This window comes from Salvelinus fontinalis, chromosome 2, assembly GCF_029448725.1.
Source record: "Salvelinus fontinalis isolate EN_2023a chromosome 2, ASM2944872v1, whole genome shotgun sequence".
Classification (NCBI taxonomy): domain Eukaryota; kingdom Metazoa; phylum Chordata; class Actinopteri; order Salmoniformes; family Salmonidae; genus Salvelinus; species Salvelinus fontinalis.
The window spans coordinates 62,496,623-62,632,625 of NC_074666.1; the positions used below are offsets into that span (position 1 = coordinate 62,496,623).

Below are 136,003 nucleotides of genomic sequence, written 5' to 3' on the forward strand. Positions count from 1 at the left end.
AGCAGGAGTGTCTGGAAATCAGTGATGAATGTTCCCCGCTCAACCTGTAAGAAGCCCAGCGACAGTGAGGGGCCCTGCTGCACAAAGATTTTATCAATCTAGCATCTGATACTGCCAGGGGAACTTGATCTTTATGCTATTTTTCTGAGTCTCTACTCATCTCTCATAAAACGGGCATTTATGGTTGAAACCTGAGGTGCCATCAAAACAAAGGGAGCAGCGTTAGAGGAGCCCTGTGAGAGAAGCCCCATACAGAAAATATGAAATGCTGAGATATGACAGGGAGATCTTATGTTTTATATTCTGCTTGTCATAAGACAAGATGGGATGGGGACATTGTCGCCTTAAAGTAGCAAGGAGGCAAGGAGAGTCTAGCACCTCACAGGTTGTGCTGGGGCTGCACGATGGGGCCAAACTTCAATGTGCTTCCTGTTGCAGTACAACATGTAGTGTTTTTATCAACACCTACTGCTTGATTAATTCTTTCCCCCCTCCTCTTTCTTCCTGTGTGTGTGTGTGTGTGTGTGTGTGTGTGTGTGTGTGTGTGTGTGTGTGTGTGTGTGTGTGTGTGTGTGTGTGTGTGTGTGTGTGTGTGTGTGTGTGTGTGTGTGTGTGTGTGTGTGTGTGTGTGTGTGTGTCCCAAATTAGATTTAAAGACAGAACTAGGCATCTACAGCACTGTAACCTAACCTTCCCACACAGTAGGCATGAAACACACCATCTGTTGTTGCGAGAGGATAACGAGTCACTGCATGTGTGAATGCCCACCATGTGCATTTAGTGCATTTAAACAATGTTCTTTTTGAGTGCAACTGTGAAATACCCCTTTTCCATTTTGTGAGATAGAAAATTAGGAGAAATGTCTCCATCCTTAGAAAGTGTTCCCTTTAACAATAATGGTCATACAGGGGGAAAGTATATAAAATCAAATCAAATGTTATTTGTCATGCTTACTTACAAGTCCTTAACCAGCAATGCAGCTAAGAAAAAATAAGTGAAAGTATTTACTAAATAAACTGAAGACAGTAAATAAATAAAAATGAAAAAAATAAGAAAATATAAAAATAATTAAAGAGCAACAAATACAATAACACTAACGAGACTACAGGGGGTACCGGTACAAAACCAATGTGCGGGGGCATATGTACATGTAGGTAGAAGTAAACTGACTATGCATAGATAATAAACAGAAAGTAGCAGCAGTGGGGGGTGGGGGGGGGGGGGTCAATGCAAATAGTCCGGGTAACCATTTGGGTAGCTGTTCAGGAGTAGAAGCTGTTAAGCCTTTTGGACCTAGACTTGGCGCTCCGGTACTGCTTGCCGTCCAGTAGCAGAGAGAACAGTCTATGACTAGGGTGTCTGGAGTCTTTGACAATTTTTGGCCCTTCCTCTGACATCACCTGGTATAGGGGTCCTGGATGGCAGGAAGCTTGGCCCCAGTGATGTACTGGGCTGTACGCACTACTCTCTGTAGTGCCTTGCCGTCGGAGGCCAAGCAGTTGCCATACCAGGCGGGGATGCAACCAGTCAGGATGCTTCGATGGTGCAGCTGTGTAACTTTGAGGATTTGAGGACCCATGCCAAATCTTTCCATACTCTTGAGGGATTGTCATGCATTGTCGTGCCCTCTTCACAACTGTCTTGGTGTGTTTGGACCATGACAGTTCGTTGGTGATGTGTACACCAAGGAACTTGAAGCTCTCAACCTGATCCACAACAGCCCCATAGATGAGAAGGGGGCTGTGCTCGACGCTCCTTTTCCTGTAGTCCAAGATCAACTCCTTTGTCTTGATCACGTTGAGAGAGAGGTTGTTATCCTGGCACCATACTGCCAGGTCTCTGACCTCCTCCCTGTAGGCTGTCTCATCATTGTCGGTGATCAGTCCCATCACTGTTGTGTCATTGGCAAACTTAATGATGGTGTTGGAGTCGTGCTTGGCCATGCAGTCATGGGTAAACAGGGAGTACAGGAGGGGACTGGGCACGCACCCCTCAGGTGCTCGCGTGTTGAGGATCAGCGTGGCCGATGTGTTTTTACCTACTCCTACCACCTGGGGTCGGCCCGTCAGGAAGTCCAGGATCCAGTTGCAGAGGGTGGTGTTTAGTCCCAGGGTCCTTAGCTTGGTGATGAGCTTTGAGGGCACTATGGTGTTAAATGCTGAGCTGTAGTCAATGAATAGCATTCTCACATAGGTGTTCCTTTTGTCCAGGTGGAAAAGAGTAGTGTGGAGTGCAATAGAGATTCCGTCATCTGTGCATCTGTTGGGGTGGTATGCAAATTGGAGTGAGCCATGACCAGCACCTCATGACTACAGACGTGAGCGCTACGGGTCGGTAGTCATTCAGGCAGGTTACCTTGTTGGTCTTGGGCACAAGGACTATGGTGGTCTGCTTGAAACATGTTGGTATTACAGACTCGGTCAAGGACAGGTTCAAAATGTCAGTGAAGACACTTGCCAGTTGGTTATTGCATGCTCGGAGTACACGTCCTGGTAATCATTCTGGCCCTGTTTAAAGGTCTTACTTACATCGACTACGGCGAGCGTGATCACACAGTCGTCCGGAACAGCTGGTGCTCTCATGCATGCTTCAGTGTTGCTAGCCTCGAAGCACGCATAGAAGTAATTTAGCTCGGTTGGTAGGCTCATGTCACTGGGCAGCTCACGGCTGTGCTTCCCTTTGTAGTCGGTAATAGTTTGCAAGCAATGCCACATTCGACGAACGTCGGAGCCGGTATAGTAGGATTAAATCTTAGTCCTGTATTGACACTTTGCGTGTTTGATGGTTCGTCGGAGGGCACAGCGCGATTTCTTATTAGCGTCCTGGTTAGAGTTGAGCTCCTTAAAAGTGACAGCTCTACACTTTAGCTCAGTGCAGATGTTGCCTGTAAACCATGGCTTCTGGTTGGGGTATGTATGTACAGTCACTGTGGGGATGACGTCATTGATGCACTTATTGATGAAGCCAGTGACTGATGTGATGTACTCCTCAATGCCATCAGAAGAATCCCAGAACATATTCCAGTCTGTGCTAGCAAAACAGTCCTGTAGCTTAGCAACTGCATCATCTGACCACTTCCGTATTGAGCGAGTCACTGGTACATCCTACTTTAGTTTTTGCTGGAAGCAGGAGGATAGAGTTATTGTCAAATATACCAAATGGAGGGTGAGGGAGAGCTTTGTGCGCATCTCTGTGTGTGGAGTAAAGGTGGTCTAGAGTTTTTCTTCCTCTGGTTGCACATGTGACATGCTGGTAGAAATGAATAAAAAACGTATTTAAGTTTCGCTGCATTAAAGTGCCCTACCACTAGGAGCACCGCCTCTGGATGAACATTTTATTGTTTGCTTATGGCCTTATACAGCTCGTTGAGTGCGGTCTTAGTGCCAGCATTGGTTTGTGGTGGTAAATAGACAGCTACGAAAAATATAGATGAAAACTTCTTGGTAAATAGTGTGGTCTACAGCTTATTATGAGATACTCTACCTCAGGCGAGCAAAACCTTGAGACTTCATTAATATTAGACATCGCGCACCAGCTGTTATTGACAAATAGACACAAAACGCCATCCCTTGTCTTACTGGAGGCAGCTATTCTATCTTGCTGATGCACGGAAAACCCAGCAAGCTGTATGTTATCCATGTTGTCATTCAGCCACGACTCAGTGAAACATAAGATATTACAGTTTTGAATGTCCCGTTGGAAGGATAGTCTTGATCGGAGCTCATCCAGTTTATTATGGCTAATAGGATTGATGGTAGAGGCGGGTTACCCACTCACCATCAGATTCTTACAAGGCACCCCGACCCAGGAACCCATATCTCCGTCTCTTTGTCATGCAAATTATGGTGTAACTAGTACGCTAAAACTCTGGAAGCAAGTACAGGGAGTGAATGTAATAAATAACGGAACATGGAACAAAACAAGAAACACGAGTAGCATACAGACATAAAACATAGCAACAGAAACAATGACGCCTGGGGAAAGAACCAAAGGGAGTGACCGATATAGGGGAGGTAATCAGAAAGGGGATGGAGTCCAGGTGAGTCTCAGGAGGCGCAGGTGCGTGTAACGATGGTGGCAGGTGTGCGTAATAATAAGTAAACTGGCGTAGTCGAGCGCCAGAGAGGGGGAGCGCGAGTAGACATGACAGACAGTGATTTGGGTCTTGTCCGGTGTCTGAAGTAAATCCTTCAAGTCGACTAGTTAATGAAAAAATCTTTATCCAGTACTAGATGAGTAATCGCTGTTCTGATATCTAGAAGTTCTTCTCGGTCATAAGAGATGGTGGCAGAAACATTTTATGTACAAAAGAAGTTACAAATAACGCAAAAAAACACACACAATTGCACAATTGGTTAGGAGCCCATAAAACGACAGCCATCTCCTCTGGCACCATTGTATATAACTAGTTTGCAGACTGGTAATCCCAGTGGTAATGTATTTCTCACATTTGAGAAATAGACTGCCATTTCGAATGAGGCAAGTACTGTCCTTGTATGTTGTTTCAAGTATCAGCTGTAGCCTTGCTGAGCAGTTGGCTACAAACAAAATAAGGAAAATATATCTCACAGTTCATGCAGAACAAGCACCACTGTGTGCAATGGAGCCTAGCCCTGATATCACTGTCCTGAGACGTACACGTATGGCAGACCTTTTAAACGAGCCAAATGAATGTTTGAGGTGTAGAGTAAAGTGCTGCAACATATGTAGTCATACTTTCACTATCTAAAAGATTCACTACAACAACTACCTCTGACTATACTGTACCTCTCAACATAAAACTCTCAACGTTATTGGTCTACTTGAAAATGAGAGTATCCAAGTGGGAAATCTCCACTGGGGGAAATGTCGAGAAAACACACAAGCACTTCGATTTACCATGCAAATGTCAAAACTGAATTTAAGTCTAAATTCGGGATTAAAAGTGGCCATTATTTTGTGCAACAAACATTTTACAGCGCGCCAGCACCCACATCCTCCATCCAGCTCTATATTGCATTGACACAGCAATGGTCACAGATACAGTATGTAATCCCTCATTATGAAATGTTCACTCCGACTCAGCTCCGAATGATAGGAAATCAATGTACCCTCGCAGGCGGCTAGAAAGTGATGCCTGTCCATCTCCTTTGCCTTCAAACCTGACCCACCATCCCTTATGAAAGCTAAACAGTCCAGAGGACTGAGAAGAGATTGGATTAATTGAGAACCCGGGAGAGCAAAGCCTTTTAGATTGAGAGGGTATGTACTGTATTATGTGGAGCGCTTGCCTTGACAAAGCATTCATCTCCTTGATGGTATCCTTATCGGAGGGGGTTCTGGCTAGGTTAAGTCACCCCTTCTAAATGTGAGAAAAAGACTAACAAACCCTCAACACCTACAACGTCCCTCAGAGAATGTTGGGGAGACCTCACGGCTTAAAAAGAAATTATAAACAAGCTCTACTCCTTTAAAAGCTCCCTTTCCCTCAGAGAGAGCTTTCTGCTTTTCTTTCAACATTAAGTGTTGATGTGAATAACAAATTCCAAATGCACAGTGCAAAAATGTAATTTACTGAAAGATCCCCGAGGCACATTGTGTCTGTTCAAAAAAATTATCAAACATGCTCAGAGCTCCTTTAACCTCTAGTCTAAGTAGTACTCACTTCCCAACTGAGATGGTAATGTTGTATTGTTTCAAATCCTAAAATGGTACGCTTATTAGGAAGTTAACTTGTACAGACAAACGTAAAGGGGATTAGGTTGTACATTACAATTAGTGATTCCTCTGGCTGGGCTGCATGTCTATAGAAAATGGGAAATTAAATGGACAGCACTCCAAAATATAATCTTCAGTAATTCATTTATTGCCCTGCACGGACACGTTAAGGACTACAATTTCGGCACTCAAAATGAAATAAACCATCAATATAATTTCCCCACATTATCATCCATGCCGGTATGGTAAAAATGTAACCCACATTGATTGTTATTCTTGTACACTCAAACTCACCAAAAATATGTTCCATGAGCTCATATAAAATATGCCAGAAATGTTCCATACGCACAAAAACCTTATTTCTCAAATTTTGTGCACACATTTTTACATCTCTGTTTGTGAACATTTCTCCTTTGCCAATATAATCCACCCACCTGACAAGTGTGGCATATAAAGAAGCTGATTAAACAGCATGACCATTATACAGGTGCTGGGGACAATAAAAAGCCACTCTAAAATGTGCAGTTTAGTCACACAACAGAATGCCACAGATGTCTCAAGTTTTGAGGGAACATGCAATTGGCATGCTGGCTGCAGGAATGTCCACCAGAGCTGTTTCCAGATAACGTAATGTTAATTTCTCTACCATAAGACAATATCATTTTAGAGAAATTGTCAGTCTGTCCAACTGGCCTCACAACTGTAGACCACGTATATGGCAATGTGTGGGCGAGCGGTTTGCTGATGACAACGTTGTGAACAGAGTGCCCCATGGTGGCAGTGGGGTTATGGTATGGGAAGGCATAAGCTATGGACAACAAACATAGCCAGCGCGATATGCAACTTTTCAAGGAAGTTAGGAACCAATATACACAGTCAGTCAGGAAAGCAAAAGCTAGCTTTCTCAAACAGAAATTTGTATCCTGTAGCGCAAATTCCCAAAAGTTTTGGGACACTGTAAAAGCCAATGAGAAGAAGAGCACCTCCTCCCAGCTGCCCATTGCTCTGAAACTAGGAAACACTGTCACCACTGATAAATCCACGATAATCGAGAATTTCAATAAGCATTTTTCTACGGCTGGCCATGCTTTCCACCTGGCTACCCTTGCCCCGACCAACTGCTCTGCACCCCCGCAGCAACTTGCACAAGCCCCCCCGCTTCTCCTTCACCCGAATTCAGATACCTGATGTTCTGAAAGAGCAGCAAAATCTAGACCCCTACAAATCAGCTGGGCTAGACAACCTGGACCCTCTCTTTCTAAAATTATCCGCCACAATTGTTGCAACCCCTATTACTAGCCTATTCAACCTCTTTTGTATTGTCTGAGATCCTTAAAGATTGGAAAGCTGCCACGGTCATCCCCCTCTTCAAAGGGAGACACTCTAGACACAAACGGTTACAGACCTATATCTATCCTGCCCTGCCTTTCTAAAGTCTTCGAAAGCCATGTTAACAAACAGATCACCAACCATTTCGAATCCCACCGTACCTTCTCCGCTATGCAATCTGGTTTCCGAGCTGGTCATGGGTGCACCTCAGCCAGGCTCAAGGTCCTAAACATGATCATAACCACAATCCATAAAATACAGTACTGTACAGCCATCTTCATCGACCTGGCCAAGGCTTTCAAGAAGTTGAATGTCAATCACCGCATTCTTATCGGCAAACTCAACAGCCATGGTTTCTCAAATGACTGCCTCGCCTGGTTCACCAACTACTTCTCAGATATAGTTCAGCGCGTCAACTCGGAGGGCTTGTTGTCCGGACCTCTGGCAGTCTCTATGGGGATGCCACAGGGTTCAATTCTCGGGCCAACTCTCTTCTCTGTATATATCAATGATGTCACTCTTGCTGCTGGTGATTCTCTGATCCACCTCTACGCAGACGACACCATTCTGTATACTTCTGGCCCTTCTTTGGACACTGTTAACTTCTCTGGGATAGGTGGGACGGTAGCGTCCCACTTGGCCAAAATCCAGAAAAAGTGTAAAATTCAAATTCAAATATATTACTATAAAAATCTATCTTTCATGAAATCACACATGAAGGACACCAAATTAAAGCTACACATGTTGTGAATCCAGCCAAGATGTCTGATTTCAAAAAGGATTTACAGGGAAAGCACACCAAACAATTATGTTAGCTAAGTACATAGCCACAGAAAAACACAACCATTTTCCCAGCAAAAGATAGGAGTCACAAAAAGCAGAAACAGAGATAAAATTAATCACTAACCTTTGATGATCTTCATCAGATGACACTCATAGGACATCATGTTACTCAATACATTTATGTTTTGTTAGATAATGTGCATATTTATATCAACAAATCTCGGTTTACATTGACGCCATGTTCAGAAATGCCTCCAAAATATCCGGAATAACTGCAGAGAGCCACGTCAAATAACAGAAATACTCATCATAAACTTTGATGAAAGATACATGTTTTACACAGAATTAAAGATACACTTGTTCTTAATGCAACCGCTGTGTCAGATTTAAAAAAGACTTTACGTAAAAAGCACACCATGCAATAATCTAAGACGGCGCTCAGATTTAACAACATTTCTCCGCCATGTTGGAGTCAACAGAAATACGAAATGACATCATAAATATTCCCTTACCTTTGATTATCTTCATCAGAATGCACTGCCAGGTATCCTAGTTCCACAATAAATCGTTGTTTTGTTCGATAATGTCCATTACTTATGTCCAATTAGCTATTTTTGCTAGCATGTGTAGTACACGTGTCCAAACGCATGCGCAGATGCAGGCAAACGTCGGACGAAAACTTCAAAAAGTTATATTACAAGTTGAATAAACTGGTCAAACTTAGTAGAGAATCAATCTTCAGGATGTTGTTATCATTTATATCCAATAAGGTTCCAACCGGAGAATTATTTTCAGTCTCAATAAGTAATGGAACGTATGGCGATATGAGGAACGCGCGTGACCAAGAACTGGCAATCTGCCAGACCACTGACTCAAACACCTCCCATCCGGTCCCACATCACAGTATAGTCTTCATTCAGCGTTCTACAGACTGTTGACATCTAGTGGAAGGCATAGGAAGTGCAAACAGATCCATATATTACAGGGAATTGAATAGGCGATGAGTTTAACATCGACCAGTCTCAGAATTCTCACTTCCTGTTTGGATTTTTTCTCAGGTTTTTGCCTGCCATATGAGTTCTGTTATACTCACAGACATCATTCAAACAGTTTTAGAAACTTCAGAGTGTTTTATATCCAATAGTAATAATAATATGCATATATTAGTATCTGGGACAGAGTAGGAGGCAGTTCACTATGGGCACGCATTTCATCCAAAAGTAAAAATGCTGCCCCCTATATCAAAGAAGTTAACAAACCTCCAGATGAGCTTCAATGCCATACAACACTCCTGTGGCCTCCAACTGCTCTTAAATGCAAGTTAAACTAAATGCATGCTCTTCAACCCGATCGCTGCCCGCACCCACCCGCCCGACTAGCATCGCTACTCTGGACAGTTCTAACTTAGAATATGTGAACAACTACAAACACCTAGGTGTCTGGTTAGACTGTAAACTCTCCTTCCAGACTAACATTAAGCATCTCCAATCCAAAATTAAATCTACTAGAATCGGCTTCCCATTTCGCAACAAAGCCTCCTTCACTCATGTTGCTAAACATACCCTTGTAAAACTGACTATCCTACTGATCCTTGACTTCGGCGATGTCATTTACAAAATAGCCTCCAACACTCTACTCAGCTAATTGGAAGTAGTCTATCACAGTGCCATCCGTTTTGTCACCAAAACCCCATATATTACCAACCACTGTGACCTGTATGCTCTCGTTGGCTGGCCCTCGCTTCATACTGTATTCGTCGCCAAACCCACTGGCTCCAGGTCATCTATAAGTCTTTGCTAGGTAAAACCCCACCTTATCTCAGCTCACTGGTCACCATAGCAACACCCACCCGTATCATGCGCTCCAGCAGGTATATTTCACTGGTCATCCCCAAAGCCAACTCCTCCTTTGGCCGCATTTCCTTCCAGTTCTCTGCTGCCAATGACTGGAACGAATTGCAAAAATCACTGAAGCTGGAGACTTACAGTTGAAGTCTGAAGTTTACATACACCTTAGCCAAATACATTTAAACTCAGTTTTTCACAATTCCTGACATTTAATCCCAGTAAAAATTCCCTGTTTTAGGTCAGTTAGGATCACCACTTTATTTTAAGAATGTGAAATGTCAGAATAACAGTAGAGAGAATGATTTATTTCAGCTTTTATTTATTTCATCACATTCCCAGTGGGTCAGAAGTTTACATACACTCGATTAGTATTTGGTAGCATTGCCTTTAAATTGTTTAACTTGGGTCAAACGTTTCGGGTAGCCTTCCACAAGCTTCCCACAATAAGTTGGGTGAATTTTGGCCCATTCCTCCTGACAGAGCTGGTGTAACTGAGTCAGGTATGTAGGCATCCTTGCTCGCAGGCCTCCTTTCATTTTACTGTGGATATAGATACTTTTGTACCTCTTTCCTCTAGCATCTTCACAGGTCCTTCTGGGATTGATTTGCACTTTTCGCACCAAAGTACGTTCATCTCTAGGAGACAGAACGCGTCTCCTTCCTGAGCGGTATGGCGGCTGCGTGGTCCCATGGTGTTTATACTTGCGTACTGTTGTTTGTACAGATGAACGTGGTACCTTCAGGCTTTTGGAAATTGCTCCCAATGATGAGCCAGACTTGTGGAGGCCAACAATTTTTTTTCTGATGTCCTGGCTGATTTCTTTTGATTTTCCCATGATGTCAAGCAAAGAGGCACTGAATTTGAAGGTGTGCCTTGAAATACATCCACAGGTACAACTCCAATTGACTCAAATTATGTCAATTAGGCTATCAGAAGCTTCTAAAGCCATGACATAATTTCCTGGAATTTTCCAAGCTGTTTAAAGGCACAGTCAACTTAGTTTTTGTAAACTTCTGACCCACTGGAATTGTGTTAGGGAATTATGTCACAAGCCGGCTCATAGCCTGTGACAAAAATGAGGGGACACGAACAACAGGTATAGGCCAATTAAAAGTGTTCTTTATTATAAACCAAACTATTAACTTTAAACTAAGAAAAAGGAATGAGGTGTGGAAGTATCATAATGTAAGGTGTATGTAAAGTGCATGGATGCGTGCATCTGTGTGTATGAATATGACTGAGTGAAAACTAAGCAAAACTACAAAGGAACAAACAAAACAGGATCATACCTGGAGGAGCAGAGAGAGAGAGAGAGAGAGAGAGAGAGAGAGCAGTGATTAGTGAAGCAGTTTTATACCCTGAGCCCAGGTGGCTCCAATCACTAACGACCCTCCTCTGCCTGCAGGAGGAACCGCCCCTGCAATGCAGAGGAGGAGCCGTGACAATTATAAGTGAAATAATCTGTCTGTAAACAATTGTTGGAAAAATGACTTGTGTCATGCACATAGTAGATGTCCTAACCGACTTGACAAAACTATAGTTTGCTAACAAGAAATTTGTGTGGTGGTTGAAAAACAGGTTTTAATGACTCCTTCCTAAGTGTATGTAAACTTCCAACTTCATCGGTATATCTCCCTCACTAAATTTAAGCATCAGCTGTCAGAGCAGCTTACCGATCACTGCACCTGTACACAGCCCATCTGTAAATAGTCCACACAACTACCTCATCCCCATATTGCTATTTATTTTTGCTCTTTTGCACCTCAGTATCTCTACTTGCACATCATCATCTGCACATCTATCACTCCAGTGTTAATGCTAAATTGTAATTATTTCGCCACTAATGCCTATTTTTTGCCTTACCTCTCTAATCCTACTACATTTGCACACACTGTATTTAAAGCCCAAATGCACTTCCTGGATGACTGCTGTCATTTCATTAGGGGTTGGGCCATAACATTCACATATTAACGTCCCCGCCCTTAACTTTCAGTAACAGTATAACTACATAATGAAAAGCTATTTTAAATATGCTGCAGTGCCATCAACATCAATAGCCAATCCCTGCAATAGCCTCTAGCCTCAGGTTCTATCTTCTGGTGGAGCATAGGTGGGCTATTCCAGTATTGTAGGGCTGCATTCTTTGCACGATTTTGCTCCAGCACAGTGCAAACATACCTGATAAAAATAATCATGGTCCAAATTGAAGACTATGATTATTTGAACATTTGAATCCAGTGTGGGACCAATGCAGCTCTCCAGGACCAGAGTTGCCCACTCTTGCACTCTAGAAGATGCTGTGAGTCTCACATCAAACATAGACTTGAGACAATAGTCAAATTTCAAACCATTCAAGAAGCAATGTCATTATATTAGAAGGCTGTCCGCAGCTTAATTTTCACTCTTCTATTTGCTATATTTTATAGAGATTTTTTTGTTTGTACTTCAAGCCACACATTCTAGATATTCTGCAGTGCAGGAAGACACCCATCAATCCAACCCCCTCCCATATCCTTTCCCCTCCCTCATCCCTCCCCAGGCATTTTTAGGCTCCTCTTAATGACAAAGTCATGATTACTCTCTAGGGTGATTCTCACAAAACAACCTAGAAATTGACCAGCTGTCATGGAATCTGGTAGTCTCCTCCAAGATAGCACACAACAAGAGCCACGAATGGAAAACAAAACTATGACTGAGAAAAGTACTCTATAAACAAGATTGAAATAATAAACAGATATGGAAGTAGACAGGATCAAATTATCTTAGTGCCCAAAAACAAATATTAGTTTCCCCCCAGGAGCTTATCTATTATAGATTTGATATCAATTGTTTTAGCACCCCTTTTTGTAACTCTCATTCATTTTCCCTACTGAATTCTGTCTCAGAGTAATTTCAGGGTTTATTGTTTGTATTTACAATTGACTTAAATCTGAATAAGCAATGCTGCCACAGTTTCAACACGAAGCTGGGACAAACATTGTTTTAAATTGATTTGAATTCAACACCTAGTATTTAAATGCAGGAAAAATTTAATACATCTTGTTGAATTGAGTCAGACCATCTATTTTTGTGGTGTTCAGCCATCATTATCTGTCAGTTTCACCAAATTAGTAGTTATCTTCTTTTCCAGCTGGATCTAAGAACGACTGGGAAATAGTACAATATAACTTTAATTACATGACTGTAGGCTTGTAGAGGCAATGTTATGTTGTGTAATTTTTTACTCTAACATTGGACGTGTCACTGTCCCTAGAACCATTCCACTCTACGTAACCCGCTGCGCTCCCTCTGTACTCCCTCGTCCTAACCCATTCGCTTATGCTCACCTACGTCGCTCTCAACAGTTCGTCCATCCGACCACTCTCTCTTCGATTTACCAACAGCAAATACGTTCGGAGACGACTTTCTTTCGGTGGAGAAAGAACAGCAGCGGGCAAACACAAAATCTCACACACCGGACCCTACAGATGTAGCCTAAATAACTTTCAGTGAGAATACCAGGTTTTATTTTCGTTTTACATAACAGTTACCCCGTAATTATTTGATTTATGTCCATGACATTTGATTAATCCATCCACATTTCGGGAAATTTACGGAATTCTGAAAAATGTTGCGAACAAGGTTCGCTCTTGTTCATCAACTCCTTTTGTAACAATTTAGTCCACATGTAGGCAGGCCTATGCCACATGATGTATTTGAGTGTAATTTCGAATATGTAAGTGTAACGTTAGTGGTGGTTTACCTGGAATTATTTTAACAGAATCGTACGACATCGTAAATGAAATGGATCTTTGGGGAGTGTACCTATTTCATCTCGTATTCATTGGTGAGTACTGCTGTAAGATACGTTGTAATTCATTAAAATTGATAGACCCGTTTCTTCCATTACACCTGTGTGTAAGAGAAGAAGGTCGCCAGAAACTTGTCACTGAAAAATACTGTCGGCTGCAACTGTGCTAATGCTGGTTAAAACAGTGTACAGTAAGTGTATATTTAACATTTAGGAAATTATTTTGATGTGATATGAAAGTAAAGGGCTTTATGTTTCTAGAACCATATCGCAATTGAGAATCAATTCACGTCTAGATGGAGTATTTGGCTGTTTGGGCTGCCAGACGAAGTCAAGCTGTGAAAATAACAAAGTCCTTGGACCTTAAGGAGTAACAGTTGGCACCGTAAGAGTACATCTTAGGCTAGCAATAGCCTACATTTTAGTTGTAGGAAATGAGGGTTTTGCCATCTAGAGAATGGGCTCCCGAGTGGCGCAGCAGTGTAAGGCACTACATCCAGTGCTTGAGGCGTCACTACAGACCCTGGTTTGATTCCAGGCTGTATCACAACCGGCCGTGATTGGATGTCCCATAGGGCGGCGCACAATTGGCCCAGCGTTATTCGGGTTAGGGTTTGGCCGGGGTAGGCCTTCATTGTAAATAAGAATTTGTTCTTAACTGACTTGCTAGTTACATAAAGGTTAAATAAAAAATAGAACATAAATTAAAATGTGATTGCAATGTATGCCACATTGAAAATCAATATGAGGTTGAAATCAAGTGGCTCACTAGCACTTCATAAATGTTCTGATACCCAATAATCTGCATACACCCATTATGATGGGTCAATTTCAACATGTAGGCAATTATTGGAATTCATCAAAATTGTGGCGTGTGTATATCAACTTGTCGGACAACATCAGCATTAAGCCAACCCCTGTGCACCGATGAAGAACCTTATGACAACACTTTGCTTAAAGCTAACAGGTATAATGCTTTATGACTTATTATACACATGTACGATGTGTTTATTTTAAGGCCTATAATATGTCCTGTCTATATGTTGTAAATGTCTCTCTATTGTTGCACATTTTCTACGGACTCAAAATGGCTATTAGGCCTATGCCTAATTTAGTCAGGATAAATAAAGATGATAATAATGCATTTTCCAGCCTCTTGAAGTTGTTCATACATGCTTATGACAAGTGTAAGAATGCATTATACCTGTCCACTATACGTAAAGTGTTTACTTATATATTCAATACATTATGTAGGATGAACTGCTGCCTTTAGCCTCAGGAAAGGTGTTAGAACATGAATGAATTTAATGAAACAAGGCCATCAGTCTTGTCCCATCTAGCTGTAGCATACACGTGACTCCAATGGATTGTATCCTACTAGAATTGATATCTAATCCTACCTTGAAATAGACTTAAATGCAAGGGTGTAATTTTGTGTTGTATATTAGAGAAGGGTCAAGGTAAATGGGTTCCGAGGTCAATACCCTTCTAGGGGGGTCCGAGGGTATGCCCACCCAGATATAAAAAAATAGCTGGGAAATGGTTGTTTCTGGGGAATTTGAAGGGGAAATACATCCCAAACTTCTCTGATAATTTGGTCAATATATCTCAACCACAACTGATATACCAATCAATTTCTGTGTTACTTTAAACTGTTGGTATAACAGTTTAGAAAGTTGCAACCAAACACCTGCTTTGACTACATTTAAATGTCATAACCCATTTTGCTTATTTGTGTACCCTTCAATCAAGTTGCAGCGGGTTCAGACAGGAAACCTGAGTGTTGCATCAACTGATGACATCAGCTGATATTGCACCAATTAGATTAATCAATCTACGTTAATATGGCGGTTTTGCACACATATTCTCTGATGTCTGCTGTGCGCAAGCTATGCACTGGTGTTCTTGGTGACATGCTATTGCTGTAACATGCGTTACTCCCCATGCATGTCTGTTTTCCCACAGCACACCCTAGCCTCCAGCTGTTTGGGCTCTGCTTTTGTTCGGTCAGAGGGATTGTTATAGTGTACATTGCTCACTGCCTGTATTATCATCATCTTAACATGATGCATGCTCTGACAGGGAGCTTCTCCAAAGGAGCAGAGCCTAACACCAAGACTAACATATTGCATGTATTGTAATCTTTTCTAATCAAAGGTTCAACGGGGTGTTTTCTGTCTGAACCATGCTTGGCATGTAATTGTTTTGAGGAAAGTCAGTTCTGGTGACCTTTCTACTCCAAATTGAATGAAAATAAGATGCTGCACCATTTAAAATAATCTCCCCCTTCAAAAATGAAACTAACAACATTTTGGTCCATATTAATCATGCTGCTGTGTTATTTAGCAATAATCATTATCACCTGTAGCCCAACTGATGCAGCACAGTGGCTTTAAATAAAAAAGGCTGAAGCCCATCTGTATTTGTGCAAATCATTAGCTAAATCAGTGCTTCCCAAACCTTTTCAGTCATGCCCCCTTTCATCATGGGGGAACATCCTGTGGTCCAAAATAGGGAGGGTTGTCAGACTTTGTCAAACTTTATTTTTTGTTGCTTTGGGGAGGGTTGTGTATTTTTTGGGGGGGTACAAGGGAGGGTAGTGCGGTTTTTCCCTGGTTTACATTCGCTTTTTTGCAGGGTTTTACAATATAATTTCTTCCATCCTAGCCACATTTCCTTGTGTGCTTGTATGCACCGCCTCTATATCAAGATGTTTTGGTACTACCCTTATGCAATATTGCTTTTCCGTGTGCTAACTTTTATTATAAACTGGGTGGTTCCAGCCCTGAATGCTGATTGGCTGACAGCCGTGGTATACAGCCGTGGTGAACAGCCTTTAGCCGTGGTATATTGGCCATATACCACACCCACTCAGGCCTTATTGCTTAAGTATACCGCAGGTCAGTATAATCTACCAGTCTAACGGTCTATCCTGCCGTCTATCCACCATTCATAGTGACAATAGCGGTATGTGGATCGTTTGTCCAGATCTGCAGTAGGTTAACTAGCAATCATACCACACATGAAATCATTCAAGGCTACATACATTTTTATATGAATCGACAAAAACAAATAGGAATAGCTGATAGGCAGCGGAGAGGCCAGGTGCATCACTCCGCATGAAGGAACAGGGAAGACATGAGACACACAGCTCAAAATTTGATTTGGATCAATTGTGGGCCTACTTTCAACAGTTTATATGGTCTAGAAAGGCACAGTAGCAGGCCAGTCTGGCTATATGTTTACTTCGGATTCTGATTGCGTTGTCTTTTGCAGATCATCATTATCCTCTGTCGTCCTATAATAATGTGGCTCCCGGCAGGTCCTGGTATTCAGGAAAGCTTAACTCATGCTCTGCCTCTTCTCCAAGCCGAGCAGCTAACTTTTTAAACGCATTACCTTTTATATATATGTCATAAACACAACCAGTCACACTATTTCAATCTGATTAGGCTACTTCAAAAGTATCCCGTAGGCGTGCGCACGTTCTTCCAAAATATAATTCCAGCGTCCTCAAAATGGCGCGACATAAAAAAGGTTGGATGGAAACCTGGTTTAGGTGAGTAACGTAGCTTAATGTCTGATAAAAAATGTCACCACATCATGTATGCAGATTATTAGGCTACAGATTATATAACTGATGATGAACTTCCACAGGGTGGTGAAAGTGCACAGTGATGAGGTTGATGGTCCTTTCTATAAATATCGGGGGTCTTATTCTGGCTGTCTATCATAACCTACACCCTGAGTTTGCGCGGCAGCGCAGTAGGAAGCCTGAGAGGCAGCCCCAAAACTTTATTGGGGGGTGGCACACGGGGAGTGTGGCGAAGTCAGGTAGGAGACCTGCGCCAACTTCCCGTGCTTACCGTGGAGAGCGAGAGTACGGTGTCTCCTGTACGTGTGCATAGCCCGGTGCGGTACATCCCAGCTCCTCGTATCAGCCGGAATAGAGTGGGCATCGAGCCAGGTGCCATGAAGCCGGCTCAACGCATCTGGTCTCCAGTGCGTCTCCTCGGGCCGGTGTACATGGCACCAGCTTTACGCATGGTGTCCCCGGTTCGCCAGCACAGCCCAGTGCAGGCTATTCTACCTTGCCGCACTGGCTTGGCTACGGGGAGCATTCAACCAGTTAAGGTTGGGCAGGCTCGGTGCTCAAGAGCTCCAGTGCGCCTTCACGGTCCGGTCTATCCGGTGCCACCTCCTCGCACCAGCCCAGTACCACCAGTACCAACACCATGCACCAGGCTTCCTGTGCGTCTCCAGAGTCCAGTACGCCCTGTTCCTCCTCCCCGCACTCGCCCAGTGGTGCGTGTCCCCAGTCTGGTACCACCAGTTCCGGCACCACGCACCAGGCCTACTGTGCGCCTCCAGGGTCCAGTATGCCCTGTTCCTGCTCCCCGCACTCGCCCAGTGGTGCGTGTCCCCAGTCCGGTACCACCAGTTCCGGCACCACGCACCAGGCCTACTGTGCGCCTCGGCAAGCCTGAGCTGCCCGTCTGTCCAGCGCCGCCTGAGCTGCCCGTCTGTCCAGCGCCGCCTGAGCTGCCCGTCTGTCCAGCGCCGCCTGAGCTGCCCGTCTGTCCAGCGCCGCCTGAGCCGCCCGTCTGTCCTGAGCCGCTAGAGCCGCCCGTCTGTCCTGAGCCGCTAGAGCCGTCTGTCAGTCAGGAGCCGCCAGAGCCGCCCACCAGTCAGGAGCTGCCAGAGCTGCCCGCCAGTCATGAGCTGCCCTTCAGTCATGAGCTGGGGGGGGGGGGGGGGTTTGTACTGTCACACCCTGGCCTTAGTTATCTTTGTTTTCTTTATTATTTTAGTTAGGTCAGGGTGTGACATGGGGGATGTAGGTGTTTTTGTCATGTCTAGGTTTTTTTATGTTTATGGGGCGTTTAGTCTAGGTGTTTGTATGTCTATGGCTGCCTAGATTGATTCTCAATTAGAGGCAGCTGTTTATCATTGTCTCTGATTGGGAACCATATTTAGGCAGCCATATTCATCGAATATGTCGTGGGTGATTGTCTATGTGTAAGTTGCCTGTGTCTGCACTTGTCATTATATAGCTTCACGTTCGTTTGTTGTTTTTGAAAGTCTGTTTAAGTATTCTTCGTTTCGTTATAATAAATAGAAGAATGTATTTATATCACGCTGCGCCTTGGTCCTCCTCTCTTCATCCAAACGACGAACGTGACACGCCTTCTTAGGGCTAGCGGGACACCTAGCCCTAAGAAGTTTTTTTAAGAAGGAAAGAAATTCCACTAAATCAACTTTTAACAAGGCACACCTGTTAATTGAAATGCATTCCAGGTGACTACCTCATGAAGCTGGTTGAGAGAATGCCAAGAGTGCCTTGATGACAGCTTTGCACAAAGTGTGGCTACTTTGAAGAATCTCAAATCTCAAATATATTTTTATTTGATTTACACTTTTTTGGTTATTGCATGATTCCATATGTGTTATTTCATCGTTTTGATATCTTCACAATTATTCTAAAATGTAGAAAATAGTAAAATAAATAAAAACCCTTGAATGAGTGGGTGTGACCAAACGTTTGACTGGTAATATATATATATATATATATATATATATATATATATATATATATATATATATATATTTAAATATGAATATCATACAGTGGACACCTAAGCCTAAAGGCCTATGCATGCAATGCCCTGAAGCATTTAGTGCTCGAATCTCCCGACAGCTGAACCATGAGGTGGACACAATTATTGTTTTAGTAAAGTAGCCAAACCCCCCCCCCAAAAAAAACATTGTAAATAAAGTTTTGCATATGCTACACATTGAAACACAAGGAATAGTGTTTTTGTAATTTCTTATAGGCTGTTTTTAAGGACACATAAATGTGGCTCATTTCACCAATATTCCTTGTTTATTGATTGCACTGGCTGCGCCAAGTCGGATCTGAATGCATATGTGTGTCAAGTAAATTAAAATCTTCCCAGTCACATTGTCCGGCTCCACATTTTCCTAAAGGAAACCCTGAAATGTGTAAGGACAGACGCTTGGAGACGAGAAGCAAGTACAGGGAGTGAACATTTAATGAATAAACAGACATGAAACAGGACAGGACAGCATCTGTACATGAAAAACATAACATTAATGCGGACAAAGGGATGAAGCAGAGGAACAGACAGATATAGGTAAGGCAATCAAAACGTGAAGGAGTACAGGTGAGTCCAATGAAGCGCTGATGCGCGTACTGAAGGTGACAGGTGTGCGTAATGATGGGCATCCTGGCACCCTCGAGCACCAGGGAGGGGGAGCGGGAGCAGGCGTGACAGTACCCCCCCTAGAGGGGTCCACCGGCGTCCCACCTGGGCGAGCCTGACTGGCCGGGTAGAAGCCCGACCAGCCGACTGAGGCTGGTGGGAGCCCGACGAGCCAGCTAAGGGATGGGAGCCCGACGAGCCAGCTAAGGCGTGGGAGCCCGATGATCCGGCTGAGGCATGACGTAGGATGGGAGCCTGATGAGCCGGCTGAGGCGTGGGAGCCCGACGAGCCGGCTGAGGCATGATGTGAGATTGGAGCCAGCTAAGGCGTGGAAGCCCGACGAGCCAGCTGAGGCACCCCCGGTTCCTCCGGCAGTGGCACCCGGACTCAACAACAACAAAAAACCCTGATGCTTTACATTGTGTGGTCAGCATTCTGTAAGGACATACGCTTGGAGACGAGAAGCGACGGGAGCGGGAGCAGGCATGACAGAAATGTTTTTATGCAGATTTTAGAATATTCGCATGAAAATCTGTTTCTAATTGGATGGACACCTATAGACACCCTAAAGACTCTGGCAAGTGCACTAGTTCAGTATCACTTTGATTTTGCCTGCACACCATGGTGTATCAGCAGCCCAAAAACATATAAAGAATAAGCTACAGACTAAGGTTTAATATTTTTCCAGTATATTACAAATGTTCCATCCCGAGAATAATAGCTTTTCTCCCAGGTAACCCGGAATTTCCCACACAAACCAGAAGTGTCATTCTAAAGCAGGGTTTCAAACTCATTCCACGGTGGGCTGAGTGTCTGCAGGTTGTTTTTTTTCTTTCAATTAAGAACAGGTGAGGGGAGTTCCTTACTAATTAGTGACCTTAATTCATCAATCAAGTACAAGGGTGGAGTGAAAACCCACTCGGCCCTCCATGGAATGAGTTAAGCAGGGTTGATCCTGGTCGGTCCCTGGATGGGAGACCAGATGCTGCTGGAAGTGGTCCCCCCCTCACCAATCTACACACAATACCACATGATGACAAAGCAATAACAGGTTTCAGAATTTTATGCAAATTTATAATAAAAAAAAAAAGATTACATTTACATAAGTATTCAGACCCTTTACTCAGTACTTTGTTGAAGCCCCTCTGGCAGCGATTACAGCCTTAAGTCTTCTTGGGTATGACGCGACAAGCTTGGCTCACCTGTATTTGTGGAGTTTCTCCTATTCTTCTCTGCAGATCCTCTCAAGCGCTGTCCGGTTGGATGGGGAGCGTTGTTGCATAGCTATTTTCAGGTTTCTCCAGAGATGTTCGATCAGTTTTAAGTCCGGGCTCTGGCTGGGCCACTCAAGGACATTCAGAGACTTGTCCGGAAGCCACTCCTGCGTTGTCTTGGCTGTGTGCTTAGGGTCGTTCGCCCCTAACCTTCGCCTCCCAGTCTGAGGTCCAGATCGCTCTGGAGCAGGTTTTCATCAAGGATCTCTCTGTACTTTGCTCCATTCATCTTTCCATCGGTCCTCACTAGTCTCTCAGTCCCTGCCACTGAAAAACATCCCCACAGCATGATGCTGCCACCACCATCTTTCACCGTAGGGATGTTGCCAGGTTTCCTCCAGACGTGACGCTTAGCATTCAGGCCAAAGAGTTCAATCTTGGTTTCATCAGACCAGAGACTCTTGTTTCTCATGGCCTGAGAGTCCTTTAGGTGCCTTTTGGCAAACTCCAAGCGGGCAGTTATGTGCCTTTTACTGAGGAGTGGCTTCTGTCTGGCCACTCTACCATAATAGCCTGATTTGTGGAGTGCTGCAGAGATGGTTGTCCTTCTGGAACTCTATCAGAGTGACCATCAGGTTCTTGGTCACCTCCCTGACCAAGGCCCTTCTCCTCCGATTGCTCAGTTTGGCCAGGCTGCCAGCTCTAGGAAGAGTCTTGGTGGTTCCAAACTTCTTCCATTTAAGAATGATTGAGGCCACTGTGTTCTTGGGGACCTTCAATGCTGCAGAGATGCTTTGGTACCCTTCCCAATATCTGTGCCTTGACACAATCATGTGTTGGAGCTCTATGGACAATTCATTCGACCTCATGGCTTGGTTTTTGCTCTGACATGCACTGTCAACTGTGGGACCTTATATAGACAGCTGTGCCTTTCCAAATCATGTCCAATCAATTGAATTTACCACAGGTGGACTCAAATCAAGTTGTTTAAACATCTCAAGGATGATCATTGGAAACAGGATGCACCTGAGCTCAATTTCGAGTCTCGTAGCAAAGGGTCTGAATACTTGTTTTTATTTTTAAATCATTTGCAACAAAAAATTTGACCTGTTTTTGCCTTGTCATTATGGGGTATTGTGTGTAGATTAATGAGGAAAACATTTAATTTGAGCAATTTTAGAATAAGGCTGTAACGTTACAAAATGTGGAAAATGTCAAGGGGTCTGAATACTTTCTGAATGCACTGTATTACTGTAGCATATGCTGCAGCAAATGTAGGGTCCAAAATGGAAATAAGTCCCCGACTTTATTGTGCAATCCCGGTCACTTTTTTAATTATTTGTGTATATATTTAAAATCAATCAGTCCAAACTGTGCAGTGGCAATTTGTTGAAAGGAAAGAAACATATTTTACAAAACACCACAACCATGATATTGAACTGCCCGAAGTTGGTATGTTTTGGTTTTGTTTATTGGTTGTGTGGTGCGTTGGCACAGAAACCTGTTTGTGGATAATATGCATCAAAATGTTGAAAATCATATTTCCCCCTAGCTGATCATTGTCTGCAACCGGCTTTGATCGTGAACTAATGAAACAGTTAGGGAGAGTGAGCTCCTCTGTGGTGGTCGGCGAACCCTCAACCTTCTGGCCCATAGCCTTGTGTGGCATCGACTGTGCCACAAAAGTGAAGTACATATCCACATTTATAAACACAGTTATTGTTATTTGTAGTCATACAATTCTTTTTAGTTAATTTTATGAGGGGGGGTGGTGTTACATATATTTTACAGTACAAGGGGATGGTCATGTGAAAATATTTTTGTAATTACAACTCAGTGGGCTACCCAAGAGGAAATGCCGGCGTTACAGAGTGTGATTAAGGGTGAAAACCGGCCACCTCTTCCATCCATTCTACTGGTGAATGTAGTCACTTGATAGTAAGATGGATGACCTCTGATCGCGGATTCACTAACAACGGGACTCTCGGAACTGCAATATTCTTTACTTTTCAGAAACATGGCTCTCAGACAAGATAACCCCCACGGCTATCCAACTCGATGGATTTTCCATTCAACGGGCGGACAGGACATTGGAGTCTGGGAAATCGGGGGGGAGTGATTCATTAACTCCAACTGGTGTGCTAATTCCATTGCGGTGGTGTCGACCCACTGTTCACCCGTCTTGGAATACCTTATGGTCAAATGCCGATCCTTCTACCTCCCGAGGGAGTTTTCAGCTGTTATCATGACTGCTGTAGACATTCCACCACAGGGCAATAAAAATAATAAACTGGTGCTTCACGAAATGTATAAGGCTACAAACAAGCAGGAAACCCTACAGAGGCTGCCTTTCTGGTTGCCGGAGATTTTAATTCGGCATCACTAAGACACCTGATGCCCAACTTCCATCAACACGTCTCCAACGCCACTAGGGATGATAAAGTCCTAGACCATTGCTATTCTACCCACAAGCAAGCATACAAGGCCCTCCCTCGTCCGCCATTTGGCAAATAAGATCATGACTCCGTACTCTTGCTTCCTGTTTGCAAGCAGAAGCTGAAACAGGATGTACCTGCGATTCGCTCCGTTGAGAAATGTTCACCTGAATCAGAGGGTATGCTTCAGGACTCCTTTACTAGTGGTGATTGGAATATGTTCCGAGACCACCTCCGTCACCGGCTTCATTAGAAAAATGCATCAGCGATGTTGTACCCATGGTGAGGGTTCGCTGCTTCCCCAATCAAAGCCCTGTATTAACACACAGGTTGGCGCTAAACTAAAGAGCAGGGCTACCGCACACAAAGCTATCGCAGACAACCCTGATGCAATGGCCGAAGACAGGAGTAAGTACAAGAAGGCTCATTATGACCTCCGCAGAGTCATCAAACGAGCAAAAGGACAATATAGGAATAAGGTGGAATCAAGTCTGACACCAAAAGGCTCTTGAACAGCGTCTATCCTCAAGCAATACGACTGATAAATAGCTAACAAAATAGCTACATGGACCGAGTTCACCTTGTATCTCTATTGACCTTCAATTTCAGTATTTGCACTGTCTCTATGCACACTCACAGGGCCCTACACACTAGCACACACCGTCATTCCAACACACATGCCACCATTTGCTCACTCACGCATAATATGCACATACATTTACACTGACTCTACACACCCACTCAGTCTGTTTATTATATCCTGTTGCCTAGTCACCTTGCCCCTATACATATCTACCTCCATCACTCCAGTATCCCTGCACATGTAAATATGGTATTGGAACTGACTTTTTAAATAATTCCTGTATATAGTGTGCTTACTTACTTTTGTCTATTTCATATTCTTATTTCTTGTGGGTTCTTTTGTTGTAATACATGATTATTGATTATTGCATGGTTGGGCTCTGAGTTTGCAAGAAAGGCATTTCACTTTACTTGTGCATGTAACATTAAAACTTGAAACATAATTTGTTTTGACACTCTGAGTTGGACCAGCCCCTCCTTCCCCCCAGTAAATGTAGATATGTCCCTAACAAGGCGACACTCCATCTTAATTCCTCTTGCACATTTACTGGATTGGTTGAACAGTGCAGAAGACCAGTATGTAGGGGATGTAGTTTCAGGAGTTTCTTTTACACATGCTTTGATAGGTTTCTTAACATTTTGTGATATTTATTTATTTTACATGAATTGATACTATTGGTTCCCCCTTTTTTTAACGTTTACGACCCCTTGACTAATGAAACGCATTCAAAATAGCTTGTCATCAAAAAGTCCATTGGCTCTCAAAGTTGTCCTTCAAACCCTTTATCTCCACCATGGCTCATGAAGTGGTCTTCACTTCTGAGAAGATTTCTGTTTTTAGGTTCTTAATCAGACGTGAGGTAAGTTGCACTTTAATTACCTTCGCAATATTATACATTTCTGGAGTAAGATAAGTATTTCTCAGATATAATTCTGCTGTTGAAATTGTGTTTTGAGGGCAAGTGCAAATGAAATGGCTAACGTTAGGTGGCTATCCTGGAATCTGACAGATAACTTATCTTTTGTTTTTAGCTACCCATATGATCTCTTCTTTTTGGCTAACTAGCTAGCCACCTTGTCATTGGCATAATGAGTGAACAAATTAATCAGATGAGTGTGGCGATAGCTAACTAACTATCACATTAGCTTGCCACTAGATAACGTTAGGTAGCTAGCTAGCTCAGCCAGCTTCTCTAAATCAACCGATCAGCCCAGCTCAGCATCCTCCCACTCCAATGTTCTTTCTCACTGTGTGTGTGTGTGTGTGTAAATGTCATTCTACAGTGCATGATCTCAGTAAGCTTTTTGTGCCATATACATTTAATACATTTTTTTTTTTACAACCGAGGGGGAGCAAAATGGGCCAGCCAAGAAAAGAAAAGACCCTTCAAAGTGGAAAAGAGAGAAGGTGGATGCAGGGTAAATCCTACCTTGGCAGGAAAAATATGATTGAGTTGAATATGGCAATTGATAGCTGTACTTTCACTATTAATAACTTACATGATTCTTACCAGTGTTGCGATATTGTATTTAGAGGTAGGCGAAGGAGTCAAGCACAGGAGAGCAGAGATGTCCAAGTAACGTCTTTTAATAGGCAAGTCCACAACAATAGGGTCAGGTACAATACCAAATAACCGCCCACGACAAAAGAGAACACAGTTAGTCACGGAAGGAGAAAAAACAACACTCCTTAAACTTATACACAATCGGTATATACGTGAAAATAACTGAGGCACAACCTTAATGAGCAACATGACACAAATAATCCTGCACAAACCTAAGCAGGCAACAGGGGTAATTATACACACAGAAATTAAAGCAAAGGAAACCAGGTGTGAAAGAACCAAAGGAAAAGGAAAAATGGATCGGTGATGGCTAGTAGGCCGGCAACACGACCATCGAGCACCGCCCGAACAGGGAGAGGAACCACCTTCGGTGGAAGTCGTGACAATCAGAATACCTACCTTGATGTTTCATTCCATGCTGAACTGTGTCTTGATGATTTGCATACTTGGAACTTTGATAGTGAAATGTTGATATTGATTGTTGTTTGACTAGTATTCTGAGTAAAACATTTAACATCACATTTGGTGTAAATCATATTAGTACTCATTCATCATCACATGTACTTGAAATAATATTGTGAAAAACATTTTCAGTAATGCTATTGAAATTGTGAAATTATTCTAATGTCTTGAGTACCATTTACCTTTTTATGAAATTGGGCACATTGATATTGATACTAAGTTAACTTTGAATACGAGAATAATTGAAACTGTACAGCCTATGGACTATGTGTCACGCCCTGACCATAGAGCTTTTTATGTCTCTATTTTGGTTTGGTCAGGGTGTGATTTGAGTGGGCATTCTATGTTAATTTTCTATGTTTTGTATTTCTTTGTGTTTGGCCGGGTGTGGTTCTCAATCAGAGGCAGCTGTCTATCATTTTCTCTGATTGAGAACCATACTTAGGTAGCTTTTTCCCACATGGTTTTTGTGGGTAGTTGTTTTCTGTTTTGTGTTTCTGCACCTGACAGGACTGTTTCGGTTTCGTTCATTCGCTTTGTTATTTTAGTGTTCAGTTTAATAAAAAAAGCATGAACACTTACCACGCTGCGCTTTGGTCCGATTCCTGTTCTTCAGACGACGAAAACCATTACACTCTGTTTATGTCAGTCTTCATTGGAGATATCTGCAAGATGGTGCCGGCAGGCTTAAATAATAAATTAATGTCAAATCAGTTTCACTAATGTGTTGTTCTTTTTAATTGCTTTCACAGTTTGCCATACGGTGTAAAGAATTACCTAGTTACAAGCTACAGTACATTTGTAACTAGTACTGAAGTAGGTTTCTGACCAGATACTTATTTTGCCTTAATTGAGTAGTTTCTTAAGAGGGCTACTTTTACTTAAGTAGAGGTTTTCAGGGGGGGGGGACAATGACCCCCCGGAACTTACGAACCTGCTTCAATGTACATTATATTTGTTAGTCTGGTCTAACTTCCACAATTTACTGGTACTCTAATGTACTGCCGCTGCATTGAACTGTTAGCCTGATCATTTCACATATTTCAGAGCACCAGTTGTAGTACAGAAATGGTGACGCATTCCCCCATATTAATAATTTCAGACAATGCTTCGCCATCGTTGCTGAATGACAGAGACTCTCCTTATGATTGGATGTAGTCGCCATTGATTTTGTGTCTCTGAAGCGTGCGAGTGAGAAAGGAGAGTCTCATGTTGTGAGCGATCTATTAGTCAAGACAACACTGACATGTTAATCCTGACCTAATGTTAATTTTATTATGGTTATTGACACGGTCATGACACCAGAGTTGATCATTCCTATCTGAATTCGGGCCCTGCCACTCCCAGCTCATCAACAGAGGGCTAACATGAGAATAGACATTTGCACTATAGCCTGCCTCAGTATTGATATTATCTTCAGCAACTCGAGGACTGTCTTCTTTAGAGAAATGTAGAGGTTGGAGGTGAGGAATGCCGAAGTGAAATTAATACAGTTATGCATTGAGAATCATAACATAATATGATTTGATGTCCATTCAATTGGCATAAGGTAGAGAGGATGTCTGTTTAAGTCAATTAGATTGTTTGCCATTTTCTTCTCTGAAAACAGAAGGTCAATGTGTCACGTTCTGACCTTAGTTCCTTTTTTATGTCTTTGTGTTAGGTTGGTCAGGGCGTGAGTTGGGGTGGGTAGTCTATGTTATTTTTTCTATGTTGTTATATTTCTATGTGTTTGGCCTAGTATGGTTCTCAATCAGAGGCAGGTGTCGTTCGTTGTCTCTGATTGAGAAGCATACTTAGGTAGCCTGTTTTCCCCATTTTGGTTGTGGTTGTTTAATTTCTGTTTAGTGTCTGTTCACCTGGCAGAACTGTTTCGTGTTCGCGTCGTTGTTATTTTGTGTAGTGTTCAGTTTTTTCAATTAAAATATGACGAACACTTACCATGCTGCATTTTGGTCCTCCTCTCCTTCCACCAACGAGAATCGTTACACAATGGTCTTAAAATCCTTGAAACTAACCACATCATCTACAGTAATTATGTGCAATCGCTAGTTAGTTCCATTGGGGTTAGCGTATACTAGCCTTTGAATTAGATTTTGAATCCAGGGTAGGGCAGAAGTGATGTATAATTAAGGGGTTTGGGGCTTTTGTCGATAACAGTTGGAGCTTGCTGGTATACATCCATAACTGTAGCTTTACCTTAACAGAAGCATAATGATGCAATGTTCCAGCTTACGTATTCAATCATTGTCTTTCGTTTTCACATTAGCTTGCAGTATAATTTCTGAAGTAATTTCAGTCTGTGTTGTTGAGCCATCTGTCCTACCTAATTGAGCAAAGGCAACAATTCAATACTCCAGATCAACAAAGGCACAGTGTAGATAGATCACCTCCTGTGTAGACGACCTTATGCATTTATATGGCCTACTGACGAGGCAGCAGTGCGGTTGATGTGGATTGAGGTTCAACTCGCATAATAAATTCAAACTTAAAATAGAACACCATTTTGATCAAACTGCCAGTGGTGGAAAAAGTACCCAATTGTCATACTTGATTAAAAGGAAAGATACCTTAATAGAAAAGGACTCAAGTAAAAGTGAAAGTCACCCAGTACAATACTATCTGAGTAAAAGTATTTGGTTTTAAATATACCTTTATTTTTTAAATTTTACCCCCTTTCTCCCCAATTTTCGTGGTATCCAATCGCTAGTAATTACTATCTTCCCATCGCTACAACTCCCGTACGGGCTCGGGAGAGACGAAGGTCGTCCTCCATGCGTCCTCCAAAGCACAACCCAACCAAGCCGCACTGCTTCTTAACACAGCGCGCCTCCAACCCGGAAGCCAGCCGCACCAATGTGTCGGAGGAAACACCGTGCACCTGGCCCCCTTGGTTAGCGCGCACTGCGCCCGGCCCGCCACAGGAGTCGCTGGAGCGCAATGAGACAAGGATATCCCTACCGGCCAAACCCTCCCTAACCTGGACGACACTAGGCCAATTGTGCGTCGCCCCACAGACCTCCCGGTCGCGGCCCGGCTGCGACAGAGCCTGGGCGCGAGCCCAGAGACTCTGGTGGCGCAGCTAGCGCTGCGATGCAGTGCCCTAGACCACTGCGCCACCCGGGGGGTTTTAAATATACATAAGTATCAAAAGCTAAAGTAATTGCTAAAATATACTTACGTGTCAAAAGTAAAAGTATAAATAATTTCAAATTCCTTATACTAAGCAAATTATATGGCACCATTTTTTTATTTTTTATTTACGAATAGCCATTGGCATACTCCAACACTTCATTTAAAAGCGAAGCATGTGTTCAGTGAGGATGACCAGGGATGTTGTCGCGCCCTGACCTTAGAGATGCTTATTTATTCTCTATGTTTGGGTGGGTCAGGGTGTGACTCGGGTGGGAAAATCTATGCTTTCTATTTCTTTGTTGTTTTGCCAGTGTGGTTCCCAATCAGTGGCAGCTGTCTATCGTTGTCTCTGATTGGGGATCATATATAAGTTGTGATTTTCCATTTGAGTTTTGTGGGGTGTTATTTTCTGTTTAGTGTCTGTGCCTGACGGAACTGATCGCTTTAGTTTTTGGATGTGTTATTTTTGTTTGAGTGTTGCTTGTAAATAAATATCATGAACACTTTCCACACTGCGCTTTGGTCCACTCTTCCTTCCACTGACGACGAGCATTACAGATGTTCTCTTGATAAGTGTGTGAATTAGACCATTTTCCTGTCCTGCTAAGCATTCAAAATGTAACGAGTACTTTTCGGGTGTCATGGTAAACGTGTGGAGTAAAAAGTACAGATATCCCTAAAAAAGAATTCTGTAAAAATACTTGAAAATACTAATTAAGTTCTTTACACCACTGCAAACTGCTCCCATTGCACATCGCTAACACTGGGGATTCAAAATTATGGCAATTTCCAAGTCTGCACATGGTGGTGCAATAAAAGGGTACATACTGTACTAAAGGAAACACTGGGTCTTGGATTGTAAGAAATAAGCCCTCAGATATTTCCAATTCGATGGAGAGCATTGTGTGTATTTAGGTTGATGGTTAAAGATAGAATAATATCATAGAGCTGAAATTGGATAAGTTTATAATGCACCGATAGAAAATATAATGCCAAACCACACTAGAGTGCATACTTTATCTCAGGTTGCTGTAAACCTCAGTGATTACTCATTAAGGCCAGGGGTGAAAGTAAGGCGGTATGGTCCCGTACGGTGTCCCGGCAAAATAAAAAGTGGGGGTACGCCGTACCTGTAAAATGCCAGCCTATCACAATTAATACAACATGCCCAAAACAACTATAGTCTATTGCAACATTATTTTACATTACTGCATAGCCGCATGAAAAATGTGCAAATTGACAGGGAACCGGGTGGTATACGCTCAAAATTGCGTTGTGGTTTGAGTACACTTACATTTTGTCAAGGCGGAGATGGGTTGCGGAGACACTTGCAGACAAGGCAGAGATGAGTGGCCAAGACCGCGGCGCGCGTGGACAACAGTAGATGGATCAATTTAGGCTACAAGTGTAGGCCTAATGACAATCGCAGAATGTCATTACAATGCAAGTAAGGGTTATGTAACTGATGTCTCTTTCCACTCATCAAATTGCAGGTGCACAGTGCACAGTTGGGGTTTAACCTGAGCGGAAACCAGATTGCATACCCAAGAGAATACTATAGACATCAAGAAAGTCAGTCAGTTGATTATTAAAATGTTTTTCCAACACTTTTGATAAACAGGACAAAATAGAAATAGGCCTATAACAGTTTGGATCAGCTTAATCTCCCCCTTTAAATACAGGACGAACTGTGGCTGCCTTCCAAGCAATGGGAACCTCCCCAGAAAGGAGTGATAGGTTAAAAAGGTTGGAGATAGGCTTGGCGATGATAGGGGCAGCAACCTTAAAGAAGAAAGGGTCTAAACCATCTGACCCAGATGTTTTGTTGGGGACAAGTTTAAGGAGCTCATTTAGCACTTCGGACTCAGTGACTGCCTGCAGGGAGTAACTTTGTAGCGGGGCAGGGGAAAAAGAGGGAGAAGTATCAGGGATAGTCGCATTAGATGGGTTGGGAGATGAGGAAATGTTGGACGGGCAAGGACGCATGACTGAGTCAAATAGGAATCCTGACTTAATGAAGTGGTTATTAAAGAGCTCAGCCATGTGCTTCTTGTCAGTAACAACCACATCATCAACTTAAAGTACATGGGCAGCTGTGAGGAGGAGGGTTTATTCTCCAGACAACTTTAACCGTTTTCCAGAACTTCTTGGTTTAGACCCACAGAGAGAGAACTGCTACTTAAAGTAACTAACTTTGGCCTCCCGGATAGCCTGAGTGTACTTATTTCTAATTTGCCTGAATGATAGCCAGTCAGCCTGAGTATGCGTGTGCCGAGCCTTTCGCCAAATGCAATTCTTGTGGTGGAGTAACTCTGCAAGATCACGGTCGAACCAGGGGCTGAACCTGTTTTTAATTCTCATTTTCTTTATGGGGGTGTGTTTGTTAACAATACAAAAAATATCAAAAAAGAAGGTGCAACCGTCTTTGACAGAGGGGATCAAGCTGATTCTGTACCATTTTACAGAGGCCAGTTCATGAAGTAATCATCTGCCAGAGAGTAGCCCAAATCTGCCCGAGCCCCAAGTAATACATTTGGGCCAGATAACTATCACCGGAATCGGTCCGAGCCCCAAGTATTATATACATTTGGGCCAGATAACTCTCACCGGAATTGGACCGAGCCCCAAGTAATACATTTGGCCCAGATAACTCACACCGGAATCGGCCCGAGCTCAATCCCCGCATCCTAGCCATAAGTAGTATTGCCGAAGGCAGCCCAGACTCGGGCCACATGACGTCGGCCGACTCTGACTCTCAGCCGAGTGCCCCGACTCTCAGCCGGAATAGGCCCAGATCCCCTGTGCTAGCTGGGGCGCCTTTGTTAAGTGATTGTTTGACAATCCGATGAAGACATCATGAATGGTTGTGTTTATGACACATTAAAAGGCATAGGCGGCGTGCCCATAAGGCTAGTGAAAGCTAAGTTTTCCCTAAAGTAAATTTAATGAAATAGACAAAATTATAGAGCCTAATTAGCTTACTCCTGTCTATACAGAAATAAATAAAATCATTCAAAATAGGCTACTATATCAGAAATCATGATTTGGCCACAGAGGATTATTAGATTCTGTCACGCCCTGGCCTTAGTTATCTTTGTTTTCTTTATTATTTTAGTTAGGTCAGGGTGTGACATGGGGGATGTTTGTGTGTTTTTGTCTCGTCTAGGGTGTTTGTATTGTCTAGGGGGTGTTTGTAGAGTTCATGGGGTTGTGTTCATTGTGGGTGTTTATGTAAGTCTATGGTTGCCTAGATTGGTTCTCAATTAGAGACAGCTGTCTATCGTTGTCTCTGATTGGGAGCCATATTTAGGCAGCCATAGTCATTAGGTAGGTTGTGGGTGATTGTCTATGGGTAAGTTGCCAGTGGCTGCACTTATTGTTTGTATAGTGTCACGTTTGATTAGTTTGTATAGTGTTTGTTTTCATCTTCATTAAAGAAGAATGTATTGTTATCACGCTGCGCCTTGGTCCTCCTCACTTAAATGTTATGACGAACGTGACAGCTTCTTTTAAAAAAGAGGCTGTGGATTGTTTTAAATCGCATAGCCTACAGTCGGAAGGGCACGCAATTTGCACAGCGCGTGCTGCAAATGCCAAATAGATGATTGTTGAGTTGCGGCTGTCAGTGAAAGGCAGAGATACTCAGCCAGGTGTATCGCAATGTTTAAAAATACAATTTCGGAAAAACTGTTTGGAAAACAAATGGCTATTGCTGTAAAGATGGCAATGAAAAGACTCCAATCTGTCTTTAAGTTATCAAAATTCTTAATTTAATTGAGGAAACAGTGGCCTATCTTATTGGCGGCGAGTGTGCATATTCCCTGCCTTTATCATTGGGTCATTGCCACTTTTGTTGGTTTTTGGACACTGATTTCCTCCTCTGGTTATATGGACGTCATATTGTATTTGTGTCACCCTTTTTCATAGGCCGATTTATATGGATCAGACAACATCGTTTTATTGATTTATTTGTCAGTGTCAAGCAGAATAAGCTACCCTGTAATTTTTGTAGTATAAAAAAAGTGTGTGCACACTTGGGTCTCCCGTACCGGTAAGAAATGAAATCTACTTTCACCCCTGATTAAGGCTAGCTGGTTTTGTGGACCTACAGTACTATATCTGTAACTCTTTGGGATAGAGAGAGATGTAGACCAAGAGGGATGATGATCTTCCATCCAGGGTCTCCAAGAAGAAATTAATCTAACAGGATGGCCAGATACTGCATTTAGATGAGTTGGAGCTCAGTGTGAATAGCCAGGGTGTCCACCACAATGAAAAAAGGTAAGAATTTTAAAACCAAGAAGAGACAGTCCAAGCATTGATTGTATCTGCATGATGAATGTGCACAATGGTTGCGTTTGACAGATCCATATAGGGGCCAAAATGATAGAGTTAAATGCATTTGTGCAATGCAATGATGCCTTTTTGTTTTTTCTAATTATTCGCCCACCATGTTTAGAGCTATGGTACATCAGTCAGATCACAACCAATTCATCTCAAGGAGCCACGTCCAACTGTAGTGCGCAAGGTGATTTATTGCTTTGAATGTTAATTGTTCATATTGTCACGACTGTCCTGTGAGGATCACAATGGGTCAGATCAGCGTGGCAATGGCTGACAATAACCAGACCTTCTCTCACCCACACGGGGGGAGGAGGGAACTGTGTTTTTGACACCCTCGTAAATTAAGCAGGTGAGAACTCTCTCTCATTTACATTTTACATTTAAGTCATTTAGCAGACGCTCTTATCCAGAGCGACTTACAAATTGGTGCATTCACCTTATGACATCCAGTGGAACAGCCACTTTACAATAGTGCATCTAGATCTTTTAAGGGGGGGGGGGGGGGGCAGAAGGATTGCTTTATCCTATCCTAGGTATTCCTTGAAGAGGTGGGGTTTCAGGTGTCTCCGGAAGGTGGTGATTGACTCCGCTGTCCTGGCGTCGTGAGGGAGTTTGTTCCACCATTGGGGTGCCAGAGCAGCGAACAGTTTTGACTGGGCTGAGCGGGAACTGTACTTCCTCAGTGGTAGGGAGGCGAGCAGGCCAGAGGTGGATGAACGCAGTGCCCTTGTTTGGGTGTAGGGCCTGATCAGAGCCTGAAGGTACTGAGGTGCCGTTCCCCTCACAGCTCCGTAGGCAAGCACCATGGTCTTGTAGCGGATGCGAGCTTCAACTGGAAGCCAGTGGAGAGAGCGGAGGAGCGGGGTGGCGTGAGAGAACTTGGGAAGGTTGAACACCAGACGGGCTGCGGCGTTCTGGATGAGTTGTAGGGGTTTAATGGCACAGGCAGGGAGCCCAGCCAACAGCGAGTTGCAGTAATCCAGACGGGAGATGACAAGTGCCTGGATTAGGACCTGCGCCGCTTCCTGTGTGAGGCAGGGTCGTACTCTGCGGATGTTGTAGAGCATGAACCTACAGGAACGGGCCACCGCCTTGATGTTGGTGGAGAACGACAGGGTGTTGTCCAGGATCACGCCAAGGTTCTTAGCGCTCTGGGAGGAGGACACAATGGAGTTGTCAACCGTGATGGCGAGATCATGGAACGGACAGTCCTTCCCCGGGAGGAAGAGCAGCTCCGTCTTGCCGAGGTTCAGCTTGAGGTGGTGATCCGTCATCCACACTGATATGTCTGCCAGACATGCAGAGATGCGATTCGCCACCTGGTCATCAGAAGGGGGAAAGGAGAAGATTAATTGTGTGTCGTCTGCATAGCAATGATAGGAGAGACCATGTGAGGTTATGACAGAGCCAAGTGACTTGGTGTATAGCGAGAATAGGAGAGGGCCTAGAACAGAGCCCTGGGGGACACCAGTGGTGAGAGCGCGTGGTGAGGAGACAGATTCTCGCCACGCCACCTGGTAGGAGCGACCTGTCAGGTAGGACGCAATCCAAGCGTGGGCCGCGCCGGAGATGCCCAACTCGGAGAGGGTGGAGAGGAGGATCTGATGGTTCACAGTATCGAAGGCAGCCGATAGGTCTAGAAGGATGAGAGCAGAGGAGAGAGAGTTAGCTTTAGCAGTGCGGAGCGCCTCCGTGATACAGAGAAGAGCAGTCTCAGTTGAGTGACTAGTCTTGAAACCTGACTGATTTGGATCAAGAAGGTCATTCTGAGAGAGATAGCAGGAGAGCTGGCCAAGGACGGCACGTTCAAGAGTTTTGGAGAGAAAAGAAAGAAGGGATACTGGTCTGTAGTTGTTGACATCGGAGGGATCGAGTGTAGGTTTTTTCAGAAGGGGTGCAACTCTCGCTCTCTTGAAGACGGAAGGGACGTAGCCAGCGGTCAAGGATGAGTTGATGAGCGAGGTGAGGTAAGGTAGAAGGTCTCCGGAAATGGTCTGGAGAAGAGAGGAGGGGATAGGGTCAAGCGGGCAGGTTGTTGGGCGGCCGGCCGTCACAAGACGCGAGATTTCATCTGGAGAGAGAGGGGAGAAAGAGGTCAAAGCACAGGGTTGGGCAGTGTGAGCAGAACCAGCGGTGTCGTTTGACTTAGCAAACGAGGATCGGATGTCGTCGACCTTCTTTTCAAAATGGTTGACGAAGTCGTCTGCAGAGAGGGAGGAGGGGGGGGGGGGGGGGGCGGAGGATTCAGGAGGGAGGAGAAGGTGGCAAAGAGCTTCCTAGGGTTAGAGGCAGATGCTTGGAATTTAGAGTGGTAGAAAGTGGCTTTAGCAGCAGAGACAGAAGAGGAAAATGTAGAGAGGAGGGAGTGAAAGGATGCCAGGTCCGCGGGGAGGCGAGTTTTCCTCCATTTCCGCTCGGCTGCCCGGAGCCTTGTTCTGTGAGCTCGCAATGAGTCGTCGAGCCACGGAGCGGGAGGGGAGGACCGAGCCGGCCTGGAGGATAGGGGACATAGAGAGTCAAAGGATGCAGAAAGGGAGGAGAGGAGGGTTGAGGAGGCAGAATCAGGAGATAGGTTGGAGAAGGTTTGGGCAGAGGGAAGAGATGATAGGATGGAAGAGGAGAGAGTAGCGGGGGAGAGAGAGCGGAGGTTGGGACGGCGCGATACCATCCGAGTAGGGGCAGTGTGGGAAGTGTTGGATGAGAGCGAGAGGGAAAAGGATACAAGGTAGTGGTCGGAGACTTGGAGGGGAGTTGCAATGAGGTTAGTGGAAGAACAGCATCTAGTAAAGATGAGGTCAAGCGTATTGCCTGCCTTGTGAGTAGGGGGGGAAGGTGAGAGGGTGAGGTCAAAAGAGGAGAGGAGTGGAAAGAAGGAGGCAGAGAGGAATGAGTCGAAGGTAGACATGGGGAGGTTAAAGTCACCCAGAACTGTGAGAGGTGAGCCGTCCTCAGGAAAGGAGCTTATCAAGGCATCAAGCTCATTGATGAACTCTCCAAGGGAACCTGGAGGGCGATAAATGATAAGGATGTTAAGCTTGAAAGGGCTGGTAACTGTGACAGCATGGAATTCAAAGGAGGCGATAGACAGATGGGTAAGGGGAGAAAGAGAGAATGACCACTTGGGAGAGATGAGGATCCCGGTGCCACCACCCCGCTGACCAGAAGGTCTCGGGGTGTGCGAGAACACGTGGGCAGACGAAGAGAGAGCAGTAGGAGTAGCAGTGTTATCTGTGGTGAGCCATGTTTCCGTCAGTGCCAGGAAGTCGAGGGACTGGAGGGACGCATAGGCTGAGATGAGCTCTGCCTTGTTGGCCGCAGATCGGCAGTTCCAGAGGCTACCGGAGACCTGGAACTCCACGTGGGTCGTGCGGGCTGGGACCACCAGGTTAGGGTGGGCGTGGCCACGCGGTGTGAAGCGTTTGTATGGTCTGTGCAGAGAGGAGAGAACTGGGATAGACAGACACATGGTTGACAGGCTACAGAAGAGGCTACGCTAATGCAAAGGAGATTAGAATGACAAGTGGGCTACACGTCTCGAATGTTCAGAAAGTTAAGCTTACGTTGCAAAAATAAAATAAAATAAAATACAAGATCTTATTGACTAAAATGATATAGTACTGCTGGCTGGTGAAGTAGCCTGGCTAGCAGTGGCTACGTTGTTGAAAGTGAAGCTGGCTAGGTAACCTCGACAATTTCACTAAATTTCTCTAAACTACACAATTATCATGGATACAAGGACAGCAAAGACAACTAGCTAACACTACGCTAATCAAGTCGTTCCGTTGTAATGTAAGTTCCTACAGTGCTGCTATTCGGTAGAAGTTGGCTAGCTAGCAGTGTTGGCTAGGTAGGAGGACGGCAGCGCGGCAGGCGAAAAATAGCTGGCTAGCTAACCGATAATTACTCAAAGCTACACAATTATCTTAGATACAAAGATAGCAAAGAAAACTATGTAGCTAGCTAACACTACACAAGTCTCTCTACCCTTTAGTATCAACCAAAGGAATGCCTTTATGTCCAGAGACTTTAGCCCGCACAAAACTCTAACGTGGATCATGTAACAATATTTCCAACATAATGTGGGGAATGGTCAGTGGAAAATGAATGTAATATTGATTTTCATGTTGTGATGTCATTAAAAACTGTATGGATGAAATAATGTAACTTGGAAAGTACACATCCTTTATCTGTCAACTTTCCATCCAATACGTTGTGCATATAACATGAAATTTGATTAAAGTATTTTTGTTAAGATAGATTCTCTAATACCTCCTAAAATCACATTCCTATCTCCTATAAACTGTGCGTAAGTAGCCATGCCCCGAGTGAGGTCGGAGAGCGTGTCAGATGGACAGAGCCTTCCCCTTTGTTCAGACTGCATAAAACACATTGCCGACAAAATTAACATTAGACCAGGAAACATGAGGCGGAGAGCTGCACCTTTGGAATGGTTGACGCTTTGAACCTCAACACGATAGGAAGAAATGAACTCACCTTCCTTTGGACTAGAGAGACGAAGAGCTGCAGCTCATGTCCATCTTGGTCCGAATCCTGAATGCCAACACGATGAGGAAGAGGCGAGAAGCTCATCTCAGACAATCATTGGTACAGCTAAGTAGCTGTTCTGAGGAATGAACACGCATGGAGACAAGACAACTAAGAAGAAGGACATTGTGACCTCTTGTGGACAATCAGAGCCTTACACCCACAGGTGACCCCACCAAAACCCTTTCCAAGAAGTCTTGGTTCCGACAGATATAAACGACAAACGAAGGCATTTCACACGTAAATACATTCATAATTTCTTACTCCAAACGGGCGGAGTATGCAAAGTATAGTACAAAGTATATGATTAATGGGAGAATAGTTATAGAATATGTCCACAATAAGTGTCCCCTTTGCTCTATTTCTATCTTTTCCCCACCCCTCTTCATTCGTTGTGTATAAGCCACCATATTTTGTCAGTCCACTAGGGACCTTTGTCTCATGTAAGTGTGTGTGTATTCTGTTATTATTTAGCTAGTAAGTAAATAATTAAGCCAATTTGTGTAGCTTAGTGATGCGCTTGGATGTCACTATTGTGTTGAACACTGAGCTGTAGTCAATGAACAGCAATCTCACATACAGTAGGTGTACCTCTTGTCTAGATGGGAAAGAGTAGTTTGGAATGCAATGGAGATTGTGTCATCTGTGGATCTGTTGGTATGCGAATTGGAGTGGCACCGGGTTGTCTGGGATGATGGTGTTGTGAGCAATGACCAGCCTTTCAAATCTCTGCTTTCCTGACATCTCAGTCGACCAAACAGATCCTACAGGCCCTAGTTATGTCGCACCTGGACTACTGCCCAGTTGTGTGGTCATGTGCAGCAAAGAGGGACATAGGTACATTTCAGTTGGTCCAGAACAGAGCAGCACCTATTGCACTTAGATGTACACAGGTGGTGAATGTTAGGAACATGCATGTCAATTTATCCTACACTATATATACAAAAGTATGTGGACACAAATGAGTGGATTCAGCTATTTTAGCCACATCCGTTGCTGACAGATGTAAAATCGAGCACACAGCCATCCAATCTCCATAGCCAAACATTGGCAGTAGAAGAGCGATAAATCATGCTTCACCGACGGACAAAGCTGTGTTTGGCGAATGCCAGGAGAACTCTACCCGCCCCAATGCATACTGTAACGTTTGCTGGAGGAGGAATAATGGTCTGGGGCTGTTTTTCATAGTTTGGGCTAAGACCCTTATTTCCAGTGAATGGAAATATTAATGCTACAGCATACAATTGATTCTGTGCTTCCAACTATGTGGCAACAGTTTAGGGAAGGCCCTTTGCTGCTTCAGCATGACAATGACCCTGTGCACAAAGCGAGGTCCATACAGAAATGGTTTGTCGAGATCGGTGTGGAAGAACTTGACTGGCCTGCACAGAGACCTGACCACAACAAACACATCAAACACCTTTGGGATGAATTGGAACACCGACTGCGAGCCAGGCCTAGTCGCACAACATCAGTGCCCGACCTCATTAATGCTCTTGTGGCTGAATGGAAGCAAGTTCCAACATCTAGTGGAAAGCCTTCCCAGAAGGCTGTTATGGCAGAAAAGGAGGGACCAACTCTATTTTAATGCACATGATTTTGGAATGAGATGTTCAACAAGCAGTTTCCATGTTCTTTTGGTCCTGTAGTGTAGCTCAACGTTGAGAGCTTGACTGCATCACTATTGGTCTCTGTGCAAGGTGTTGATGTGCTGAAGGTACCGATCTGTCTGTTCAAGGAGTTTGCAAACAGTTTAGACACTCATCAGTACAATTCAAAACATGCAATCAGAGGCCTATTCACAGCCCCCTGGTACAGAACAGATGTTGGGAAATGCATGGAACTCACTGCCATCACAGGTAACTCAAGATGGCAATAATTCAGATTCAAAAACCAGATAAAAGAACACCTTGCGGCACAATGGGGATTGTGAAGAAACACAGCCATGTTTTATATATTTTGTATCGTAGTTTGCACTGTATTATGTATTGTATTATGTAGGTGTGTGGCCTTGCACAAGCTGGAACAGCTCATGGGACAGGAGCCATCTCTTTTTTTCTGAAGTGTGATGCAGAGGCAGGAGATTATATATTGTTATGTACAGTGCATTCAGAAAGTAGTCAGACCCCTTGACTTTTTCCACATTTTGTTACGTTACATACAGCCTTATCGAAGCAAAGCTGTAATCGCTGCAAAAGTGCTTAAAGGGTCGTAATACTTATGTGAATGTGATATTTACACAATTTTTCCCTCATCAATCTAAACACAATACCCCATACTGACAAAACAAAAACAGGTTTTTATAAATGTTTGTAAATGTATTACAAATAAAAAACAGAAATACCTTATTTACATGAGTATACAGAACCTTTGCTATGAAACTCAAAATTGAGCTCAGGTGCATCCTGTTTCCATTGATCATCCTTGAGATGTTTCTACAACTTGATTGAAGTCCACATGTGGTAAATTAAATTGATTGGACATGATTTGGAAAGCCACACACCTGTCTATACAAGGTCCCACAGTTGACACTGCTTTGTCCGTAGAGCTCTGAGACAGGATTGTGGCGAGGCACAAATCTGGGGAAGGGTACCAAAAAATTTCAAAAGCTTTGAAGGTCCCCAAGAACACAGTGGCCTCCATCATTCTTACATTTAAGAAGTTTGGAACCACCTGATGGTCACTCTGACAAAGCTCCAGAGTTCCTCTGAGTTAGACCACACACCGTATACACACTCATTTGTGGCGCCCAAATAAAACAATGACAGTTGGAACTCCACAGCAGAAAATACGTGGTTCTTGTTGCTAGGCTACCACTTGCAGTGCTTTTTGTTTGCATGCGCCTTTATGCAGAGGGAATACAACAATTATAGCTAGTGTCTGAAAGAATGATATGGATTTAGTGTAGGGGTTACCGACCGACCGACCATCAACATTGCTGACTTTGGAGTGATCGGAGGAGGCAGCGCAAGTCAAAGCAATGGAGCCTGAGGTAACGTTAACCGGTCATGACTGTTGTTGACTAGGCTAGCATTAGAGTGGACAACTTTGTTGCAACTCTAGTTGATGTAACTAGCTAATTGCGTCTGAAGTGTTTTGTGTAACACCTCCCCAACAAATAACGTTAGCAAGCAACTCATCTGCAACTAAAATTGCAACACAGTTTCTCTGTGCACGCCTGTAATTAGGTAGTAACTGTAGCTAGCTATCACCTCAGGTTGTTGACAGAGTTGTTTTTGTAATGTTTTATTAGCTCGACCTCATTTAGCTAGACTGAAGTTGACATGGCTAATGTTTGCTGAAAAATAAATGTCCCTGTATTTGCTGATCTGCCGCTTTCAAGGAGCGGGAGACTAATCCGGACACTTATAAGAAATCCCGCTATGCCCTCAGACGAATCTTCAAACAAGCACAACGCCAATAGAGGTTTAAGATTGAATCCTACTACACCGTCTCTGATGCTCATCGGATGTGGCAGGCTTGAAAACTATTACGGACTACAAAGGGAAACCAAGGCACGAGCTGCCCATTGATGCAAGCCTACTAATTAAGTGAATTGCCTTATATGCTCGCTTTGAGGCAAGCAACACTGAAGCATGCACGAGAGCACCAGCTGTTCTGGAAGACTGTGATAACGCTCTCGGTAGCTGATGTGAACAAAACCTTTAAACAGGTCAACATTCACAAAGCCGCTGGGCCAGACGGATTACCAGGGTGTGTACTCAAAGCATGCGCGGACCAACTGTCATGTTTCTTTACTGACATTTTTAATCTCTCCCTGACCGAGTCTGTGATACCTACATGATTCAAGCAGACCACCATAGTCCCTGTGCCCAAGGAAGCGAAAGGAATCTGCCTAAATGATTACCGCCCCGTGGCACTCACGTCGGTAGCCATGAAGTGCTTTGAAAGGCTGGACATGGCTTACAGCATCTTCCCGGACACCCTAGACCCACTCCAATTCGCATACCGCCCCAACAGATCCACAGATGACGCAATCTCAATCACACTCCACACTGCCCTTTCTCACCTGGACAGAAGGAACACCTACAGTGGGGCAAAAAAGTATTTAGTCAGCTACCAATTGTGCAAGTTCTCCCACTTAAAAATATGAGAGAGGCCTGTAATTTTCATTACAGGTACACTTCAACTATGACAGACAAAATGAGAAAAAATCCAGAAAATCACATTATTATGGTAGAAAATAAGTATTTGGTCACCTACAAACAAGCAAGATTTCTGGCTCTCACAGACCTGTAACTTCTTCTTTAAGAGGCTCCTCTGTCCTCCACTCGTTACCTGTATTAATTGCACCTGTTTGAACTTGTTATCAGTATAAAAGACACCTGTCCACAACCTCAAACAGTCACACTCCAAATTCCACTATGGCCAAGACCAAAGAGCTGTCAAAGGACACCAGAAACAAAATTGTAGACCTGCACCAGGCTGGGAAGACTGAATCTGCAATAGGTAAGCAGCTTGGTTTGAAGAAATCAACTGTGGGAGCAATTATTAGGAAATGGAAGACATACAAGACCACTAATCTCCCTCGATCTGGGGCTCCACGCAAGATCTCACCCTGTGGGGTCAAAATGATCACAAGAACGGTGAGCAAAAATCCCAGAACCACACGGGGGGACCTAGTGAATGACCTGCAGAGAGCTGGGACCAAAGTAACAAAGCCTACCATCAGTAACACACTACGCCGCCAGGGACTCAAATCCTGCAGTGCCAGACGTGTCCCCCTGCTTAAGCCAGTACATGTCCAGGCCCGTCTGAAGTTTGCTAGAGAGCATTTGGATGATCCAGAAGAAGATTGGGAGAATGTCATATGGTCAGATGAAACCAAAATATAACTTTTTGGTAACTCAACTCGTTGTGTTTGGAGGACAAAGAATGCTGAGTTGCATCCAAAGAACACCATACCTACTGTGAAGCATGGGGTGGAAACATCATGCTTTGGGGCTGTTTTTCTGCAAAGGGACCAGGACGACTGATCCGTGTAAAGGACAGAATGAATGGGGCCATGTATCGTGAGCTTTTGAGTGAAAACCTCCTTCCATCAGCAAGGGCATTGAAGATGAAACGTGGCTGGGTCTTTCAGCATGACAATGATCCCAAACACACCGCCCGGGCAACGGAGGGGCTTCGTAAGAAGCATTTCATGGTCCTGGAGTGGCCTAGCCAGTCTCCAGATCTCAACCCCATAGAAAATCCTCTAAAGAGCTGCATGGAGGAATGGGACAAAATACCAGCAACAGTGTGTGAAAACCTTTGACCTCTGTCATTGCCAACAAAGGGTATTTAACAAAGTATTGAGAAACTTTTGTTATTGACCAAATACTTATTTTCCACCATAATTTGCAAATAAATTCATAAAAAATCCTACAATGTGTAATGGCCGGGGTGTAGTGGGTGGAGTCAGACGCAAGAGACAGAGTTCAGAGTAGCGTTCCAATTTTAATACCCAACACGGGTGAACACGATGCCACTCTAAATGTAATGCTCCACCATATACAGTGAGAACACGAAATCACAAGACACAACGTACAAGAACCGTGACACACAAGAATGTACTACCTGTACACACAACAATCCCGCACACCCAGCAGGCCGGGCTGCTGGGTAATATAGCCCCACAAATCACCCTAAACACAAACAGGTGTCAATAACCACAAAAAGGGAGGGGGAGGAAAAGTCAGTAGCAGCTAGCAGGCCGGTGACGACGACCGCCGAGCACCACCCGAACAGGAAGGGGAGCCACCTTCGGTGGGAGTCGTTACACAATGTGATTTTCTGGATTTTCTTTCCTCATTTTGTCTGTCATAGTTGAAGTGTACCTATGATGATAAATTACAGGCCTCTCATCTTTTTAAGTGGGAGAACTTGCACAATTGGTGGCTGACTAAATACTTTTTTGCCCCACTGTATGTGATAATGCTGTTCATTGACTACAGCTCAGCGTTCAACACCATAGTGCCCACGAAGCTCATCACTAAGCTGAGCTTATTTTCTTAAATCTTCTTGAACTGCACTGTTGGTTAAGGGCTTGTAAGTAAGCATTTCACGGTAAAGTCTACACTTGTTGTATTCGGCGCATGTGACAAATAAAGTTCGATTTGCTTTGAGTCCTGCCCCTATACGCCACAGATGGAGCAGATGGAGAGTGAGATCAGTGAAGACCATAACTCACTATCAACCTGAGAGCTCAGAATCAGAATCACAGTGTGCGCCAGTTTATACTATCAATCACTTTAGGGGAGCTGGCTGCTGTTCCGAAAATGGAGATAGAGCAGGCCATTCAACAGAATTCAAAGATACACCCATCCATAAAGGGAATCGGAATGGAATTGTTTTTCCAATGATTTTTTTTTTTACCCGTTTCAATGGATGTGCTACCTTGTCCCGGTCCTGCTGTATCGACTCGCTTTGAATGCTCAGCTATGAAAAGCTATCTGACATTTGCTCCTGAGGTGTTGAACTGTTGCACCCTCTATAACCACTGGTTATTATTTTGATATAAAAAGGGCTTTTGTTTAATACATTGAATTATTTATAATTTTCTGTGCTGGATGCTGTGTATTCACTAACTGTCTGAGTGATGGGATATTTTTATAGTTTCTGTAACGTATTTTGTATATTTAATCTGCATCATAACTTCTTAAAGTGGCAATCAGCAGTAGAAACAATAACAAAGTTGTTTCTACTGCTCCTCTTTCGATAAAAAGCTGAGGGATGGGGCTGGAGAAGTGTAACCCACTCTCAAATTCATAGACAGAGGTGTAGATGCAAGGACTGACCATCCATGATATCAAAATTGTAATCATGTTTCTATGATCTGTTTCCACTACCATGTACCCAGTTCGCTTTGGATAAAGGCATCTGCTAAATGGCATATATTATCAAAGTCTACTTTGACTCAACTAGCTGCCCAGTGTAGTTACCATTCCTTTCCAACAGATGGCAGCTAAATCTAGTTGAAGTCACTACTCTAGGGATCGGGACACGGGATTAGTGCACGTTGAAAGTAGTTTTATCTTTTATAGCAAGTTTATCTGGTTACGCTTGAACATGTTATAGTGGACAAGCTAACTAATACTATTTTTACATAAGGCGCAGGTATTAGGTCTATGTCTTTAAAAAAATTACAGCAGGCTAGATTTAGTAAATTTACAGTTTTTATTCAAACTCAAACCCTATGTCAATGCCTTTGCTTCTGGGCATGCACGATTTATGGAAGAAACGGCACACGCAGGGATGAGACGCTGTACACCTCGTCCAATTCTCCCTTGTGCCCATAGGGTGAACTAGCGATAAACTGCCAGCCTGTATGCTCTGCAAACAAAATCATAAGAAAAGTTAATCTGATACCGAAACTAAATCACAATGTATTTATAATGAGCACGCCCCATTATTGGTTAGAATGAGATTTCATGATGCTGACTGCATTTCGAACTCCAGTCATCTAATAAAAAGGTAAATGTGTTATCATCGTGCCAAACAGCGCTGGTGATAAACATTGTTACAGGATACTGATTATATATATTGAGTACCTACCCACTACTGATATTAACCTTAAACAATTTATAATCAAGCAAAATTTCACCAATTATTTAACTGGTATATTGGCTGCTGACTGGTCAAGTAACCTCTTCTGCCAGGAAGTCCTTCATAAGGATTGGTGACACGTCCAATACATACATTGCCTGCCAGACAGACTGCCAGAACCCTCTGACTGGATGTAATACAGCCACCATCTCTCTACAACACACACATACTCTAGCCATGATCTGGCAGCATCCCCGCACACACCAGTTTGTGTTTGGCTATGCCGACCCTCTAGCTGAGGTGTTTCAGGCGGCATATCTGTGTTACTGCTACGAGAACAAACTCTTTGATCTGGGACAACGATCGGCTCAAACACGAACGGCTTCAGTAGGTTTATTGGCTCCTTAACTAATATGATTTAATTCTCTGTAAAAACTCATTCTCAGACTGAGCTACTCTAAATTCAGCCATTTTTGGGAGTTCCAAAATCTTCTCTCCTGCCAGTGATGCCAATATGGCAATTTACAATTAGTTAGCTGACATCCTAAATCCTAGTGTTTTCAGTCCCCTTTAATATTAGTCAAATTAGTGAGCATGTCATCAACTCAAAAGTATCAGAAATGGTCCATATTTAGCATATCAAGATCCTGATATGGACCTCAGTCAAAAGCATATGCATTGTATGTGCTGAGAAAATATACTACGTAGGCCTTTGGTCAGTATTTGTCATAGAGCAAATAATATGTCCACATATGCCTATATCTCGGGATATCCATTGAGTCAATATCAGGCCATACCATGTATGATATCTGGAGGGAATCCAAACATGATTTGTGCATGAAAGAAATATGGATTTCATATTTATCAAATTATTGAGCATGTGCTGAACCCAGAAATGCATTAGGAATTGTCCTTATTTTCAGCATATCAAGATCCGGATATGAACTTCAGCCAAGAGAAACCTATCTGGAATCAATTTAGCTTAATATATTGAATGTGCTGAGAAAATGTAGGTATATTCAATGTATACACTCAGTATTTGTCAACATGAAGAGAGAAAATAGGATATTGAATGAGTCCATATCCGGCCATAAGAAATGTCCATGTGTGATATTCGGAGTGATCCCTATATAATTTGTCTAAAAGGCACATCTGGATTTAGAATATGTCAGGATATGGTGCATATCCACAAAACTAGGATATCAAAAACATGTCATGTAAAGATATCCCCTGATATGGACCATTTTCCTATAGTGTTGAACTTAAAAAAAAAAAAAAAGTCACTACAGCTGTTATGTTGTTTCAGTTTGTTACTTTTTGGTTGTGCATTTCTAAGTGGAGTAAGCATGTACTTCTTAGCTGATTCAAATGTATTTAATACGTTTTGACATTTTGAGTGAGTTGAAGTCTACTCAACTTAGTATTTTTTGTGAACTCGACAAATGTACCAAATTTAGTTGACTAGATAAAACAAGTCATTTTGACTGAATATCATTATCTTTGTATCTAAAGGAGACATATTGAGCATCCAATTATCAATTCAGACCCTGACATTATTGCTTGAGATCCGATCATCATGATGTTCTTGCTGGTCGAACACAACGTTACAAAGCTACAGAGACAGGATGGCTATTACGTTCTCGCTACCTGTTGGCTCCCTCTGTTCCCTTGCCATTGTCTGGGCCTTTAAAACTGTCTTCATATTTAATTATATTTAACCTCGCTGTTGAGCCCAACACTTTTCCATTTATCTAGTGTCAGTCAGTTTGATGGCTTTGTATTTGAGTGAGAATGAGTATGTTTACTTAATATTCCATCTGAGAGTGAATGTGATTAAGTGTTTAAATCCTGACTGACTCCCCCTCAGATTTGGCATCAGCAGTCGGTTTACCTGTGTCAATTGGAAACAGGGCTGCGGACCGGTGGTCCACTATAGTTTTGTAAGATCCTAAGGGAAATATTCCTTGAATTAGATGTCAGACTTGAAATTGCAGCCTGTCGGTTTTGAAAAAGTTGAGATTGGAGGTGGAAACCATGGACCTCTTTCTGTCCCTCCTGGGATACATTTTTTTTAAATAACTTCCATCATAGTGTTTTGGTTTCGCATTTCTTTCAACTTCTCTTGCATCAGTAAACATGAAGAGGTACTGTGTACAGTTGATATCTTTCGGATTAAATGGTTGTGTCCGCTAGGTATCCCTCATCTTCATTTCCCAAAAAATCTAAAATTACTGCTGACAGGATGCATCCCTTTTTCATCCCTTTTTAGTGCCTGAAGTTTTGGAGATGTGAGCCAAAGAAACTGAGGAAAACAGGGGGAAAAGTACACAAAATACATAATTGAAAACGGGAGAAAGAGCCTGGAAGTGAGCTGTAAGAAGACATCGCTGGCAAAGCTATGATGGATGCAGCTGTCTAATTTCATTGTTGTTGCAACACAGCTTTTATGACAGGCAGGATGAATGGGCTCCACTAACTGAACAGGTTTTATATTCACCACTATGCATGTATTAATTTATTTTCTTATTAAACATAAATGTGGCCTCAATCTCCATGGTATTTAATTACTATGGGGCCATTACAATGTTTGCCTACAAGCACAGTGAATAAAATACAGTCTTATCAGTAGGCACAGCCCAAAGTATATATATACCAGTCAGGCCATGGCACCAAATAGTTTTTCACCTAAATTAATCCAGTGACATTTATTTTCATGAGGGGCTCTTCAGTTATTCAAATCAATTAAACCAGTCAAGTGGACTCATTGTGGTTGTTGATATAAAAGTTTGGCTCCAAATAACAAATTGGATCAGTACTGTCTGGCCTATACCAACAAATCTGATGTCTTTGATGGACAGCAGCCTAAATATAGGAAATGGCGTAATGGCAACAATATACAGACATAGCGTTAATCCTTTGACCCAACAGGCCCAGCTCTCTTCACTCTGGTCACTCAGTAATTGTATCTATTACAAAGTCATAGGACATCAATGCTGGCATTGGAAATGCTGTATAACCTTGTAATGATTGAGATTGGAGTGGTGCTGCCGGATTATTCCAGGAAAGGAAACAAACCATTACCGGCTGGGGGGCACCTGTCTCTGGAAGATTCAGTGGATTTACAACAGCTGCTCTATGCAGGATAGGCTGCCACCTTCGCTCACCGCTACTTGATTCATTATTTAAGCCTCAGGGAAGAGAAGGCAAATGGTTATTGCAAATCCTAAATGCACAGAACAAGTCTTCCCCTCGTCCAACATTGTGATATGTCCAATTTGGTCTTAGTCACAAAATTATTATATTGCAGCTATGCTCTTTATTTCGGTTTGGTGATGTTTCACAAAGCCATGCAGTGCAATCAAAGCGTTACTATAACTGTGACTGACTCTGACCAGGATTTGACATTTAAGCACTCTAAAGTGTTACAGGGGGAGAAACCCCCAAATTTACCCCAGACGTCGCTAGTACATCTACCCTCTAGGTCAGCAAAGGTACATGACACGAGCCACCGAGTTCCTTCACCCACCTCATTATTGTGAAGTCTCTGACATGCTGTCGGGTGGATCTGTAAAAGGGTTGTGCCTCTGTCATCACTCCAGCTTGTTAGGCCCTAATTAATTGGATTGAAAGAATGTCAGTAAGCATTTGACAGGTCTGTGTTGAGTGGCGGCTAACACAGGTCCACTGCCAGGGATCTGCCCCTGGAGAAGAACCACTCCATATTAGGCCCATTGGCTCTCTCTCTTTCTCAGAGGCAGGGGATTTAACACAGATGTTGTCTTAACCAGCCAAATGAAGCAGCACTGGCCGTCCTTTGTTTGCTAATGATTTTCTTGAAGGGTTTGCAATATAGGCATCGACAATTATGGTCTGGACGACTGGTCACAATGATTGTAATATTAGAGGCCTTTTTTTTCAGAGCACTAGTCCTTCATGCAATAACAAAGTTTGTTGATAAAAGTTCAACAGATTTGGTGTCATTTTTCACAAATTGATACTTTAATTTCACTGTAAAGTCAGTGCTGCTGATCTTCTCTAAAGGCGTGAGGAGAAAGGACATTTCACAGATAGGGAGTAAGCCATGCCTGCCCAGTCTCATGGCCCATATACTGTGCATTGCTTCCATCCATAGCAGTAGTTGAGGAAGTTTGGGAGGCCCTCGTGCCAGCCTCTGTCACCCATTGACTTAGATTCGATAACATTACCGGTCGGAGCTGTGACCTCATGTGGGAAAAAGCCTTTGGCAAACAATCCTTTCATCAGCCTCCCAAAAATGGGCAGGGGAAACTACAAGAGCCCGAGTCTCAGTCCCAAGCAGCTTTGTTATCTCTTTGCAGTTGATTCATTGCCCTGCAGAGCCTATGGCCTGCATCGTAATAAGCCGGCGCCTGATATTTTTTTCAGTGCCTGAGCCATGTTGGAGGGAGGCAGCAGTGTAGATTACCTGCCTCAGTAGTCTTGTACATGCCCTTTGAACCTGAGAAACCTGTGAGGTTAGACACAACATATGGCGGCGCTGTGTGAAACAAAAGATCGTGTTGAAACTGTTGTAGCTTTCTCCCATCGCTATAAGGCCATTGGTGAAGCAGCAAATCTTCCAGACTGGTGTTCCTGCTACTGAGAATGAAAGTTCAGCAGTCTTGGTCGATGTGAGAAAACAAACTAACAAGCCCAAAAGTTCAGCATAGCTAGTTGATAGTTGCTTGCTGGCATTTTATGAGGCAGGTTTTATAACAGGAAGAAACATTGGCAGGTAAATGTAGCTTGCTGGCTAGCTAGCATTTGCTTAGATTCTTTCTGAGAGCTCTTTCTTTACCACATTTAATGACTCGCTGTGGACAGTGATAGACATGAATTTCACTAGTCTGTCTGTTACAATGATGCGGTTACGCAAGTGGCAAAACTAAAACAAGTGAAATACTCCCATATGTTCCACATTTTACCTGCTGTTTCCAAGGCTGGATGGAAACAACTATATTGGTGAGAGATCGTTGAGTTTGCTTGTGACCTACCTAGCTATCTAGCTGCGAAGATGCACAAAGCAAGCTAACAATGATTTCTCTCCAGTAAATGAAATGTGTGCGTTAGTATTGCCGTCTGCGGCAAGTAGCTGCAGTAAAATTGAGATAAACAACTCCGGGCTATGCCCATTCAATAAAAGTAAAGGCTACCTTTTTTCAGGGATCACACCATGTTGTGGTACAGTGCATTCGGAAAGTATTTAGACCCCTTGACTTTTTCCACATTTTGTTAAGTTACAGCCTTATTCTAAAATGTATTAAATGAACAAATGTTTCTCATCAATCTACGCCATAATGACAAAGTGAAAACAGGTTTTTAGATTTTTTTTTGTGCAAATTTATAAAAAATGAAAAACAAATACCTTATTTATGTACGTATTCAGACCCTTTGCTATGAGACTCATAATTGAGCTCAGGTGCATCCTGTTTCCATTGATCGTCCAAATTGAGTATGTAAACTTCTGACCCACTGGGAATGTGATGAAATAAATAAAATCTGAAGTAAATCATTCTCTCTACTTTTATTCTGACATTTCATATTCTTAAAATAAAGTGGTGATCCTAACTGACCTAAGACGGGGAATTTTTACTTGGATTAAATGTCAGGAATTGTGAAACTGAGTTTAAATGTATTTGGCTAAGGTGTATGTAAACTTCCGACTTAAACTGTATACCATGGCTTTCAAACAATCAGCATCCAGAAACCAAACTACCCATTTTATCATTTCACCGCCCATCTCGCTGTCTTATAGTAAAGGGTTCTAATAGAACTGTAATGTATTGTGCATGTCATAATGTACTGGAGGCTACATTCTTTAAAAAAAATACTTTTATCCACATGCCCACAGATGAAGTCTACAGTACATCAAGAAGAGTTAAAGATTTCATAAGGTTTCACATAGGAATAGGATTATCTGTATGAATTTTAATTGACAACACATCCTGTGTATCATTAAAAAGTACTGAATGAAGAAGGACCATATTAAGGAGTACTATACATACAGACAACTTTGAAGTCTCATATACATTCAAGTTTGAATACCCAGAATTCTTGAAAGGCTGCAAAGGCCTCAAATACATATGCGCTTTAGCCTTGACAAGTCTTGTATTCATGGCCAAACGACCCGTGTGGGAATGCATTAAGCAATCTATGTGATTATCATAAAAATTGTAATATCGAGGCCATTAAAATTAAACCAACTAACCTGTTGGCTACAGTACAGAAAACAATTTTATAGATTTAATTTGAATAGAAGACCTTGTTTGAATTGATTTTCATTGTATCTACTTTCTCCCAACCAACTCTTATCTGGTCACTTGGGACTTCAGATATTTATTATGTCATATTTGCATGTACACACCCTTATGTATTTATTTGGACAGTGAAGCTAAAACTTTGAATTTGACTCTTTACTCCAGCATCTTGCATTTGAGATCACATATTTTATGAGGCAACAGTACAGAATGTACACTTTTATTTGATGGTATCAAGTCTCACCATTTGAAGGTGTCATAAGTATTTGGACAATGTACTTGATCTCAAATCCAAAATGCTGGAGTATAGCGCCAAATTCAAAGTTTTAGCTTCACTGTCCAAGTAAATATGTAGAGGAACGTATGTACATCTCAATGGGACTAACAGATTTGAGAAATACATCTGGTTTTAGGGATTCTCTTTCTCTCTCCTCTCTGTCCACCTCTCTCTCTCACACACACACACGTACACACACTCAAACTGAAAAACGGACTATAACATTAACTAGGCAATTCACCCGGATCACAAAGGGGCGGTGAGAAGTTGAGACCTTAAAAGTGCTCTCAGATGCACTATGTCCAGAATATGACCATTCAATGAAATCACAAAGCTCGTTAGTTTCATTGTTTTCATTCTGGTGTAAACACTAAGTCTTATCTTCACCTTTAAAAAATAAAAATAAACATTCAAAGTGTTTATGCAACCACTTGTCTGTTTATTGTATAACTTAAAGGATAACTAACATAAATTATAAAACATCAAAATGTGTATCAAATCTTAAAGTAGTGCATGTATACTAGCAGCATAATAACTGGTTATAAAGTGTCAGAATTGTCCTTTAAGTTATGTTAAGCTATAATGTAGATAATGTGAACACTCAACCATGCATTTTCTTGTAGGGAGGATTGAGAGTAAAATTATAGACGGATTAACTGACAACTCACAAAAATGATCCGCGTGCATCGATGTGGCAGGAAGGAAGCCACGTAGCACGTTTTGTTACGATTCTGAACGTCAGATTGCAAGCAAAAATGACAAGAAGCTGCCATGTGGGGAATTGTAGTTGGCTCGTTTCAGCTCGTCGTATCTTGTTATTGATATCAAGTCATGTTTTGAGGTGTATTGACTTTTTTCATGTCAATGCTAATATTGCTAAAATTCCCTAGCTAGGAAACCAATAAATGTAACAATGTATTTGAGACAACAAGTGCTCATTGGGCAAAAGTATTTGTTTTCAATAAACATTTGGAGACTAAATATAGTTTACATGTTGTCAACAATCTGAGCCAATCCTGTTTGTTTTGCCCCATAGTTGCACACGCATCAGGTTTGGGTGCTAAACAACCAATCCGTCTAAGGTATGTTGAAGTATATTGAAGTGGGTAAAAAAAAACAGCAACAAGCAAAAACTGTTCATTTTATGTATTGTTGGTGATTCTACAGACTGTTCGCCAAACATATAACTGGGCCGTGTCATAAGAATGCATGGCTGCATAGTTGGATCAACAAACTATAAAGCAACTGAGATTAAATAGAAAATCAACCCAGAGCCAGAAGAAAAAAAGAAAAACGACTCTCCCCTTTCATTTTTGCTTGAACGGTTCATTTCAGGAGCAAAGTTCAATCATTTCAATTTAACAAGTACAGTGTATATACAGTACTATAAGGAATCAAGGTAAGACCCAGATGCAGACACGTCAAATTGACAATGGTTTAATATTCCAACAGGGGCAGGCAATAGACAGGTCAAGGCAGGCAGGGGTCAGTAAACCAGAGGTGAGGCAACGGTACCGGACGACAGCCAGGCTCAGGGTCAGGGTAGGCAGAGGTGAACAATCCAGAGGTGGGGCAAAGGTACAGGTCGGCAGGCAGGGTCAGGGGCAAGCAGAGTGGTCAGGCAGGCAGGCTCAGAGTCAGGACAGGCAAGGGTCAAAACCAGGAGGGTGAGAAAAAGGAGAGACTGAAAAAAGCAGGAGCTAAGAACAAAAACGCTCGTTGACTTGACAAACTAGACGAACTGGCAATGGACAAACAGAGAACACAGGTATAAATACACAGGGGATAATGGGGAAGATGGGCGGCACCTGGAGGGGGGTGGAGACAATCACAAGAACAGGTGAAACAGATCAGGGTGTGATACAGTGCACTAGAGTGGCTTACCAAGATGACATTGAATGTTCCGAAGGGGTCTAGTTACAGTTTTGACTACATCGGCTTGAAAATCTATGGCAAGACTTGTGGAAGCTTGAAGAATTTCATAAAGAATAATGTGCAAATATTGTACAATCCAGTTGTGCAAAGTACTTAGACTTACCCAGAAAGACTCACTGCTGTAATCACTGGCAAAGGTGATTCTAACATGTTTTGGCTCAGGGGGTTGAATACTTACAGTTGAAGTCAGAAGTTTACATACACTTACGTTGGAGTCATTAACCTGTCTGGCTCTGGCGTTCCGCCAGCGGAACTCCTCCCACATTCCACTGAAAAGGCAGAGCGCGAAATTCAAAATATCTTTTTTAGAAATATTTAATTTTCACACATTAACAAGTCCAATACAGCAAATGAAAGGTACACATCTTGTGAATCCAGCCAACATGTCCGATTTTTTTTAAAATGTTTTACAGCGAAAACAGCATGTATATTTATGTTAGCTCACCACCAAATACAAAAAAGGACAGACATTTTTCACAGCACAGGTAGCATGCACAAAGCCAACCTAACTAACCAAGAACCAACCAAACTAACCAAGAAACAACTTCATCAGATGACAGTCTTATAACATGTTATACAATAAATCTATGTTTTGTTCGAAAAATGTGCATATTTGAGGTATAAATCAGTTTTACATTGCAGCTACCATCACAGCTACCGTCAGAAATAGCACCGAAGCAGCCAGAGTAATTACAGACACCAACGTCAAATACCTAAATACTCATCATAAAACATTTCTGAAAAATACATGGTGTACAGCAAATGAGACAGGCATCTTGTGATTCCAGGCAATATTTCCGATTTTTTTTAAAGTGTTTTACAGCGAAAACACAATATAGCATTATATTAGCTTACCACAATAGCCAGAAACACATGCCATTTACCAGCAGCAAAAGTTAGCGATCGTAACAAACCAGCAAAAGATATATAATTTTTGACTAACCTTGATAAGCTTCATCAGATGACAGTCCTATAACATCAGGTTATACATACACTTATGTTTTGTTTGAAAATGTGCATATTTAGAGCTGAAATCAGTGGTTATACATTGTGCTAACGTAGCATCTTTTTCCCACAACGTCCGGATATTTTTCTGACACTCACATTCTGACCAAATAACCATTCATAAACATTACCAAAAAATACATGTTGTATAGGAAATGATAGATACACTAGTTCTTAATGCATCGCCGTGTTAGAATTCTAAAAATAACTTCATTACGACATCCAGCTTAGGTATAGCGAGAGAGTGCCCAAAATCTGGGCGCAAACTACTAGTTCACATGTTCGACAGATATATGAAATAGCATCATAAAATGGGTCCTACTTTTGATGATCTTCCATCAGAATGTTGTACAAGGGGTCCTTTGTCCAGAACAATCGTTGTTTGGATTTAGAATGTCCTCTTCTCTTCTCTTCTCCAATTAGCACGGAAAGCTAGCAAAGTGGCGCGAAGCTCTCCTTCCTGAACAAACGCAGACAAAGCAACACGCCTAACGTCCCGAAAAAAATTCAATAATCTAATAACACTATATTGAAAAAACATAGTTTATGATGATATTGTCACATGTATCAAATAAAATCAAAGCCGGAGATATTAGTCGTCTATAACGACAGCTTTACAGAAGGCAATACCAGGTCCCTTCTCGCGCGTTCCAGAAAACAGGAAATTGGGGTCACGTCATGCCAAGAGCTTTTATTCGACCTCAGATCATGTTATACACTCCATTTCTTCTCTCACTGCCTGTTGACATCTAGTGGAAGGCGTATGAAGTGCATGTATACTAATAAATATCAAGCACATTTATAGGCAGGCCCTGACACAGAGCCTCACTTTCAGAATTTTCACTTCCTGTATGGAAGTTTGCTGCCAAATTAGTTCTGTTTTACTCACAGATATAATTCAAACAGTTTTAGAAACTTCAGAGTGTTTTCTATCCAATAGTAATAATAATATGCATATTGTATGATCTAGAACAGAGTACGAGGCCTTTTTAATTTGGGCACAATTTTTTCCAAAGTGAAAACAGCGCCCCCCCCCCCCCCCCCTATTCACAAGAAGTTAAACAATACATTTATGTTTTGTTCGAAAATGTGCATATTTATAGCTACAAATCGGGGTTTTACATGTAGCCATGGTCACAAATGGCACCAAAATGTCCGGAGAAATTTTAGACAGCCACATAATCTAACAGAAAAACTCATCATAAACTTTGCTGAAAAATATACGTTGCACCTATAATTAAAGATTCACTGGTTCTTAATGCAACCGCTGTGTTAGATTTAAAAAAAAATAACTTTTGTACAAAGCACAGCATGCAATAATCTGAGACAGCACTCAGCCATTCTCCGCCATGTTAGAGTCCAAAGAGTCCACAAAAATACGAAATAACATCATAAATATTCCCTTACCTTTGATGAACTTTCATCAGAATGCAGTGCCAGGAAACCTAGTTCCACAATAAATCGTTGTTTTGTTTTAGAATGTCAATTTCTTCTGTCGAATTAGCAACTTTGGCTAGCATGGTGGAGCTCACGTGTCCATGAAGAGTTTACGCATGAACGAAAAATTCCAAAAGTCATAATAATAGTCGAATAAACTGGACAAACTCAGTTGATAATCGATCTTTAGGATGTTTTTCACAAATATATCCAATAACGTCCCAGACGGAGCATTTCTTTGTGTCTACCTAACGCATTGCAGACAACGATATGACAAACCGAAGTGCGTAGCCAAGTACTACCAATATGGCTGACCTCTCACTCTAACGAGTCCCATCCGGTCCCAGAAAAGGCTAGAGACTTCATTCCACGTTCTACTGCCTGTTGACATCTAGTGGAAGGCGTGTGAAGTGCAAACAGATCCATAAATACAAGGAAATTGAATAGGCAATGCCTTTCAGAGACCCATTTCAGAATTTTCATTTCCTGTTTGGAAGTTTGCCTGCCAAATGAGTTCTGTTTTACTCACAGATATAATTCAAACAGTTTTAGAAACTTCAGAGTGTTTTCTATCCAATAGTAATAATAATATGCATATCATATGATCTAGGACAGAGTACGAGGCCGTTTTAAATTGGGCACGATTTTCTCCAGAAGTGAAAATGGCGCCCCCTATTTCCAATGGGTTAAGATATCATTTAGGACCTTGAGCGTGGCTGAGGTGCACCCATGACCAGCTCTGAAACCAGATTACATAGCGGCGAAGGTGCGGTGGGATTCGAAATGGTTGGTAATCTGTTTGTTGACTTGGCTTTCGAAGACCTTAGAAAGGCAGGGTAGGATAGATATAGGTCTGTAGAAGTTTGGGTCAAGAGTGTCCCCCCCCTTTGAAGAGGGGGATGACCGCAGCTGCTTTCCAATCTTTGGGAATCTCAGACGACACGAAAGAGAGGTTGAACAGGCTAGTAATAGGGGTTGCAACAATTTCGGCAGATAGTTTTAGAAAGAAAGGGTCCAGATTGTCTAGCCCGGCTGATTTATAGGGTTCCAGATTTTGCAGCTCTTTCAGAACATCAGTTGACTGGATTTGGGAGAAGGAGAAATGTGGAAGGCTTGGGCGAGTTGCTGTGGGGAGTGCAGTGCTGTTGACCGGGGTAGAGGTAGCCAGGTGGAAAGCATGGCCAGCCGTAGAAAAATGCTTATTGAAATTCTCAATTATATGGGATTTATCGGTGGTGACAGAGTTTCCTATCCTCAGTGCAATGGGCAGCTGGGAGGAGGTGTTCTTATTCTCCATGGACTTTACAGTGTCCGAGAACTTTTTTGAGTTTGTGTTGCAGGAAGGAAATTTCTGCTTGAAAAAGCTAGCCTTGGCTTTTGTAACTGCCTGTGTATATTGGTTTCTAACTTCCCTGAAGTTGCATATCACGGGGTCTGTTTGATGCTAATACAGAACGCCATAAGATGTTTTTGTGTTGGTTAAGGGCAGTCAGGTCTGGAGAGAACCAAGGGCTATATCTGTTCCTGGTTCTACATTTCTTGAATGGGGTATGTTTATTTAAGATGATGAGGAAGGCATTTAAAAAAAATAACCAGACATCCTCTACTGATGGGATGAGGTCAATATCCTTCCAGGATACCTGGGCCAGGTCGATTAGAAAAGCCTGCTCGCTGAAGTGTTTCAGGGAGCGTTTGACAGTGATGAGTGGAGGTTGTTTGACCGCTGACCCATTACGGATGCAGGCAATGAGGCAGTGATCTCTGAGATCTTGGTTGAAAACAGCAGAGGTGTATTTAGAGGGCACGTTGGTTAGGATGATATCTATGAGGGTGCCCGTGTTTACGGCTTTGGGGTGATACCTGGTAGGTTCATTGATCATTTGTGTGAGATTGAGGGCATCAAGCTTAGATTGTAGGATGGCTGGGGTGTTAAGCATGTCCCAGTTTAGGTCACCTAGCAGCATGAGATCTGAAGATAGATGGGGGGCAATCAGTTCACATATGGTGTCCAGAGCACAGCTGGGGGCAGAGGGTGGTCTATAGCAGGCGGCAACGGTGAGAGACTTGTTTTTAGAGAGTTGGATTTTTAGAAGTAGAAGTTAAAATTGTTTGGGTACAGACCTGGATAGTAGGACAGAACTACTGCAGTAGATTGCAACATCGCCCCCTTTGGTTGTTCTATCTTGTCTGAAAATGTTGTAGTTAGGGATGGAGATTTCAGAGTTTTTGGTGGTCTTCCTAAGCTAGGATTCAGACACGGCTAGGACATCCGGGTTGGCAGAGTGTGCTAAAAAAGTAACTTAGGGAGGAGGCTTCTAATGTTAACATGCATGAAACCAAGGCTATTACGGTTACAGAAGTCATCAAAAGTGTCACGGCCGTCAAAAGAAGTGGACCAAAGTGCAGCGTGGTGAGCGTCCATCTTACTTTAATTTTAATGTCGCCAACAAAACAAGAAACAAAGAAATGACCTTGAAGCTTAACAGGGCAAAGTGCCACTAACAAAGATAACTACCCACAATCACAGGTGGGAAAAAGGGCTGCCTAAGTATGATTCCCAATCAGAGTCAACGATAGACAGCTGTCCCTGATTAAGAACCATACCCGGCCAAAACATAGAAACACAAATCATAGAAATAAAAGACATAGAATGCCCACCCAAATCACACCCTGACCAAACCAAAAAGAGACATAAAAAAAGGCGCTCTAAGGTCAGGGCGTCACAAAAAGAGAGCGCCTGGGGAATAGGAGTGGAGCTAGGCACTGCAGGGCCTGGATTCACCTCTACATCACCAGAGGAACAGAGGAGGAGTGGGATAAGGGTACGGCTAAAAGCTATGAGAATTGGACGTCTGGAACAGAGAGTAAAAGGAGCAGGTTTCTGGGGGCGTTAAAATAGCTTCATGGTATAATGTACAGACAAAGGTATGGTAGGATGTGAATACAGTGGAGGTAAACCTAGGCATTGAGTGATGCTGAGAGAGATATTGTCTCTAGAAACATCATTGAAACCAGGTGATGTCATCGCATTAGTGGGTGGTGGAACTGAAAGGATGGATAAGGTATAATGAGCAGGGCTAGAGGCTCTACAGTGAAAGAAGCCAATAAACACTAACCAGAACAGCAATGGACAAGGCATATTGACATTAAGGAGAGGCATGCTTAGCCAAGTGATCATAAGGGTCCAGTGAGTAGTGAGGATGGTTGGGGTCACGGCGATTCAGACAGCTAGCCGGGCCATGGGTAGCAAGCTGGCAGAGGATGGAGGTCTGTTTTTAGCCACCTCGTGCGTTTCCGTCAGTAGATTAGTGGGGTTCCGTGTGGTAGAGGGGACCAATCCAATTGGCAAAATAGATATGGTTATAGTGACCCAAGAAAATTGTCCGATAGACCTATTCAGATAGCAGCTGATAAGACAGCTAACGATTAGCGGGCCGCAGATGGGCGTTCAGGTTACGTCGCGACGGAGGTGCCAGTTGGATAACTCCCTCGCGCAGATAACGTCCGTAGTCCAGTCGTGAAGGCCCGGTGGGGCTCCATATCGGCAGTAAACGGGTCCGTATAGGTGATGGTAGCCCAGGAGTGGCTGATGGAGCTCTTTAGCTGGCTAGCTCCGGAATAATTTATGTTTGCTCTGGGACCAACGTAAGCCAATAGTCACTCGGATAGCAGCTAGCTAGCTGCAAGATCCAGGTGTAAATGTCCAGAGCTTGCGGTAGAAATCCAAGGATATGGAGAGAAAATAGGTCCGGTATGCTCTGGTCTGAGTCGTGTTGTACAAAACTGCCGATGGCTTTTCGAGCTAAAGTATAGCTGATGACCGGCAACCGTGGTTAGCTGAATACTAACGTTAGCCAGTGAACTGGCTAGCTTCTGTTGTGGATTTCAGATTTGAGGTGAATAATACTTTTTAATTTTTTTATTGGTGAGGCAACCCGCCTCACCAATAAAGGAGGAGAGTAGGATAAGGGTACGGCTAAAAGCTATGAGAATTGGTCATCTGGGACGTCTGGAACAGAGAGTAAAAGGAGCAGGTTGAGTTGAGTTTTTAGAAGAAAAACTTTATACAGTGGGGAGAACAAGCATTTGATACACTGCCGATTTTGCAGGGTTTCCTACTTACAAAGCATGTAGAGGTCTGTAATTTATCATAGGTACACTTCAACTGTGAGAGACGGAATCTAAAACAAAAATCCAGAAAATCACATTGTATGATTTTTAAGTAATTAATTTGCATTTTATTGATCACCAAGTATTTGATCACCTACCAACCAGTAAGAATTCCAGCTCTCACAGACCTGTTAGTTTCTCTTTAAGAAGCCCTCCTGTTCATCACTCATTACCTGTATTAACTGCACCTGTTTGAACTCGTTACCTGTATAAAAAACACCTGTCCACACACTCAATCAAACAGACTCCAACCTCTCCACAATGGCCAAGACCAGAGAGCTGAGTAAGGACATCAGGGATACAATTGTAGATCTGCACAAGGCTGGGATGGGCTACAGGACAATAGGCAAGCAGCTTGGTGAGAAGGCAACAACTGTTGGCGCAATTATTAGAAAATGGAAGAAGTTCAAGATGACGGTCAATCACCCTCGGTCTGGGGTTCCATGCAAGATCTCATGAGGAAGGTGAGGGATCAGCCCAGAACTACACAACAGGACCTGGTCAATGACCTGAAGAGAGCTGGGACCACAGTCTCAAAGAAAACCATTAGTAACACACTACGCCGTCATGGATTAAAATCCTGCAGCGCACGCAAGGTCCCCCTGCTCAAGCCAGCGCATGTCCAGGCCCGTCTGAAGTTTGCCAATGACCATCTGGATGATCCAGAGGAGGAATGGGAGAAGGTCATGTGGTCTGATGAGACAAAAATAGAGCTTTTGGTCTAAACTCCACTCGCCGTGTTTGGAGGAAGAAGATGATGTGTCCTATAAGGAGCATTAGTGGCAAATCTGATGGCCAAATGGTAAAGAACATCTAGCCGGTCGAGAGCACCCTTACCTGCTGATCTATAAATGACATGTACAACCCCAAGAACACCATCCCAACCATGAAGCATGGAGGTGGAAACATCATTCTTTGGGGATGCTTTTCTGCAAAGGGGAGAGGACGACTTCACCATATTGAGGGGAGGATGGATGGGGCCATGTATCGCGAGATCTTGGCCAACAACCTCCTTCCCTCAGTAAGAGCATTGAAGATGGGCCGTGGCTGGGTCTTCCAGCATGACAACGACCCAAAATACACAGCCAGGGCAACTAAGGAATGGCTCCATAAGAAGCATCTCAAGGTCCTGGAGTGGCATAGCCAATCTCCAGACCTGAACCCAATAGAAAATCTTTGGAGGGAGCTGAAAGTCCGTATTGCCCAGCGACAGCCCCGAAACCTGAAGGATCTGGAGAAGGTCTGTATGGAGGAGTGGGCCAAAAGCCCTGCTGCAGTGTGTGCAAACCTGGTCTACAGGAAACATATGATCTCTGTAATTGCAAACAAAGGTTTCTGTACCAAATATTAAGTTCTGCTTTTCTGATGTATCAAATACTTATGTCATGCAATAAAATGCAAATTAATTACTTAAAAATCATACAATGTGCTTTTCTGGATTTTTGTTTTAGATTCTCTCTCACAGTTGAAGTGTACCTATGATCAAAATTACAGACCTCTACATGCTTTGTAAGTAGGAAAACCTGCAAAATCGGCAGTGTATCAAATACTTGTTCTCCCCACTGTATATATAAATGATATGCGAAGAAAATATGTTAATATGTGTATATATACACGGGACACGACAAGACGAGGACAAAGGACGTCCGAGGACGTCCGACTGCTATGCCATCTTGGAAATATGTGTGTGCTTTGGGGACCTTTTAACAGAATGTGACTGGCAGAATGGGTGTTGTATGTGGATGAGGGCTACAGTAGATATCTCAGATAGGGGGAGTGAGGCCTAAGAGTATTATAAATAAGCATCAACCAGTGGGTCTTGCCATGGCTATATAGAGATGACCAGTTTACAGAGGAGTATAGAGTGCAGTGATGTGTCCAGCGATGTGTCCTACGTCAGTCAAACGTAGAGTGGGTAGATTAGACTATCTTATGTTAGACTAGACCACAGGTGTCAAACTCATTCCACGGGGGGCCGAGTGTCTGCGGGTTTTCGCTCCTCCCTTATACTTGATTGATGAATTAACATCACTAATTAGTTAGGAACTCCCCACACCTGGTTGTCTAGGGCTTTATTGAAAGGAAAAACCAAAAATCTGCAGACACTAGGCCCTCCGTGAAATGAGTTTGACACCCCTGGACTAGACTATCTCATTAGTGGCAAATCTGATGGCCGAATGGTAAAGAACATCTAGCCGGTCGAGAGCACCGTTACCTGCTGATCTATAAATGACATGTCTGTAATCTAGCATGGGTAGGATGGTCATCTGAATCACGGTTTGTTTTGCAGCTGGGGTAAAAGAGGAGCAATTACGATAGAGGAAACCAAGTCTAGATTTAGCTTTAGCCTGCAGCTTTGATATGTGTTAAGAGAAGGACAATGTACCGTCTAGCCATACTCCCAAGTACTTGTATGAGGTGACTACCTCAAGCTTTAACTTCTTGAGGGCAGGGGGCAGAATTTTCACTTTCGGAAAAATAGCATGCCAAAATTCAACTGCTTGCTACTCATCCCCAGAATATAAGATATGCATATTATTAGTATATATTGGATAGAAAACACTCTGAAGTTTCTAAAACTGTTTGAGTCATGTCTGTGAGAATAACAGAACTTATGTAGCAGGCAAAACCCTGAGGACAAACCATTCAGAATTTATTTTTTTGATGTCACTGTCTTTTCAATTAGTTTTTTTAGAGACACCAGATTTCTAATGGACTTGCTTGCAGTTCCACCGCTTCCACTGGATGTCACCAGTCCTTGGAAATCGGTTGAGGTTATTCCTTTGTGTAGTGAAGAAGTAGGGCTATCATAAATGAGGGTCACATGAAGTAAATTTGAGAGTGTCACGTTACGAAAAAAGTTGCGTCAGTTTGTTTTCTTTTTGTATTGAACACAGATCATCCCGTCTTCAAATTGACCGATTATTAACGTTTAAAAATACCTAACGTTGTATTACCAAAGTAGTTTGAAATGTTTTGGTAAAGTTTACATGTAACTTGATATATTTTGTAGTGACTTGGCGAAAGTTGGAAGCTGTGTTTTTCTGGATGAAATGGTCCAAATAAATTAACATTTTGGATATATATCGACGGAATTAATCGAACAAAAGGACCATTTGTGATGTTTATGGGACATATTGGAGTGCCAACAAAAGAATTTCGTCAAAGGTAAGGCATGATTTATATTTTATTTCCTGCGTTTTGTGTCGTGCTTGCAGGGTTGAAATATGCTTCTCTCTCTTTGTTTACAATGGTGCTATCATCAGATAATAGCATCTTATGCTTTCGCCGAAAAGCTTGTTTGAATTCTGACATGTTGGCTGGATTCACGACGAGTGTAGCTTTCATTTGGTATCTTACATGTGTTATTTAATGAAAGTTTTATTTTTATATCATGTTATTTGAATATGGCGCGCCATATTTTCCCTGGCTATTGGCCGTCCCACCTGCCCCAGAGAAGTTAAACCCTCAGAGGTAGTAATCACATCTGTGGGGAGAGGGGCATTCTTCTCACCAAACCACATGACCTTTGTTTTGGAGGTGTTCATTACAAGGTTAAGGGCAGGGAAAGTTTGTTGGACACCAAGAAAGCCTTTGTTGTAGAGTGTTTAAGACCAAATCCGGGGAGGGGCCAGCTGAGGATAAAACTGTATCATCTGCATATATATGGATGAGAGAGCTTTCTACTGCCTGAGCTATGTTGTGGATGTAAATTGAGAAGAGCGTGCGGCCTCGGATCGAGCCTTGGGGTATACCCTTGGTGACAAGCAGTGGCTGACACTGTACTCTTTGAGAGAGGTAGTTAGCAAACCAGGCCAAAGACCCCTCAGATACATTTATACTCCTTAGCAGGCCCACAAGAATGGAATGGTCTACTGTATCAAAAGCTTTGAACAAGTCAATAAAATTAGCAACACAACATTGCTTAGAATCAAGAGCAATGGGGACATCATTGATGACCTTTAAGGTTTCAGTGACAAATCCATAATCATATTGCATACCAGAGAGAATACTATAGACATCAAGAAAGTCTATAGTTTTTCCCAACACTTTTGATAAACAGGGCAAAATAGAAATAAGCCAATAACTGTTAGGATCAGATTGATCTCCCCCTTTAAATAAAGGACGAACCGTGGCTGCCTTCCAAGCAATGGGAACCTCTCCAGAGAAGAGAGACAGGTTGAAAAGGTCAGCGATAGGCTTGGCGATGATAGGGGCAGCAATCTTACAGAAGAAAGTGTCTAAACCATCTGACCCAGAGGTTTTTTGGGGTCAAGTTTAATCTCTCTTGGGTAGAGGGCAGTATTTTCATGTCCGGATGAAAAGTGTGCACAAAGTAAACTGCCTGTTACTCCGGCCCAGAAGCTATGATATGCACATCATTGGTAGATTTGGATAGGAAACACCCTGACTTTTCTAAAACTGTTAAAATTATGTCTGTGAGTATAACAGAACTGATATGGCAGGCGAAACCCTGAGAACAAAACATCCCCCCCAAAAAAGAGCAGAGCAAGGGGAGAGCAAGATAGATGCAAGATAGATGCCCCTGCAGAGCAAGGGGCAACACTTCATCTAGGTTTCAGAGCAAGTGACGTAACTGATTGAAACGCTACTAGCGCGTACCCGCTAACTAGCTAGCCATTTCACATCCGTTACACGTAGCACCTGTGAATTCTGCAAACAACGTTTCCAGGATGGGCTATTAGCAGGACAATAGACTCTACAACCTTTACAAAAAGATAGTCTAATAGCTCGGCTACAGTAGGTGTGAAAAAAATCCCCCCAACTTGCAATGTATTAAGTTCTACATTTCTAACTCCAGACCTCATGCAACTGCAAAATGTCAAATCAAGCATATACTGTACAGCATTTATGCTTTTGTTAATAAAATAATGATAAAAGAAACATGCAGATGTTTCTTTCAACTATCAGCAGGACAATAGGGAATAAATATCACAGAATGACAGAGCATGGGGATTGATCTTGATAAATCAAAGAGTTTTATTTGGAAATGTTAGGATTATTTTGCTCTTCACTTGCAGTCACTTAGTAGCTTAGGCCTACTCCCGACCAGTCCCGTTGTACATATTTTCCTAACTGAAACCCTTAATTAAATCGCTTTAGCCGTGAATGTAAAATTAATCACCGGATGCATTGGTCCAGAGCCAGGTGGTATTGGCGGAGAGTCACGCGTTGTTGGCGGTGAGTGTGGCAGCATTGGCGGAAAGTCAGGCGGAGAATGGCGTGTTGAAGAGGGCGAGGAACGAGATGGAGTCACAATCCATGCTAGACACACCTGTGAGCTCTGGAACTCCACCTCCTGTTTGTGGACTCAGCAAAAAGTGTGTCCTTGATGGGCTAGAAGCCATCCACCCTTTATGGGTTATCAGCAGGACAATAGACTCTTGCAGAGATTAGGGACTTTAAATGTACATTATTAATTTCACTTCTCCCATATAATTTGCATAGCCCACCAATTCTAACCCTATTTGGATGGATCCATAATGAATTACTAAGGGAATAAATATCACTGAATGACAGAGCATGGAGACTGGTCTTTATAAATCAATCAGATTTTTATGTGGAAATGTAAGGATTATTTTACTCTTCACTCGCAGTCACGTAGGTGCCTATGCCTACTGCCGACCGGTCACGTTGTACAGCAACATATTGTCTGAACTGAAACCCTCAATTAAATCACTTTAGCAGTGATTGTAGGATTAATCAAGGCTCCCTTTGTTATTTAGTTTTATAATTAAAATGCTTGACTGTATTTAAAGACATGGATGACTTATATTGTGTGATGACATGCACAAATTAATGAGTGATTGATTGTACTGTATATTTAAGTAGGTCTTTGGCAAAAAGTAAGTTACGCTAAAACAGCTACAGTAACAAATGCATTTTCATTTTCTTGGAATATAAACATGTTGTACAGTGCCATATTTGCTTAACAGAAAACCTTAGGCCTACAGTACATCGGCTACAGTAGGATATGCGTTTTTCTTGGAATTGAAAAAAACATAATATTCATCAAATTAATTAAGCTATATTTCTACAAATCTATCCCATATAGTCTGTTCTATTCAAGGCTCCCTCTCTTAGGCTTACAGCGCCATGTCATTTCAATAACTTAGCTTCTCAAAGATGCCCTCTGGATGGCAAACTAGCACTAATGGCAACAATGGCTGACACTTAAATAATATGCCATAGAATTTTGCGGCAGCCCGCTAGCTGGGCTGCAGTACGACGCAAATTTTAAAGGAAGAACCACTGTATATTATCCATGTCCTTGTTCAGCCAGGAACATGGAATATTACAGCTCTTCAGGTCCCATTGATAGGATAGTGTCGAACCGAGCTCGTCCAGTTTGTTATCCGGTGATTGTGGGTTCGTCAATAGAATGGATGGTAGAGGCAGTTTATTTACTCTCCGACATAGTTTTGTCAGGGTGCCGGCACGTCGGCCTCTCTTGTGCCGTCTCTTTCTCTTCCGAGTCTCGGGGATTAGGGGCTGGTCCGAGGTGAGCAGTATTTCCTGCGCTGCCGACTCATTGTAGTAGAAATCTTCATCCAAATCGAGGTTAGTGATCACTGTTTTGACGTCCAAAATCTCTTTTCGGTCATAGGAATTGATGGCAGAAACATTATGTACAAAAATAGTTAACATTAGCTCAAAAAAACACACTAAATAGCATTTAAAACGGCAGCTATCCATTCCAGCACCACTGCACCTGGCCCATCTAGTGGAAATCCCTCAAAGTCAAAATTGTCTAGATTGTAAAAATTCATGAAAACAAAAATGTGCTGTTGGTCTTCATTTAAGGTTAGGGTTAGGTATTATGGTTAGCAGTGTGGTTAATGTTAAGTTTAAAATCGGATTTTATGACTTTGTGGCTGTGCCAGCTACTGACTACTCTGCAGAGTTGGCCTCAAGAACATGAGTCATGACAAATGTGCCAATGGAATACTAAAATGGGGATCTGGGTGAAGATTAAGACCGAACCAGATGAAACCAGATTCTACCTTATTCACCTGACCTCAATTAAAGCTGATTGTCATCAAGCCTCATAAATGAAGAGTATCACAATTAATTGTCTCTCTCTTTATTACCCCAAACACACATTATGCCTGCTGCCGGTTCCATAGCCTGCGGGTGTCACAAGTGTAGAGAGGAGTAGGCAGGAGGCAGTCGCAAGTTTAGAACTACTGAGTTTATTAAAAAACTATATATATAAAAGCGGGATGAAACCCAAAGTGCAAAATAATAAGGTATTCAGGAAACAGTAGGAGAGATTCCTCTCAGGAAAACAAGCAACGTTTTCAATGACAGAGGGAGTAAATATACAATGATAGAGTGGGGATTGGAACCAGGTGTGTGTAATGATGACGAGACAAGTCTGGGGTTGATGAGTGAAGGGCGTTTGCCAACAGTAGGTTCGGGAGCAGCTAGAAGGCCGGCGACCTGAGATGGACAGGACGGGGAGCCAAAGCGAAGCCTGGTGACAGCGGGCACTTTACCCGTAGTTAAGAGTCTCATCAGCAAGGGTGCTTATTATTCACACTGATCGAATAGTTAACGTCTGGCTCCTCCCTCCCACTGCGATGGCTCTGGAGTGACAGCCACAACTGGTGGTTCTGTCTGCTACATCACCGACCGAGCGCACTAGGTTACCTCTCCATCACCATTCATATTGGAGAACTCAGGATTGAGCTTTTTCCTACAAGTAATTTATTCAGTATCACACTATTTGTGCGGTCTACAAGACTTTGTGGAACCCATAATAAGACATTTTTCTTAGTGTGTTTGTGTGTGTCTGTCTTTGTGTGTCACAGCCTGTGAGATGATAAAGATCATGTTTCTTCTTGGATGTGATTAGAAAAGTGTTACTTGCTCTGCACTGTGCATGAGATCCCATTGATGTCTGAAGTGAATAGTTATTAGGCTACTCCTAATGGATTGATTAAGGATATAGACTAAGATAACTTGTGGCATATTTTTGTGAGGAAACATATCGGTCTCATTATAAATGTGATTGTTAATTGCCCCCCTCTTACTTTATGTTAATATGTGCAAATGCTCTATTGATGATTCAGGGAAAGTGTGAATGTCACATTCCGAAACCCTTCATCTTGGCAGTCCGAACAACTGGTGTTCTGGACACCATGTGACCCTCTGCTATGTGCTGGTGGGCATTAATTACTTTCAAAGGAAGAAATCCGGTGAGTCACGCTCTCACTCTCACCAAGCGTAGGACGATATGCTAATAAGTTAATTGCGACCATTGCAATCCAATAGACTATGCTGTTATAATGTCACCGTTCCATTCTTGAGATAAAGCGTCATTGTGGCGTGACATTGAGACTCGACAAGCCATCACACACATCATTAGAATTGGTCACCACTTGATACCATCAAAATCTCCAAGGCAGAGTCGGAAGAAAATATGCTCTATTTTGCATACATAAATGAATGCTTCCACGATTACACATTTTCATTAACGACTAGTTGTGTCTCCTCCTCGTGAAATGTCAGCAGCTGTTTCTTCCTTTAAAGGGAGTTGCAACGTGAAGGGCTTCCAGGTGGCAATTATTGTTCTAGATGTGATCGGAATACGTTTCTTTCAACAAATCAACATGGCATGAATGAATAACTAATCAGCATGCTAGCTTCACACATGAATCCATCCTCAAATATCTCCTAAGAAACACCCTCCGCTTTGAAATTATTTGACATTGTCACACCCTGACCTTAGAGATCCTTATTATTCTCTGTTTGGTTAGGTCAGGGTGTGACTCAGGTGGGAAAGTCTGTGTCTCCAGTGCGCATTCACAGCCCGATGCGCTCTGTGCTAGCTCCCCGCATTTGCCGTGCTAGAGTGAGCATTCAGCCAGGACATTGTGCCAGCTCAGCGCTCCTGGTCTCCTGTGCGTCTCTTCGGCCCAGGATATCCTGCGCTGGCTCTGCGCACTGTGTCTCCGGTGCGCCTTCACAGCCCAGTGCGTCCTGTGCCAGCGCCCCGCATTTGCCGGGTTGTGCAAGCTCTACGCTGGAGACCTCCAGTGTATCTCCCCAGCCTGGTAAGCCCTGTGGCAGCTCCACGCACCAGGCTGCCAGTACGTCTCCTCCTATTTTGTTTTGGTGTCATCAATAAAAAGACGATGTATGCCTACCACGCTGTGCCTTGGTCCACTCTTCCTTCGACAAACGAGAGCCGTTAACATGAAATAAATGTCTGTTTCTTTTCTTCCATTTTGTCCCTCAAATAATATGTATCTTACTGAACTGTTTCATGCATCTTCCTCTGTTCTCCACAGGACACTGGTCTGTCTCTGTAGATAGCGTTAGCATTGATAATTCAGACGCATCCTTTGCATTGACGACATCTGTCAGGCCACGTACTGCCCTTGTGTACCATTCTCTAGTGCAGTACATAAACCATCGAGCCATTGTGATCTCCTGCATTGTCCTTTCATCGCTTTACGCGTGCCTTTAGATGGGGGAGATACATGATTGCTGTCACAGTCCAACCACCTACCTATTATCCTTAGCAAATTGGCTGTGAATGTAGATGGTTGTCACCCTTTGAGGTGGCAAATTGTCTGTCACTAATTGTATATACAGGGTCCAGAGTGCCTATTCTGTCTTCCTTGCAGTTCGATCAAATCAAACATGCCATGGGTTTCGAGAGTTATTAGCCTATTGCCCCAGAACGAAGGTTTGTTGTCCTTATGTATGTTGTCCTGTGCTGTGTGTTTGACTCTGTTTGGCAATGAGCAATGTGCACCCTGACCGCTAGTAGCCATGCTGTGATATATAAACCCCTGGCAGTTTGGAAAACACCAGAAGGAGAACCGGGGGTTAAGGCTTGGGCACACAGGCTGTTACATGTGTTCACACATGGCAGACTCCACAAACATTCCAGCAAGCCTTGCGTGCAGCCGGCTACATGGCTACAGCTTCAATCATTCAAAATCTAGCCTTTGGATCAAGCTGATATGGATGCTCGTTTGAAGCGCCCAGTTCAGGCTGAATAATAACTGACCGAGGGTGTCTCTTTATATAATCTTTTGTTTATGTTCGCTTACCATGATTTCAAAGAAGCAGCTGCATTACACTGCAATTTATAGGCATTTGTAGATGTGCATTGGGGCTTGGAATTTGGAATATGTTAACTTATCGGGTAAACAGTGCTATGTAGGAAATCAACGGGAAGATTGCGAGGCACAGATGTGCTCTCATATTCCCAGAGGAGCCTAGCCTAGTCTGTGTATTTATTGAGTCCCTGTAATGGGAGTTTGAGATTATGGCAACGTAATGCTCCTGCCTCCAGTGATCAAGATCTTTCGATGTCTAAATCTTGCTGCCTCTCACTCTTCATCAGATATGAGGTTGGGGATGTGTGTGTGTTTTTTTGGGGGCAAGTGCGTGTGTGTGTTGTGTTCAAGCTGCCATCTTTCTAATGGGCCCATGATCTCAAACTTCTAGATTGCATACACTACAGCGCTCGGTCCTGGGACCCCCTGGGTGCACGTTTTGGGTTTTGCCCTAGCACTACACAGCTGATTCAAATAATCAAAGCTTGATGATGAGTATGAGAGACCCTAAACTACAGTACCATTTCCTTTCAGGTGCTCAATTGCTTTGATTCATGTGACTGTCCATGCCCATCGCACAGTCATCCTTCATTCCTGGATTGCCTTTGTACGAGATCAAAGGCATAGGAGCTATGCTGAAAGTCACAGCGCTATTGAATGGCTATAGTTTACGAGTGCATTCTTTTTTCAAGAGACTAATATTACAGTTGACAAAGAGCATTTCGCAAATCTGCTCTATAATATCGCAAGAGGACACATTTCCCCATGAAAATCAGCGTGAGAAAAGTTTCTTCTCTGTAAAAGCAATGCAGGTTAATCTGTCTTTCCTTTTGGCTACCTCTCCAGCGTACCAGAATGTTTGATGTTGAATATGGAGATTGAGTAGAGCTGACATTGCCTCTATTTTATGAGGACTTCAGTGTTTTTCATTCTCAGTTCTTCAAAAGCCATCTATTTGCCTTTGATGTCTGTAATTCATGTTTTTTTTTGTGCCAGAAATGTCTCATCCTGTGCACCAATTCACAAGATTTAATTTACAAGAAACAACCCCACACCCCCTGATGTTAATCCTTTGTGGCCAAACAGTATCATATTACTTTACAGTAGAGAGGGGATGAAGAAAGCTAAATGCAGTAAGTAATTCTCTGCAGCCCCTCTTTACTGTAAAGTATGCTGATTTATTGAATTTATTAGATCATTAACAGTAGTATGCTGCTCCAGCCAGAGACATTACATACATTAAAAATCAAGGACAAAAACACAACAAAGTAAAGGCTTTTTGGGCACACAGGGTTAATGTCATATTATGATGAAGGAAATGTAAATATAGTGTTTATTTTTAACAATCTCTGCCGATTACATTCATTGGGTATTAAAAGGGAAACCAAATTAATGATTCAATCAAGCACGCAGCACCATTGTGAGTTAGCATCACCAAATCGATTCACAAAATAATATAAGGTGGACCCCTCACATATGCTTCTAGTTCTCAAAATAAGGCTGTAGGCACGTAGCTACATAAATGTCTGAGGAATCTCAAGTGGTGCATGTGGATACTATAATGGTACCCATGATTAGATGCCTTATGCTCAAAGCATTCTGGGAAAGCTCAAGAACATTTGGATGAATCATCATTACTCACACAACCCTTTATTTTGTCTTTCCAGTGGCGAAGTACTTCTAAACTCAGCAAAAAAAGAAACATCCTCTCACTGTCAACTGCGTTTATTTTCAGCAAACTTAACATGTGTAAATATTTGTATGAACATAACAAGATTCAATAACTGAGACATAAACGAAAAGTATCAGTCAGTATCTGGTGTGGCCACCAGCTGCATTAAGTACTGCAGTGCATTTCCTCCTCATGGACTGCACCAGATTTGCCAGTTCTTGCTGTGAGATGTTATCCCACTCTTCCACCAAGGCGCCTTCAAGTTCCTGGACATTTCTGGGGGGAATGGCCCTAGACCTCACCCTCCGATCCAACAGGTCGCAGACATGCTCAACGGGATTGAGATCCAGGCTCTTTGCTGGCCATGGCAGAACACTGACATTCCTGTCTTGCAGGAAATCACACACAGAACTAGCAGTTTGGCTGGTGACATTGTCATGCTGGAGGGTCATGTCAGGGTGAGCTTGCAGGAAGGGTACCATGAGGGAGTAGGATGCCTTCCCTGTAATGCACAGCGTTGAGATTGCCTGCAATTACAACAAGCTCAGTCCGATGATGCTGTGACACACCACCCCAGACCATGACAGACCCTCCACATCCAAATCGATCCCGTTCCAGAGTACAGGCCTCGGTGTAACACTCATTCCTTCGACAATAAACAGGAATCCGACCATCACCCCTGGTGAGACAAAACCGCGACTCATCAGTGAAGAGCACTTTTTGCCAGTCCTGTTTGGTCCAGCGTCGGTGGGTTTGTGCCCGTAGGCGACGTTGTTGCCGGTGATGTCTGGTGAGGACCTGCCTTACAACAGGCCTACAAGCCCTCAGTCCAGCCTTTCTCAGCCTATTGTGGACAGTTTGAGCACTGATGGAGGAATTGTGCGTTCCTGGTGATGCTCGGGCAGTTGTTGTTGCCATCCTGTACCTGTCCCGCAGGTGTGATGTTCGGATGTACCGATCCTGTGCAGGCGTTACACGTGGTCTGACACTGCGAGGACGATCAGCTGTCCGTCCTGTCTCCCTGTAGCACTGTCTTAGGCGTCTCACAGTACTGACATTGCAATTTATTCCCCTGGCCACATCTGCTGTCCCCATGCCTCTTTGCAGCATGCCTAAGGCACGTTCCCACAGATGAGATGAGCAGACACTCTGGGCATCTTTCTTTTGGTGTTATTCAGAGTCAGTAGAAAGGCCTCTAATGTCCTACGTTTTCGTAACTGTGACCTTAATTGCCTACCGTCTGTAAGCTGTTAGTGGCTTAACTGTTCCACAGGTGCATGTTCATTATTTGTTTATGGTTCATTGAAAAAGCATGGGAAACCGTTTTTAAACCCTTTACAATGAAGATCTGTGAAGTTTTAAAGATTTTTACAAATTATCTTTGAAGGACAGGGTCCTGAAAAAGGGACGTTTCTTTTTTTGCTGAGTTTATTATTAAGGACTTTAATAAGACCAGCAGGGAATCAATAAAAATGAGGAAATTTAAAGTTCAATTGAAGAAGTCTCTCAAAGTACTGCCTTCCACCTCTTCCCATTGTAATTGTATTGCATTTTCCAGTTCTGACTTGTAAAGGAAGTATTCTGACCTCAATGGTACTTCCTGCATAAATAAATGTTAAAAAAGTAATAATAAAAAAGTTCAACGCTGACTCATACTTTTCCTGACATATCAGATATGCAGTCCCATACCAGTAGGCTAGATTAATAAATACTAACAAAAAAGGATCCAGCATTGTTTATTTGGGTTTGGGTGGTTGTGAAAGATTTATCTCACTGATACTTCAGTATCAGATATTGGTTATGTATACTGAACAAAAATGCAAACGCAACATGTAAAGTGTTAGTCCCTTGAGCTGAAATAAAAGATCCTGAAATGTTTCATATGCACAAAAAACATATTTCTCTCGAATTTTGGCCACAAATTTGCTTACATCCCTGTTAGTGAGCATTTCTCTTTTGCCAAGATAATCCATCCACTTGACAGGTGTGGCATATCAAGAATATGATTAAACAGCATGATCATTATACAGGTGCACCTTGTGCTGGGGACAATAAAAGGCCACTATAAAATGTGCAGTTTTATCCCACAACACAATGCCACAGATGTCTCAAGTTCTGAGTGAGCGTGCAATTGGCATGATGACTGCAGGAATGTCCAACAGAGCCGTTGCCAGATAATGTAATGTTATTTCTCTACCATAAGCAACTTCCAATGTCATTTTAGAGAATTTGGCATTACGTCCAACCGGCCTCACAACCGCAGACCACGTGTAACCTCTCCAGCCCAGGACCTCCACATCCGGCTTCTTCACCTGCTGGATTGTCTGAGACCAGCCACCCGGACAGCTGATAAAACTGTTGGTTTGCACAACTGAAGAATTTCTACACAAACTGATAGAAACTCAGGGAAGCTCATCTGCGTGTGCGATGTCCTCACCAGGGTGAGCACCTGACTGTAGTTTGGCGTCGTGTTCAACTTCAGTGGGCAAATGCTCACCTTCGATGGCCACTGGCACGCTGGAGAAGTGTGCACTTCATGGATGGTTTCAACTGTACCGGTTCAGATGGCAGAGCGATGTCAACTTTGTGAACAAAGTACCCCATGGTGGGGTTATGGTATGGACAGGCATGAGCTACAAACAACAAACACAATTGCATTTTATTGATGGCAATATGAATGCACAGAGATAGCGTGATGACATCCTGAGGCCCGTTGTCATCCCATTCATCTGCCACCAGAACCTAATGTTTCAGCATGATAATGCACGGCCCTATTTCACAAGGATCTGTACACAATTCCTGGAAGCTGAAAATGTCCCAGTTCTCCCATGGCCTGCATACTCACTAGACATGTCACCCATTGAGCCTGTTTGTGACGCTCTGGATCTACGTTTACGACAGTGTGTTCCAGTTCCCAGCAACTTTGCACAGTCATTGAAGAGGAGTGGGACAACAGGCCACAATCAACAGCCTGATCAACTTTATGTGAAGGAGATGTGTCGCGCTGCATGAGGCAAATGGTGGTGACACCAGATAATGACTGGTTCTGATACACGCACCTACTTTTTTTTAAAGGTATCTGTGACCAACAGATGCATATCTGTATTCCCAGTCATGTGAAATCTATAGATTAGGGCCTAAATAATTTATTTAAATTGACTAATTTCCTTATATGAACTGTAACTCAGTAAAATCTTTGAAATTGTTTCATGTGGCGTTTATATGTTTGTTTCGTGTAATTATTACCCAGAATGTGTTATTCCAGAGGACAATTTGCACGGGATTAGTTTTTCCAAACTGCCCCTGTCATTGTTTTTTATCCATTCAAATGTACTTATGACAGACGCCTGGAGGTTTTTATTCTAGACATGAAGGTATTTCAACATAATGTGTAGATGACAATAAGCTACACTGATAACTTTTGCTTGGTGTCCTCATATTATTTAAATTGAGGAAGGGTGATCATAATCATTATTTTAGCGACGTCCCTACTAATGAAAATTCCCCCCCCCCCCATCCTGCTGATATGTGCTGCTAAACAATGCATTTTCACTTAAGATGCGTTTACGGATGAGAAAGTGAACTTGCCATTTCCAAAAAGTTTTGCTTACTGGGGAATCAGGGATGACCTGCTTTGCGAACTATTGCCTACATCTACAGTCAGGGTTTCCTTAAATAGGGCTAGGCACAATCGTTTTTTATTACACATTTAATTAACGGACGCATTTGGCAAGGTTCAGCTTCAAATAATTGGCACAAAACAAAAGTATTCACTGTGAAAGTTGATAAATGCAGTCCAGTCATATGAAATGTATACGCAGCAATTTGTTTTAAGCATCAATTTATTTAAAGCAGTTATTGTTTTCTTGCTCAAACTGCGAGCAGCACCTGTCAAACACAGGGATGGCAATACGCAAAGGACTAGTATTATCAGAGGACCTTGGAGTTACCCGACGGACAGTTCTTTTTATTTTCTTGCTGGAATTGGTACTCTCCCACCATGTAAAAAAATAACTGAAATGGCAGATCCGCATGCGACTACATTTACGATGTGGTGTTTTGTGCTCGTGCAAATAATTACATTACCCAACCTCCCCCAGTAAAACTAATCCCGCTCGAATATGGCTTTTATGTCAAACTCGGTAATTGTACATTCAGAGTTCTAAAACTCTTTCTGACAGGCATTAAGTACACCGATACATTTCCTCACAGCCGTACTGCCTTGTAGGTATGTTGGAAAGAGGGATAGGCAAGGTCTAACATTCCACCAGAGTTCATTAAGTTTCCTTTTCCATTTGATCTCTGCTGAAGGGGGCCATTAAGTGCATCTGGCTAACTGATCGGCTAATCTCCCCATGATTTATGTGGCAAGGAAACTGAGGACTTAACTAAGGCTCTAAAGCAGGGGTGTCAAACTCATTCCACGGAGGGCCTAGTGTCTGCAGGTTTTTGTTTTTTCCTTTCAATAAAGCCCTAGACAACCAGGTGTGGGGAGTTCCTAACTAATTAGTGAAGTTAATTCATCAATCAAGTACAAGGGAGGAGCGAAAACCCGCAGACACTCGGCCCCCCGTGGAATGAGTTTGACACCTGTGCTCTAAAGGCATTGATTACTGACATGGTTAATTGGCTAAACTCACTGGTACATTAAGATGGGGCTTATTGGAAATGTCAAATCAAGCGCCTCATTTGCATTCATGATGTATGGTGTCTATTACAACTTCTGCCGAGGCAGCACAAACTGACACAAATTGTGATAGAAAAGGGCTGGGACTTTTGCCTCAAATTTGTAACTGACCATCCCGCCTTCCGAGCAGTTGGCTCACTTTTGAGAACCCACTTTTTTGTTCAACAAGGGCTAACATTAGTCTATCCAATGAGCTTAGCTGACTTTGGTTGAATAGAGGACAAGTGCCATGCTGTGACTCAGGGTCAATACTCCTATAGGGGTTAAGGCAACGAACAGTGTTACACTTACACATAACATGATAGAAAGATGTTGACGATACCGGACCCTTTTAGGTGCCCCTCATCGAACAGTGTGTCGGTGGGAAATTGATAGAACTTTCGCGGTGTAATTTTGCTCCACAATTTCCCACAGTGTAGAAATGGAGGAAGCATGTTCAAATGGAGCATTGTTGTTGTCATGGCGATTGTAGGTGGTGGTGTTGACTGGAGTTATTGTTGTGGGATCTCCTTTTGTCTCAGGAAGTTAGTTCCACACAACCTGGCTCACATGCCTTGAGATCATGAGGTAAAGTTTTATTGTATATGTAGTAACCTGGTATATTTATGTTTACCAATAGATGGCAGTATTGTCTCAAGATGGGGGTTTGCTTCCCGCTATCCGTAGCTATTTCCTATGTCTGCCTATATAACTGTGTTGAAGAAATCTTCAGGTAGTTTAAGCCAGGTGCATTAGAGAATGTAATTCTAAGTTACAATTAAATACTAAACCGTATTTACGTCTCATGAGTTGTCAATCTTAGAAGTCTCTAAGGATACTACAGTATATACAAAACAAATTCCTCATTTGGATCAATAATGTATTTAACAAAGTGACAGACTTCTCTACTGAAACTACAACTTGCTCTATCTATTTGGTATCCATAGAACATCTTTGTTGTGAAGCATGTGGTGCTTTGGTGACCGACTGGGTTCAAAATTGGGTATAATGTATGCCACAAGACTTTGTAAGACCACTAAATGAATGTCTAGACATTGGCTTGGGGAGCTCATTTAAGTCTTCAGGTCTCAGGCAAGGTTACCCACAGTGCACAGATGTAATTTCAACATCTAGTTTTGATTTACATTTGGTCGAGTGAGTTGTCAACTAACGTGAATTTACCGTGAAATCAACAAATGCCACGTCATTGGTTAAAAATTAAAAAACACCTTGGCATATCTTGTTGTTTCATATGAGTATAGTCTGGAATTACGTAACTGTCACGCCCTGACCGTAGAGAGCTTTTTATGTCTATATTTTGAATCAGGGTGTGATTTGGATGGGCATTCTATGTTTTGTATTTCTTTGTGTTTGGCCGGGTGTGGTTCTCAATCAGAGGCAGCTGTCTATCGTTGTCTCGGATTGAGAATCATACTTAGGCAGCTTTTTCCCACCTGTGTTTTGTGGGTAGTTTTCTGTTTAGTGTTTTGCACCTGACAGGACTGTTTCGGTTTCGGTCATTCACGTTGTTATTTTTGATTAGTGTTCAGTTTAAATAAAGTCATGAACACTTACCACGCTGTGCTTTGGTCCGATTCCTCTTCATCCGACGACGACACCCGTTACAGTAACACTTCAGAGCACAATGAAACTGAAGAAACGTTCAATGTGAACAACTGTTTCCCTTTTGAACGCTCTTTCGAATTGCGACTCCTATATAGCCAATTAAACACTAGGCACTGCGTACCACTACATTTACATTTACATTTAAGTCATTTAGCAGACGCTCTTATCCAGAGCGACTTAAATCGCTGCTCTACAGCTATACCTGAATGCTGCTCTACAGCTATACCTGAATGCTGCTCTAAAGCTATACCTGAATGCTGCTCTAAAGCTATACCTGAACGCTGCTCTACAGCTATACCTGAACGCTGCTCTACAGCTATACCTGAACGCTGCTCTACAGCTATACCTGAACGCTGCTCTACAGCTATACCTGAACGCTGCTCTACAGCTATACCTGAATGCTGCTCTAAAGCTATACCTGAACGCTGCTCTACAGCTATACCTGAACTCTGTAAGAAGATATCGGCACTCAAAATGTTTCATCAGCAAATAAGCACCTTCTAAAACAGGCGGGGGTCAACTTGTTAATGTTAAGTTCTCGCAAGTGTATCTATTTATATCAATGTTAAGCAATTCACATGTATTCTCATTAAAACTTTGTAGATGACTGTAGCTGTTCATGTGCTGCGATAATTACGCAGATGATGTGAAATAGTGTGCTGTCCATGTGGTTCAAGACTTAATCCTGATTTCATGGCACATTTCCATACAGGATTTATCTCAGTTTTACCCAAAAGGCTCAGACTTTTCTGTTTCGATCTACGTGGGCCGCCACGCATGTCTCACTGGGCCATGCCTCCGGCGAACCTGCTGTCTCTTGGGGCCAAAGCCAAGCCAATGGTACTTTTCAGCCACCATTTACATAACAATGGCTAACCGTGAATCTTAACACCTTCTCTCAAAGCAACTGTTTTGTTATGCAGAGGTTGTTGATTCTGCTTTTCACAAGTCCTCATTGTCAGCCCTAGCTATGGTAACACAATTTCCCATAGTATAACACAAGGGTGTACTGTATACACTAGTGTAACACTGATGTTACAGTCAAAACGCATCATCAGTGTACTCTAGCCACTCGCCGTTGTTTCCCCATTTAATTCCACCATCCAGATCCACCATTTGATCATTATCTTATCTTGGCATGCTCAGCGTGAAGACCCCTGTACTTCACTATTGTTTGTAAAAGCCTCAGCAATGAGCACCCATCTACATCAACCATGTTCAATCATGAGAACCCTTTTCATTGTTTGATCACGGGGACTGGGATATAGGATATGTTCCGGGTTGCCTCAGAATAAAATTGTAGTATACACTGACTTGGTGACTGAGTTCATCAGGAAGTGAATAGAGGATGTTGTTCCCACTGTGACGATTAGAACTTATCCAAACCAAAAAAAACGTGGATAGATGGCAGCATTCGCACAAAACTGAAAGTGCGACCCACCGCATTTAAGCACGGCAAGGTGACTGGGAACGTGGATGAGTACAAACAGTCCAGCTGCCTTTCATAAGGCAATCAAACAGGCAAAATGTCAGTACAGAGACAAAGCGGAGTCGCAATTCAGCGGCTCGGACATGAGATGTACAGTATGTAGCAGGGACTCCAGACAATCACGGATTACAAAGGGAAACCAGCTGGTGGTAACTGGGTGAACAGGATGTCACGGACACCATGCCTTGCTCCCAGACAAGCTAAACACCTTTCGCTCGCTTCGAGGAAAACACAGTGTGGCCAACATGGGCCAACACCGCTCACGAGGACTGTGAGCTCTCGTTCTCCGTGGCCAATGCGAGTAAGACATTTAAGCATGTTAACCTTTGCAAAGCTGCCGGCCCAGACAGCATCCCTAGCCACGTCCTCAGAGCATGTGCAAAGTGTTGATTCAGTCTCTCCCTATCCCAGTCTGTTGTCCCCACTTACTTCAAAATGTCCATTATGTTTCCTGTACCCAAGAAAGCGAAGGTAACTGAACTAAATTATTATTGCCCTGTAGCACTCACTTTTGTCATCATGAAGTGCCTTGAGAGGCTAGTTAAGGATCATATCACCGCAACTGCACCGTCTGCAACCGCAGAGCTCTCCAGAGTTTGGTGCGTTCAGCCCAACGTATCTCTGTGGGCACACTGCTTGCCATACAGGACATCTACACCAACCGGTGTCACAGGAAGGACAAGAAAATCATCAAGGACCTCAGCCGCCTGAGCCATGGCCTGTTCACCCCGCTACCCTCTAGAAGGCAGAGACAGTACAGGTGCATCAAAACTGGGCCAGAGAGACTGAAAAACAGCTTCTATCTCCAGGCTATCAGACAGTTAAATAGTCACTACTAGCCGGCCTCCAACCAGTACCCTGCCCTGGACTTTAATCACTGTTACTAGCCGGCTACCACCCGGCACTCAACCCTGCACCTTAGAGACTGCTGCTCTATGTACACAGTCATTGAACACCAGTTGAACACTTTCTTGCTTATTACATGATTCCATATGTGTTATTTTTCTTAGCTTTGATGTCTTCACTATTAATCTAAAATGTAGAAAATAGTAAAAATAAAGAAAACCCTTGAATGAGTAGGTGTGACAAACTTTTGACTGGTATTGTCTGTAAACAGTTGAAGTCGGAAGTTTACTTACACGTTAGCCAAGTACATTTAAACTCAGTTTTTCACAATTCCTGACATTTAATCCTAATAAAAATTCCCTGTCTTAGGTCAGTTAGGATCACCACTTCATTATAAGAATGTGAAATGTCAGAATAATAGTAGTGCGAATGATTTATTTCAGCCTTTATTTCTTTCATCACATTCCCAGCGGGTCAGAAGTTTACATACACTCAATTAGTATTTGGTAGCATTGCCTTTAAATTGTTTAACTTGGGTCAAACGTTTCGGGTAGCCTTCCACAAGCTTCCCACAATAAGTTGGGTGATATCACAATTCCAGTGGGTCAGAAGTTTACATGCACTAAGTCGACTGCCTTTTAAACAGCTTGGAAAATTCCAGAAAATGATGTCATGGCTTTAGAAGCTTCTGATAGGCTAATTGACATCATTTGAGTCAATTGGAGGTGTACCTGTGGATGTATTTCAAGGACTATCTTCAAACGCAGTGCCTTTTTGCTTGACATCATGGGAAAATCAAAATAAATTAGCCAAGACCTCAGAAAAATAATTGTAGACCTACAGAAGTATTTTTCATCCTAGGGAGCAATTTCCAAATGCCTGAAGGTACCACGTTCATCTGTACAAAAATAACATTTGATTTGATTTGAAACAAGAGTACTCAAGTATAAACACCATGGGACCACGCAGCCATCATACCGCTCAGGAAGGAGACTCGTTCTGTCTCCTAGAGATGAACGTACTTTGGTGCGAAAAGTGCAAATCAATCCCAGAACAGCAAAGGACCTTGTGAAGAAGCTGGAGGAAGCATGTATAAAATTATCTATATCCACAGTAAAACGAGTCCTATATCAATATAAGCTGAAAGGCCACTCAGCAAGGAAGAAGCCACTGCTCCAAAACCGCCATAAAAAAGCCAGACTACGGGTTGCAACTGCACATGGGGACAAAGATCGTACTTTTTGGAGAAATGTCCTCTGGTATGATGAAACAAAAATGGAACTGTTTGGCCATCGTTATGTTTGGAGGAAAAAGGGAGACGCTTGCAAGTAGAAGAACACCATCCCAGCCGTGAAGCACGGGGGTGGCAGCATCATGGTGTGGGGTGCTTTGCTGCAGGTGCACTTCACAAAATAGATGGCATCATGTTGCAGGAAGATTATGTGGATATATTGAAGCAACATCTCAAGACATCAGTCAGGAAGTTAAAGCTTGGTTGCAAATGGGTCTTCCAAATGGACAATGACCCCAAGCATACTTCCAAAGTTGTGGCAAAATGGCTTAATTAAGAACAACAAAGTCAAGGTATTGGAGTGGCCATCACAAAGCCCTGACCCCAATCCCATAGTTCTGCCCATTTGTGTTCGAAAAAGTGTGTGCGAACAAGGAGGCCTACAAACCTGACTCCGTTACAACAGCTCTGTCAGGAGGAATGGGCCAAAATTCACCCAACTTATTGTGGAAGGCTACCCGAAATGTTTGACCCAAGTTGAACAATTCAAAGGCAATGCTACCAAATATTAATTGTGAGTGTATGTAAACTTCTGATACATTGGGAATGTGATGAATGACATAAAAGCTTAAATAAATAATTCTCTCTACTATTATTCTGACGTTTCACATACTTCAAATAAAGTGGTGATCCTAACTGACCTAAGACAGGGATTGTTTACTAGGATTAAATGTTAGGAATTGTGAAACTGAGTTTAAATGTATTTTGCATGTAAACTTCTGACTTCAACTGTACATACATATATACATACACACACACACTCAGTGGACAGTTTATTAGGCACCCCCATTTAGTCTCGGGTCGGACCCTCCTTTGCCTCCAGAACAGCCGGAATTATTCAGAGCATGGAAACGTTACTCAATTGATATCAAGGGACCTAGCATGTGCCAGGAAAACATGCCCTGCACCATTACACCACCACCACCAGCCTGTACCGTTGACACCAGGCAGGATGGGGCCATGGACTCGTGCTGCTTGTGCCAAATCCAGACTCTGTTATTTGCATGATGCAACATGAACTGGGATTTGTTGGACCAGGCAAGGTTTTTCCACTCCTCAATTGTCCAGTGTTGGTGATCGTGTACCCACTGGAGCAGCTTTTTCTTGGAGTGGAACCTGGATCCTGGTGTAGTCTGCTGCAATAGCCCATCCATGACAGAGACAGACGAGTTGTGCTTTCCGAGATGCCGTTCTGCACACCACTATTGTACTGTGCCATTATTTGCCTGTTTGTGGCCCGCCTGTTAGCTTGCATGATTCTTGCCATTCTCTTTCGACCTCTCATCAACGAGCTGTTTTCACCCACAGGATAGCCACTGACTGGATATTTTTTGTTGGTTGCACCATTCTCGGCAAACCCTAGACACTGTCGTGTGTGAAAAGCCCAGTTGGCCGGACGTTTCTGAGATACTGAAAGCAGCGCCTGGAACCGACAATCATACGACGCTCAAAGTCGGCATAGGTCATTTGTTTTGCCCATTCTAACATTCAATCGATCAGTAACTGAATGCTTTGATACCTGTCTGCCTGCATTATATAGCAAGCTACGGACACGTGACTCAATGTCTGTAGGAGCGAACCGTTTTAGGGAATGAGGTTGTGTTTATTAATTCGACCATTTAAAAAAACAAGCAGACATTAAACTTAAAAGCCATACATGCACATTAATAAAATCATCGAGGATAACACACAATAAAGTCTGGGAGTTATTTCCATTGTGGTCCTCTTGAGACAAGATCAAACACAGTATGGCTGTGAAATAATAAAACAAAATCATAGAAGAAGAACATCTTTCTCATCATTCCAGTTACATCATAGGGGTTATTCATATGGGCACAGAAGACATCAAACATATTTTTACTTTATTTTTAAAGCTGTCCAGGGAGGACATAGTTTTTATAGGCAGAGGCAACTCATTCCATTCTGAGGCTCCAGTATACAAGAAAGTACCTTTCCCAGCATTACTCCTGAATCTGTATAAGCACACATCAGCAACACCTGATCTGGTGCTGTGATTGTGTGCATCCCTAACATGAGGAAAGTAATCGCTTAGATATCTGGGCGCAGGACCATAAATACTCCTGTAAACCAAACCTAGTCTAATCTGGGACATCCTTGCCTCAACAGGCAGCCAGTTTAGTTCCTGAAAGCAGCTCCTGCCTATGTGAGTACGTGGACTCACCTTCAATACTACCCTGATCAGCTTATTCTGGGCTATCGGGAGCTTCCCCTTCATACGTTTAGATAAGCCCCCAAACCAGGAAGTACTAGCATAGTACTTGTATCTAATAAACTGGCCACTGAGTGTATATTCATATTCCAGACTCTGACATTACTTGTTCTAATATTTATATATTTCTTAATTACTTTATTTTCATTTTGGGTTTTGTGTGTATTGTTTTGTATTAAGTATTACTGCACTGTTGGATCTAGGAATATAAGCATTTCGTTACACCCACGATAACATCTGCTAAATATGTGTACGTGACCAATAACATATGATTTGATTTGATCAATCAGCACAAGGCTCCCTGAAAAAAACAGACTACTCTCAAATTAAACTGAGAAATACAAATGAAAAGACTGTGTATGAAGAGTAGCTTAATGAATTGTATTTGAAAATCCCTCATTAAGCTTCAAAGCAGCATGGAAAAGAAAGGGAATGTGGAAGTCGGGTATAAATCATGTATTGTTTCATTTGATGAGTCTAACACCGGCCAGGGTTGTATCAAGTGCGCTTATCCCTGCTTAGTCCTTCTACAGAAAGAGCAGATTCAGAAAAAAACTTGAAGATAGAAGTCTCATTTTGCCAGCTGTCATGTCGCCGTATTGAGACAGATAAAGAGCCTTAAAAGGACTTGGGATACAGCCGCGAGAGATATATATATATATATATATATATATATATATATATATATCTACAGTGCTGTTACAGTCTTTATGTCCTCTGAATGCTCCACACAAAACATAGTGGGTCCAAAATTATTGACAGCCTAGAGAAAGATGAGTAAAAATTATAAAATCATAAATAATTCAAAGACTGAGCTATAAAAAACTGGGAAATGTTATAATTGTAAACTAATGCAATTTCTCAAAGAATAAAATTGTGTTTAACAAGCAGTATTTGTTTCTCTCAAAGGTAAGGGTCAAAATTAACACCCCTGTTTTCAATAGCTTTCAATACCTCACCTGACAAGGTTAACGGCACTGAGCCTTTTTCTAAAATGTTTTGAGATTGGAGAGCACATTGAGAGTGATCTTAGATCCATACAGAATATTTCCAGATCCTTGATATACTTAGTCTGCGTTTATGGACTGCCCTTTTCAATTCAAACCACAGATTTGATGCAGAGATGGCCATTGCAAAATGTTGATTTGTGGCCAATTTAAGCATTTATTTTTGGATTTTGATATGTGCTTGGGGTTATTGTTTTGCTGGAAGATTCACTTGCGGCCAAGTTTCAGCATCCTGGCAGAGGCAACCTGTCACTGATGTAGAGAGTAGGCAGGAGGCAGTCACAGGTTTAGAACTACTGAATTTATTTAAGCACCATAGAACAAAGCTGGACGAAACCCAAACGATGTTGTGCTCAAAATATATCTTCATTAACAAAAAGGCACAGGGCGAACCCCAATGTACAAAATATAAAGTACTCAGGAAATAGCAGGAGAGATTCCTCTCAGGAAAACAAGTAACATTTACAATGATCGACAAAAACAAATGGCAGTGTGTGTAATGATGACGAGACAAGTCCGGGGTTGATGAGTGAAGGGCGTTTGCCAGCAATGAGTTCCCAAATACCAACGAAGCAATAGGCAGCACTCACATTGCCATAAAAGCACTATCCCAAAATGAGTTCAGCTATGTGAACAGAAAAGGCTACCACTCACTTAATGTGCAGGTGATGTGTTATGTGATGTGCAAGAGACGCTGGTGGCCAGGTGGAATGTACAACCCCTTCATTCTGCAGAAGAACAATGTTGGTCTATATGCCTACAGGAGGGAGCTGTTGAGGATGGATGGCTTATTGGTGAGTGTCATTGCTAAAGCAACTTTAATTGTCCTGATGGTCCTCTCTTTGTAGCTGTGTTTAGATTTCTACTGGTCAAGCCGCAACTAATCGAGCCAAATAAAACCTTTTTGGTTGTTCTCAACCTCTGACACTAGCACCTCCTATTTCAGTAAGTAAAAGAATTAAAAACGCTTTTTTTGGTTGCGCCGTTGTATTTCATGGTACGCATTGTATGTCCCCACAGACTTTAAAGGGATGATTTTGACCATATATGGTTAATTAGGGGCGTTTTGAAAGGCAAATAGCCAAGGTTGTGCACGAGCACTGAGGCCAAGAACAATTGGTATTTATCAATGGTGATGATCTTAGGATTGGTGCATTTTCTATGCCTTTGAACATTTTAAATTCCGTTCGTAAGTAGTTTTTTAGAACCATTTATATGCAATATTGATAAATAGGCCCCTAAAACACCCCAAAACACATTTACTTGATGAACAGTTCAGATGCAAAGTTTGGTAACAGAATGACAGTAAAATCTCCCTCCTTTGTAGTTGAACCTTTTAACTAGGCAAGTCAGTTAAGAGCAAATTCTTATTTACAATTATGGCCTACCGGGGAACAGTGCCTTGTTCAGGGGCAGAAGGACAGATTATTACCTTGTCACCTTTCGGTTACTGGCCCAATGCTCTAACCACTAAGCTACCTGCCACCCCGGTGTTTATGTGAAGGTAGAATGTCTTTGTTGTTTTAATGCTAATTTCCAGCAATTCTATCCATTTTGCCATGGGGTGGAGAATTTGTTTTTCTGTTTTAAAGCTAATTTCCTGCAATTATACACATTTTGCCATGATGTATGCAATGGTAATGATATCTGAGTCAAAGTGACCAACAAAATCAATGGGTGGCCCTTGCAGGTCAGGGCCCCTGGGTCGTTATTCGGCCATGATTACTACAAGTTTAGTTAACTGGCTAGACTAACTTATCAATATATAACTTGTCAGCTGACATGGCTAATTGACTGTCAGCGACTGACAAAACAAGAAAACTGCTGATGTCAAACTTCCGTATTCTATTACTCTTAACAGTAAGTTGAGTTGGCTAAATTATTCAAATGTAAACGACGCTCTTATCCAGAGCAACTTCAAATCAAATTTTATTTGTCACATACACATGGTTAGCAGATGTTAATGCGAGTGTAGCGAAATGCTTGTGCTTCTAGTTCCGACCATGCAGTAATATCTAACAAGTAATCTAACAATTTCACAACAACTACCTTATTCACACAAGTGTGAAGGAATGAATATGTACATATAAATAAATATATGGATGAGCGATGGCCGAACGGCATAGGCAAGATGCAGTAGATGGTATAGAGTACAGTATATACATATGAGATGAGTAATGTAGTGTTGTGACGTTGTATTAGTTAATGTGGCGACTGTTGCTCATCGAATGATTACAAGTTTCTAATTACGTGATTAACTGAATCAAGCAATTATTAACTCATTAACCTGGGGCACCATGGGAAAACTAGTTTTTATTGAGTTTCTATTGCCCAAATTGACTCAAAGAGTATCGATTTTACCACAGCCGCAAATTAACCAGTTGCCTCTAACAGTCTCGTTCTGAACGTCGTATAGCCCGGGATTCTGCACGGACCCGGGTCTCACTAATGAATTCGCACCACACCAATCTTAGTTGAATGTTTATTTACTAAAAAGCTAAAATGATGATAAAAGATACACATACACAAAAACACATTCTAGGCTATTGATTAGAACTTAGTATAACGGGCCAACACACTAAGGCGCGTGTTACCCAAAATGGGGATTTAAAAGAGAGAGAAAGAGAAAGTACACAAGAGGAATATACATTTGGGTGAAATTGTCAGCTTTGCTCATTCTAACCCTAGCCTTGCCCCAAACTGCCGCTGTTTTTTTTTTTTTTTTTTTTTTTTTTTGGGGGGGTGGATCAGCTTAATATTGCGGAAAGAATGTTGCTTCCAATGTAATTGTCTGCATCATTTCCAATCCCCCATATTTTTTGGGGTAAATATATATATCCATTCACGTATGCATACATATACACATATATACATACACATACCTACATAGACATACATACTTTTTTTAAAGAGTATACCTTTATTATTATTCCCCGCAAACCCTACCACCGATCCCCCAATTGGAGTAAACTGATAAACATTTCTGTTTTTACCTTCAATTTATACATCTTATACACATTTTACAGACACAGTCTACTTTATAATAGTTCTCTCTTGTTTGTTCTTAGTCCTTCCTCTATTTCTGTTGTCCATCCAGTTTGGCCACACAAAATATTGACACTTTGGGCCCAATTTGGACATTTTCACTTAGGGGGTGTACTCACTTTTGTTGCCAGTGGTTTAGACATTAATGGCTGTGTGAGTTATTTTGAGGGGACAGCAAATTTACACTGTTATACAAGCTGTACAGTCACTACTTTACATTGTAGCAAAGTGTCATTTCTTCAGTGTTGTCACATGAAAAGATATACTCAAATATTTACAAAAATGTGAGGGGTGTACTCACTTTTGTGATATACTGTACTTTTTGAAAATCTTCCTCTGATTTGTCATCCAAAGGGTCCCAACTATAACATGTAGTGTCGTGTTAGAATCCTTTATATCCCAAAAAGTCAGTTTAGTTGGCGCCATCCATTTGAGTAATCCACACCATGCAAAGAAAGGAGTTCGAAAATCTACCCCTAAACTTTGTTTCAACAAGTCAAAATACGTTTCTATCTACTACTCAGATACTTCTTTCCGTAAGAAATATTATAGTATGTTCAATAGGAAACCGAATTTAGCAGGTTCTTCTTGGCGCGCACAAACATGGATTTCCAAGCCGGTGTATTTGTACAGAAACTGTTGTTTCTTATTCGTTAATCAAGTTACAAGCCTGAAACCTTGAACATAGACTGCTGACACCAAGTGGAAGCCATAGTAATTGCATCCTGGGAGCTAGAATTGAGTGCATTGGCCATTGGAAGAGCATGGTCTCTCTCCAATTTCTTTTATTCTTGTTGGTTTTTCTTTGGATTTTCTCCTGCCATATCTATTGTGTTATACTCCCCTACATTATTTTAACATTTCTACAACCTTCAAAGTGTTTCCCTTCCAATGATACCAATTATATGCCTATCCTGGCTTCAGGGCCTGAGTAACGGGCAGTTTACTTTGGGCACGTCATTCAGACAGGAAGTGGAGAAAAAAGGGGCCTAGCCTGATGACCCCTTAACTTATTCCACATTTGTGCTACAGCCTGAATTGAACATGTGTTAAATATCTCACCCATTTACACACAATAACCCATAATGAAAAAGTGAAAATGTGTTTTTGGAATTTTGGCAAATGTTTTAAATTAAGTACAGAAATATCAAATTTACATAAGTATTCACACCCCAGTCAATACATTTGTAGAATCACCTTTGGCAGCGATTACAGCTGAGAGTCTTTCTGGGTATGTCTTTAAGAGCTTTGCACACCTGGATTGTACATGTTAGTATTTTTATTCTTCAGACTCTGTCTCTGATTGTTGATCATTGATAGACAGTCATTTTCAAGATGATTGAAGTCAACTGTAACTAGGCCACTCAAACATTCAATGCTGTCTTGGTAAGCAACTCCAGTGTATATTTGACGTTGTGTTTTAGGTTATTGTCCTGCTGAAAGGTGAATTTGTCTCCCAGAGTCTATTGGAAAGCAGACTGCACCAGATTTTCCTCCAGGATTTCGCCTGTGCTTAACTCGATTCCGTTTATTTTTATCCCCCAAAAAATCCTAGTCCTTGACGATGACAAGCATGGCCATGATATGATGCAGTCACCACCATGCTTGAAAATATGAAGAGTGGCACTCAGTGATGTGTTGTGTTTGGCCCAAACATAACACTTTGTATTGAGGACATAAAGTTAATTTATTTCCTTTTTTTAAAATAGCAAATAGGTGCAAGTTTTGGAATATTGTTTAGTTCTGTACAGGCTTCCTCCTTTTCACTCTGTCATTTAGATTAGTATTGTGTGGGGTAACTACAATGCTGTTGATCCATCCTCAGTTTTCTCTTATCACAGCCATTAAACTCCAATGGTGACTATCTACCAATAGTTGCCCGAGGCATTGGAAAACCTCCCTGGTCTTTCTGGTTGAATCTTTGTTTAAAAACACTGCTCAACTGAGGGACCTTACAGATGTGTATGTGTAGGGTACAGGGATAAGGTAATCATTCAAAAACCATGTTAAATACAATTATTCCACACTGAGTCCATGCCACTTATTATTTGACTTGTTAAGTACATTTTTACTCCTGAACTTATTTAGGCTTGCCATATCAAAGGGGTTGAATACTTATTGACTCAAGACATTTCAGCTTTTCGTTTCTAATTAATTTGTTAAAATTTCTAAAAACATAATTCCACTTTGACATTATGGGATATTGTGTAGGACAGAGAATGGGCTCTGGTGTAATAGACCAACAGAAACCAACAGATAGCCTGTAGTCAAATGTTCTACATTTCATCAGATGTTTTCACAAGCCTCATGCTTTTCATTTCATTGGATTATACAAGTGGTTTAGGTGATGGGTTGGGTGATCTGCATAATGAGAAATTAGGTTTCCAAAATTGAAACCGTGACCTGAAATAACCTGTATACGCAATGTGTATCATTATGAACCGGCACTGAACATTAGATGAGTCTTTGTGTTCAGGTCAAGTCCTATTCTTCCCATATCTATAAAGCACATCATAATTGTTCTCCACTCCCTGCTTTCTCCTCTTCTTTTCTCTCCACCACCCTCCCCATCCCCTTCTCTGTCCTGTAGCCCTGCATGAGGTCCTGTCCACAGGCAGAGACTGTCTGGTGGCGGGGGACTCATGCTCTAGCGACGAGACCTGCAGCCCACGTCTGCGGACCCTGCGTCAGTGCGTGGCGGGCGACGGCAGCATGAAGCTGGGCCCCGGGGCCCGGAGCCATTGCGCCAACGCTGTCTCAGCCCTGATTTCCAGCCCCCTGCACGGCTGCCAGTGCAAACGGGGCATGAAGAAGGAGAAGAACTGCCTCAGCATCTACTGGAGTCTCCATCAGTCTGTCATACACGGTGAGCAACTTGGCTCTGTCATTTGTATCGGATGGCGGCCAAGTGCATTTATGTAACACAGGTTACAGATTTAACTCTCTACCCACAACACAATCTGGCTGATGCAGCTTAGTCATGATGCCTGGCACACAGTCAGTCATCAGTCACCACACCTGGCGTCACCGTGTAACAAATTACCGAAGGTCCTTGGAGAGGGGGAGTATTTGCTGTATTAACCTGCAGGAGTCATAATAAACAACCACAGGAAATGAACAATGTGCAAGTCCTGTTCATTAGCTCCAGAGGGATACAGTGTCATTGCTGTGTCATATAATGTGTCATTCCGTATCCCTTCAGGACTCAACCTGGTGGAGAGTTACCCTTATGAAACCGCGGAGAGAGACTACAACTCCGTTCGTCTGGCCTCCATCACGGCTGGTAAGTACATGGACCTCGGTTTATTTTGATCTTACCGCAACCTTTTGACCATGACCCAGAGGTTTCATGTTGAAAATAACCCATCTTGTATCTTTTAGGTCCCCCTGGAGGGCAGCCTTAGGCATAGAATAACCTACATTGTATCCTGGAGGCACAGTTAAAAATGACTACATTTAGCATTATAAAAAATGTGATGTTTTGCTTCCAAGCATCTCATTCACATCTGATTTAACATTCCATTTGCAGGAAGATATGTACAGAGGAACAATGAATACCCGTAAATAATTATTTAGGTTTCTCAAGACGTTTCCTACCTTTTAATGGCAATTTCCCCTCAAGACTGATGTATGTCTGAATGTGTTGATTCACTTATAATGAGATTATTGTTTCATGCTTTGGAAATTCAAATTAGGATTGAATGTTCTAAATAGGCTCGAACCATCAAATATATCTACCCATAACATACATATTTGTTTGGTTATTTGAAGAGGTTAGGACTACAGTATGACGGTGTGCCTCCTCAGAGGAAATAATCCAATGCATTCAATCAAAAAATACCACTAACCTTAGAACAAGAGAGGAACCTGATTATCTATCTGTATTGTTTCAACATGTAACACTGATAGGTGAAATAGCATTTACAAAAAATGTTTTGCTTGCTCATTCTCTTATTCTATGATACTGATTCCTAGTTCCTCCTATTCCTTGCGCCAACAGACTCTGAGGCCAACGTGGCGACGGTGAACCGTTGCCTGGACGCAGCCAAGGCATGTAACGTTGACGACCTGTGCCAGAAGCTTCGCACAGAGTACGTCTCTGCCTGCATCAAACCCTTGGCCAAGTCAGGCCTCTGCAACAAGGCCAAGTGTAAGAAGGCCCTACGCCGGTTCTTTGATCGCGTCCCTCCAGCCTACACACATGAGCTGCTTTTCTGCCCTTGCACGGACATGGCGTGCGCCGAGCGACGCAGGCAAACCATTGTTCCCGGCTGCTCCTATGAGGGCTCAGACAAACCCAGCTGCCTCATACAGATGAGTATGTGCAAGGGTGACTATGTGTGCAGGTGAGTTAGAAGCTCTAATAACACAACAACTGTTAATGTGTAATGTACTGCACCTATTTACTTACTTTTCTCTTTTGGGACATAGGCCACAATGAGCTACTACCACTTCTTTCTGTTTTTGGCAACATATTGTGACTCGCTCCCAGAGAGGTTGATCTCTGCCAGCTCATCTCTCACAGCCTTGTACACTCAGTGTAAGACGTATAACACTGGCTCCCAAATGTATTTTCGCTTTTACCGAAAAACTGTTGTTCATATTTATTGTGAACCACCAACTCAACAAACCAATGCTTCAACCCAGTCTTTAGTCATGAGTCTCATGACCCAGACAGTACCAGCTGTGACCCACCAGTGGTGGGGTCGTGACTGATTATTTGGGAACCACATCTGTATCAGGTCAGACAAACCGAACAAGCAATCAACAGTGGTTCAATATTCTACCCCCAAGCTGTCCAACATCGTTTAGAACACCCCTGAGAGTCTGCTGGATAAACACATTAAATATATTAAGCAGATAAAATGTAAGATGGATTAAAGTTATTGCTCATTGCGTTCTCTTGTCATGACCATTATTTCTACCCACCCTTTTTCTGCTCTGTGGCTGTACTAATGATTCTGGATTGTGGAATGAAATAAATAAAATAAACAAATGCCCCTCACAGCAGTATGCCATATAGCCTTACACATAAACTTAGCAAAAAAGAAACGTCTTTTAACTGTCAACTGTGTTTATTTTCAGCAAACTTAACATGTGTAAATATTTGTATGAACATAAGATTCAACAACTGAGAAATAAACTGAACAAGTTCCACAGACATGTGACTAACAGAAAATGTAATAATGTGTCCCTGAACAAAGGGAGGGGGGGGGGGGGGTTCAAAATCAAAAGTAAGTCAGTATCTGGTGTGGCCACCAGCTGCATTTTAATTAATACATTTTTTATTTCACCTTTATTTAACCAGGTATGCTAGTTGAGAACAAGTTCTCATTTGCGACCTGGCCAAGATAAAGCATAGCAATTCGACACATACAACAACAGAGTTACACATGGAATAAACAAAACATACAGTCAATAATACAGTAGAAAAATAAGTCTATATACAATGTGAGCAAATGAGGTGAGATAAGGGAGGTAAAGGCAAAAAAGTCCATGGTGGTGAGGTAAATACGATATAGCAAGTAAAACACTGGAATGGTAGATTTGCAGTGGAAGAATGTGCAAAGTAGAAATAGAAAATAATGGGGTGCAAAATAAATGCAGTAGGGGAAGAGGTAGTTGTTTGGGCTAAATTATAGATGGGCTATGTACAGGTGCAGTAATCTGTGAGCTACTGCAGTGCATCTCCTCCTCGTGGACTGCACCAGATTTGCCAGTTCTTGCTGTGAGATGTTACCCCACTCTTCCACTAAGGCACCTGCAAGTTGCCAGACATTTCTGGGGGGGAATGGCCCTAGCCCTCACCCTCCGATCCAACAGGTCCCAGACATGCTCAATGGGATTGAGATCCGGGCTCTTTGCTGGCCATGGCAGAACACTGACATTCCTGTCTTGCAGGAAATCACAGAACGAGCAGTATGGCTGGTGGCATTGTCATGCTAGAGGGGCATGTCAGGATGTAACCTTCCTGCAGGTTCCACATGAGGGAGGAGGATGTCTTCCCTGTAACGCATAGCGTTAAGATTGCCTGCAATGACCACAAGCTCAGTCCGATGATGCTGTGACACACCGCCCACACCGACGGACCCTCCACCTCCAAATCGATCCCGTTCCAGAGTACAGGCCTCGGTGTAACGCTCATTCCTTTGACGATAAACGCCAATCCGACCATCACCCCTGGTGAGACAAAACCGCGACTCATCAGTGAAGAGCACTCCTGTCTGGTCCAGCGTCGGTGGGTTTGTGCCCGTAGGCGACGTTGTTGCCGGTGATGTCTGGTGAGGACCTGCCTTACAACCGGCCTACAAGCCCTCAGTCCAACCTTTCTCAGCCTATTGCAGACTGTCTGAGCACTGATGGAGGGATTGTGCATTCCTGATGTAACTCGGGCAGTTGTTGTTGCCATCCTGTACCTGTCCCGCAGGTGTGATGTTCAGACGTACCGATCCTGTGCAGGTGTTGTCATGCCTCCTTGCAGCATGCCTAAGGCACATTCACGCAGATGAGCAGGGACCCTGGGCATCTTTCTTTTGGTGTTTTTCAGAGTCCGTAGAAAGGCTTCTTTAGTGTCTTTAGTTTTCATAACTGTGACCTTAATTGCCTACCGTCTTGTAAGCTGTTAGTGTCTTAACGACCGTTCCACAGGTGCATGTTCATTAATTGTTTGTCATTCATTTAAACCCTTCACATATCTTCATTGTGAAGTTATTTGGATTTTTACAAATGATCTTTGAAAGATAGGGTCCTGAAAAAGGGACTTTTTTGCTGAGTTTACTAGTGCGGTACCAAATTCATAGCACAACCCTATCATCCACCAGTGAAAACTATTGCATAAAACATTAATATTTTTTACCATCATTGTAATTTGTGTCCGGCCCTTGCTCACTACTAAACAGTGCTAGTATTGGATCTGTGTAGGTCCCGTCTGGCTCAGTTCCAGTACGACTGCCAACCAGCCGAGTCGTCTGCCAACAGCTGCAAGCAGGGGAACTATGGAGCCTGTCTACTTGCCTACACAGGCCTGATAGGTGGGTACAGAGCCTGAGAGAGCAAATTAAGAATGAGAACGGATTTGAGAAAGCAAAATGAGTGGAGGAGAGAGGGGGTAAATCGATAAAGAGAGAAAAGGAAGTTTTTAAAATTTAACTAGCCTACAGTGTACTGAAAAAGGAGAAAGCAGTTAGAGCGGCAACGAGAGAAGGATGGAAAAGGTAAACTAATGAATAAAAAAACAAAGATTGTCAGGAAATATTTGATTTGGAGTGAAATTAAAGTTACTATTTAAAGGAGCTACAAGTAACAATTTAGCTATAGTATATATATATATCTTTATTGTTTCAAAGTACATCCATAAATAGTTTATGCACTTCTTTCTGATCTTATTATAACCCCAAAAACATCTGCTGCATGGGTGTGAGGTTATGATATTTATGTTTGCAAACTTACGGATGAGAACCAATCATGAAACTGAAAGATGCTGATGTATGTACACACAAGGAAAGTATTTGCCATATGGAGGTGGAAATGCTACATTTAGCTTCTTTAATAGTGTAGGCCTAAAATAAATGAGTATGATTTGAGCAAATCCTATTTGTGGAGGTTTAAAGCAGTATGTACGCTGAGTATACAAAACATTAAGAACATGCGCTTTCCACGACATAGACTGACCAGGTGAATCCAGGTGAACGCTATGATCACTTAATAATGCCACTTCAATCAGTGTAGATGAAGGGGAAGAGACAGGTTTAAGAAGGATTTTTAGACAATTGATTCTTGAGACAATTGAGACATGGCTTGTGTATGTGTGCCATTCAGAGGGTGAATGGGCAAGACAAAAGATTGAAATGGCTTTGTACAGGGTATTGCAGTATTTGACAGGCACACCGGTTTGTGTCAAGAACTGCAACGCTGCAGCGTTTTTCACGCTCAAGTTTCCCGCGTGTATCAACAATGGTCCACCACGCAAAGGACATCCAGCCAACTTGACACAACTGTGGGAACCATTGGCGTCAATATGGGCCAGCATCCTTGTAGAGTCCATGTCCCAACGAATTGAGGCTGTTCTGAGGAAAAAAGGGGAGGGGGAGTGCAGCTCAATATTAGGAAGGTGTTCCTAATGTTTGTTCAGTGTATATACTATATACAGTTGAAGTCGGAAGTTTACGTACACCTTAGCCAAATACATTTAAACTTGGTTTTTCACATTTCCTGACATTTACTCCTAGTAAAAATTCTCTGTCTTAGGTCAGTTAGGATCACCACTTTATTTTAAGAATGTGAAATGTCAGAATAATAGAAGAGAGAATTATTTATTTCAGCTTTAATTTATTTCATCACATTCCCAGTGGGTCAGAAGTTTACATACACTCAATTAGTATTTGGTAGCATTGCCTTTAAATAGTTTAACTTGGGTCAAATGTTTTGGGTAGCCTTCCACAAGCTTCCCACAATAAGTTGGGTGCATTTTGGCCCATTCCTCCTGACAGAAATGGTGTAACTGAATCAGGTTTGTAGGCCTCCTTGCTCGCACACGCTTTTTCAGTTTTGCCCACAAATTGTCTATAGGTTTGAGGTCAGGGCTTTGTGATGGCCACTCCAATACCTTGACTTTGTTGTCCTGCCACAACTTTGGAAGACCCATTTGCGACCAAGCTTTAACTTCCTGACTGATGTCTTAAGATTTTGCTTCAATATATCCACATAATTTTCCTGCCTCATGATGCCATGTATTTTGTGAAGTGCACCAAAGCACCCCCAAAGCATGATGCTGCCACCCCCGTGCATCACGGTTGGGATGGCATTCTTCAGCTTGCAAGCATCCCCTTTTTCCGCCAAACATAACGATGGCCATTATGGCCAAACAGTTCTATTTTTGTTTCATCAGACCAGAAGACATTTCTCCAAAAAGTACGATCTTTGTCCTCATGTGCAATTGCAAACCGTAGTCTGGCTTTTTTATGCTAGTTTTGGAGCAGTGGCTTCTTCCTTGCTGAGTGGCCTTTCAGCTTATGTCGATATAGGACTCGTTTGACTGTGGATATAGATCATTTTGTACCTGTTTCAGACAGCATCTTCACAAGGTCCTTTGCTGTTGTTCTGGGATTGATTTGCACTTTTCGCACCAAAGCACGTTCATCTCTAGGAGACAGAACGCGTTTCCTTCCTGAGCGATATGACGGCTGCGTTGTCCCATGATGTTTATACTTGTGTACTATTGTTTATACAGATGAACGTGGTACCTTCAGGCGTTTGGAAATTGCTCCCAAGGATGAACCAGACTTGTTGAGGTCTACACATTTTTTTCTGAGGTCTTGGCTGATTTCTTTTGATTTCCATGATGCCAAGCAAAGAGGCACTGAGTTTGAAGGTAGGCCTTGAAATACATCCACAGGTACACCTCCAATTGACTCAAATGATGTCCATTAGCCTATCAGAAGCTTCTAAAGCCATGACATAATTTTCTGGAATTTTCAAAGCTGTTTAAATGCACAGTTAACTTAGTGTATGTAAACTTCTGACCCACTGGAATTATGATACAGTGAAATAATCTGTCTGTAAAAAATAGTTGGAAAAATTATTGTGTCATGCACAAAGTAGATGTCCTAACCGACTTGCCGAAACTACAGTTTGTTAACAAGAAATTTGTGGAGTGGTTGAAAAACGAGTTTTAATGACTCCAACCTAAGTGTATGTAAACTTCCGACTTCAACTGTATGTCCTAATATGCCGTACACATAAGGACCTCAAGGCAGACTCTGAAGTGTAAAGGCTGTTATTACGCTTTGAGAAGTGTCTTTGATGAAATGTAGACTTTGTTTTATGCACTCGCTCAAAGATTGGCCATTTTTCTTTAATGCTCTCGAAAAAAGAGCACAAGCGACCTAATACATTTCAAGAGCTTCCTGTGGTGCCCTTCAGCAAACAAACAACCAGTTGGCATTTTCATTCCTGGTCTGTATTTATTAAGCACTTAAACTCTCCATTTCAAAACTTGGGAGAGAAATGGCACACAATAAACACTTCCAAAGAAAGCGCAAATTAAAGTGTCTTTGACTCCATAAAAACGAGCAACAGACAGCTGGCAAGAATTACCCTCAACACACTTGTACTCATAGCTGCATTTTTGCTCATTTCTTAAATAACATCCCCACTCACATTGTGCGATTGAACAGTGAATTGCAAATAAGGTTCATAAATGTTTTAGGTTACATAACAGTCTTATAACAACAAGTCTTTCGAGGCAATGAATATTTGATACTAAACTGAGAACATATTGTTTCTGCAGGCAGTTCGATAACTCCCAACTATGTGGATAACTCCACATCTAGCGTGGCCCCATGGTGCTCCTGCTCTGCCAGTGGAAACCAGAGAGTAGAGTGCTCCGATTTCCTGGAATACTTCACCAACAACGTCTGTCTCAGTGAGTGGCTCCCATCAAGTCATCACAAAAAGCAGTCTCCAGTGACTTAGCCTGTATCCCAAATGGCCTAGTTTTAACTAGGTTCCATAAGGCTCTGGTCAAGAGTAATGCACTATTTAGGGAATAGGGTGGCATTTGGGATATAGGCTTAGTGTAGGGTTGTGTTCACTAGGCACACAATGGAGGAAAACGGCCCAAGGTACTATCTGAACTATTGGAAACCTTTTGCTATGGCATTCCCTAATGAGCATGGTACACTACCCAGGTTTATAGGGGAGAAGAACAAGAGCAACATCTTCTTGTATCTCAAGATGCCCTATTTCTGTAAAATATTGTTCTGTATATTCCAATGGTAAATTATATAGGACGATTTACTCCATGAGTTCTGGGGATTTTGCCCTTTAGTTTTTTGTCATGTCTCTCATATGCTGTCTCCCTTTGAGGAATGATTTATCCAACATCTCAAAAACAACAATTTGGTTTTCCATTACGATAATTGGTCTACATAACAATGCTTTTGCAATTATTCTACAAAAAACCTTCACAGAGCTCCCATTGAAACCATGCATCATTTGATTTGTCTAATTATCTGTTAGATTGAATGCAGCTTTTCTCTTATTTCCAAATGTTATTTATTGGATGATGTTACTCCTCGATCATCCTAGCCTATTTGCATTGAATAGCTGTGCCAAAGGACTACAGCAAATTGGGCTCACAAGGAGAAGTCATTTGACTAGGGGAAAATTTGATGCAATGAGGCAGATATGTCCCACAGCAGTTAGTTACCTGTAGGCTCAATAGCAGTGAACAATTGTGTTAAATAGAGTTATCCCCTCTGTGGGACAATTACCAGTCAGAGTATGATCTTGTGCTTTTTTTCTCTCTCTCTCTTCCTTTCGCTTTCTCGCTCCTCTCTCTCCCTTTCACCCCTCTCCCTCTCTCATTAATCATCCCCTTCATGCCTTATCCTTGGTAATTCCACCTGGATGTTCAGTGCCTTTCATGAGTGAAAAGGAAATAGAATCACAGGGCTAACCTAAAGTAATAACATATTTATTCATTCACCCCTCCATCTTATTGGCTTATGCATAAATACCCATTTCAACAGTTGATGTAAATATTAGCTGATAATATGCAACTTGTATAAAGTTCCTTATGGAGACCATTTGTGTCGATTACAGACTTACCCATAATAGCACAGTAATAGTAATGTTATTACATGTAATGATTGTAATATCTCATGTTGGGAGACAAGCTAGTTTAACCTTCTGATGGTTTTAAGCAAATGTGTGATGTGTTCATGATCCATCTTAGAAGATGAGGAGCTTCATGCATCATTGCGGGTGACTCACTCACCCTGACGGTCATCCATTTCTATTCCAATCTTGCGCATGCCCTTTCTAATAATTAATCGTTCTTATTATTGACTTTGCTACAGTGTTTTCATCTGACCTCTTTAAACAGACAGGGGCTATCTTCCTCCCGGGTAAATCTAGTGCCATCAGATAGCAACCTGTCCTGTGGCCTCTCCTCTCCATGACAAAAAAGGACACAGAGCGAGGTCTCAGACTTGCCACTAGTCTGTGAGCTAATGAGAGGATGTGGAGAGGCAGGTGCAGTTGGGGAAACATGAAGAGAATACCAAGTATTTTTCTTCTCCACTGAGCAAATCCAAATTGGTCCTAGCCGAGCCGCTCAGGCAGAATGCAGAATGAGTCCTGTGCAGTAATTGAATGTGGGCGTGATTGTAAATTCATTAAGACGTATCAGGTCCATTTCGGGAGCCTCAGGTTAATTGTCTTCTCTTCTCACACTGTGCCTTTTCTCATCTTGTGAAACAGGGAATGCCCTCCTGGCGTTTGGGAGCGGGACAGACGTGATGCCCACGTCCAGCAAATCGGGACACCTCAGCCCAGCCACTGGCAGAGAGAGCCATGCCATCAACCTTCTGCCTGCTACTGTGGAGACCACACAGAACATTCCGGAATCAATTATTCCAACACAGGTGTGATTGTCTCGCTGATTGTTTCATCAGGGTCAGAGATAAAATGTAATATAATAGTTTTTCATTTGTTTGTACAGCATTTCGTCTACAGAAAGAGTTGCCAGGAGTTGATACCTTTTGCCGGTTAATTTCAGGGAGGTTATAGTTGCATATTTAGAGGACTCCCACCCGATCACCTTTGACATATTGTTTTGAAATTTCTGAATGATAATGCATAGCTTAGTTTTGGCCCTCGGCATTGAATAATACCTACCTAGTTTTGTTATGTTATGTTTCAGGCTAACCATTTGGGGCTACAATGTTTTTGGTCACATTGATTTCTCTTTCTCACACTTAGGCCAGCGGAAACGACCGATTGTGGAGAGATTCTACCCTCCCGTCAGATGGGCTCCCAAACTCTGCCCCCGCACTTGGTCTACTGCCTCCAACTTCCTTTACTGGCCTTTTGGTCCTACCTCTGCTCTTATATAGTCACTAAATTAGGAAGCACTGCCAAGGACCACCCATAAAGCAGGAGTATTTGTTCACAAATTCTGGATACATTTTTGTCTTTAGCATATAGGCTACTCCGTCTCCTAAACATATACAGCATAGTTATTTTCCTATTTTTTGTGTTAGTGGTTCAGTTGCAAGTCCCTTAGGTGTACGACTTGGAGAGACTGAGACAGATTGAAACCAATCTGTATACTTGTACATTGTTATCGCTTCGAGTCAAGATGAAAGTACTTTTTGTGTGGACTCACCTACCATCCAGCTATCCAAGCACAGGACTGAATTCTGAAAATGCCATCGGGAACTACACGGTTATTCTTTAAGATCTATATATATATAACGGAAAGCTCACGAGAAACGGACTCTAGTGAACTGTCTTTATTTCGTACTCAACTGCACAAACTGATTGGAAAAGACCCTTGCGGATATAAGAGCTTTAATACCGCTCTCTTCGACTTGACTGAAGGAGGAACAATGTTTCTGATCAATACTGGAATGGTAGAGATGGACAATGGAGCTACGGCTTAATCAGCCATTCTGGACAAATATCCTGACTCTGATCAGTCCAAGTGCTGTCGGCTGCAAGAGATGTAGAAACTTTAGAATACGTGGGATAGCTCTGACCTAATGATTATCATGCACACATTGAAGATTGGGCTCTTTGTCATGCTGTCATCGCCAGTTCATTTGTTCTCGCTAATGCTTAGCTAAGTGTTCATGTATAAAACACTTTCTTCTCCTAGAACTTTGTTTAAAATTAAGTTATGAGCAAACATGTTCTCTGTGTACAGTACCATTGTTCTGTGTTTGTGTGGAAGGACTGCCTTATTTTCCCTCATTGTGTAAATGGACATTTCTCAAAGGGTGTCTGAATTAGTATGCCATATAGGAACAAGGGCTTGTGTCTCAATATTTTGGCCAATATTGAACCCTTTTCACACTACTGAGCCTAGCCAAGACAAGCCGAAATGTACTGAGCTGCCCTCGATACACGTCAACCATAGTTGCTGAAACCATGCTGGAATGCATAATGTGAAAAGAAAATACCAGAGACAATAGCAGAATACAGTACAGTTTGTACAGTAGAAAGGGTGTATGTGACCTGCTCATGGTAAGATGGTCATGAATGATGCTATGTTCAATGGGTTTCTGATGACACGGATAATATAGAGTTGGCTGGGTTTACTGTGCATTGGCAGGACAGATAAGCTACGTCTGTTAAGACGAGGGGTGGGGATGTGTGTATTTGTCAATAACAGCTGGTGCGTGATGTCTAATATTAAAGAAGTCTCGAGGTGGAGTACCTCATGATAAGCTGTAGACCACACTATCTACCAAGAGAGTTCTCATCTATAGTATTCGTAGCCATCTATTAACCACCACACACCGATCCTGGCACTAAGACCCCACTCCACGAGCTATATAAGGCCATAAGCAAACAAGAAAAAGCTCATCCAGAAGTGACGCTCCTAGTGGCCGGGGACTTTAATGCAGGCAAACTAAAATAATGTTTTACCTCAATTCTAGACAACCTTTACTTCACACACATAGACACATACAAAGCTCCCCCTCGCCCTCCATTTGGCAAATCTGACGATAATTTTATCCTCCTGATTCCTGCTTACAAGCCAAAACTAAAAAAATTATTTTTTATTTATTTTACCGTTATTTTACCAGGTAAGTTGACTGAGAACACGTTCTCATTTGCAGCAACGACCTGGGGAATAGTTACAGGGGAGAGGAGGGGGATGAATGAGCCAATTGTAAACTGGGAATTATTAGGTGACCATGATGGTTTGAGGGCCAGATTGGGAATTTAGCCAGGACACCGGGGTTAACACCCCTACTCTTACAATAAGTGCCATGGGATCTTTTAATGACCTCAGAGAGTCAGGACTCCCGTTTAACGTCCCATCCGAAAGACGGCATCCTACACAGGGCAGTGTCCCCAATCACTGCCCTGGGGCATTGGGATATTTTTTTTAGACCAGAGGAAAGAGTGCCTCCTACTGGCCCTCCAACACCACTTCCAGCAGCATCTGGTCTCCCATCCAGGGACTGACCAGGACCAACCCTGCTTAGCTTCAGAAGCAAGCCAGCAGTGGTATGCAGGGTGGTATGCTGCTGACAGGAAGTACCAGTGACTCGCTCAATACAGAAGTGGTCAGATGACACGGATACTACACTACATGACTATTTTGCTAGCACACACTGAATATGTTCAGCCGATGTGTGCAAGACCTTTAAACAGGTCAACATTCACAAAGTCACGTGGCCGGATGGATTACCAGGACGTGTACTCCTGGTACACGTCCTGCTAAGTGTCTTCCCTGACATTTTCAACCTCTCCCTGACCCAGTCTGTAATATAACATTTTTCAAGCAGAACACCATAGTCCCTGTGCCAAAGGAAGCGAAGGTAACCTGCTGAAATGATTTCCCTCCCCATAGCACTCATGTCGGTAGCCATGAAGTGCCTCGAAAGGCTGATAATTGCTGACATCAACACCATCATCCCGGAAACCCTAGACCCACACCAATTTGCATACCGCCCCAATAGATCCACAGACGACACAATCTCAATCGCACTCCACACTGCCCATTCCCACCTGGACAAAAGGAACACCTATATGAGAATGCTGTTCATTGACTACAGCTCAGCGTTCAACACCATAGTGCCAACAAAGCTCATCACTACGCTAAGGACCCAGGGACTCAACACCTCCCTTTGCAACTGGATCCTGGACTTTTTGACGGGCCGTCCCAGGTGGTAAGGGTAGGCAACAACACGTCTGCCATGCTCATCCTCAACACTGAGGCTCCTCATGGGTGCATGCTTAGTCCCCTCTGGTACTCCCTGTTCACCCACGACTGCTTGGCTAAACACGACTCCAACACCATCATTAAGTTTGCTGACGACACAACAGTGATGGGCCTGATTACCGACAACGATGAGACAGCCTATAGGGAGGAGGTCAAAGACCTGGCAGTGTGGTGCCAGCACAACAACATCTCCCTCAATGTAAGCAAGACGAAGGAGCTGATCGTGGACTACAGGAAAATGCAGCCCGAACAGGCCCCCATTAACATTGACGTGGCTGTAGTGGAGCGGGTCGAGAGTTTCAAGTAGTTGGTGTCCACATCACCAACAAACTATCATGGTCCAAACACACCAAGAGAGTTGTGAAGAAGGCACGACAACACCTTTTCCACCTTTATGAGACAAAGATTTGGCATTGGTTCCCAGATCCTCAAAAAGTTCATCCTAACCGGTTGCATCCACACCTAGGATAGCAACTGCTCGGCTGTAAGGAGCTACAGAGGGTAGTGCGTACGGCCCAGTACATCACTGGGGCAAGCTTCCTGCCATCCAGGACCTATATACTTGGCGGTGTCAGAGGAAGGCCCCAAAAATTGTCAAAGACTCCAGTCACGCAAGTCATAGACTGTACTCTCTGCTACCGCACGGCAAGTGGTACCGGAGAACCAAGTCTACGACCAAAAGGCTCAACAGCTTCTACTCCCAAGCCATAAGACTGCTGAACAATTAATCACATGGCGCCACCCTTCCATTTGTTTTATCGCTACTGCTACGTGCTGTTTTATCTATGCATAGTCACTTTACCCATAACTACATGTACAAATTACCTCAAATAAAACCTGTTGTCACAGCCTGATCTGATTCACCTGTCCTTGTGATTGTCTCCACCGCCTCCAGCTGTTGCTTATTATCCCCTGTGTATATATCCCTGTGTTTCCTGTCTCTCTGTGCCAGTTTGTCTTGTTTGCCAATTCAACCAGCAGTTTCTCTTGCTCCTATTTTTCCCAGTCTGTTTGTTTCTAGTCCCCCTGGTTTCGACTCTTGCCTGTTCTGACTCCGCACCCGCCTGCCTGACCACTCTGCCTGTTCTGACTACCAGCCTGCCTATCCCCTTGTACTGTTTTTGACCTGGTTTATGAACTCTTGCCTGTCCCCGACCTGTCTTTGCCTACTCCCTTTGTTATAATAAATATCAGAGCTCTACCATCTGCCTCCAGTGTCCGTATTTGGGTCTCGCCTTCTGCCCTTATACCTGTACCCACCGCACATTGACTCGGTACAGGTACCTCCTGTATATAGCCTCGTTAATGTTATTTTATGTGTTACTTTTTATAATTTTTTACTTTAGTTTATTTAGTAAATATTTTCTTTACCCTTTCTTGAACTGCATTGTCGGTTAAGGGCTTGTAAGCATTTCACGGAAAGGTCTACTACACCTGTTGTATTTGCGCATGTGACATACAATTTGATTATGATGTTCATAGCAGATTTCTATCCCTTAGCTTTTTACAGAGTACAGTAATGTGTGTATTTGTTAACGTTTTTTAAATCTTAATTGGACCAATATGAGTCGAGTCTGGACGCAATTAATAGCTTGATTAATTAAAGTACAAAAGTTGGTCTTATTGGGCACAGAATATGCAAAGAACACGAATGACAACTAAGCATTTTGTACACTTCAATAATGGAACAGAATGATGCCTTGGAGAGGGCTATGATTAGAAAATAAAAATAGTGAAGTAGCTATGGGGTAAAGATAGTCAGATGAATCCAAGCCATTTCCCTCTCAAAAAGAACAGTCTGGTGGCTAGTTCTTCTCTGGAAAAATGAGTTGGAAATGAGGGAGTGGGTTGGCAGTGTGTATTACTACTGTGAGTCAAGGATACCGTATTTACGTCAATGCGAGATTTTGCCAAGGGTATCGGTGGTTAAATCACTCAAAAGGATTTTATGGGGAAAACCCCTGTTTGTATTCGTAGGCCTACTTTGTTGATCTGGAACAGATTGCAGAAATCAGTATGAACACTCAGAGTGGAATACAGTGAGAGGAATACATTGGTTTGGTGTGACTATACTCAACACGCACAAAGTTCTGTGAGAGAAACATGAAATCGGTCCACATGGCGTACCTCAAATGGTACATGGCTACAATTGTATCAAATGGAATTTGTATGACAGAAAAAAGGTCTCGCTCTCTCTCGCTCAAATATAATTACGCTGACCTTTAATTGTGGTGTATCATGCCATGCATGGATAACACACCACAAAATAGAACAATGGTGTGACTATGATTCTGAATGTGGTTGATAGCAATATTGGAAGTGTGATGTTGAACACCACTGGACTTGGCTGCACTCCCAGGTATGCGTCTGTCACGTTCTGACCATAGTTTTTGTGTGTTTTACTTGTTTTAGTGTTGGTCAGGACGTGAGCTGGGTGGGCATTCTATGTTGTGTGTCTAGTTTGTCTGTTTCTATGTTTGGCCTAATATGGTTCTCAATCAGAGGCAGGTGTTTTGTGTTGTCTCTGATTGGGAATCATATTTAGGTGGCTTGTTTTGTGTTGGGGTTTGTGGGTGGTTGTCTTCTGTCTTTGTGTTCTGCACCAGATAGGACTGTCTCGGTTTTCACGTTTGTTATCTTGTATTTTGTATAGTGTTCACGTTATCGTCTCTTTGTTTATTAAACATGTTGAACACTAGCCACACTGCATTTTGGTCCTCTCCTACATCGACGGAAGAAAACCGTTACAGAACCACCCACCAAACTCGGACCAAGCAGCGTGGCTACGGGAAGCAGCAGCAGGAGCTAGCAAGGCAGAGTGGCTGGAAGCCCGAGAGGCTCCCCCAAAAATTTATTGGGGGGGACACAATGGGAGTGTGGCTGGGTCAAGTGGGAGACTTGAGCCAGTTCCCCGTGCTTACCATAAGGAGCAGTTGGTTAAATTGAGGTACGAGTCAGAGAATGTGGAGGAGGTATTAGACAGATTGGAGGAAAGTGAAAGGATAGGAGATTATGAGACATTCAATGAGTTGTTGGTGATATCGGAGGAGAGCGAAGAGAGAGAGATGTTGGTTTGGCGTAGTATACAGGGTACTCGCCCTGAGGTGTGTGATTACCGTGGAGAGCGGGAGTACGGGCAGACACCGTGTTATGCGGAAGAGCGCACGGTATCTCCTGTACGGGTGCATAGCCCGGTGCGATACATCCCAACTCCACATATCGGCCGGGCTAGATTGAGCATTGAGCCAGGTGTCATGAAGCCGGCTCAACGCATCTGGTCTCCAGTGCGTCTCCTCGGGCCGGTGTACATGGCACCAGCCTTATGCATGGTGTCCCCGGTTCGCCAGCACAGCCCAGTGCGGGTTATTCCACCTCCCAGCACTGGTCGGGCTACGGGGAGCATTCAACCAGGTAAGGTTGGGCAGGCTCGGTGCTCAAGGGAGCCAGTACGCCTTCACGGTCCGGTATATCCAGTGCCAACACCACGCACCAGGCTTCCTGTGCGTCCCCAGAGCTCTGTTCCTCCTCCACGCACTCTCCCTGTGGTGGTTCGCTCCAGTCCAGTACCACCAGTGCCAACACCACGCACCAGGCTTCCTGTGCGTCTCCAGAACTCTGTTCCTCCTCCACACACTCTCCCTGTGGTGCGTGTCTCCAGCCCGGTACCACCAGTTCCGGCACCACGTACCAAGCCTATTGTGCGTATCCAGAGCCCTGTACGCACTGTTGTGAGAGCCCTGTACGCACGCCATCTGAGCTGCCTGCCTGTCCAAAGCCGTCAGAGCCGCCCGTCTGTCCCGAGCCGTCGGAGCCGCCCGTCTGTCCCGAGCCGTCGGAGCCGCCCGTCTGTCCCGAGCCGTCGGAGCCGCCCGTCTGTCCCGAGCCGTCGGAGCCGCCCGTCTGTCCCGAGCCGTCGGAGCCGCCCGTCTGTCCCGAGCCGTCGGAGCCGCCCGGCTGTCCCGAGCCGTCGGAGCCGCCCGGCTGTCCCGAGCCGCCGGAGCAGCCCGTCTGTCCCGAGCCGCCCGTCTGTCCCGAGCCGCCGGAGCCGCCCGTCTGTCCCGAGCCGCCCTCCAGTCATGAGCCGCCCCCCAGTCATGAGCCGCCCCCCAGTCATGAGCCGCCCTCCAGTCCGGAGCTGCCCTCCAGTCCGGAGCTGCCTCTCTGTCTTAAGCTACCTCTCTGTCATGAGCTGTCCCTCAGTCCGGAGGAGTTTCCTCAGTGTAGTGGGGACCTTTGTGAAGGTTCCACTCAAATGACGCTAAGGAGGGGGACAAAGTCAATGGTGGAGTGGGATCCTCGTCCAGCGCCGGAGCCGCCACCGCGGACAGATGCCCACCCAGACCCTCCCCTAGAGTTTTAGGTGGTGCGTTCGGAGTCCGCACCTCAGGAGGGGTGTACTGTCACGTTCGGACCATATTTCTTGTGTGTTTTACTTGTTTTAGTGTTGGTCAGGACATGAGCTGGGTGGGCATTCTATGTTGTGTGTCTAGTTTGTCTGTTTCTATGTTTGGCCTAATATGGTTCTTAATCAGAGGCAGGTGTTTTGTGTTGTCTCTGATTGGGAATCATATTTAGGTGGCTTGTTTTGTGTTGGGGTTTGTGGGTGGTTGTCTTCTGTCTTTGTGTTCTGCACCAGATAGGACTGTCTCGGTTTTCACGTTTGTTATTTTGTATAGTGTTCACGTTTTCGTCTCTTTGTTTATTAAACATGTTGAACACTAGCCGCGCTGCATTTTGGTCCTCTCCTTCATCAACGGAAGAAAACCGTTACAGCGTCGGTATTGCTTTCACTATCCTCACTGACAATACTTTTGATTAGCCCAAAAAAACATGCATAAGGAATAAAGAAAACACACAACAGAATTCAGTGGGAGTATAAAAGGAACATTAATAATTCTAGGTTTCAAAATGTTTTTACTGAGCAGAAAATAGATCTTGACTTTTAAAGACTACAGAAATAATAGCCGTCCTCTGAAAAAGTTAAATCAAATCAAACTTTATTTGTCACATGCGCCGAATACAACAGGTGCAGACCTTACCGTGAAATGCTTACAAGCCCTTAACTTCTTATGGCTGCAGGGGGCGTATTGAAAAACTGGAAAATATGTGCCCATTTTCAAACGGCCTCTTAATCAATTTTTGCTCTTACAATATGCATATTATTACTACTATTGGATAGAAAACAGTCTCTAGTTTCTAAAAACGTTTGGATTATTTCTCTAAGTGGAACAGAACTATTTTTACAGCCCATTTCCTATCCGGAAGTGACTTTTCCAAAATCGATGTCTCTCTTCAAGACCTTGTCTATAAAAGGGCATGTCACTTAGGACTGTAGAAACACGTCATACGCCTTCCACTGGGTGTCATGCGGAAGTGAGAGCAGAAAGGACTTGAATATCTCGTCCTGGGACTGAACACAACCTCTTGGAGTGAGACTTGCGCACTTTATTTCTTTTTCTGGGCGCAAAGTAGAACCTGGACTCGGCTCCTGGAAAACGCTCGTTAAAGGTGAATATGATCTCCGGCTTCGATATTATTTGATACATGTCACAATATCATCCTAAAGTATGTTTTTTCAATATAGTTTAATTATATTATTGAAATTTATTCTGGACTTTAGACGTGATGCGACGCAAAGTTTTGTCAAGATGGAGAGGTTAGCGTCGCACTGCCAGTGTGCTTGCTAATTCAAGAGGGAAATCGTTCGTTCTGGATCGAAATAAAGACGTTTCTGAACAAAGGACCCCTTGGAGAACATTCTGATGGAAGATCAACAAAGATAAGGACCCAATTTGGGATGCTTTCTCATATATCTGTCGAACTGTGCTATGCTACCGTTTGACTAGAATCAATGCTGCTGTATGCTAGCTAATGTAGGAAGCTAATATAACGATATATTGTGTTTTCGCTGTAAAACACTTCAAAAATCCGGAAATATTGGCTCTATTAACAAGATCTTTGTCTTTCATTAGCTATCCACCATATATTTTTCTGAAATGTTTTATGATGTGTAATTAGTAGTTGACGTTGGTGTCTGTATTTTCTCTGGCTACTCCCGTGCGATTTCTTACTGTAGCTATGATGGTAGCAGTAATGTAAAACTGATCTATAGCTAAAATATGCACATTTTTTGAGCAAAACATAGATTTATTGTGTAACGTGTTATAGGACTGTCATCTGAGGTAGTTTTTTCTAGGTTATTTAGGTTGGTTCTAGGTTAGTTAGGTTGGCTTGTGCATGCTACTTGCATCCTACTTCTGCTGTGAAAAATGTCTGTCCTCTTTTTTATTTGGTAGTGAGCTAACATAAATATGTGGTGTTTTCTCTGTAAAACATTAAAAAAATCGGACATGTTGGCTGGATTGACAAGATGTTTATCTTTCAAATGCTGTATTGGACTTGTTCTTGCGACTATAGGGGGTGCTGTTTCAAATTAGCATAATTGTCTCTACAGATGAAACGGCTTCCTACTCAATTCTTGATCGTACAATATGCATATTATTACTATTATTGGATAGAGAACACTCTCTAGTTTCTATAGCCGTTGGAATTTTGTCTCTGAGTGGAACAGAACTCATTCTACAGCAATTTCCCTGACATGGAGTCAGATTTCACACATTTTGACCCCTGATCTGGAGTCAGTTTAAAGGCCACTGTGAATGCTATGAGGATACGGACACTGCTTACGTCTTCCCCTGGATGCCTTTACGTGATGACGCTTTGAATGGTATCGATTGCGCAATCACAGCCACTATAAAAGAAAAAAACCTGTAGGTAGGAACTCTTTTCCAGCTGCGCCGGACGCGCGGTGGACACCGCCCTGCTCTTTTTCCAAGCATTAGTGTAGCCAGTAATATTTCTCCGGTCATGTTTTCACCCGTTATAGGTGTTAACAGCATCATAAGGTAGTTAATTTGAACCGTTGTATAGCAATTTATATCCTTTTAGTGCGATTTTGAGGCATTGCTTTGTTGTGCACTTTGACGCGCTGGGCACATTTCGGGATCCCGGTCGTACGTTAGTGGGCATTTCGATGGACAAGTGGACATCTTTCGACCAAAAGAAGATTAGACCCAAGAAAGGATTCTTTGCCCAAGATTCTGGTGGAAGAACAGCTCACAGTAAGAACAATTTATGATGATAAATCGTGTTTCTGTCGAAAAATGTTAAAGCTTACGCCGCCATCTTGTTATGTATAGCTTCGCTTGGCGCAACCTGTATTGAAAAGTAAGGATTATTTAAAAAATGTAAATCAGCGATTGCATTAAGAACTAATTTGTCTTTTGATTCCTGTCAACCCTGTATTTTTTTGTCAAGTTTATGATTAGCTATTGATTAAACTAAATCACTCAAAGATGGCGACCGACATTTCCAGGCTTGTTTTGCTACTATTTTCATTGTATAACCACGTTTTTATATGGCTAAATATGCACATTTTCGAACAAACTGTATATGTATGTTGTAATATGATGTTACAGGAGTGTCATCTGAAGGATTCTGAGAAGGTTAGTGAAAAAATTAATATATTTTGGCGATGATATGATATCGCTCTCTTTGGCTAGAATCAGTGCTCGGGTAACGTTTGCGTATGTGGTATGCTAATATAACTATTTATTGTGTTTTCTCCGTAAAACACTTAGAAAATCTGAAATGTTGTCTGAATTCACAAGATCTGTGTCTGTCCATTGCTATGTGCTGTGTATTTTTAAGAAATGTTTTATGATGAGTAAATTGGTAATACAAGTTGCTGTCTGTAGGAATTCTAGGAGCTTTGGTGAGATTTGTGATGCTGGCTGCAATGGCAAACTATGATTTATACCTGAAATATGCACATTTTTCTAACAAAACCTATCCTATACCATAAATATGTTATCAGACTGTCATACCAAGGTGGCTTAGCAGTTCAGACGTATTTTTCCGTGTTGTCGTGTCGTGTCCTGTATATATATATATTTACACCTTTTCTTCACATATCTTTTATTTATTTTATTATCCAAGAACTCAACTACAAAAGCTTTCCTGCAAAAGCTTTCCTGCAACCCGCTTCACCAATTACAATAAGTATTATTTACCTCAATCTGAAAATCCATCGTGGAAGATAGCCAGGGGCTAATTCAGAAGCTAGCCTGAAAGCTAACCAGAAGCTACTCCGATAGCTAGCCAGAAGCTAATCTGTAGCTGCCCCGAAATTAGCCGGTTTGCTGGCTAGCGTTGGTGTTTCAGCTGCCCACGTTTTGCGGTCATCAGCTATTCCTCTAGCTCGATAATCTACCGGCACTTTTGTGCAACGCGACTCGGACCGGAGCATTCCGGGACTTTTTTTCTCTCAGTTTCCCCGGATTCCAACCGCAGCCTCTGGACACTTGCACCTTGATTTCGCAGCTAGCTAGCTGCATACCGTGTGACTATTGGCTTACGTCGACCCCGGAGCTAACTCAAATCATGCTGGAGCTAGCCAGCTGAGGAGTTCCATCACCATCCGGACCCGTTTCTTTGTTGCTGCTGCAGATACGGAACCCCACCGGGCCTTCACGACTGACTGCCGACGTTATCTGCCCGAGGGATTTATCCAACCGGCACCTCCGTCCCGGCGTTACCTGAACGCTCATCTGAGGCCCGCTAATCGTTAGCTGTCTTATCGGCTGCTATCTGAACAAAACCCCACTACACGGAACCTACCGACGGAAACGCACGAGGTATCTACAAACAGACCTCCATCCTATGCTGCTACCGATAGCCATATACCCGGCCAGCTGTCTGGATCGCCACGACCCCAACCAACCTCTACTCACTGGACCCTTATTGATCACTCGATTAAGCTTGCCTCTCCTTAATGTAAATATGCCTTGTCCATTGCTGTTCTGGTTAGTGTTTATTGGCTTATTTCACTGTAGAGATTCTAGCCCTGCTCTCTATACCATATCCAACCCTGCAGTTCCACCACCCACATATGCGATGACATCACCTGGTTTCAATGATGTTTCTAGAGACAAGATCTCTCTCATCATCACTCAATACCTAGGTTTACCTCCACTGTATTCACATCCTACCATACCTTTGTCTGTACATTATTCCTTTAAACTATTTTATCGCCCCCAGAAACTTACTTTTACTCTCTGCTCTAGTAGCTCTAGGCGACCAATTCTCATAGCTTTTAGCCGTACCATTATCCTACTTCTCCTCTGTTCCTCTGGTGATGTAGAGGTGAATCCAGGCCCTGCAGTACCTGGCTCCACTCCTATTCCCCAGGCGCTCTCTTTTGATGACTTCTGTAACTGTAATAGCCTTGGCTTCATGCATGTTAACATTAGGAGCCTCCTCCCTAAGTTTGTTTTGTTCACTGCTTTAGCACACTCTACCAACCCGGATGTTTTAGCCGTGTCTGAATCCTGGCTTAGAAAGACCACCAAAAATTCAGATATTTTTATCCCCAATTACAATATTTTCAGACAAGATAGAACGGCCAAAGGGGGCGGTGTTGCAATCTACTGCAAAGACTGCCTGCAGAGTTCTGTTATACTATCCAGGTCTGTTCCCAAACAATTTGAACTTCTACTTTTAAAAATCCACCTCTCTAAAAACAAGTCTCTCACCGTTGCCGCCTGCTATAGACCACCCTCTGCCCCCAGATATATGTGAACTGATTGCCCCCCATCTATCTTCAGAGCTCGTGCTGCTAGGCGACCTAAATTTGAACATGCTCAACACCCCAGCCACCCTACAATCTAAGCTTGATGCCCTCAATCTCACACAAATTATTAATGAACCTACCAGGTACCACCCCAATTCAGTAAACACGGGTACCCTCATAGATATCATCCTAACAAACTTGCCCTCCAAATACACCTCTGCTGTTTTTAACCAAGATCTCAGCGATCACTGCCTCATTGCCTGCATCCGTAATGGGTCAGCGGTCAAACGACCTCCACTCATCACTGTCAAACGCTCCCTGAAACACTTCAGCGAGCAGGCCTTCCTAATTGACCTGGCCGGGGTATCCTGGAAGGATATTGATCTCATCCCGTCAGTAGAGGATGCCTGGTCATTTTTTTTAAAATGCCTTCCTCACCATCTTGAATAAGCATGCCCCATTCAAGAAATTTAGAACCAGGAACAGATATAGCCCTTGGTTCTCTCCTGACCTGACTGCCCTTAACCAACAGAAAAACATCCTATGGCGTTCTGCATTAGCATCGAACAGCCCCCGTGATATGCAACTTTTCAGGGAAGCCAGAAACCAATATACACAGGCAGTTAGAACAGCCAAGGCTAGCTTTTTCAAGCAGAAATTTGCTTCCTGCAACACAAATTCAAAAAAGTTCTGGGACACCGTAAAGTCCATGGAGAATAAGAACACCTCCTCCCAGCTTCCAACCGCCCTGAAGATAGGAAACACTGTCACCACCGACAAATCCACTATAATTGAGAATTTCAATAAGCATTTTTCTACGGCTGGCCATGCTTTCCACCTGGCTACCCCTACCCCGGACAACAGCACTGCCCTCCCCTCTGCTACTCGCCCAAGCCTTCCCCATTTCTCTTTCTCCCAAATACAGTCAGCTGATGTTCTTAATGAGCTGCAAAATCTGGACCCTTACAAATCAGCCGGGCTAGATAATCTGGACCCTTTCTTTCTAAAACTATCTGCTGAAATTGTTGCCACCCCTATTACTAGCCTCTTCAACCTCTCTTTCGTGTCGTCTGAGATCCCCAAAGATTGGAAAGCAGCTGCGGTTATCCCCCTCTTCAAAGGGGGGGACACCCTTGACCCTAACTGCTACAGACCTATATCTATCCTACCCTGCCTTTCTAAGGTCTTCGAAAGCCAAGTCAACAAACAGATTACCGACCATTTCGAATCACACCACACCTTCTCCGCTATGCAATCTGGTTTCAGAGCTGGTCATGGGTGCACCTCAGCCACGCTCAAGGTCATAAACGATATCGTAACCGCCATCGATAGGAAACAATACTGTGCAGCCGTATTCGTTGACCTGGCCAAGGCTTTTGACTCTGTCAATCACCACATCCTCATTGGCAGACTCGACAGCCTTGGTTTCTCTAATGATTGCCTCGCCTGGTTCACCAACTACTTCTCTGATAGAGTTCAGTGTGTCAAATCGGAGGGTCTGTTGTCCGGGCCTCTGGCAGTCTCTATGGGGGTGCCACAGGGTTCAATTCTTGGACCGACTCTCTTCTCTGTTTACATCAATGATGTCGCTCTTGCTGCTGGTGATTCTCTGATCCACCTCTACGCAGACGACACTATTCTGTATACTTCTGGCCCTTCTTTTGACACTGTGTTAACAACCCTCCAGGCGAGCTTCAATGCCATACAACTCTCCTTCCGTGGCCTCCAACTGCTCTTAAAACAAGTAAAACCAAATGCATGCTCTTCAACCGATCGCTGCCTGCTCCTGCCCGCCTGTCCAACATCACTACTTTGGACGGCTCTGACTTAGAATATGTGGACAACTACAAATACCTAGGTGTCTGGTTAGACTGTAAACTCTCCTTCCAGACCCACATCAAACATCTCCAATCCAAAGTCAAATCTAGAATTGGCTTCCTATTCCGCAACAAAGCATCCTTTACTCATGCTGCCAAACATACCCTTGTAAAACTGACCATCCTACCAATCCTCGACTTCGGTGATGTCATTTACAAAATAGCCTCCAAAACCCTACTCAATAAATTGGATGCAGTCTATCACAGTGCCATCCGTTTTGTCACCAAAGCCCCATATACTACCCACCACTGCGACCTGTACACTCTCGTTGGCTGGCCCTCGCTTCATACTCGTCGCCAAACCCACTGGTTCCAGGTCATCTACAAGACCCTGCTAGGTAAAGTCCCCCCTTATCTCAGCTCGCTGGTCACCATAGCAGCACCTACCCGTAGCACGCGCTCCAGCAGGTATATCTCTCTAGTCACTCCCAAAACCAATTCTTCCTTTGGACGCCTCTCCTTCCAGTTCTCTGCTGCCAATGACTGGAACGAACTACAAAAATCTCTGAAACTGGAAACACCTATCTCCCTCACTAGCTTTAAGCACCAGCTGTCAGAGCAGCTCATAGATTACTGCACCTGTACATAACCCATCTACAACTTAGCCCAAACAACTACCTCTTTACCTACTGTATTTATTTATTAATTTATTTTGCTCCTTTGCACCCCATTATTTCTGTCTCTACTTTGCACATTCTTCCAATGCAAACCAACCATTCCAGTGTTTTTTTTAGTTTTTATTTTACTTGCTGTGTTGTACTCACTTCGCCTCCATGGCCTTTTTATATTTTTATTTATTTATACATATATCTGTTTGCCTTCACCTCCCTTATCTCACCTCACTTGCTCACATTGTATATAGACTTATTTTATTTTTATTTTTTTCACTGTATTATTGACTATATGTTTGTTTTTACTCCATGTGTAACTATGTGTTGTTGTATGTGTCGAACTGCTTTGCTTTATCTTGGCCAGGTCGCAATTGTAAATGAGAACGTGTTCTCAATTTGCCTACCTGGTTAAATAAAGGTTAAATAAAAAAATAAAATAAAAATATGATGAGGTTTTTTCTTGGTTAGTGGCTATCAATATCTTAGTTTAGCCAAATTGGTGATAGCTACTGGTGTTGAGAAAAAATGGTGGACAAAGAAAAAGGGTGTCTTTTGCTAACATGGTTAGCTAATAGATTTACATATTTTGTCTTCCCTGTAAAACATTTAAAAAATCTGAAATGGTGACTTTATTCATAAGATCTGTATCTTTCATTAGGTGTCTTGGACTTGTGATTTAATGATATTTAGATGCTACTATTTAATTGTAATGCTATGCCGGGGTAGATGCTTGTTAGAGGTTAATGTGTGAAAGTTAAATATTTAAAAAAAAATAGATTTTGAATTTCACGCCCTGCACCTGAGCTGGATGTTGTCATAAGTGTACCGGTGTCGGGCTGCAGCCATAACAGGTTTTAACTAACAATGCAGTTAAAGAAAGAGTAAAGAAAATAAAATATTTACCAAATAAACGAAAGTAAAAAATAATAAAAAGTAACACTGTAAAATAACAATAACGAGGCTAAATACAGGGGCAACTGCTTGCTATGTAAATGGTCCGGGTGGCCATTTGATTAATTGTTCAGCAGTCTTATGGCTTGGGGGTAGAAGCTGTTAACTTCTACTTGGTACTCATCCCGGATCCGGGAGCACCCTCATCAGTAAAAAAGCTGAATAGCATAGCCTAGCATAGCGCCACAAGTAAATACTAGCATGTAAATATTATGAAATCACAAGTCCAAGACACCAGATGAAAGATACACATCTTATGAATCCAGCCATCATTTCAGATTTTTTAAATGTTTTACAGGGAAAACACTATGTATTTCTGTTAGCTAACCACGATAGCAAAAGACCCAACCGCATATTTTCACAATTTTTTTACTGCATAGGTAGCTATCACAAATTCGACCAAATAAAGATATAAATAGTCACTAACCAAGAAACAACTTCATCAGATGACAGTCTTATAACAGATTTATTGTATAGCATATGTTTTGTTGGAAAAATGTGCATACTTCAGGTATAAATCATAGTTTTACATTGCAGCCACCATCACAAAATCTCACCAAAGCAGCTAGAATAACTACAGAAACCAACATGAAATACCTAAATACTCATCATAAAACATTTATGAAAAATACAAGGTGTATAGCTAATGAAAGACAAACATATTGTGAATCCAGACAATATTTCAGATTTTTTAAGTGTTTTACAGCGAAAACACAATATAGCATTATATTAGCTTACTACAATAGCCTACCACACAACCGCATTCATTCAAGGCACGTTAGCGATAGCGAATAAACCAGCAAAAGATATTAATTTTTTCACTAACATTCTCAAACTTCATCAGATGACAGTCCTATAACATCATATTACACAATACATATATGGTTTGTTCGAAAATGTGCATATTTAGCGGTACAATTCGTGGTTGAACAATGTGAATACGTAGCCAAACTGCACAAAATAATCCGGATATATTTCTGACACTCACATCATCTAATCAAATAACTAATCATAAGCTTTACTAAAAAATACAGGTTGGACAGCAAATGAAAGATACACTTAGTTCTTAGATTTTTTTAAATAACTTTAGTACGACATACAGCTTACGTTATAGCGAGACAGCGCCCGAAATCTGGGCGGAATATACGTCTAAACATTTGACAGAAATACGAAATAACATCATAAATTGTTCCTACTTTTGATAATCTTCCATCAGAATCTTGTACAAGGGGTCCTTTGTCTAGAATAATCGTTGTTTGGTTGTAGAATGCCCTCTTCATCTGTAGAACGCTAGCAAACGCTAGCCATGCAGCACAGAAGTGTCCAACTCACCAGAACGCATAACAAAGAAAATACCGGAATAAACTGATATAAGTCGGTTTAATATAACTAGTTGATGATGTTTTTAACAGATATATCCGGCTCTGATTTTATTTGATATATGTAACGCCTATAACGAAAGCTTTTCAGAACGCAATCCTGAGGTCTGTCTCGCGCCAAGCCAAACGGTGAAAAGACTACACCCACCGTTCCAAGAGCTCTTGTTCGGCCTCAGATAGAGCTATACACCCCATTCCAATTCTCACTGCCTACTGACATCTAGTGGAAGGCGTATGCAGTGCATGTAGACCCATAGATTTCATGCAAAATAATAGGCTGACCCTGGAACAGAGCCCCCGATTTCAAATTTTTCAGCTCCTGACAGGAAGTTTGCTGCAAAATGAGTTCTGTTTTACTCACAGATATAATTCAAATGGTTTTAGAAACTAGAGAGTGTTTTCTATCCAATAGTAATAATAATATGCATATTGTACGAGCAAGAATTGAGTACGAGGCAGTTTAATTTGGGAACGTCATTATTACAAAGTGAAAACTGCGCCCGGCCCCCCCCCCCTACGGAGCCTTTTGGTCTTAGACTTGATGCTCTGGTACCACTTGCTGTGCAGTCTATGACTTTGGTGACTGGAGTCTTTGACAATTTTTGGGGGCATTCCTCTGACTCCGCCAAGTTATACAGTTGAAGTCGGAAGTTTACATGCACCTTAGCCAAGTACATTTAAACTCAGTTTTTCACAATTCTTGACATTTTATCCTTGTAAAAATTCCCTGTATTAGGTCAGTTAGGATCACCACTTTATTTTAAGAATGTGAAATGTCAGAATAATAATTGCTGTAGTAATTGCTGTAATTGCTGTAGTCCACGATCAGCTCCGGTGTCTTGCTCACATTGAGGAGGAGGTTTTTGTCCTGGCAGTGTCTCAGCCTACGGGGAGGAGGTCAGTCTCATCATCAGTCTCATCATTGTTGGTAATCAGGCCTACCACTGTTGTGTCGTCAGCAAACTTAGTGATAGTGTTGGAGTTGTGTTTGGCCCCGCAGTTCTGGGTGAACAGGGAGTACAGGAGGGGACTAAGCACCCACCCATGAGGGTTCCCAGTGTTGAGGATCAGTGTGGCAGATGAGTTGTTGCCTACCCTTACCACCTGGGGCAGCCCATCAGGAATTCCAGGATCCAGTTGCAGAGAGAGGTGTATAGTTCCATGGTCCTAAGCTTAGTGATGAGCTTTGTGGGCACTATGGTGTTGAAGGCTGAGCGGTTGTCAATGAACAGCATTCTCACATAGGTGTTCCTTTTGTCCAGACAGGAAAGGGCAGTGTGGAGTGCGATTGAGATTGCGTCATCTGTGGATCTGTTGGGGTGAATTAGGAGTGGGTCTAGGATATCTGGGATGCTGCTGTTGATGTGAGCCATGACCAGCCTTTCAAAGCACTTCACGGCTTCATGGTCTGTTTGAAACATGTAGCTATTACAGACTCGGTCAGGGAGAGGCTGAACATTTTGGTCCGCACATGCTTTGAGTACTCGTCCTGGTTATCTGTCCCGCGTCTTTGTGAATGTTGACCTGTTTAAAAGGTCTTGCTCACATTGGCTACCGAGAAAGTTATCACACAGTCGGCCGGGAACATCTGGTGCACTCATGCATGCTTCAGTGTTGCTTGCTTCGAAGCAAGCATAAAAGGCATGTAGCTCGTCATTTAGGCTCGCGTAACTGGGCAGCTCGCGGATGGGTTTCCATTTGTTGTCCATAATAATTTTCAAGCCCTGCCACATACGACAAGCGTCAAAGCCGGGGTAGTAGGATTCAATCTTAATCCTGTATTGACGCTTTGCCTGTTTGTCTTAGGTTTGGATGGATGGTTTGTCTTAGGGCGTAGCGGGATTTCTTATTAGCGTCCGGGTTAGAGTCACACTCCTTGAAAGTGGCAGCTCTAGCCTTTAGCTCGATGAGGATGTTGCCTGTAATCCATGAAATCTGGTTGGGATATGTACGTACGGTCACTGTGGGGACGATGTCGTCGATGCACTTATTGATGAAGCCAGTGACTTAGGTGTAATACTCCTCAATGCCATTGGAGGAATCCCGGAACATATTCTAGTCTGTGCTAGCAAAACAGTCCTATAGTATAGTATCTGCGTCATCTGACCACTTCCGTATTGAGTGAGTCACTGGTACTAGCTTTAGTTTTTGCTTGTAAGCAGGAATCAGGAGGATAGAATTGTGGTCAGATTTGCCAAATGGAGGGTGAGGGAGAGCTTTGTCTCTGTGTGTGGAGTAAAGGTGGTCTAGATCTTTTTCCCCCCTCTGGTTGCACATGTGACATGCTGGTAGAAATGAGGTAAAACAGATTTAAGTTTGCCTGCATTAAAGTCCCCGGCCAGTAGGAGCATTGCTTCTGGATGAGCATTTTCTTGTTTGCTTATGACCTTTATACAGCTGGTTGAGTGCGGCCTTAGTGCCAGCATTGGTATGTGGTGGTAAATAGACAGCTACGATTAATATAGATGAGCACTCTCTTGGTAGATAGTGTGGTCAACAGCTTATCATAAGGTACTCTACCTCAGACGAGCAATACTTCAAGACTTTTTCAATATTAGACAATATTAGACATTGCGCAGCAGCTGTTACTGACAAATAGACACACCCCCCGCTTACCAGACGTAGCTTCTCTGTCCTGCCGATGCATGGAAAATCCCCCCAGCTCTATATTAACCGCGTTGTTGTTCGGCCACGACTCGGTGAAACATAAGATATTACAGTTTTAATGTCCCGTTGGTAGGATAGTCTTGATCGTATCTCATCCATTTTGTTTTCCAATGATTTCACGTTGGCCAATAGAACGGATGGTAGTGGAAGTTTACTCACTCGCCTACGAATTCTCAGAACGTAGCCTGCCCTCTTTTCCTCTGTCTTCACGCAAATGACAGGGATTTGTGCCCGTTCCCGAGAAAGCAGTATATCCTTTGCCTCGGACTCGTTAATAAAAAAAAAATCTTTGTCCAGATAGAGGTGAGTAATCACTGTATAGATGTCCAGAAGTTATATCGGTTTTAAGAGATGGCAGCAGCACCATTATGTACAAAATAAGTAAAAAAATAAGTTAGGTATATGTTTCCCATTAATTTAGGTGGTCCGTTTTACTTTTGGCTTACTTTGCTCAAATAATGTAAATGCTATTTCAAGGAAATGACAGGGGAGGAGGAAATAAGAGTACTCCTTTAACCAAGAGATCTTACTAAAAGAGCTATAATAGAACATTAGAACCAACATAAAAACTAGGTTGGACATTGTCGAAAGGACTGTAAAATTCATATTGTCATTGACATTTTCTTTTAAAATGGTCATGATATAACTGGATTTATTTTAATTGGGATACACAAAGGTGTAAACAAAAAATATCAAATGTAGGCCTATGCTTTGATGCTGATTTTTGTAATTTATTTGATGGTGCTTTTAGCAGTCAGTTGGGACATATCATATCTCCCTTGACAAACATCAAAAAAGTTACCTAAAATTCAACAGTATGAGTAGAGTTTAATTAATTGGATAGCTGAAAAATCACAGTCGGGGGGGTTCCAAATTTCACAAGTAATTGAAATGGTTGCACTATCTCCCATATAAAAGCTCCAAAGGAATGCACAGTTAATGGACATTTCATGGTATAACGTTAGTTATGGATTGATGTGGCCACACATGGAATCCCTCAATTATTTATTACCAGACACTGCATGGACACTGCTTTGATGGCCTCCCTTTAAGATGGGTCTGATATTACATGATTTACGTACTGCAAGGTGATTACATTACCCCCTGCAAGAAGATACAACCTATGTACACTACAGGATGAGTGAAATTTGACAAACCACACTTGTTTTACTCTAACAGTGATGAAACTCAGTGGCGGTTGGTGGCCTAACAAGTTGAGGAGGATGATGGGATGAAAATGATTTTGAAGAATAAAAAAGCTGATGGGGTGACCATATTTTATGTTCCAAGCCACCCTCTTTTTTGAACTACAAATCCGATTGTGAATTGAAGATCAACATCATAAACAGATAGGTGAAAGAAATGAACAGCCATCATTTTTACCCCCCCCCCCCCCCAGTTCACCTGAAAATATCTACCTGGCATTTCTTACCAATCACATTTTGGTATTCCAAGGAGTTGCATGCTTTTTCAATTACCTACCAAAGCCTGCCTTTGGTAGGTAACTGTGATCGATTTGGCCAAGATCATTGTTGTAAGCACTGCAACAAAGTACAGCCCGAGTTCATGAAACATGTACATTTTATTTTCTCTGTGCTCTACTCTCCTATGTAATGACTTGTTTGTAGCCATTTCATGATTTCAACCCCTAACAATGAAACACAGAGGTAAACCCCATTGCATGCCTTCTCTAAAGCCCGTAACAATTGCTCACATCAACTGTGTATTTTCTCTCAATCTGGGAATTGGGGAAAGGTAATACTATACTGACCTTGTACGTACATAAAAAAAACACATTACAAAAGCATGCCCGTTTTTATTATGCTTTGCACAGCTTCTCCTATTTCCATCATACACTCAAACAACTAATTGTACTTCATTGAGACGAGTGAGAGTTATGTTTTGTACACCTTTCATCATAAATTCTGAGCACTACTTTCCCTAGTTGTCTAAGAAGGACATGCTGAGAGCAGAGCGAAGCTGTGCTGTGCTTTGTGTTTGAACTTTATTTGGCTGAAGCTTTATAATCCACATACTGGAGCTTGTTTGCACAGTTTGGCTTTAAATCAGTCCAACTCAGCGCTAATAATATTCTGTCTGAAGGGCATTGCTGTGTTTCCCAAGCAGGAGCTTTATCACTGCTCTATAGCCCAGTCATGAACACTGACTGAGGCAAGGCTACCACAAACATGTCACCACACTGCACTGTCTGGAACATTCAACCAGCATACAAAGACATTTGACAAAAAATGTTTTTAACATCAGCCTACTGTAGCAGACCTGGATACCTGGATGTGCTGAGCTTGATTTGGTTTGCCCGATACAATGGGAACAACGGAATAGTCCCCAAAGTGCAAACGCCAAGATAAATCAAGCGCATCTCCAATACTTTGAAGTATTTCACCTAGGCCAGGTCTGAGCCAGGTCTAGCATCTTTCAGTGATGTTGATGTTCTACAGCAGTATTTTGAGAGATTGCATTTGTGGTAGAGTGCATGTCAGTGGAAGACTATCACATTTACGGTATGTGAAATAATCAAACTTTCTCAGTGGGGGTTCAGCAAATGGGTCATCGTGAGCACATGCTTGTATGTGTGTTTGTGTGTGTACGTCCGGCAGTGAGTGTGCATGCGCATGCGTACCTTGTGTTTATCAAGTTCTCTCCCCTCTCTGTTTGTGTGTATGTGCATGTGCGCGCGCAAGTGTGCTGCATATGTGTGTGCCTAATATGTGTGTGAACTACATCCATGTCTGTGTGTGTGCGTGTCTGTGTGGTGCTCTTATCACAGCGGCCAGCAGCTGCAGCGTGGCTGAGGCACTTATGTCCCTGAACAGAGGGGGAGTCATGGGGGGGTCAGCTGCACTGGATTAGCTGCCCACTCCCTCTCCCACTCTCTATGATAGCCCATGGGTCCATGTTGGGCCATACTCATGCTACCCCCGAGCCCTGCATTTGAGAGCCCAGACTCCCTGGGGGCCAACCAGGCTTGCCCCTGACATGAAGCTGCCTGCGAGGGCCCATTTAGCCGGCAACTGTCGCTCCTTCGGGTTACAGTACACTGTTTAATCATGACACGTTTGCTATATCTAGCTTAGCTGTCAAAGAATGCACATTGGCACAGTTTCACATTGTACATCACTCTGTCGTTTAATGACATGTGCCACTCATTCTGACAACCCATTCATCCGTAAAGCAGCATACTGTTGTAAACCATAACAACGTACAGTACAACAGCACGTTGTACCATACATAACACCCCCCCCCCCCCCCTTTCCAAAACCAGGGACTGCTACCATACATAAAAATGTCAATAGGGCGAGAAGCTAGAGTGATACCTGTAAGAAAGAAACATTAACCCTTAAACGGAAGAGATAAATAACGACTCTCCAAACTAGCCAGTTCAGTCCATTAACCTGGAGGTTGACTAAGACACCTAACGGAGCCTAAGAATGAAAGGAGGTTAAGTAGTCCCCCAGATGAGCAGGGCGAGTTCGTGCCCTCATAGGCCATTCTTCAGCCGCCGCTGCTTGTGTCTCTGGCCCTTGGGGAGCCCACAGAGGTCCATCAGGTGGCGTCTCTGGCCTGTATGTCAGTTTTGTGGGCATTTGTATTCCCCGAGGGGCAGAGACTTTTCTGAGGTGGCTGGCGTGCCAGTGTGATCCATTGCTCAGCATGAAGGTGGCGGGCCCCAGTTGTTGACTGACCTGCAAAGGGTCTGACCAGAATGAGGCCATTTTGTTGCGCCACTGAGGCCATCGGGCTTGGACCCAGGCTTGGTCACTGCCTGCTTTTCTTGGGTGTGCCTAGTCGCCGGTTCTGCTACTCTTTGTGTTCTGATTCTGTCCAGTGGCAGTTCCATCTCACGACATAGCATGAGAGAATCCGGGGAGACCTTTTTTAGTTTTTTACGCAGCACTGGACCAGGTACGCTCTGATGCCGTTCCTCAGCATTTGGTTGAAGTGGTCCACCCCTCCGTTAGCTTGTGAGTTGATTCCCTTGTTGCTGAGATAGGAGGAGAACTCGACAGAGGTTAGCTGGGGCCCATTGTCCATGGTGAAGGGTAGGCCCCACCTTGTGAACAGGCTGTCTAGGATGTCCACGCTGGCCTGTGCTGTGACAGTTCTGACAGGAACCACTTCTGGCCACTTAGAGTGGAGGTCAAATGCCACCACCAAGAAGCTCTGATGGTGAGGGATTGTGTGCCCATGGATCTCGCCACAGATGTCCAGCTGGATGTGCTCCCAGGGGCGGGATGGCCACACGAGAGGCTGCAAGGGGGGCGAGGCGGACCTTCCTGTTTTCCCACTGAGGAGGCATGCACACAATCCCTGACCAGGGCTTCAATGTCGTGGACGATGCCTGGCCACCACACAAGGTCTCGACATCGCTGCTTGACCTTCACTATGCACAAGTGACCCTTGTGCGGCATTGATAGAACACGCGCATGCAGGCCACTCGGGACCACAGTGCAAAACCCTCAAGAGACACAGACTTCTTCCCAGCAAGAAAGTTCGTGCTTCACCCTGGCGAAAGTCATCAGCTCTTCTGACACACGTGCTGGCAATCCAGTGCGTATGTAGGTGCGCAGGGTAGACAGTGAGGGATCCTGTTCCGATGCTTGCTTCAGCTCATCCAGTGAGATGGCTGACTGAAGGGGACTGGTGGTCGGTTCGGAGCGTGAACAGCCGGCCGTATAGGTAGAGGTGCCACCTTTCGCACGCCCAGACACAGGCCAGTGCTTCTCGTTCGCCCACAGAGTATCGTTGTTCAGTGTGGCTCAGGGCCCTTGAAGCGAAGGCGACGGGCCTTTCAATGCCATTCTGCAGCTGTGAGAGGACAGCTCCTAATGCTCCAGCTGAGGCGTCACAGGTGGCATTGGTGGGGCAGACGGAGTCAAAGTGAGCCAAAACTGGGGCTGTGGTAAGCTGGCTCTTCAGTGAGAGGACTGCGTCTGAGCAGGCTGCTGTTCAAGCCCATGGATCGTCCATCTTGAGGAGCTGGCGAAGGGGCGCTGTGGTCTGAGAGTAGTGGGGCAGAAACCGGAGGTAGTAGGCTGTCATGCCCAAGAATGAAGCCACCTGAGAGGCTGAGGTCGGTTCCGGGATGCGGAGGACGGCTTCAATGTTCGACAAGAGTGGGGCAATGCCTTCGGCCGACAGGCGGAACCCCACGAACTCGACGGCTGGAGCTGCAAAGCTGCACTTTCCACCATTCAGGGTCAGGTTGAGCAGTAGAGCACTGAATACTCAGTGGAGTCAATGGTCATGGATGTGGAGGTCAGGGCCGTTGACCATGATGTCGTCCAGATAGACTGCCACCCCAGGGATTCCAGCGAGGATGGTGCTCATCACCTTCTGGAAGCAGCTGGGGCGGAGCTAAGTCCAAAAGGCATGCTTGTGTATCTGAACACACCAGCATGTGTGACAAAGGCTGTGAGGTCTCTGCTGGCTGGGTGGAGGGGCACCTGAAGATGACCCTGATGCAGGTCGAGCTTTGTGAAGACCGTGAAGCCATGAAATTGTGCGGTCAGGGCGTGTGCAACACGTGATCGTTGTAGTGCGCCTGCTCGAGCTGAAGCTGCTGTGTGAGAATAGCTAGGGGCCGAGTGTATGCTGCAGAGTTGTATGTTAGCATAGAGCATTCCAAAGCCGCTTCAACCTGGAGTGCTATTTTAATAACTCCATCAAGTTGTAAATTATTTAGTTTCCAAAAGCAGTTTCTCCCTTGTCTTTTCACATAACGTCCCCTCTATCAGTGGATCCCTGATGATCTCGTCCTGAAGTGTCTTGTAGTTACAAGAGCTCGCCTAATCCCTTAGATTAGCTATGTAGCTTTGAATGGACTCACCTGGGCGTTGGTGTCTTTTCCGTAGCCGGTGACTTATCTGAATTCTGGTACTGTACATCTACAGTATGAGATCTCCACTATGGCTCCGACTCCAAAGGGTTGCTTACAGGCATATAGCAATGAGTCAAATCTGTGTCACTGAAAAGGTGCAATCAAATTAAGCCGGTCCAAGGTAACATATGCTCGCACAGTAATCACTAGCAAGAAAGCGAACGAATCAATAAACAGACTAAATAGAGATGTCGCAGGAATTCTCATCTCACAGAAGATGAAAGTAGGGGTCAATGCACCCTTGATGGGTGTTGAAGAGCACTGTTCCAGATAATACGCACTCTTCCATAATTTTTTCCACATTAATTGGAAAGCACCACGGCATCATCAAATTGAGCATAAGAATACAGCCACAGAATGTCAATAGCGTGCTTGACAGATAAAACATCCCTAGACTCCCATTAATTGGCTGATGTAGCTGAGAAACCCTATGACTTCACATTACTCTCGGGTGGGAAGTCGAGATTTCCAGCCGCCATTAGAATACTTAACTGAGAAATTACTTTGTCTGAAGTTTCTCAAGTAATGAATTGCTTAATCTGTTTACTTTGAGCTATTCCTGCTTGAAAATAAAAAAGTGTCTCAAACTCCATTAATCTTTCAATGATTCGTCCATCGCCAGTGCTTGCAGTGTTTATTCTGTATTAAGGTGCGGGAACGATATACAGAACCAGTCAAAAATTTGGACACACCTACAAGGATTTTTCTTTATTTTTACTATTTTCTACATTGTAGAATAATAGTGAAGACATCAACATTATGAAATAACACATATGGAATCATGTAGTAACCAAAAAAAGTGTTAAAGACATCCAAATATATTTTATATTTGAGATTCTTCAAAGTAGCCAACCTTTACCTTGATGACAGCTTTGCACACTCTTGGCATTCTCTCAACCTGCTTCATAAGGTAGTCACCTGGAATGCATTTCAACTAACAGGTGTGCCTTGTTAATTTGTGGAAATTCTTTCCTTCTTAATGCGTTTGAGCCAATCCGTTGTGTTGAGACAAGGTAGGGGTGGTATACAGAATATAGCCTTATTTGGTAAAAGACCAAGTCCATATTATGGCAAGAACAGCTCAAAGGAGCAAAGGTCAGACAGTCCTGAACATTTCAAGAACTTTTAATGATTCTTCAAGTGCAGTCGCAAAAACCATCAAGCGCTATGATGAAACTGGCTCTCATGAGGACTGCCGCAGGAAAGGAAGACCCACACTTACCTCTGCTGCAGAGGACAAGTTCATTAAAGTTACCAGCCTCTGAAATTGCAGCCCAAATAGATGCTTCACAGAGTTCAAGTAACACATCTCAACATCAACTGTTCAGAGGAGACTGCGTGAATCAGGCCTTCATGGGTGAATTGCTGCAAAAAAAACACTAGTAAAGGACAGCAATAAGAAGAAGAAACTTGCTCGTACCAAGAAATACGAGCAATGGACATTAGACTGGTGGAAATGTCTCCTTTTGTCTGAGTCCAAATCTGAGATTTTTGGTTCCAATCGCTGTGTCTTTGTGAGACGCAGAGTAGGTGAACGGATGATTTCCGCATGTGTGGTTCCCACCGTGACGTATGGAGGAGGCGGTGTGATGGTGTGGGAGTGCGTTGCTGGTGACACTGTCTGTGATTTATTTAGAATTCAAGGCACACTCAGAATGGCGTATCAGTAGCCATGCTGGTTATCTGTTTTGCGCTTAGTGGGACTATCATTTGTTTTTCAACAGGACAATGACCCAACACACCTCCAGGCTGTGTATGGGCTATTTGACCAAGAAGAGTGATGGTGCTGCATCAGATGACCTGGCATCCACAATCACCCGACTTCAACCCAATTGAGATGGTTTGGGATGAGTTGGACCGCAGAGTGAAAGAAAAGCAGCCAACAAGTGCTCAGCATATGTGGAAACTACTTCAAGACTGTTGCAAAAGCATTCGTCATGAAGCTGGTCGAGAGAATGCCAAGAGTGTGCAAAGCTGTCAACAAGGCAAAGGGTGGAAGAATCTAAAATCTATTTTGATTTAACCTGTCTAGGATCAGCGTGGCGCTAGCGGCACACCCCCCCCCCCCACTGAAAAACCAGTGCCGCGAAATTCAAAAAAAATATATTTTTAAAATATTTAACTTTCACACATTAAAGTCCAATACAGCTAATGAAAGACACAGATCTTGTGAATCCAGTCAACATTTCCGATTTTTAAAATGTTTTACAGGGAAGACACAATATGTAAAGATGTACATCTATTACCTAAAAACACATTAGCATAATCCACCATCTTTTATTTGTCCACCAACACCAGTAGCCATCACCAATTCGGCTAAACTAAGATATTTATAGCCCCTAACCAACAAAAAAACTCATTAGATGACAGTCTGATAACATATTTATGGTATGGGATAGGTTTTGTTAGAAAAAAGTGCATATTTCAGGTAGATGGCATAGTTTACAATTGCACCCACCATCACAAATGGACTAGAATAATTACAATGAGCAACGTGTTTACCTAACTACTAATCATCAAACATTTCGTAAAAATACACAGCATACACGAATCGAAAGACACAGATCCTGTGAATACAGACAATATTTCAGATTTTCTAAGTGTCTTACAGCGAAAACACAATAAATCGTTATATTAGCTTAGCACATAGCAATTAGCAGCCCAGCATTGATTCTAGCCAAAGTGAGCGATAAAAGTCAACATCGCCAAAAGATATTAATTTTTTCACTAACCTTCTCAGAATTCTTCCGATGACACTCCTGTAACATCACATTACAACATGCATATACAGTTTGATCGAAAATGTTTATATTTAGCCACCAAAATCATGGTTAGACAATGTGAAATGTAACTCAGCTGGTCAGAATTTGTCCTTGCGCCACTTAGACAGTGATCTACTCTTATACATAAATACTCATAAACGTGACTAAAAAATATAGGGTGGACAGGGATTGATAGACAATTTAATTCTTAATACAATTGCGTTATTACATTTTTTAATTTATCCTTACTTTTCAATACAGTTTGCGCCAAGCGAAGCTACGTCAAAAAACATGGCGTCCTAAGCCACTAAAATGTTTCGACAGAAACACGATTTATCATAATAAAAATGTCCTACCTTGAGCTGTTCTTCCATCAGTATCTTGGGCAAAGGATCCTTTCTTGGGAGAAATCGTCTTTTGGTGGAAAGCTGTCCTCTTGCCATGTGGAAATGTCAACTACGTTCGGGATGAACTGAAAAGCGTGCCCAACTTTTCACATCGTTGCAAAAATAAATGTCCCAAAATCGCACTAAACGGATATAAATTGCTATAAAACGCTTTAAATTAACTACTTTATGATGTTTGTAACTCCTATAACGAGTGAAAAGATGACCGGAGAAATATAACAGGCTAAACTAACGCTTGGAACAGGAGAGGGTCGGTGTCTTCCACGCGCGTTACGCAGCAAGAAAAGACTTGCTAGCTAAAGGTTTTTTTCATTTGTAGGGCCTGTGAACGAGCAATCGACCCCGTTGGAATCGTCATCACGTAAAGGCATCCAGGGGAAGACGTAAGAAGTGTCCGTATAGTCATAGCAACGACAGTGCCCTTTTAACTGACTTCAGAAAAGTGGCCAACATTTCTCAAATCTGACTCCATGTCAGGGAAATTGCTGTAGAATGGGCTCTGTTCCACTTAGAGACAAAATTTCAACTCCTATAGAAACTATAGACTGTTTTCTATCCAATAATAATAATAATATGCATATTGTACGATCAAGGATTTTGTGGGAAGCCGTTTAAAAAATTAGCCACATTAGCATAAATAGTCTAAACAGCGCCCCCATCCCCAACAGGTTAACACTTTTTTGGTTACTACATGATTCCATATTTCTTAGTTTTGATGTCTTCACTATTATCCTACAATGTAGAAAATAGTAAAATAAATAAAACCCTTTGAATGAGTAGGTGTTCAAACTTTTGACTAGTTATGTATATTTTAGCAATTTTTATGCCAACATTCTATAAGAGGTGCTGGACCTCAAGCAGTAGAAAATGTGAGGTTCTGGTACTCAGTACTGGTGTGTTCCAGCCAAATTCAAGTAGTGTTGATCCCAGATATCTCCTCGCCTCATGTATTGAAGGAGAAGGTCCCAGGTCCCTCCCCTTGGAACTTCTTGTCCTATGAGTTTTTGAGAAGGAGGTAAGGAGAGAACATGCATGGTATCGAGGAAATATTAATTGAGAAACAGCCTTTGTTTCGGTTTCCACGTCTTGACCCGAAATGAGACTTTCTGAATGCAACAGGGTGGTGCGGTGAGTCTACGGGGATGTCAGTTCGCATCCACTTCTAATCCCCTGGATGTCTTCTCTCGGTCAGTATTGTTAATTGCGGGAGCTATACCGACTGAAGGAGGCATAGTTGCCCAGGAGGAAGACTCTGGATGTGCAAAGATATGGGCTGGGGGTTAATGTGTTGGCTCTCACCTCACCACCTCAAAACTCATTGGAAAAGGTCAGAGGGGAGGGACCTCTGGCTTTCTCATCCAATGGGTTTTGAGAAGGATGCGAGGAATATGCAATTGACATTCTCCATCTGTCTCTCACCCTCTTCTACATTCTGAGACAGACACCAATCACTGCAGAGTATTTCCACATGTTTGGTTCCAGATGCAAGCCAAAGCCAGCATCTGTCTGAAATGTAAAGAGACTGAACCAGGTTTAGCTAAACAGATGTGTGTGTTCTACCTAACTAGAGCCAGAATTACATTGTACAAAACAGTGAAAGCAACTGCCTTGATATCAACTCATTACTTACTAAAAAGTAAGTAAGCAAGTAGCCTTGCAAGATCCTTGGCGTGTGTGATCCGGAACAGCTCATAGGAGCTCCTGTTTCTGTAGCGTGAGGCAGCTTGATGTACAAGTTCACCCTCTGGACAGAACACTAGTCTATTACTTAGTAAGCGTAATGTTAAAGATGATAGTGAAAATCCAATATTCTTTCCAGTCCTCAAATGCAACCATTTCCGATTGTATTTGATTGTGTTGTATCCCGATCAGATTGTTTCTTCGTTTTCCAGATTGGTGTAGTTTACAAATGCTTTTTGATTCATATTTGATTTCATATTGATATTTAGTCAATATGAAAAGGCAAAACTCAATTAGAAATACCTGCATGTGTTTTCAGTTGTGACTCCTATTTCCGATTGTGATCCGCAGCCAAGGTACATTCCGGTGGTGTGAACTTTTGTTAGAACACATGCAGGGTGAAATTAGCAATCAAAACACACAGAACGGGCAATCAGTGGACCTTAGACAATCAGCCAATAATATTAGTCATTAAGCGCTTTAGCAAAACAGATCCCGCTTTAGGCTACTGCTGTTTGCTCAGATACCCAGGCAACAATCTAATTTCCATGCTCTCTTATTCAAAGGCAAAACCTTAGTTAACATTTATCTTATTACAAAAAAGGGAATAAACAGAGGGGGACAGGGTAGGCGGTCTTGCCTATGGGACTCATAGGCTGTGTTTACACAGGCAGCCTAATTCTGATCTTTTGCCCAATTATTGGCAAAATAGCTGATCTGATTGGTCAAATCAGAATGGGGCTGCCTGTGTAAACGCATGAATTTAAAAAAGCCCAAGTTATGTTTCAGCTGCTCTAAAGTACATCCTCTCCTCGCCTCCTCCCCGTTATCTACCCTGACTGGAAAATACTTGACAGATAAAAACAATATAGTTGAAGCTCTTTCACCTGGTCAGTTCTTTCACATCGGAATGTTGAAGGAGAGGAGGCAGGGACAGGACTGATTGGGACCAAGCCATGGACATGTTAGCGGAGAAAACAAAGCCGTTGCAAGACTGCCCTCTTCTGTTAAGGAAGTACACTGCTGACTTGGTCCAACAAACTATTACATTCAATGGTATGCTTGAGTCAGTCTGTGACATTTTTATCCACTTTACTCCAGTTCAGAAATATTTGTATTTCTTGTCGCTTATACTGAACAAACATATAAACGCAACAAGAAACAATTTCAAAGATTTTACTGAGTTACAGTTTATGTAAGGAAATCAGTCAATTGAAATAGATAAATTAGGCCATAATCTATGGATTTCACAAGACTAGGAATACAGACACGCATCTGTTAAAAAAAGGTAGGGTCATGCATCAGGAAACCAGTCAGTATCTGGTATGACCACCATTTGCCTCATGCACATCTCCTTCACATAGAGTTGATCAGACTTGATTGTGGCCTATGGTATGTTGTCCCACTACTCTTCAATGACTGTGCGAAGTTGCTGGATATTTGCGGGACCTGGAACTAGCTGTCGTACACAACGATCCAGAGCATCCCAAACATGTTCAATGGGTGACATGTCTGGTGAGTATGCAGTCCTTGGATGAACTGGGATGTTTTCAGCTTCCAGGAATTGTGTACAGATCCTTGTGACATGGGGCCATGCATTATCATGCTGAAACATGAGGTGATGGCTGCGGATGAATGGCACGACAATGGGCCTCGGGATCTCATCGCGGTATCTCTGTGCAATCAAATTGTCATTGTGGTGTATTGTAAACGTTATTATTCAGAATAACCAATCATATTTATTCCAAAGAGGGTTATGGTTTGAATGAACAAATAGTAATTGTGTTACTGCCCTCCAAAGAGAGTGATTGGCTAATGAGAGGCCAGTAGGGCTGAGGCAGCGAATAGTCATGTCTATCTGTGTTACCTGTGTGAATGTGAAATAAACATATTCCTTTGTTTACAAATTGCCGAAGTCGTCAGTAAAGAACCCAGCATCTAACAATCTAAGACGCAACAACTGGCGATGGCGATGAGATGAATTCTGAGGTAAAATACTACATTTGCTGACGACCAATTGAGCAAGCTAGCTGCGCGGCTAGTTGGAATCTGCATCATCGCGCACGGACTAACGAGAGCCATGGCGTTGTTCATTAATGAGACCGCTTGGTGCTACGGTGAAGCTAATCGATAGTTTCAGCACATACTGTATGAGGGACATTTTTTACAGTTTTTGGAGGCCAACGAGATACAGGACAACAGAAGAAGAGCTGTTTCTATCGGTCGTGGGTTCAAAGACTTTTACACTGCTGAAAGACTTGGTAGCGCCGAAGAAGCCTGGTGAGGTTAGCTTCAAGGAGATAACGACTTGGAATGGACAGGCCAGGCCACGGTGTGTCATTTGTTCATTACAAGATTATGGAATTGTCAATCTGTCACGCCCTGACCTTAGAGATCCTTATTATTCTCTATGTTTGGTTAGGTCAGGGTGTGACTCGGGTGGAAAAATCTGTTTTCTATTTCTTTGTGTTTTTGGCTGAGTATAGTTCCCAATCAGAGGGAGCTGTCTATCGTTGTCTCTGATTGGGGATCATATATAAGTTGTCATTTTCCTTTTGGGTTTTGTGGGATCTTGTTTTCTGTATAGTTTATTTGCCTTACAGAACTGTGCGATTTCGTCGTTGTTATTTTGCTTTTGGTGTCATAAATAAAAAGAACGATGTACGCCTACGCACCTTGGTCCGGTCATTCCACAAACAAGAGCCGTAACACAATCCCCTGTAGAATTCTTACATTTGAGGTCTGTAATAAGCACACTCCGGTTGCATCACCTCCTGGTATGGCATCTGACTACAGAGGCGCTACAGAGGGTAGTGCGAATGGGCCAGTACATCACTGGAAAGCAAATACATTTGTCAGAGACTCCAGTCACCCAAGTTATAGACAATTTTCTCAGTTATAGACTGTTTTCTCTGCTACCGCACAGCAAGCGGTACCGGAGCGCCAAATCTCGGACGAAAAGGCTCCTCAACAGCTTACATTTACATTTACATTTAAGTCATTTAGCAGACGCTCTTATCCAGAGCGACTTACAAATTGGAAAGTTCATACATATTCATCCTGGTCCCCCCGTGGGAATTGAACCCTGGTCCCCCCGTGGGAATTGAACCCACAACCCTGGGGTTGCAAGCGCCATGCTCTACCAACTGAGCCACACGGGCTTCTACCCCCAAGCCATTAGACTGCTGAACAATTCATAAAAAAATCGCCAGCAGACCTTTTACATTGCCCCCCCCCTCCCTTTAGTACACTGCTGCTACTCGCTGTTTGTTTGTTACCTATGCATAGTCACTTCACCCCCCACCTACTTGTACAGATTACCTCAACTAGCCTGTACCCCTGCACACTGACTCGGTACCGGTGCCCCTTGTATATAGCCTCGTTATTGTAATTCTCATTGTGTTACTTTTTATTATTACTTTATATTTTAGCCTACTTGGTAAATATTTTATTCTTCTTGAGCTGCACTGTTGGTTAAGGGCTTGTAAGTAAGCATTTCACGGTAAAGTCTACACTTGTTGTATTCGGCGCATGTGGCAAATAAAGTTTGATTTGATAGCGGGGGGAATAGGCCGTGGATTGAGTGTTTGATGACCTTGATGGTTGATGTCCTTGATAAATTGTACTCCAGTCTAGTTGGTGGCGGTAATGCAACATTTTTGGATGCCAGCCGCCAATAATCCTCATCGAAAAAGACAAATTCAGTTAGGTCCCTTCCAGTTTTGTTTGCTCCCGTTTAAGAAACGTTCTGCAACAGAATTGGCGTAGTGTATAGGCTACGCCAGTTATTTTGGTTTCTGTATTTTAAATTCAGCACACAAGAGCAG

General features: G+C 42.9%; 1 protein-coding gene across 2 annotated transcripts; it reads left to right on the forward strand.

Annotated features, from left to right (window-relative positions):
- The first annotated feature begins 12,921 nt into the window (after positions 1–12,921).
- LOC129822856 (GDNF family receptor alpha-4-like) lies at positions 12,922–105,513 on the forward strand. Of its 2 annotated transcripts, XM_055881332.1 has the most exons (9): positions 12,922–13,145; positions 13,418–13,483; positions 91,161–91,436; positions 91,773–91,853; positions 92,571–92,916; positions 95,492–95,601; positions 98,859–98,993; positions 100,835–100,998; positions 101,336–105,513. In XM_055881332.1, exons 2-9 carry the CDS (start codon positions 13,441–13,443, stop codon positions 101,474–101,476), a joined length of 1,296 nt encoding a protein of 431 aa, XP_055737307.1. In that variant the 5' UTR covers positions 12,922–13,145; positions 13,418–13,440; the 3' UTR covers positions 101,477–105,513. The 2 variants fall into 2 exon arrangements, with proteins under 2 accessions (XP_055737307.1, XP_055737298.1); XM_055881323.1 differs by having other exon boundaries at positions 12,922–13,483.
- The last annotated feature ends 30,490 nt before the right edge of the window (positions 105,514–136,003 follow it).

Excerpts from the sequence above, each read along its gene's own strand:
- LOC129822856 (XM_055881323.1), top strand. The coding sequence starts at position 13,441 with ATGGATCTTTGGGGAGTGTACCTATTTCATCTCGTATTCATTG. Across the intron at positions 91,854-92,570 it reads TCTGGCCTCCATCACGGCTG|ACTCTGAGGCCAACGTGGCG; the intron begins GTAAGTACATGG and ends TTGCGCCAACAG. Across the intron at positions 100,999-101,335 it reads AATCAATTATTCCAACACAG|GCCAGCGGAAACGACCGATT; the intron begins GTGTGATTGTCT and ends TCTCACACTTAG.